This window comes from Bufo bufo, chromosome 3 (assembly GCF_905171765.1).
Source record: "Bufo bufo chromosome 3, aBufBuf1.1, whole genome shotgun sequence".
In the NCBI taxonomy this organism is placed as follows: domain Eukaryota; kingdom Metazoa; phylum Chordata; class Amphibia; order Anura; family Bufonidae; genus Bufo; species Bufo bufo.
In genome coordinates, this window is record NC_053391.1 from 368717775 (window position 1) to 368861953 (window position 144179).

At 45.0% G+C, this 144179-nt stretch overlaps 2 protein-coding genes across 3 annotated transcripts; one reads left to right on the plus strand and one right to left on the minus strand.

Moving 5' to 3' along the window:
- Window positions 1–57816: 57816 nt before the first annotated feature.
- Window positions 57817–76767, plus strand: RBBP4 (RB binding protein 4, chromatin remodeling factor). 2 transcript variants are annotated; one of them, XM_040424583.1, is made up of 12 exons: window positions 57817–58101; window positions 58221–58368; window positions 58450–58595; window positions 62930–63103; window positions 70373–70488; window positions 70639–70799; window positions 71354–71480; window positions 71980–72057; window positions 72250–72329; window positions 73173–73230; window positions 73333–73443; window positions 76057–76767. In XM_040424583.1, the coding sequence occupies exons 1-12, from the start codon at window positions 58086–58088 to the stop codon at window positions 76120–76122; spliced, it is 1281 nt and encodes a 426-aa protein (XP_040280517.1). In that variant the 5' UTR covers window positions 57817–58085; the 3' UTR covers window positions 76123–76767. The 2 variants fall into 2 exon arrangements, with proteins under 2 accessions (XP_040280517.1, XP_040280518.1); XM_040424584.1 differs by having other exon boundaries at window positions 57820–58101; window positions 72253–72329.
- Window positions 76548–120983, minus strand: SYNC (syncoilin, intermediate filament protein). The gene is made up of 4 exons (XM_040424585.1): window positions 120775–120983; window positions 118459–119230; window positions 81347–81471; window positions 76548–77152 (listed from the first exon to the last, which is right to left on the minus strand). Exons 1-4 carry the CDS (start codon window positions 120816–120818, stop codon window positions 77101–77103), a joined length of 993 nt encoding a protein of 330 aa, XP_040280519.1. The 5' UTR covers window positions 120819–120983; the 3' UTR covers window positions 76548–77100.
- Window positions 120984–144179: the final 23196 nt, after the last annotated feature.

Below are 144179 nucleotides of genomic sequence, written 5' to 3' on the forward strand. Positions count from 1 at the left end.
AAGATCTTTCTTTGCCCAACTGGAAAATAAGTTACATTTAGATGCAGTTCCCAATAGGATTGTGGGAGGTGATTTCAACACGATAGCCTCAACTCATGAGGACCGCCGTAGAGCAGATAGGGTAGTGGGTCATCAGCGAGCCAATGGCGCAGTCTTGCAACCTCTGATGACCTCCACTGGGGTCCAAGATATATGGCGATCATTACATCCAGATGACAGGGAGTACACACACTTTTCTCATGCTCACCAAGCTTGGTCCTGCATCGACTATTTACTCACCAGCATAAATATAGCAAGCAGGGTGACCAATGCAGAGATTAATGAGCTGGTTATTTCGGATCACTAACCCATCTCCATTTATTTACAGAATGCCCATCCAAGGGACTCAGACTACCTGTGGCGTATTCCTTCCTTCCTGGTCAAAGATGACAACTTGAAGGAAATTCTACAAGGTTGGTGGCTGGAGTTTCAGAGCAATAATCCCCCAGGTACATCAGATGTCTCAACTCATTGGGAGACGGCAAAAACCGTGTTAACGGGAAGGTTACGGGAAACTTACGCAAAACAGTCTCCCAACAATACTTAACAGTCAGCACAACATCGAGAAAAGCATACACCAAATTTTTACAGACAGCTGCCATCAGTGATAGAGAAGCCTGGCTTAAGGCTAGGAGTGATTACGAGTGGTGGGCGGATAGGAGGGAAGCTATGTACAGAACGGCATTCCAGACGGACCTCTTCCATTATGGAAACAAATCTGGCTGCATGCTAGCAAATTTAGCTAAAGGTAGATTGACCCCCACAACCATTAAATAATCATTAAAGGATTACTAAGGAGTCACCAGTGGCGTAGGGATCGCCATAGCAACCATAGCAGTGGCTATGGGGCCCCGTCCGGACCGCATTCATTTTTATTTTTTTATTTTTTATTAACACACACAGACACTACACACAGGCAGCCAGGCAGTGGCGTAACTACCGGGGAAGCAGCTGCTTCGGGGCCCGACAGTTTATTTTCAAGTTAATTAAATATCGATTCTTGTCTTAATGTTCAGGGCCCCTTCACAGCAGCAGTCTTAATGTTCAGGCCCCCTCGCTAATGTGATCTAATCTTACTGTATTCTAAAGTCTCCTGATGTGTCTGGGATTCGAACCCACAACCTCCAATGTATCAGTGGCAAAGCATTTACCCTCACAGCCATAAAGGCTGCATTGCAACTGATTGAAAAAATATGAGACTTCTACTGTTATAGCTGGCTAAGTGTACATTTATACACATGACAGCTGCGTACATTTATACACATGACAGCTGCCCCAACACACCCAGCACTGCTATATCTCTATATGACAGCTGTCCCAGCACACTCAGCTCTGCTATATCTCTATATATGAGCAGCTGTCATGTGTATAGATGTACACTTAGCCAGCTATAACAGTAGAAGTCTCATATTTTTTCAGTCAGCAGCAAGGCAGCTCTTATGGTCTTGTGGTTAGATGCTTTGCCTCTGATACAGAAGGTCGTGGGTTCGAATCCCAGCAGAAACTTTTCTGAAATACAAGCACTGACTCCATATATGGACATACAGGGTGGGACACAGGAAGAGGCTGCATCGCATCGCTGACATGGAGGTAAGTAGAAGTGTTTATTTAATTTTTTTAATACGCGACTGTTACTGCCATGGGGAAAGCGGGGGGCACTTGATACTGGCACATGGGGGGAGGGGGGTTGGCACCTGATACTGGCACCTGGGGGGAGGGGGGTTGGCACCTGATACTGGCACCTGGGGGGGGGGGGTTGGCACCTGATACTGGCACATGGGGGGGGGAGAGAGGCACCTGATACTGTGGATGGCACTGTTTAGGGGAGGGGGATCTGTGGATGGCACTATTTAGGGGAGGGGGATCTGTGGATGGCACTGATTAGGGGAGGGGGATCTGTGGATGGTAATATTTAGGGGAGGGGGATCTGTGGATGGCACTGTTTAGGGGAGAGGGATCTGTGGATGGCACTATTTAGGGGAGGGGGATCTGTGGATGGCACTGATTAGGGGAGGGGGATCTGTGGATGGCACTATTTAGGGGAGGGGGATCTGTGGATGGCACTGTTTAGGGGAGAGGGATCTGTGGATGGCACTATTTAGGGGAGGGGGATCTGTGGATGGCACTGTTTAGGGGAGGAGGATCTGTGGATGGCACTATTTAGGGGAGGGGGATCTGTGGATGGCACTGTTTAGGGGAGGGGGATCTGTGGATGGCACTGTTTAGGGGAGGGGGATCTGTGGATGGCACTGTTTAGGGGAGAGGGATCTGTGGATGGCACTGTTTAGGGGAGGGGGATCTGTGGATGGCACTATTTAGGGGAGGGGGATCTGTGGATGGCACTATTTAGGGGAGGGGGATCTGTTGATGGCACTATTTAGGGGAGGGGGATCTGTGGATGGCACTATTTAGGGGAAAAGGATCTGTTAATGGCACTATTTAGGGGAGGGGGATCTGTGGATGGCACTATTTAGGGGAGGGGGATCTGTGGATGGCACTATTTAGGGGAAGGGGATCTGTTGATGGCACTATTTAGGGGAGGGGGATCTGTGGATGGCACTATTTAGGGGAGGGGGAACTGTTGATGGCACTATTTAGGGGAGGGGGATCTGTGGATGGCACTATTTAGGGGAGGGGGATCTGTGGATGGCACTATTTAGGAGAGGGGGATCTGTGGATGGCACTATTTAGGGGAGGGGGATCTGTTGATGGCACTATTTAGGGGAGGGGGATCTGTGTATGGCACGGGGGGGGGGCATACATTTTTTTTGCTATGGGGCCCATGCATTTCTAGCTACGCCCCTGGGAGTCACCCAAACAAACCTCAAGATAATAAGCAAAATCCTGGGGGACTATTAAGCTAAGTTGTATAAAGACACTCCGGGCAACGGAGAGGGAGGAACTGGGTTTCTATCGTCTATTAAAGGGGTTGTCCGGGATTGGGGACATTGTTGCAATAGTACTATAGTGACATACATATTACGTACATGCATGTCCTACCCTTGACACATATTTCTGAAGCCCAGTTTTCATATATGAAATTATTAGCCGGAAGTGACGTACCAGGTCCCTTGCAGGTGATCGCAGACTCTTTTTCCAGCTGCTCAGGGAGCCCGGTGACGTCACCAGCAGCCTACGTAATTATGCAAAGTGGAAAGAGGGGCGGTAACTAGGCTGGCCGACATAGCGCTAAGCCATGCCCCTCCAGTTAATGCAGCTTTCTAATGATTGGAGGCATCGATGGAGGAATGGACGATGTCCAGGAGGCTGAATATGTATGAGGGGGGCAGGGACGAGATGTTAGACTGTAGAAACAGGGAGATGCTGCGCTGCACTGGGACCCACAGTGCAGTGCGGCAGGAAGTCATCACACAGATAAACAACTATGTCAACAATCTGTCCAGGACCGTAGGAGACATGCAGCAGTGTAAAAACTACCTAAATACATCTGGGCAACCTTGACTCGGCTGGTAATAGTGAGTAAACTGTTTTAAAAAAATATATTTTGATCACGGACAACCCCTTTAAGTTACCAAATTTGAACAAACTTCAGCAAGAAAGCCTGAGTTCGAAGATCACGAAAGGGGGAGATTTTAAATACAATCAAATAGCTTCATAACAGCAAGACTCCTGGCCTAGATGGGTTCACGGGAGAGTTTTATAAAGTCTTAAAAGCCCAGATAACTCCCACTTTGGGTAATTACTACAATCATCTCTTACGGACGGGCTGCTTTGCCAACCATACAAATGTAGATTACATAAAACTGATACCGAAACCAAATAAGGATCCGCAGGATCCTAGCTCTTATCGCTCAATTTCATTGATTAACCAAGATCTGAAGATCATGACAAAGATCTTAGCCGACAGATTAGGAACCCTGATGCCATCGCTAGTGGGACCTTCACAGGTGGGGTTCATGAAAGGTAGATCGGCAGTAGCCAACATCTGACTGAGTCCGGCAACGCCCTCGGCCAGAAACGGCCTCCATAATGCTGGCCTTAGACGTGGAAAAAGCTTTTGATACAGTAAGGTGGGACTGGCTGGGGGCAGTGCTGGACAGATTCCATATTTTTGGTGACATTAGTACCTTTCTAGGTGGTCTCTATACAGACCCGAGGTCCGGAGTACACACAGGAGGATTTTTATCCCCTATCTTCCCCTTCCAAAAAGACACCAGGCAGGATTTTCCCTGATATCCGCTGCTGTTTGACCTAGCTCTTGAACCCCTGGCCAGAATTTTAGAACATTCAGATATATATTCAGGCATTAAGGTGGGCAAGAAAGAGGTCAAACTGTCATTATATGCGGACGATCTGTTAATGTCCAACCCCCAACAACATCTACGCATTTTGATGGACCAACTAAATTGTTTCAGCTCCCTTTCAGGCTATCACATAAACTCCACCAAAAGCGAAAGTCTGGAACTACAAACCAAAAATCCCCCACTTTTATGGTTGAAGAATGGGTTTACCACCTCATCAGTAAAACAACATATACCTGCGACTGAAAATTGGTGAGCTCCCTAGCTTACTATACAATCAGAATTATCCGCCACTCATAGGAAAGATAGTGGCAGAACTAAAGAAATGGCATACCCTTCCTTTGTCATTTTTAGGCAGATGTCACCTGATTAAAATGATGAGCTTCTCCAAACTATTATACCCTTTCCAAACTCTTCCAATCTTGCTAAAACACACAGATGTCAACACTCTTAACAGGGCCTTCGCTAAATTTATATGGTCAGGTACAGGGCCGGCCTTAGGTGTTCAGGCGCCCTGTGCGAGCTAATCTTGTGGCGCCCTCTTCCCCCCAAAAAAAATAATAAAAAACACTGCTTGTTGCTGGCATCATGGCATAGGCTGGCTGACTATCCAACCAAGTAGTTACCAGCCCGCACACCCCAAAGGCTGGTGTAATGTTATACTTCCCTACTTCGTGAGATTTCCCTACCCTCGTCACTTCCGGTCGCACCGGACATGACGTGAGGAGGTGTGCAGCGCCGCGCAGGCGCACAACGACAGGTTAGGGAAATTTCACAGCAGAGTGCGCATGCGCCAGGAGCCTCGCCGGCGGTTAGGTTAGGGAAAAACTATGGGCCAGTGCACAGGCGCAGTGATCGGATGGATGTTCTCAGCTGGACACCGGCCGACACTGCGCATGCACCGAGAGCCTCACCAGCGGTTAGGGAAAGGAAAAATGACGTACGGGCCAGTGCTTTTATATAATAAACATTGGTGGTGCAGTGCGCCCCCCCAACACCCCAGTATAATAAACATTGGTGGCGCACTGCGCCCCCCCAATATAATGATCATTGGCACAGTGCGCCCCCCCAATATAATAAACATTGGCACAGTGCGCCCCCCCAATATAATAAACATTGGCACAGTGCACCCCCCCAGTATAATAAACATTGGTGGCGCAGTGCGCCCCCCCCAACACCCCAGTATAATAAACATTGGTGGGGCAGTGCGCCCCCCCCAATATAATAAACATTGGCACAGTGCGCCCCCCCAATATAATAAACATTGGCACAGTGCGCCCCCCCAATATAATAAACATTGGCACAGTGCGCCCCCCCCAGTATAATAAACATTGGTGGCGCAGTGCGCCCCCCCCAACACCCCAGTATAATAAACATTGGTGGGGCAGTGCGCCCCCCCAATATAATAAACATTGGCACAGTGCGCCCCCCCCAATATAATAAACATTGACACAGTGCGCCCCCCCAGTATAATAAACATTGGTGGGGCAGTGCGCCCCCCCCAATATAATAAACATTGGCACAGTGCGCCCCCCCAATATAATAAACATTGGCACAGTGCGCCCCCCCCAGTATAATAAACATTGGTGGCGCAGTGCGCCCCCCCCAACACCCCAGTATAATAAACATTGGTGGGGCAGTGCGCCCCCCCAATATAATAAACATTGGCACAGTGCGCCCCCCAATATAATAAACATTGGCACAGTGCGCCCCCCCAGTATAATAAACATTGGTGGGGCAGTGCACCCCCCCAATATAATAAACATTGGCACAGTGCGCCCCCCCCAATATAATAAACATTGGCGCAGTGCGCCCCCCCAACACCCCAGTATGATAAACATTGGTGGCGCAATATAATAAACATTGGTGGTGCAGTGCGCCCCCCCTCAATATAATAAACATTGGTGGTGCAGTGCGCCCCCCCTCAATATAATAAACATTGGTGGCGCAGTGGGCAGTGCCAACGAGGGTTAAAAAAAAATAAAAAAAATTAACTCACCTCCTCCAATTGATCGTCTCCTGTTCTTTCTTCAGGACCTGTGGTGACATCACTGTGCTCATCACATGATACATCACATGATCCATCACCATGGTAATGGACCATGTGATGAGCTCAGTGACGTCACCACAGGTCCTGAAGAAAGAACAAGAGACCGGCAGCTACGCGATCAACTGGAGGAGGTGAGTTAATTTTTATTTTATTTTTTTTAACCCTCACTGGCACTTCCCACTGAGCCACCAATGTTTCTTATACTGGGGTGTTGGGGGGGCGCACTGTGCCACCAACGTTTCTTATACAAATACAGGAGGCGGGTGCTGGAATCAAATAGCCGGCACCCGACCTTTGTGACAGGGAGCTGCGATCAGCGACAGACAGTTAACCCCTCAGGTACCGCACCTGAAGGGTTAACTCAACTGCCGCAGATCGCAGCTCCCTGTCATAGAGGTCAGGTGCCGGCTATTTGATTCCAGCACCCGCCTCCTGTATTTGTATTACAGGTCAGTTATCTTCATTGGTGGCTCAGTGGCCACAGCCCCTCCCCTCCTCCTCCCGTCTCTCTTCTTATTGGCAGCGGCGGGGGCAGCAGCAGCACAGGGGGGAGGGAGAGACTCCTTCTCCACTGCGCTGCTGAATAGAACATCGGCGGCGGGGCAGAGAACTATCATCTCCAGCCCTGGCTCATCTCAGTGCCTGCTGCGCCCCGAGGGAGAACACAAGTGCCGCCTCGCCTGCCGCATATTACATTGCGAGCTGTCGGCCGCCCGGCGCCCCTGTTGCTATGGCGCCCTGTGCGGCCGCACAGCCCGCACACCCCAAAGGCCGGCCCTGGTCAGGTAAACACCCCCGGATATTACTACAGAAATTGATGCTATGGAAGCCGGATGGTGGAGTGAAGTTTCCAAATATAATGGGATATAACATCACATAATGGATTGGATACATGACACAGACGACTTTTCCAACAGAGACCTAGAACAAAACTTGGTAGATCCTTGAGGTCTGGTGTCTTGTCTACAGTCGTGGCCAAAAGTTTTGAGAATTACATAAATATTGGAAATTGGAAAAGTTGCTGCTTAAGTTTTTATAATAGCAATTTGCATATACTCCAGAATGTTATGAAGAGTGATCAGATGAATTGCATAGTCCTTCTTTGCCATGAAAATTAACTTAATCCCCAAAAAAACTTTCCACTGCATTTCATTGCTGTCAATAAAGGACCTGCTGAGATCATTTCAGTAATCGTCTTGTTAACTCAGATGAGAATGTTGACGAGCACAAGGCTGGAGATCATTATGTCAGGCTCATTGGGTTAAAATGGCAGACTTGACATGTTAAAAGGAGGGTGATGCTTGAAATTATTATTCTTCCATTGTTAACCATGGTGACCTGCAAAGAAACGCGTGCAGCCATCATTGCGTTGCATAAAAATGGCTTCACAGGCAAGGATATTGTGGCTACTAAGATTGCACCTCAATCAACAATTTATAGGATCATCAAGAACTTCAAGGAAAGAGGTTCAATTCTTGTTAAGAAGGCTTCAGGGAGTCCAAGAAAGTCCAGCAAGCGCCAGGATCGTCTCCTAAAGAGGATTTAGCTGCGGGATCGGAGTGCCACCAGTGCAGAGCTTGCTCAGGAATGGCAGCAGGCAGGTGTGAGCGCATCTGCACGCACAGTGAAGCGAAGACTTTTGGAAGATGGCCTGGTGTCAAGAAGGGCAGCAAAGAAGCCACTTCTCTCCAAAAAAAACATCAGGGACAGATTGATCTTCTGCAGAAAGTATGGTGAATGGACTGCTGAGGACTGGGGCAAAGTCATATTCTCTGATGAAGCCTCTTTCCGATTGTTTGGGGCATCTGGAAAAAGGCTTGTCCGGAGAAGAAAAGGTGAGTGCTACCATCAGTCCTGTGTCATGCCAACAGTAAAGCATCCTGAGACCATTCATGTGTGGGATTGCTTCTCATCCAAGGGAGTGGGCTCACTCACAATTTTGCCCAAAAACACAGCCATGAATAAAGAATGATACCAAAACACCCTCCAACAGCAACTTCTTCCAACAATCCAACAACAGTTTGGTGAAGAACAATGCATTTTCCAGCACGATGGAGCACCGTGCCATAAGGCAAAAGTGATAACTAAGTGGTCCGGGGACCAAAACATTGACATTTTGGGTCCATGGACTGGAAACTCCCCAGATCTTAATCCCATTGAGAACTTGTGGTCAATCCTCAAGAGGCGGGTGGACAAACAAAAACCCACTAATTATGACAAACTCCAAGAAGTGATTATGAAAGAATGGGTTGCTATCAGTCAGGAATTGGCCCAGAAGTTGATTGAGAGCATGCCCAGTCGAATTGCAGAGGTCCTGAAAAAGAAGGGCCAACACTGCAAATACTGACTCTTTGCATAAATGTCATGTAATTGTCGATAAAAGCCTTTGAAACGTATGAAGTGCGTGTAATTATATTTCGCTACATCACAGAAACAACTGAAACAAAGATCTAAAAGCAGTTTAGCAGCAAACTTTGTGAAAACTAATATTTGTGTCATTCTCAAAACTTTTGGCCACAACTGTACATTCTAACCTGGCTGCTCTCCCTCCAGAGGTAAAAAACTCAGTGCTAATAAGGGACACAGTGGTGGCTTGGAAAATAATCAGGAAAACATTTGGACTTCCTCACTCAATGTCCAAAATGATGCCGTTATGGAATCACCTAGAGTTTCCTCAGGGGAAACATAAAAGGTTTTCTAGGGACTAGAAATCCAGGGGCATAGTCAGGGCGGAGCATCTGATGCAAATGGGGGAGAAACGATGGTTGTCACCCAGGGAACTGAAGGAAGGACACCAACTACCAGATTCCCATTTTCTGCATATTATGCAAGTGTTGGGATTCTGCAAACATAAGGTCTGAGATCTCTCCAAGGAAGCAACCACAAACACCTGATGACATAGTAGGTAGCTCTCCACGAATGGTCTCACTATCGGGTCTTTACAGAGCCGTGTCTGGAAAATTCACGAAAGCGGTACCATCCAAACTTTTCTGCAAATGGTAACGAATCACGATGGATGATGAGATCAGGGACAAAATCTTGGAAGGATGGGCAAAGGTCCGCTCCTGTGTCATAAATGAGAGATGGCGAGAATCTTATTTTAAAATGATGCAACGCCATATATGGATTTAACTTTCCAGCCTCTCCCAACTTCCCAGATCGCATCACCCACTGCCCCAAATGCAAAACAGTGGCTACAGATTTTTGGCATGGCATTTGGTCATGTCCCCAGGTCTCAAAATTTTGGGAAAACCTGATATTGTATATTAAAACACACTGGTTGATCTCTCTCCCCCTTGAACTTCAACACACCAATCCACTTGCTCACAAAAAGTACCTCTTTTCCTTCACTCGATTTTGCTTATTACATCATTGGCTTTCTGGTCGTATGCCGGATATATCAACAGTGGTCTCGCAATTGAAGATATTGTTGAGGCATGACCAGATTGAGGCGGAAAGGCATAAAGAAAGTTCTGCAAAAAAAATTGAAAACTTTCCTTATTGCACATTTTAGCCCCTCCAAAATATCGGAGATGATTAAACCATTTCAATATACAGTGCTGCCCATAATTATTCATACCCCTGGCAAATTTTGACTTAAAGTTACTTTTATTCAACCAGCAAGTAATTTTTTGACGGGAAATTACATAGGTGTCTCCCAAAAGATAAGACAATGTACAAGAGGCATTATTGTGGGGGGAAAAAAAAACATTTCCCAGCTTTTATTTAAATTTGAGCAAAAAATACAAGATGTTCCGCACTGTGGAAAATCTCAGAGGACGTGGTCGGAAGCCAAAAGTGAAACCTATGCTGGCCAGGTGGATAGTTAGAGAGGTGAAAAAGAATCCAAGGATCCCCACCAAGGCCATCCTGGTGGATCTGGGCTCTGCTGGTGGCAATGTCTCAAGGCAGACAATCCAACGGACACTGCACACTGCTGGGTTCCGCGGATGCAGACCAGGCACACAAAAGCTTGCTTGGCCTTTGCAAAAGCTCATCTGGATAAAGAAGACTTCTGGTCTTCTGTATTATGGTCAGATGAAACAGAAAATTGAATTGTTTGGTCACAATGATGTTTCCTTCATTTGGCGTAAAAAAGGAGAAGCCTTCAACCCAAAGAACACCATCCCCACTGTCAAACATGGTGGTGGGAACCTAATGCTTTGGGGGTGTTTTTCAGCCAATGGACCAGGGAACCTAATCACAGTAAACGGCACCATGAAAAAAGAGCAATACATGAGGATTCTCAACGATAACATCAGGCAGTCTGCAGAAAAACTTGGCCTTGGGCACCAGTGGACATTTCAGCATGACAATGACCTAAAACACACAGCAAAAGTGGTGAAGAAATGGTTAGCAGACAACAACATTAACGTTTTGGAGTGGCCCAGCCAGAGTCCAGACTTGAATCCAATTGAGAATCTGTGGAGGGAGCTAAAGATCAGGGTGATGGCAAGAAGACCCTCCAACCTGAAAGATTTGGAGCTCATTGCTAAAGATGAATGGGCAAAAATACCTGTGGAGACATGCAAAAAGCTGGTCTGCAATTATAGGAAGCGTTTGATTGCTGTAATAGCCAATAAAGGCTTTTCTATTGATTTTTGAGAAGGGTATGAATAATTTTGGACTGGACACTTTTTGCTCAAATGTAAATAAAATCTGAGAAATGTTTTATTCCCACAATAATGCCTCTTGTACATTGTCTTATTAACTTTTGGGAGACACCTATGTCATTTACCGTCAAAATAAATAAAAGTAATAATAAAAGTAACTAAGTCAAAATTTTCCAGGGGTATGAATAATTATGGGCAGCACTGTACCTCCTGGTACCTTGTTTCTTCTCTAAAAGGAACTCTGGGCACCCTTCAAGTGTAACATGCCCCTTGCCCCCTCCCCCACCTTTCCCTCCCTCTTCCTTTTCCTTTTTGCAAAGGGTTCTCATATATCACAATATTGATACTGTAGCAACATTTCTGTCTCTGTTTAAAATTGAAATGTTCAAATAAAAAGAATAAAAAATAAATAAAAAAACATATTGATGAATGAGTGCTTTCTCCTTTATCCAGTGATCAGCAGTACATTTACACAGGGCAATTATTAGGAGCGAGTATTTGTAGGAAAGCTCATCCCCAATAATTACCTCTTTCGTTGGTCCATTTATATCTACAGTGCCTTTACAACTGCTGGTTTCCTATAATTGGCATCTATATTGAGTCTACAAGTTCCAGACACAGTGGCCTCCTGTGAACATGTGGAACAGCATTTTTCCAACTTTACAAGCACTTAGATTTAAATTTGGCGGAAAAAAAGGAAGATAGTGGCAAAACTAGTACTACCTGATTTCAGTGGCTTAGAGAAATCAAAATTAGTTCTACCCCTCCAAAACATTGTAGTTACAGTACATGACCCAGCCTAGGAATCTGTGTGCTTATTGCCAGGCTGCACCTCCACTTGTCATTTGAAACAATAGCAGGCAAATCCTGCAGCTGGGCCACACTGTGTACACACACCCTTAAAGTGTAATTGAGCTGTTGCAAAACTTTAGATATGTCATAGTGATATATGAAAGGTTTTGATCAGTGGGGGTGTGACGAATACCACACCTCGTGCCGCTTGACGTCACCTACGTCAAGCTCACGAGGCGCGGTATGGTCACGGGTTACCAAAACGTGACGTTATGCCCTCCAGAGGAGCAGGTAAGGTCAGCTTGGTACAGTTTACACAGACACCTCCTGTCCACGCAGGCACAGAGAGGCAACAAGCTGAGAGAGCCTTTTCACTGCCGCAGTGAAGACAGCGCTGTCTCAGCCCGGGTAGCTGCCACCAGCTTTTCATTTGATATAAGCCCGGGCCACTAACGAGTTTATATAGAATGAGAAACCAACCCGGGGTAGCTTATAACTAGGTCGAAACACGGACGTGTGGATTCGTGATCGAGATACAAGATAGCACAAGATTAAATTATATATTTAATCGCCTTAAGGGCACACTAGATATAACACAATATACACAGAGAATATATACAGTGGTCTGAGGTTACAGAATGTCACGGAACCATGAACCAGACGTACAACAAGGGATAAGTGAAAATAAGAAGGCTTTATTGAAAATAAAGCTGTAAAGCAAAAGACCAAACGGATGGCGAAACCGAAGCAGAGTCTTTGCGAAGCCAGAGGTCAGGAACCAGAAGGGTAGTCAGACGAAGCCAGGATCAGGAACCAGCAGGGTAGTCAGACGAAGCCAGGATCAGGAACCAGCAGGGTATTCAGACGAAGCCAGGATCAGGAACCAGCAGGGTAGTCGGACGAAACCAGGATCAGGAACCAGCAGGGTAGTCGGACGAAACCAGGATCAGGAACCAGAAGCAGCAGCAGTCTAGAAGCATGTGAACACAGGAGGACCAAGCAAGGAACTGAAGCCACAGACCTCCTATATATATGAGCTGGGCATCCAGCTCCTCCCAGTGGGAAGGAGGAGCCGCAGGGTGGGAAGCTACAAGAAACCCAGAAACCAAGATGGCCGCCAGCACATGTCAAACGAAGGAGAACAGCAAGAAGGTAAGACCATGACAGTACCTCCCCCTCAAGGGCCCCTCCTCCGCGGAGTAAAGAACGGTTTCTGAGGGAAGCGTGCGTGGAAGGCTCGGAGCAAGGCAGGAGCATGGACATCTGCGGAGGGAACCTAGGAACGCTCCTCTGGACCATAACCACGCCAATGGACCAAAAACTGCACCCGACCGCGGACCAGGCGTGAGTCCAGGATATTGCTCACCTCATACTCCTCACGATTACCCACTTGGACCGGACGAGGCCGAGGAACCGAGGAAGTGAAACGATTACACACCAGTGGCTTCAACAGGGAGACATGAAACACGTTGGAGATCCGCATGCCAGGAGGAAGCGCAAGGGCATAGGCTACCGGGTTTACCCTGCGAAGCACTCGGAAGGGACCAACAAAGCGAGGCGCCAGCTTGGGAGTGGGCACTCGAAGGTTGAGGTTGCGGGTGGACAACCATACACGGTCTCCGACCTGGTAGGAAGGAGCAGGCGCTCGTCTGCGATCAGCCTGGAGTCTCTGGCGCTGCGCAGAGACCTCAAGGGACTTCTGGATCAGTACCCAAGAAGCACGTAGGACGGAAAGGTGATCCTCCACAGCCGGAATATCCTGGGGAGAGAATACCTCCGGTAACACGGCAGGTTGGAACCCATAATTGGCCATGAAGGGAGACGTCCCAGAGGAAGAGTTCACCGCCGTGTTCCTGGCAAACTCAGCCCAAGGCAGGAGGTCAACCCAATTGTCTTGGTGATCGGAGACATAGCAACGAAGGAATTGCTCCAAGGCCTGATTGGATCGTTCTGCGGCCCCATTGGACTGAGGGTGGTAGGCCGAGGAGAAGGAGAGATGAATCCCCAACTGGGAGCAAAAGGCGCGCCAGAACCTGGACACAAACTGACTCCCCCGATCCGACACAATCTCCTTGGGCAAACCGTGCAACCGGAAGACCTCCCTGGCAAAAATCGTGGCCAACTCTTGTGCAGAGGGTAACTTCTTGAGAGGAACACAGTGGCACATTTTGGAAAACCGATCCACAATCATGAGAATGACCGTATGGCCTCGGGATGCAGGGAGGTCCACAATGAAATCCATCCCCAGGTGTGACCATGGGCGCTCCTCGGTGGCTATGGGTTGCAGAAGGCCCAACGGAAGGTGCCGAGGGGACTTACTCTGGGCACAAACGGAGCATGCCGCTACATATGCGGCGATGTCGGAACGTAGGGAAGGCCACCAGAACAGACGTGAAACAGCCCAGGACAGCTGATTCTTTCCAGGATGCCCCGCGGTCTTGGAGTTATGGTAGGTTCGCAACAACCGAGTGCGCAACTCCTCAGGCACAAAACATCTGCCGTTGGGTCTCCCAGAGGGAGCACCAGATTGAGCCGCCAAAATCTGCTCACCCAGGGGAGAGGTCAGGCTGGTGCGAATGGCGGCCAAGATCTGATTCGGAGGTATGACCGAAGTCGGAATCGACTCCTCCCTGGACAGCTCGGAGTACTGCCGTGATAAGGCATCCGCCCTGATGTTCTTGGAACCGGGTAGGTAGGAGACCACGTAATTAAAACGTGACAAGAACAGACCCCATCTGGCCTGACGTGGTGTCAATCTCTTGGCCTCAGAAAGGTAGGTCAGATTCTTGTGGTCCGTCAGGATGAGGACCGGAACCACCGAACCCTCGAGCAAGTGCCTCCATTCTTTAAGGGCCTGCACGATGGCCAATAACTCCCTGTCACCAATCTGATAGTTGCACTCCGCGGAAGACAGTTTCCGGGAGTAAAACCCACAAGGAAGCAGAGGACCCTCTGGTGTTCTACGCTGAGACAGAAGGGCGCCTACTCCCGTCTCAGACGCGTCCACCTCGAGGACAAAGGGCAACCCAGGGTTGGGATGCGACAGAATCGGAGCCGACACAAAGGCGGACTTTAGAGCCTCAAAAGCTCGGATGGCCTCGAGCGGCCAGACCTGGGAATTACTGCCCTTCCTGGTCAGATCCGTGAGAGGCTTGGCTAGCATGGAAAAGTCCCTGATGAACTTCCGATAATAATTGGCGAAGCCCAAAAAGCGCTGCAGGGAACGAAGACCACTGGGCTGGGGCCACTGTAAGACAGCCGAAACCTTCTCAGGATCCATGGAGAACCCCTCAGCGGAAATGATGTAACCTAAGAAGGTTACCTGGGATCGGTGAAATTCGCATTTCTCAAGCTTACCGAACAGCTTGTTCTCTCGTAACCGTTGCAACACTCGTCTGACATCCAGAATGTGGGCCTCCATGGATTCAGAATATACCAAGATGTCATCCAAATAGACCACCACACACTGCTGCAACAGGTCACGGAAAACATCGTTGATGAATTCCTGAAAGACTGCGGGCGCATTGCACAACCCAAAGGGCATAACCAAGGATTCATAATGACCGGTCCTGGTGTTAAACGCGGTCTTCCACTCATCGCCCGCCTTGATCCTTACCAGGTTATATGCCGCCCTCAGGTCGAGTTTGGTAAAGACCGTGGCCCCTTTAAGGCGATCGAACAGCTCGGAAATCAAGGGTATCGGGTAAGCGTTCTTGATCGTGATGCGATTGAGACCCCTGTAATCGATGCAAGGCCTCAACTCACCGCCCTTCTTTTTCACAAAGAAAAATCCAGCCCCTGCCGGGGACGAGGATTTGCGAATGTGTCCGCGTGAAAGCGCCTCCCTCACGTACTCCTCCATGGCCTCATTCTCCGCTACCGACAGTGGATAGACTTTGCCACGAGGAGGAACGGCACCAGATTGTAACTCTATGGCACAATCGTATGGGCGGTGCGGAGGTAGGGCAACCGCGCGCACCTTATCGAATACATCCCGGTACTCCTCGTATTCAGGAGGCAACAGAGAGTCCGAGGAAGTACACAGCAACTTGACAGACCCATGGATGCAACTAGCCCCACACTGCGGTGACCACGAGAGGATCTCGGCCGATCTCCAATCGAAAGTCGGATTATGCTTCCGGAGCCAGGGGTACCCCAAGACCACCGAGTAGTGTGGAGACGAAATAACCTGGAGGCAGACCGACTCTCTGTGAACGGCACCAATGGCTATCCCCACTGGAAGGGTCTCATGAGTCACGTGTGGCGGCAGAAGGGGTCTGCCGTCTATCGCCTCAAGAGCCAGTGGGGAACCTCGAGCCTGCAGAGGAATGGAATTGGCGGCAGCGAACACATTATCAATGAACAAACCACCAGCACCAGAGTCCACCAACGCCTGGGTCGTCACCGAGCCCCCGACCCAGGAGAGGACAACAGTGATCAGTGGTTTGTCAACACGGGAAACCGGGGACGAGGAGACTCCACCCAAGATCTGCCCCCGACAGGATCTCAGGTGCGAGCGTTTCCCGGACGGTTCGGACATGCCAACCGAAAATGCCCACCGAGACCACAGTACATGCATCGGCCCTCGCGTCTCCGGAGTACCCTCTCCCCCTCGGACAGGCGAGCAAACCCCAGCTGCATGGGTTCACCCCCAGACAAGTCATCCCCAGGAGGCGTGGGAGGAGAGGGAGGCACGGGTGGGAGAGCAAACGTAGGCGCCAATCTGTTAGAAAACCTCCGCAGGCTCTCCTTAAAGGAAGGTCTCTCCCTGAGTCTGGTGTCAATCAAAATCAGGAAAGAAATAAGAGACTCGAGCTCCACTGGTAGGTCCTTAGCTGCAACCTCATCCTTCAAGGCATCCGAGAGACCATGAGAGAAAGCAGCGACCAGAGCCTCATTATTCCAGCCCACCTCTGCTGCCAGGGTACGAAACTCAATGGCGTATTCAGCTACGGATCGTGAACCCTGTCTGATGGACATAAGGAGCTTCGCAGCAGAGGCAGCACGAGCCGGCACATCGAATACCTTCCGAAGAGAAGCAACAAAACCGGAAAACTCGGCAACCACCGGATTGTTGTTCTCCCATAAAGGGCTGGCCCAGGCCAAGGCCTTGTCCGAGAGCAGCGAGATCAAGAAGCCCACCTTTGATCTCTCAGTGGGAAAGGCATGTGGCAGCAACTCGAAATAAATGCCCACCTGGTTAAGGAAACCTCGGCACTGAGTTGGCTCTCCCCCAAAGCGCTGTGGAAGAGGGGAAGAACCGGTCATACCCCGAAACACCGCAGGTGCAACAACAGGTGTCGGGGTAGACTCTGGCGCAACAACCGGAGCGGCAGTAGGAGCGGGCCCAGGAGCGACAACCGACCCATCGGCAACGGGAGCGAAATGAGCCGTGCGTTCAAGCAGGGTTTGCAACGCCACAGCGAACCGACCCAACAGGTGATCCTGCTGATCAAGTCTGGCAACCAGCGTGGGTAGCGAGGATGGCCCTGTACCGTCAGAATTCATGGCTTGGTCCTAATGTCACGGAACCATGAACCAGACGTACAACAAGGGATAAGTGAAAATAAGAAGGCTTTATTGAAAATAAAGCTGTAAAGCAAAAGACCAAACGGATGGCGAAACCGAAGCAGAGTCTTTGCGAAGCCAGAGGTCAGGAACCAGAAGGGTAGTCAGACGAAGCCAGGATCAGGAACCAGCAGGGTAGTCAGACGAAGCCAGGATCAGGAACCAGCAGGGTAGTCAGACGAAGCCAGGATCAGGAACCAGCAGGGTAGTCGGACGAAACCAGGATCAGGAACCAGCAGGGTAGTCGGACGAAACCAGGATCAGGAACCAGAAGCAGCAGCAGTCTAGAAGCATGTGAACACAGGAGGACCAAGCAAGGAACTGAAGCCACAGACCTCCTATATATATGAGCTGGGCATCCAGCTCCTCCCAGTGGGAAGGAGGAGCCGCAGGGTGGGAGGCTACAAGAAACCCAGAAACCAAGATGGCCGCCAGCCCATGTCAAACGAAGGAGAACAGCAAGAAGGTAAGACCATGACACAGATACAGGTTATATGGGTAGAACAGGGTTAAGCAGAGCAAAAGTCTGTTACCGGGTAAGATGAATGTTCTTTTGGGTTGTGAGGTGTTCTTTGCTTTAGTCACATGAAGGGCAGTGATCTCAGCTAGTTCCTGGGTCCCCCTAAACACATTACACGATGTGACCCTTCTTCAGAGAAAAGACGCCGCCCTCTGGCTTGCATGGGCTTATAACCTGTAGCATGCCGCTCCCCTCCCCGCCTATGGGTAGGGTCCACCCCTCCTACTCTGGTGCTGGCAGCAAATGACCCATAAAACCCCTTAGGGCTCATAGCCCCAGACCAGAATGTCGCAGAAAGATGGTCCCAGGCCCAATTGATCCGTCTGGGTTCCGGCTACAACTAGAGTCCAAACATGATACCTGGTTTCTGTGGGGAGATATGTATATATGTATATCTCCACTCCCTGGCATCCCACCCTCAAACAAAGACCATGGACATGTACATCGTGGCCACCGGGACACAAATATATATCCGGTTTGCGCCTGTGATGGCCGGGCGATTCATAATTCCTTATGAAATGTAGGTGCCAACATGTCTGGGAGGTATCATTGATCCTGGCAAGGGCTGATACCTCCTGCTTGGGTTTTTTTCCTGCCGGATCTGTGCTGTCTGACTGGAGGTGTGAAATGTAACCACATGTGGCCTGCTAGGAGTTTTCTGCTATCTGGCTGCGGCTTTGAAGCAGGGCCCCCCTGTGGAGCTTGATCTCCTCTTCCATCTTTCAGCAAATGGTGGGTGTGAGGACATGGCTGACAGTAAATATTAATCCATATTCCTCACGGGGGGCCTGACTGCTGAGACCCCTAGCAAGCTCTAAGAGAATGAAGACAGGGAGAAGAGCTCACATATTGGGCACTCTTTCCTCGCTACAGGAGACAAAATTGAGATGGGCCTATAGACTCTCTGTTGAGCCTATCTCCTGCAGAGAAGAGAGAGACTGTGCTATGGGAGCACTTCTCTCTCCTAGTTCTCCTCGACATATCAAGAGTTATTTGAAAGCTCAGTGACCCATTAACTCTGCTGACTGCAGTCTCTCCTGTCTACTTCATGCACACACTCTCCAAGGGTGCTTGTTTATTTCATCAGGGAGAGGGGGATACGCTTGTGCCTCTGGAACAAAGGATTGTACTTGTTGAAATCCAACATTACCCATACACACATTAACATTGGCTGCTCCCTCTTCCCCAGAATTGTTCGATTCCCACAACTTTCTTCCACAAAATGCTGTGTTGCACAGGAACAAAAGGGGTAATTTATTAAAGACCAGCATTTTACGCATATCCTCTGCACAAGCTTCATAAGCGCATCCTCAGCAGTCCATATGCCTAGATTGAAATCTATTCCAGGCATAAATGTCTGGGCTGAAGGTCCCATCTCCACTGCACCTCCACACCACTCCAGTATGAAGGGAGGCATAAAAATGCTTTATGCTCCTTATATTAGCTGCATCACCATTAAAAAAAAGTTGCAAAACGGGAAGTGGCATAGGGGGCCATAATTAAATTACCCCCAATATGGCTAACATCAAATATTTTTTATTGCCATGGCAATGCTCTGTGCCCACCACCATCCCGCTATCCAGGGCGGGTATGGGTGCCATATCACTTACCCAGCTTCTGCCCGGGCCGGCAGCCAGAATCCATTGTCCCATACTGCAAACTGCACTGCAAGGGTTAATTACACTTTTGATCTGCGTTCAGCCATTTCACCAATGAGCTCATCAGCTCTCCTATATAAATATACAGTACAGACCAAAAGTTTGGACACACCTTCTCATTCAAAGAGTTTTCTTTATTTTCATGACTATGACGGCATCAAAACTATGAATTAACACATGTGGAATTATATACATAACAAACAAGTGTGAAACAACTGAAAATATGTCATATTCTAGGTTCTTCAAAGTAGCCACCTTTTGCTTTGATTACTGCTTTGCACACTCTTGGCATTCTCTTGATGAGCTTCAAGAGGTAGTCCCCTGAAATGGTCTTCCAACAGTCTTGAAGGAGTTCCCAGAGATGCTTAGCACTTGTTGGCCCTTTTGCCTTCACTCTGTGGTCCAGCTCACCCCAAACCATCTCGATTGGGTTCAGGTCCGGTGACTGTGGAGGCCAGGTCATCTGGCGCAGCACCCCATCACTCTCCTTCATGGTCTATTCAGTAGGACTATCAGCTGTGTATCCACCTGACTTCTCCTCAACACAACTGATGGTCCCAACCCCATTTATAAGGCAAGAAATCCCACTTATTAAACCTGACAGGGCACACCTGTGAAGTGAAAACCATTTCAGGGGACTACCTCTTGAAGCTCATCAAGAGAATGCCAAGAGTGTGCAAAGCAGTAATCAAAGCAAAAGGTTGCTACTTTGAAGAACCTAGAATATTACATATTTTCAGTTGTTTCACACTTGTTTGTTATGTATATAATTCCACATGTGTTAATTCATAGTTTTGATGCCTTCAGTGTTAATCTACAATTTTCATAGTCATGAAAATAAAGAAAACTCTTTGAATGAGACGGTGTGTCCAAACTTTTGGTCTGTACTGTATATACACTCACCTAAAGAATTATTAGGAACACCATACTAATATGGTGTTGGACCCCCTTTTGCCTTCAGAACTGCCTTAATTCTACGTGGCATTGATTCAACAAGGTGCTGATAGCATTCTTTAGAAATGTTGGCCCATATTGATAGGATAGCATCTTGCAGTTGATGGAGATTCGAGGGATGCACATCCAGGGCACGAAGCTCCCGTTCCACCACATCCCAAAGATGCTCTATTGGGTTGAGATCTGGTGACTGTGGGGGCCATTTTAGTACAGTGAACTCATTGTCATGTTCAAGAAACCGATTTGAAATGAATCGAAGCTTTGTGACATGGTGCATTATCCTGCTGGAAGTAGCCATCAGAGTATGGATACATGTTCTCATTCTGTTTACGCCAAATTCGGACTCTACCATTTGAATGTCTCAACAGAAATCGAGACTCATCAGACCAGGCAACATTTTTCCAGTCTTCAACAGTCCAATTTTGGTGAGCTCGTGCAAATTGTAGCCTCTTTTTCCTATTTGTAGTGGAGATGAGTGGTACCCGGTGGGGTCTTCTGCTGTTGTAGCCCATCCGCCTCAAGGTTGTGCATGTTGTGGCTTCACAAATGCTTTGCTGCATACCTCGGTTGTAGCGAGTGGTTATTTCAGTCAACGTTGCTCTTCTATCAGCTTGAATCAGTCGGCCCATTCTCCTCTGACCTCTAGCATCCACAAGGCATTTTTGCCCACAGGACTGCCGCATACTGGATGTTTTTCCCTTTTCACACCATTCTTTGTAAACCCTAGAAATGGTTGTGCGTGAAAATCCCAGTAACTGAGCAGATTGTGAAATACTCAGACCGGCCTGTCTGGCACCAACAACCATGCCACGCTCAAAATTGCTTAAAGCACCTTTCTTTCCCATTCTGACATTCAGTTTGGAGTTCAGGAGATTTTCTTGACCAGGACCACACCCCTAAATGCATTGAAGCAACTGCCATGTGAGTGGTTGACTAGATAATTGCATTAATGAGAAATAGAACAGGTGTTCCTAATAATTCTTTAGGTGAGTGTATATATATATATATACAGGGTGGGCCATTTATATGGATACACCTTAATAAAATGGGAATGGTTGGTGATATTAACTTCCAGTTTGTGGCACATTAGTATATGTGAGGGGGGAAACTTTTCAAGATGGGTGGTGACCATGGTGGCCATTTTGAAGTCGGCCATTTTGAATCCAACTTTTGTTTTTTCAATAGGAAGAGGGTCATGTGACACATCAAACTTATTGGGAATTTCACAAGAAAAACAATGGTGTGCTTGGTTTTAACGTAACTTTATTCTTTCATGAGTTATTTACAAGTTTCTGACCACTTATAAAATGTGTTCAATGTGCTGCCCATTGTGCTGGATTGTCAATGCAACCCTCTTCTCCCACTCTTCACACACTGATAGCAACACCGCAGGAGAAATGCTAGCACAGGCTTCCAGTATCCGTAGTTTCAGGTGCTGCACATCTCGTATCATCTGAAGGCAATCGTCTATGCTGTGAAGATATCACCAACCATTCCCATTTTATTAAGGTGTATCCATATAAATGGCCCACCCTGTATATATATATATATATATATATATATATATATATATATACAGTGAATATAAAAAGTCTTCACACCCGTGTTAAAATGTCAGGTTTCTGTGATGTAAAAAAAGAGACAAAGATAAATCATTTCAGAACTTTTTCCACCTTTAATGTGACCTATAAACTGTACCACTCAATTGAAAAACAAACTGAAATTTTTTTTAGGTGGAGGGAAGAAAACAAAAAAAAACTAAAATAATGTGGTTGCATAGGTGTGCACACCCTTAAACTAATACTTTGTTGAGGCACCTTTTGATTTTATTACAGCACTCAGTCTTTTTGGGTATGAGTCTATCAGCATGGCACATTTTGGCAAGATTTGCCACTCTTCTTTGCAAAAACACTCCAAATCTGTCAGATTGTGAGGGCATCTCCTGGCATCTATTCTGCCATGAAACTGATTGGCTGAATTCCTCCTCCCACTATTCGGTTTTTTCAATAGAACAGGAGTTAATGAAACCTAAGGAAAAAATTCCTTCCCGACTCCAATCAGGCAACACATGCCATTTTGGAGACATTTAGAGTTCCTGGCAGGGAGTTCAACACATTTTTAGGGGAGTGGGAGGATAAAGGGTTACATACCCCACTGCAAATGATATGTTCAAATGAGAGACGCTGGTGTAGTTTCCAGGAACTCTCTGAGCGGTAAGGAATATCTGGCAGGCACTTCTTGCAATTTTACCAATTAAGGTCTTTGTGTAAATCGCGCTTAGACAAACCTGAACATGAAGCACAATTAAATACATTTGATGCAATGGTGGCTCCAAGAAACCCTGGACACATCAATTCCTTCCTATATAGAGCCTTGTGAAACCACTTTTAGTCAATTCACTCTTCAAAAAATGGGAACAGGAGGGGGGCGTGACTGGAAGTTGGAGGGTGAGGACGCTTGAGAGCTCGGCTCCGCAAAGAATCTACCCTATCCAGTAACATCTGCCCTGTTACTGCGACTGCAGTTTTTCCAAATTGCCCTACATCACCTTGGGGCGCTGCAAGCAGCATTCCAGTTCATCTCCGGAGTTCTTGGGTGGTCCGGAACGGAAGTTTCAAGTCAGGCCTAACACACCGGAGGCATCCGCGATTCACAGCGAGGCCTGCACTGCCTCGGAGCTGACCACTTACCTGGTAAAAGCCGGAGGAGATCTGGAACACTGCCGCTTCATTTGCAAGTAAGTGACTGTGGTCACTGACGTTGTGTGGACTTGCCCGATAAACTTCTGCGCACCGTGAGGCCTTACTCTCTGCCGGGCCCGGTTGATTTCTAAGCCCAGTCGGGGGCGGATTGCGCTGTACAGCGGTAGCCAAGACCTAGGTCACTTGACATTTAAGCCACCCCCTCCACCTCCTATCATGGCAGCTTAAACGCTGTGGCACGGGGCTCCCGTCGCGGGGACCAGAGGCTGCAAGGCAGTCTGACACAGTGAGGGCCATATGGTGAGAACAAGGAAAAACTCCATTGCCAACATCCCTGCAGCTGGGACACCGTCTACACAGGGAAGCCTGCGCCGATACTTCACCACCAGTGACCGGCAGGTAGATACCCCAACTTTCAACGCTGAGGCGTCTCGCTATGTACCCATATCCTAAAGGCGTGCTGCCTTATCCTCTGTGAAAGGGGACACATCAGTTCCAGCACAGACATCTATACAGCAAGGTACCCGTACCGCAGACTCCCAACCTGCTAAGATGGCCCAGACGGGTCCCAGATCTCAATGCCAGAGTGCTGCTAAGCCTTTATCCTTAATAACCCAGGACGTGCTGCCTCATTCTGGTGCTACCTCGTCTCCAGACCGGCTAAGTCCTACAAAAAGGGACCTCACGAATGAGCAATGGGATTGGAAAGAGCACATGAAACTTTTGCCCACAAGACAGGAGATGGAGAAGTTCATCGAAAAGTTGGAGGGCTCTTACAAACAAGAAATGTCTACAGTTAAGGCGACCATACAGGCCGTAGAGGAAAGAGTTGAAGAAGTTGCCTCTATTCAGGACCATACAGAGAGTAAAGTAGAAGATTTGGCGATGCAAGGTGCCATTAGAGACTTTGCAAGGGGTATTCAGCTCCATACTGTAAAGGCCTGTCTCCGATCGCCTAGAAATAGATAGGGCTCACAGAACTCTGGCTCCTATTAACCCTGACCCCTCTAGACCGAGAAACGTTATCTGTCGTCTTCATTACTATTCTGTAAAAGACGAGATCATGCGGAAAGCACGTAATCTAACCTCCATTGACTTTGATGGTGCTTCTCTGATAATCTTACAGGATCTTTCACACGCTACGCTTGCTCAGAGGAGAGCTCTACTGAATTGCCTGAGAGCTAACAATATCCCTTACTCCTAGGGGTTCCTGTTCCAACTGATTGTGCGTAAAGATGGCCGTCGCCTTGAACTATGAGAGCCGGAAGATCTGAATTCTTTCCTTAAGGCTTTAGATCTCCCTCCTATGCAACTTCCGGATTGGCACAGCATTCCTCCTATTCCTGCTCGGCCTCCATTCAGAAGAAACAGAGGTGGCTCCTGGAGGCGCTACGAGGAAACGCCACCCACTTGAGATGAACACCTAGGCATCTGCTCCTACATGTCTTGAGAAGCTGAGCTCTTCTTAGGTCGTATGCTTGGAACTTCTCCTAGTCGTGGTTTACCCCTGTTGGGTTTCCACTTCACGGTTCAACCTCACCCCCAAGTGGGGGAATTGGGATTGTTCCCTTTCCTGTTGATTACGATGTTCACAATGTTTGTTTTATTTTAGCTATGCTTAGTGTGTTTTTCAAGGGTCCATCTGCTTGATGGTTATTTCAGGTCTGGGTGGTCCCATTGCTCACAAATTAAAGAGAGGCTGCTTGGCCTCTTGGCACTGTGGGGGTGCCCTGCCCCGCCCTGTTGGGACACATTGATCCCTATTCATAAAAAGCCTTTGTTTAACTTGTTAAAGTGCATTTTTGCTTCCCTAGGGTCATAGTGTCCTTCATTGTTCTTACCTTATCTTTTCCATGTTTCAGTTCCCCTTTGCCCTAGTGTTCTTTCCCTTTCCCCTTCCTTTCCTTTCAGACTTCCGAACCTGTGCCGAGACTCTTATTGTCTACATTCCGCATATTTCTTAGGTTACTTCAGCTAGGTCAGTTCTCATTAGACTTTCCCAAAGCCTTGCATTTCTGAGTCTATAATCTCCTGGAATACACTGACTAGCTCCAGCAGTTTTGGGCTTCTCTTTTCCACTAGGTTTCAGTCCCTTTCTGTAACTTCAGGACGGTTGAGTGTTGGAGCGATGACGCCACCTAGTGTCAAACTTGCCTCATTGAATGTCAGAGGATTTAATATCCCTGAATAACGCTCTAAGATCCTGTACGATATGCATAGAGAGAGGGTGCAGATTTTCCTTTTGCAGGAGACGCATTTTAAAACGGGCCAGGTACCTGATGAAATCCCAGGTACCTGGCCTGTTTTAAAATGCGTCTCCTGCATTTCACTTACTGGGCCCATAGCACCAACCCAGAAGCAAAATCAAAAGGGGTTTCCATTGCATTGCATAAATCTCTCCCATATTCATTTGTAGATCTCCCGACGGACCCTCGCGAAAGATTCCTGCTCTTGAAGTTGAGGATCCATGATAGAACGTATACTATCGGGAATCTTTACTTACCAAATGTAAGACAAAATAAGACACTTCGGGTTATCCTATCCCGGCTAGATGAGTTCACGGAGGGAATTGTCCTCTTGGGGGGTGATTTTAACATGGTTCTGGAACCCTTGCTGGACTCCTCCGCGGGTAAAACGATGGTTCCAAAATCCACACTTCTGAGTGTTAAGCAGTCTTTTACCTTAAGACGATTGGTAGATGTCTGGCGCATTTCACACCCTAAGGATCGGGATTACACTTTCTTCTCCCCCTCACATTTGTCCTATAGCAGTATTGATATGTTTCTTATATTCCAATGTGCGCTGACATTCCAACCAGTGGCGCGTATTGGACTCCGTACATGGTCAGACCACTCTCCGGTGTTCCTTTCATTAGAACTCCCGGGTTTAATAGCTAAGGAATGGACTTGGAGATTAAATGAGACATTGCTTAGAAATAGTGTTTTTAAGGTAGACATTGAAGCTAGCATAAGAGACTTCCTAGAGATCCATACTTCAGACACCACAACCCTCCCTGTACAATGGGAAGCTCTAAAATGTGTCATAAGAGGTATTCTTATCAAACATGGGTCCAGACTTAAAAAGGAAAAAGCTGCCAAAATCGCTTGTTTATGGTCACAAGTGGCTACTTTAGAACAGTCTCACAAACGGTCCTTAGATTCTCAAACTCTCATTGAACTTACTGAGCTCAGGGAACAGCTCCAGACGTTACTGAATGAAACATCACACAGGAATCGGGAAAGATTCTGTAGCTACCTATTCGTACATTTGGGCAAATCAGGTAGTGCTTTAGGGAGATTACTTCATCCCCGGTTACAACAAACTACATCCTCAACATTAAAGATATGTCAGGCTCCCTGATCCACCATCCCATCCAGATTGCTGAGACTTTCAAAACTTACTTTGAATCACTTTATAACATTCAAGGGCAATTAGAAGATATGCCAGTGACTGCGCTCGAAAACCAGATTAATCAATATGTACAAGATACAGCTCTCCCGACGATATCTCAAACAACAGCTACTAAACTAGACAAAGAGTTCTCAGACACTGAAATTGGGGAGGCCCTTACTAAATTGAAAGGGGGGAAAAGCCCTGGGCCGGATGGCTTCACTGTACCCTTTTTTAAGTCATTTAAAGACCTTGTTGTACCTTTTCTTGAGGAAAGTGTTCAATAGTATCTCTCCCACATGCCCCTTCCCTAAACAGGCTTTAGAAGCCCATATTGTATTGATTCCGAAACCCAACAAAGATACATCGGCCTGCTGTAATTATCGCCCTATTTCATTAATTAATTGTGATATCAAACTGTGCTCCAAATTAATAGCTACACGCCTAAACACAGTGATCCCGGAGATCATTCATAGAGACCAGGTGGGTTTTATACCGGGGAGGGAGGCTAGAGATAACACTATTAGGACCATCAATCTGATAGCAACAGCGAGACGCCGAAAGATCCCCTTGTGTCTCTTATCGGTTGATGCAGAAAAAGCTTTTGATAGGGTACATTAGGGCTTTATGATAGCTTCCCTGCGACAAGTTGGTTTAGGCCCCACCCTGATTAATCTGTGCCCTTTACTCACATCTCTCAGCTAGGGTCAGGACCAACGGCATTCTTGCTCCGGCCTTTGAGATCCAAAATGACACCCGTCAGGGTTGCCCTCTATCGCCATTGCTTTATGTCCTGGTTATAGAACATTTGGCCAATGCTCTGAGAAACATCAGGATGTTTTAGGGATAGATACGAAAGGACACCAGCACAAATTAGAGTTATACGCGTATGTGACAAACCACCCGCCAATCCCGTTGTACTAGGCCACAGTTGCCATACAGGTCTCGTCCACTAGAGACTTATGGAGGCGAATCCATTGTGAGCACAGTAGATGTTTAAGATTGGTTGGTGTGCCCATACATGATACAATCAGAAAAATAAAATTATCGATTTCACGCTGGAAATCAGATTAATTTGCTACAACCACTCTTCGTATTAAATCAGGGAGAAGAGACCCCGGCTAGCTAATCCTAAAGGAAAGAAACTGCTATTTGCAACCTGGCTAACCAATTAACAATTTATAAAAATAAGACAATGCGGTTGTATGTCTCTGTAAAGGACCTCCTGGCACCCCGACCGGGTACCTCCATTGATAAATGCTCCCAGTGCCTCCCGAGGACTCCAAGCACTCCGCTCGACACCGATACCACCACAGGAACCAGGAACAGCTCTTACAAGAGCTAGGAGTAATAGCCAGGAGAGTATACACGTATAGCAATCCCCACACACATGAGACGAGGCTCTATGTTGAATGTAAAACAGGAACTCCTTTGCTGAGGGCTACCCGGCCGTATTTATGCAGGTCCCCATCTGGTGGACACTCCCCTAGGGGACCAGATGGAAGACTGTGACACAGGACAGATATGTAGCAATTCAGGATACACAGACACAATACATCCCCACAATTCATCATGGTTTCCTCCTCTCTGCCCTGGAGACAACCGAGGAGCAATTCAATTATCTCTCAGGACAAAGGGAAATCGCCAATACACATGTGGGGACAACAGGACAGAAATCACTATTTAAACATACACTGTCACAACCATTATAGTAAACACAGACATTTAACATATCCCCAGATAGCTCAAGTCTGAGTGCATATTATTAGGTGAATGGCACTCAGACTACACGAATACAATAAAATCGACATGGAGCCAAAGTCTTTAATTTCACGAACAGGCTCCATGGCATAGCTATCTGGGTACCCTCACATAACATACAATACAATTCCAAAGACAGATGGTTCTGTCACACACCTCAAAACCCCACATTTACCCATAATGTATACATCCATGGATAGCTCTGATCTGGGTGAACAACATATCCAAAAATCACCCAGATCCGAGCAGGGGTTCCCGAATTCCATGGATGTCACATTTGGCCGACCGCAAGCATGGCTTTCCTGCCCAAAACAGTTCCACAGATTTAAGCTGTGCGGCCGGTCTGTCTTCTCCTTTAAAGTTAGTATGGGCCATAATCCTGGGGCAAGAGGCTGGCAAACAGGCCCCTCCAAAACCCAGTGGCGAGGTTAGTTTCGCCACAGTCTCCTCTAAGGACAGAGTTCTTAGCATAAACCAGATAACAAGGCAAACAAGGGCAATCGTTAGTTTTATTCTAAAAACTATACACAAAAAATATATACAGTGGGATGCGAAAGTTTGGGCAACCTTGTTAATCGTCATGATTTTCCTGTATAAATCGTTGGTTGTTACGATAAAAAATGTCAGTTAAATATATCATATAGGAGACACACACAGTGATATTTGAGAAGTGAAATGAAGTTTATTGGATTTACAGAAAGTGTGCTATAATTGTTTAAACAAAATTAGGCAGGTACATAAATTTGGGCACTGTTGTCATTTTATTGATTCCAAAACCTTTAGAACTAATTTTCGGAACTCAAATTGGCTTGGTAAGCTCAGTGACCCCTGACCTACATACACAGGTGAATCCAATTATGAGAAAGAGTTTTTAAGGGGGTCAATTGTAAGTTTCCCTCCTCTTTTAATTTTCTCTGAAGAGTAGCAACATGGGGGTCTCAAAACAACTCTCAAATGACCTGAAGACAAAGATTGTTCACCATCATGGTTTAGGGGAAGGATACAGAAAGCTGTCTCTGAGATTTCAGCTGTCTGTTTCCACAGTTAGGAACATATTGAGGAAATGGAAGACCACAGGCTCAGTTCAAGTTAAGGCTCGAAGTGGCAGACCAAGAAAAGTCTCGGATAGACAGAAGCGACGAATGGTGAGAACAGTCAGAGTCAACCCACAGACCAGCACCAAAGACCTACAACATCATTTTGCTGCAGATGGAGTCACTGTGCATCGTTCAACCATTCGGCGCACTTTACACAAGGAGATGCTGTATGCGAGAGTGATACAGAGGAAGCCTTTTCTCCGCCCACAGCACAAAAAGTGCCGCTTGAGGTGGGCTAAAGCACATTTGGACAAGCCAGCTTCATTTTGGAATAAGGTGCTGTGGACTGATGAAACTAAAATTTAGTTATTTGGCCATAACAAGGGGCGTTATGCATGGAGGAAAAAGAACACAGCATTCCAAGAAAAACATCTGCTACCTACAGTAAAATATGATAGTGGTTCCATCATGCTGTGGGGCTGTGTGGCCAGTGCAGGGACTGGGAATCTTGTCAAAGTTGAGGGACGCATGGATTCCACTCAGTATCAGAAGATTCTGGAGACCAATGTCCAGTAATCAGTGACAAAGCTGAAGCTGCGCCGGGGCTGGATATTTCAACAAGACAACGACCCTAAACACTGCTCAAAATCCACTAAGGCATTTATGCAGAGGAACAAGTACAACGTTCTGGAATGGCCATCTCAGTCCCCAGACCTGAATATAATTGAAAATCTGTGGTGTGACTTAAAGAGAGCTGTCCGTGCTCGGAAGCCATCAAACCTGAATGAACTAAAGATGTTTTGTAAAGAGGAATTGTCCAAAATACCTTCAACCAGAATCCAGACTCTCATTGGAACCTTCAGGAAGCGTTTAGAGGATCTACTAAATATTGATTTCATTTCTTTTTTGTGGTGTCCAAATTTATGCACCTGCCTAATTTTGTTTAAACAATTATAGGACACTGTCTGTAAATCCAATAAACTTCCTTTCACTTCTCAAATATCACTGTGTGTGTCTCCTATATGATATATTTAACTGACATTTTTTATCGTAACAACCAACGATTTATACAGGAAAATCATGACGATTAACAAGGTTGCCCAAACTTTCGCATCCCACTGTACATTAAAACTGACAGATAAATATACCTGCCAGTCGAACAGATTGGTTGGATAGAAATAGGTAAGAGGTCGAAGGGAATAGAATGTCTGTAAGCTCAGAATTACTGTGGTAATGTCCAGTAAAAGGTCATTTTCAAAAGTCTTTTTATTTTATTTTATTTTTTTTTTATATAAATTTTTATTGATCAATTATATTTAGTAGTACATAGGCATGTAATGGATTTCGGTACATACATAATGCATCCATTGATGTTACTCAGTTTCAAAGATTCACATATATAATAGCATGACACGCACATACATGAGATTTGCACACAATATCGTTACCATCCATTATTAATAAAACCCGTCATATGAATAGAGTTGACCTACTGTTACCTCACATAAGTCATCTTAATTTTCCAACTTTTACCCCCTCCCCCCTAAACAATGCAGTGTCCCTCCTTCAACACAAGTAAAATAATCATCCTAATCGACCAGTAACCTCCCCAATGATCCTGCTATCTTATTCTTTAGATACCACTTTGAGCTCAAGAAGGGTTTCATAAGGGTTTTAAATTCTGCGTCCGAGTATACTGTTGACATGAAAGCCTTCCATTTTTTAAAGAACGAGCTGATTAATGACCCTCCAGCCTGTTCCACCTCCATTCTTTCCATATCAAAGCACCTCTTGATTTGTATGAATATCTCAGAAGCTGTCGGAACCTGAGATTGCAGCCAGTTTCTTAGAAGACAACGCTTTGCCGCCAAAATTGCTATGTGGACTACTGGAGCAAAGAGGTTACGATCTGTGGATGAGTGAAAGATAATAAATTCTGGTGTGATTGGGCAAAGTCTTTTTAAGGAATAATCCAAGATGGCGGGGTGCCCGTGTCCAGCGGGCGGTCGTGATGTTAGTCGACGTCAGATGAAGGACCCAGGACCTGAGTGTGTCACAGTTTTTACCCACTCTGAAGCGGGGAGTGGTTATGACACGTACAGGTCCAGCCTTGTGTAATTGGAACAGGGGCAGTCCTTTGCCCCATACGGAGAAAATCTGGCAGAATCATTGCTTTGCCCGTTTCTCTGTACCTGTAAGTCCAATCAGGAAATAGAGTTGATATTGATAATCAGTACAATTTTACGCATCATCTGATACCAAATATGACTGGACGACAATACAGTGTGCCTGAGAACCTTTATATCTCAGAGCGGGAATCTCTGATTTGCCCGCATGTTTCCTGGAAGGTGGGTTATAATAATCTGAACAATTCCTGAAGAGATTATTCATTTTGTATTTTCCTATCCTACGAAATGTGAGGGAAATATGGGAAAATATGAGATCTATGGAATGGAGGGTGACTGCAAGGTCACCTTTCTCCCTGTATCATCCAGCTGTCTGATACAGATCTGTCCTTTTCTTTTGAAGCTCTCTGACGAAGCTTAAGGTGTGAGGCTTCCTGCTGGGGTTGGAGCCGCTCCGACTACAGAATGGGAGTTTTTATGAGGTTCTGTCAAGAAAACACCAGATTGATGGGTACTTAACCTGGCATGGGGGCAGGAAGAGTCTTTGGCAAGGAGATGCTAATTGTACCTCTGATCTGTGAAAAAAAGATTTTAACTCTTTGTGTGCAGACGAAGGCTCTGGTGATTTTAAAACCGGACGCATTCGTGATTTCGTCGTATTGCTGAGATTGCGAATCGTCACAGCGGATGATTTACTTTTGTACACCTCGAACCCTCATGTTTCCCTCCCATCCATATTAATAGAATTTAAACAATTTGGGTGCCTTAGTAACTGAAATGCTGAACATCACGTTATCAGAACGTGAGGTCTTACTTATACAGTCCAACTTCTCTTTCAAATGGCAGACCACAAGCATTACGTACTTGGGTCTAGAAATCCCGGCACACCTCCATCTCCTCTATCCACTTAACTGTCTGCCTCTTCAAAATAGAACGGTAGCAGATATGGGGAGGTATTCTCTTACGACTCTATCATGGTTTGGTAGAATAAACGTGATTAAAATGGATATACTCCCAAGATTCCTTTACCTTTTCCAAACCATTCCCATTTGCGTACCCGGGAATTTTTTTATTACCCTGACCAAAGCTATGACACATTTCATATGGGGTTCTAGCAAGTCTATATTGAGCAATCGGACATTGACTAAAGCCAAACACAGAGAAGGCATGGGCATGCCGGACCTGAAACTTTATCATGTATCGGCATTACTCATGCGGATCCTGAATTGGTCTGAAGGACCAAGTGCGAAGCTTTGGGTTCAATTGGAGTTTGATCTCTCTCCCTTGGATCTAAAAACAGCGCCCTGGTTAAGGGTTGCAGATAGACCTCAGATGGATGAATGGCTCTTTTTAGTGCAACATACCCTCACTCAGTGGGATAGATGGCTCCTAAATTCTTAATTATCTCATAGACCAGGTCTAATGACTCCTCTTATGGGCAATCCCACCTTTTCCCCGGGTTGTCATCGAATAGATTTCTGAAATGGCCCCAATCCACGTGTCCGAGAGTTAGGGATGCCATGACGGATTCTAAATTGACTCGGTTTGATGCCTTGGTGCCTTCGGATGTGAGACAAGCATGGGCGAAGCTATAGGGGGTGCAGAGGTAGCAGTCGCTACCGGGCCCAGTAGCCTGAGGGGGCCCAAAGACCCTTGTGCCACATAAGAAGACACACAACGCGAGGGAAGGGGGGCCCAAGCTGAACTCTTGCATCAGGGCCCATGAGCCGTTAGCTACGCCCCTGGAGACAAGGGAGTTGTTGGCTCAAATATGCTTAGCTGAAAGCATTTGTTGAAGGATTATTTGCACTCTCCTCATATCCGGCAATGTCAGATTTCGATTTCCTCTTTCTCAAACCCGACAAACAACAATGCAATGATGATTTAGTGCCCTATTTCCAAAAATGGGAAACAGATCTTCGATTGTCCTTCTTACCCGAGAAGGTTGGCAAAATGTGTGCGTTCTCTCATGGATTGTCCATAGCAACTTCAGCCCAGGAAAAAAACTTCAAGATACTTTCTAGATGGTATTACTGTCCATCGACCCTTCATAAAATGTTTCCTTCTACTTCCAATTTATGTTGGAGATGCAATGTAGATGAAGGTACTTTGTTACATATTTGGTGAGCCTGCCCAACGATCAAAAACTTCTGGGACAAGGTGCTATGGGTCTATAAGAAGTTCTCTGGGAAGGAAGTTGCAAATACTCCCGAAATTACCCTTCTTTCGCTGGTGCCTGGTTCTTTGGCGCAAGTGAAGAATGCGCTAAGAATCTTCCTCACGGCAGCTCGCATGACGATCCCGAGAAATTGGAAATCTGTCAGAGTACCCTCTTTGTGTAAATGGAAGTAGGAACTTAGGCATTTACTGAGACTGGAAGAACTGATCGCTCTTTCGCATGAACAAGGAGTGAGATTTGAACGAAGGTGGTGTCGTCTCTCTGAATTCCTTAGCTCCACTGAATTCTCAGTAGCATTTGATGATGAGGTAGATGATGTCACACAGCTCATGGAACCTTTTCTAATTCTAGATGAGGTTTAGTGCTTCAACATTTGAGATGATTCAATTGAGACTTAGACCGATTTTACAGAATACCCCCTCATTATCTTCCCCTCCCTTCTCTTTCCCCTCTCCGCCTTTCCTCCCCCCTCTCTCCCTCCCCCCTCCTGTTTGTCAGTTTATGTGTAAACGCTCCAATATCATGACAGACCAGGCTGATTTAGAAAAGTGAGTTTATTACTGTTTGAAGTTCACAGCAATTTTCCTAATGGTTTCAACTGCAGAAGCTTAAGTTATGGGGATCCTGCGTGATCCTAGAGGACTTATTTATACATTTTCAAGAGATTGTATTGCTGTTTTTGTCATTTTATGAAAATAAAAAACAGAGTAAACATAAAAGGGGCAGAGATGCATGTGACGGGAACAAAGTTGTGCCACTGTACAAATCATTAATCAGACTGCACATGGAGTATTGTATACAATTTTGGGTACATGTGCCCAACTGTATCTCATTTTGTATTCAGGCTATAGGCAGGCCAACAGGTACTAGGGCCCACTTTGTATTGTGCATTTTTACCCAATAAACTTATCCTTTCGCTCTAAAAATAAAATAAATAAAATGGGAACAGATACTGCAAAGTCAGGACATTCATTAGAAGATATGAGAGGTCTGGGAAAGGGTAAAGAAAAATGTGATTGGGGACCGATGGAGGGAAACATCTTTTAAGTTAATTCATAGAGCGGTTTATGGTTTTAATTTCCATCTATCACCAGCCAACCCAGATAGACTTACCGCATGTCCGAGATGTAACACCCCCTTTACAGATCTGTGGCATGGGATTTGGCAATGCCTACAGGTTGATAGATACTGGGATACGGTCATACTAATATATATATATATATATATATACACACAGTATATATATATATATATATATATATATATATACAGTTGCAAGAAAAAGTATGTGAACCCTTTGGAATGATATGGATTTCTGCACAAATTGGTCATAAAATGTGATCTGATCTTCATCTAAGTCACAACAATAGACAATCACAGTCTGCTTAAACTAATAACACACAAAGAATTAAATGTTACCATGTTTTTATTAAACACACCATGTAAACATTCACAGTGCAAGTGGAAAAAGTATGTGAACCCCTAGACTAATGACATCTCCAAGAGCTAATTGGAGTGAGGTGTCAGTCAACTAGAGTCCAATCAATGAGATGAGATTGGAGGTGTTGGTTACAGCTGCCCTACCCTATAAAAAACACACACCAGTTCTGGGTTTGCTTTTCACTAGAAGCATTGCCTGATGTGAATGATGCCTCGCACAAAAGAGCTCTCAGAAGACCTACGATTAAGAATTGTGGACTCGCATAAAGCTGGAAAGGGTTATAAAAGTATCTCCAAAAGCCTTGCTGTTTATCAGTCCAATTGTCTATAAATGGAGAAAGTTCAGCACTGCTGCTACTCTCCCTAGGAGTGGCCGTCCTGTAAAGATGACTGCAAGAGCACAGCGCAGACTGCTCAATGAGGTGAAGAAAAATCCTAGAGTGTCAGCTAAAGACTTACAAAAGTCTCTGGCATATGCTAACATTCCTGTTAGCAAATCTACAATACGTAAAACACTAAACAAGAATGGATTTCATCGGAGGATACAACAGAGGAAGCCAGTGCTGTCCAAAAAAAACATTGCTGCACGTTTACAGTTTCCACAAGAGCACCTGGATGTTCCACAGCAGTACTGGCAAAGTATTCTGTGGAAAGATAAAACCAAAGTTGAGTTGTTTGGAAGAAACACACAACACTATGTGTGCAGAAAAAGAGGCACAGCACACCAACATCAAAACCTCATCCCAACTGTGAAGTATGGTGGTGGGGGCATCATGGTTTGAGGCTGCTTTGCTGCATCAGGGCCTGGACGGATTGCTATCATCGAAGGAAAAATTTATTCCCAAGTTTATCAATACATTTTGCATGAGAACCAGCTGAAACTCAACCGAAGATGGGTGTTGCAACAGGACAACGACCCAAAGCATAAGAAGTAAATCAACAACAGAATGGCTTAAACAGAAGAAAATACGCCTTCTGGAGTGTCCCAGTCAGAGTCCATGCCCTAAACCCGATTGAAAGCGATTCACACCAGTCATCCCAAGAATATTGCTGAACTGAAACAGTTCTGTAAAGAGGAATGGTCAAGAATTACTCCTGACCGTTGTGCACGTCTGATCTGCAACTACAGGAAACGTTTGGTTGAAGTTATTGCTGCCAAAGGAGGTTCAACCAGTTATTAAATCCAAGAACTGGTGTGTAGGTTCACATACTTTTTCCACCTGCACTGTGAAGGTTTACATGGTGTGTTCAATAAAAACATGGTAACATTTAATTCTTTGTGTGTTATTAGTTTAAGCAGACTGTGATTGTCTATTGTTGTGACTTAGATGAAGATCAGGTCACATTTTATGACCAATTTGTGCAGACATCAATATTATTCAAAAGGGTTCACATACTTTTTCTTGCAACTGTATATATAGTGACAACTCAGGGTCACTTAGCTCTCCAGGATCGCCGTCTTCTCCGCTTAGATAGTTGGCACACCTTTATTGTCACTTTTACAGCAGACCAAGCATAAATCATAAACATAAATCCTCGGCCGTCTGGCCACTGACTACACAGTATTTCCCCCTCTCTGTCGGGATCTGGGTCTACCACCCAGCTCCCCAAAACACAGCACGGTGCTTACCCTACACACGGTTAGAGGTTCCTGGCTCCCAAAGGCCTTGGCGCAGCCTGCTCCTTCCCCAGACTCGGAGCCCTGATTGAGGAGATCAGCCCACATTTACCTGAGCTCCTCAGCTGGCTGCTAATTTTCTTAATTACCAGCCTAGCTTCTGAAGACAGTGGGAAAAACCTATTTTCCCAGTCTTTCTTGTTCTCACACAGCTTCCTCTGGGTGAGATACATCATTTTAATGGCCCTCTGGCAGCTCCACTGCCACATATCCTCCCCCCCATAAAGGCTGTAGGACTGTTCACATTACATAACCCTCCTCCAGGGTTAAAGCTCCTACATTGGGAAACATCTGCAATCACGTCTGCAGTAGGCATACCATGTGCATTACCCTCCATAGGTGTACAAGACACTTGTTTAGTCATGGAATTACTCCTCCGTTTGCTTACTCGCCTCACACGTACATTGATTTTGTGATTTTTCCTGTTTCATACATGGTATAATTCCCACTGAGAATTTGTTTTAACACCAACACAAATACCCATCCATGTTGATTGCCAAACAAACTTCTGTACATATAGTCAGGTCCATAAATATTGGGACATCGACACAATTCTAACATTTTTGGCTCTATACACCACCACAATGGATTTGAAATGAAACGGACAAGATGTGCTTTAACTGCAGACTCTCAGCTTTAATTTGAGGGTATTTGCGTCCAAATCAGGTCAACGGTGTAGGAACTACAACAGTTTGCATATGTGCCTCCCACTTGTTAAGGGACCAAAAGTAATGGGACAGAATAATAATCATAAATCAAACTTTCACTTTTTAATACTTGGTTGCAAATCCTTTGCAGTCAATTACAGCATGAAGTCTGGAATGCATAGACATCACCAGACTCTGGGTTTCATCCCTGGTGATGCTCTGCCAGGCCTCTATTGCAACTGTCTTCAGTTCCTGCTTGTTCTTGGGGCATTTTCCCTTCAGTTTTGTCTTCAGCAAGTGAAATGCATGCTCAATCGGATTCAGGTCAGGTGATTGACTTGGCCATTACATAACATTTAACTTCTTTCCCTTAAAAATTAAAAATAATTCTTCGGTCATCCACCACAGTTGTTTTCTGTGGTCTTCCGGGTCTTTTGGTGTTGCTGAGCTCACCGGTGTGCGTTCCTTCTTTTAAGAATGTTCCAAACAGTTGTTTTGGCCATGCCTAATGATTTTTCTATCTCCCTGATGGGTTTGTTTTGTTTTTTCAGCCTAATGATGGTTTGCTTCACTGATAGTGACAGCTCTTTGGATCTTATCTTGAGAGTTGACAGCAACAGATTCCAAATGCAAATAGCACACTTGAAATGAACTCTGGACCTTTTATCTGCTCATTGTAATTGGGATAATGAGGAAATAACACACACCTGGCCATGGAACAGCTGAGAAGCCAATTGTCCCATTACTATTAGTCCCTTCACAAGTGGGAGGCACATATGCAAACTGTCGTAATTCCTACACCGTTCACCTGATTTGGATGTAAATACCCTCAAATTAAAGCTGACAGTCTGCAGTTAAAGCTCATCTTGTTTGTTTCATTTCAAATCCATTGTGGTGGTGTATGGAGACAAAAATGTTAGAATTGGGGGCGTGGCTTGCTCATGGCAGAGTAAGACGTGCAGTGGAACAGCTCTCCCACCATCCCTGCTCTCTACCACTATTCTCCGTGCAATTTACCTCACCAAATCGTCTAGATGGGTCGGAAAACAGCGAAGGGTCCGGTGGAGACCGAACACCAATCAGATAATACCTGCATCCAGAAGTTCTTCGGCTCCCAGACAGGTGCAGCAGGGTATCAAGCTACGCCTAAGATGGCTGCCTCTTCCTCCCTTCCTCACGCTGAACGCAGCGCGCACTCACGCCTTCTGAAACAGACTCTAGGAGTCCCTCCTAATGCGCTTCTGACAGCAGCTGGGATCTCCGAGCCCAGTTGGAGGTGTTACCCACCAAAGAGGACCTAGAGAATTCGGTCTTCAGGCTGGAGAGGACATACAAGGCGGAGATGGAGGTACTGAAGGGGGAAATCAAACACCTAGGCCATCGGGTGGAGGTCTCTGAGAAGGCACAGGAGGCCATACTTGGGCATTTAGAAGATCACCATAAGGTGTTGGAAGCCTATTCCCAACCCAACATATATCTCAGCTACTATCCTATTTAGACAACATTGACAACCGTCACCGTCGGAACAACCTTCGGATCAGAGGTGTCTCAGAATCGGTCCAACCCGGTGACCTAGAGCATACTATATAATCACTTTTTGGCTCTCTACTGAATGGATCAGTTACACTCCCTATCGAGCTTGATCGCATACATAGAGCTCTGGGGCCTAAATTGGTCGATCTGGCCAGGCCACGCAACATTGTGTGCCGTGTCCACTTCTACAAAATCAAAGAAGCCATCTTACATGCTGCCCGCCAGGGAGAGAAAGTGGAAATTGAAGGGTCTCAGATCCAAATAATGCCTGACCTCTTCAGAAGAACATTTCAACTCCGCAGAGCGGTACGACCTATCCTTACCCTGCTAAAGGACAAGGACATTACCTATAGATGGGGATTCCCATTTCAGCTCCATGCAAAGAAGGACGGAAGATCGGCGACATTCCAGGATCCGTTGGACCTTCCCAAGTTTCTAGAGACTTCCTCGTTACCTCAGGTCTTCCTTCCGGACTGGCCGACAGTCCCATCTTCGATGCACATGCCAGATAGGGAGCAATGGTCCAAGGTGTCCCCAAGATCTTCGAAGCAGAGGAAGACATCTTACTACCCTTCGTCTTCTCCCCACACTGTCTTATTTTTGTGGACTTTTCTGTTGTTAACCTACATACGTAGTTCAATTTGTGTGTTCGAGGAGCCCGTCATTGGGCCCTTCTGCGGAGTACTTTTTGTGCTCCTTACTGTTTAAGATGTTGGTAGGAAGATGGAAATCCCATATGTTATAATTACTCCATATGAGGTTTATACCTGTTAGGTTGGTTAGTTAATACTATTGCTGGATAGTTCTGTTTATTCAGAATAATTTTAGTTCAGGGCTGATGGGTGGGCGACATGCTTCGTCTGGGCCTCCACTTCTCCCTCCCTCTATATGTAGGGTTACCCTTAATAATTTCCGAGTTATTGGATTAGTGTATTTCAGCAGATGGCTCACAGGAGCTGTTTGGCCTATTTGTCTTGTCCCCCTGTTCTGTTTTGTCTACCCTCTCGTTTTCCCCTTCCCTATCCTTTTCCTGTGTTGCGAGGTATAAAGATGTTCATCTATTTTCTACTCAATGGCTTCTATTAGGATCTGTTCTTATAATGTAAATGGTCTAAACGACCCTGCTAAGAGAAATCAAATTTTGTATAGACTTCACAAGCAAAAGGTTTCTATAGCTCTTCTGCAAGAAACACACTTTAAGTCTGGGCACGTCCCTTCTTGCAAAAATAGATATTTTTCGGAATGGGTACATAGCACATTCCCGGAGTCCAAATCCAGAGGGGTGTCTATAGCTATACATAAGTCGGTCCCCTGTAATATTTTAAGTTCAGAAGTAGATAAGTTAGGACGTTATCTCTTCCTTAAGTTGTCTGTACATACTAAGATGTTGGACACCAAAGGAGAGAGAGACTAGCACAAATAGCAAAAAATGTAAACTTTATTATGGTCTCAAAAAGAGACGGAGAATAAAAAACACAATAAAGAACAATACAATGATGGGTAGAGAACACACAGGATAAAAAACGGGACACCACTAGGCAATGTGCGCACCAATGCTGGCAAGGTCATGAAGATATAACATAATACATGAGTGACCCAGTATGGGCATATAGTAAATAGACCCAGCCAGGACCGTCCGCACAATAATAAAACCAAATACAGTACATAGATATATAAAGTGCAAAATGCAAAGTACAGCGTATATGGATAATATAATTAACAGTTATTAAGAAGCCAAGGCATAGATACCTGAGTGGTGAACCAGAGAGCCCCGGGGACCTTCATTTAGACGCTAAAACCCAGAAAATTAGAACCTAAATTTCAGGCTTGTTGAGTCCTAAATTATCAGGAGAATGGGGGGGGGGGGGGGGGGGGGCGTGGCCTATCGCTATCATGGCCGGACGTGTCTGAGAGCGTCTCCGACTCCCGTTGATTATCCTGAGCCATCCTGCACCTTGCATTTTCCTCACTCACACCTAAACAGTGTGCCCGAGAAGCTAGAAGCTGCAGAGGTGAGACATGAGCCCCAGCAAAGCCCAAATGGTGGCAGAAAGAATATGCCCGGCAGGAGTCTCAACATGGTGCCGCCGCTTCATCTCCCTCACGTGCTCCTCAAACCAGGGGACAAACGGCGCAGCAGCTCCCTTCTGAAGCCGAGGCTGAACCTGAACTCACGCTGCAAACTTCTCACATGCAGCTGATGGCAGCGATCACCGGCTGCCAGTCATCCCTTACAGGGAAGATAGAGGAGGTTAGAGTCGTCCTGCGCCATGATGTCCAGCAACTTTGAGAACGCGTCAAACTTACTGAAACACGTGTCTCGGACCTGGAAGACTCAACCAGACCTCTACCTGCCAGAATCGCTGCCATGGAAAGCTTGGTGGACCTATGGCAACAAAAATGCGATGACCTGAAAAATCGCGCGCGGTGCAATAATGTGCGCATTCTAGGTATGACGGAAATAGAGATCTCATAGAGATCTCATTTTATCTCAAGCCAGGATCAAGCAAACCATCACCTTCGGCTCTGCGAATATCTCCCTATACCAGATTTCTCAGCCGAATTACAGAAGAAGCGCGCCACTTTTGTCTCCATCAAGAAACATCTATGGGATCTTAATCTCCAATATTCTATGGCTTACCCGGCACGCCTGAGAGTGATTGATGGCGGGAGATCAGTGTTTTTTTCCAACCCCCTGGGAAGCTGAGTGTAACGGGGTTCCGAAGGTGCACTCGGTCCCCCATTGCCCGCAGAACTGTTGCTTAGCTTTGGGAATGAGGATCTGTTGCTTAGCTGGGTGGCTCCCTGCTCCTAGTCTGCCTTGAGCGCCGAGCTGATCACTCGGTGCTCGACTGGTTGGTCTGTCGGTCATGTGACGCTGGCCACGTCACATGACCCTCACTCCCCACTATAAATACAGGCAGCCTGCTGGCCACAGCAGCATTTAGGTTCCACCTGTGATTTGGTCTTTCCTGGCGTACTTACCTCCTGCTGAATTCCTGACGATCCTCTGCTGAGTCCTTTGGTACTTCACGTCTCTCCTGGTATTTATGACCCCGGCTTCTCCTGACTATTCTCTGCTTGCTCCATTTGTACTTTGTAGCTTTCCTGGTATTGACTCGGTCCGTTCACGTCCTGTTGTTTGTCTGTCTGTCATCCCTGCACTTATTCCAAGTTAGGGATTGCCGTCCAGTTGTCCCCTGTCATTAGGACTCGCGAGGCAAGTAGGCAGGGCCAGGGGTAAGGGTGGAGCGCAGTGGTCACTTCCCTCCCCCCTGTGTGTGTGTGTACGCGACCATTACAGATTAACAGGCCCAATAACCACTGTATTATGAATCCTCTGGTGACCCTGACTGACCATGTCTCTAATCTGACGCAGAGGGTGCAGGAGTTAGGGGAAAAACTCAGTTCTTTTGAGTTAGGGCAAGGTTCTTCCACTCCTCAGGCCTCCAGTCCGCATTTTGAGCCCCAGATTAAGCTCCCAGAACCCTTTTCTAGAGACCGGAAGAAGTTTCTCTCTTTTAAGGAGAGTTGCAAACTTTACTTCCGTTTGCGCCCCGTGTCCTCTGGCCCCGAGAGTCAACGCGTGGGCATTATCATTTCCCGATTACAGGGTGATCCCCAGGACTGGGCGTTCTCTTTACCTGCTGGCGCCAGTTGTTTATATTCTGTGGAGGGGTTCTTTCAGGCCCTGGGTACCCTCTATGATGAACCAGACAGGGCTCTAGTAGCCGAGACGGCTCTAAAGGCACTGGTTCAGGGCAATTTACCAGCGGAGGATTATTGCACCCAATTCAGAAGGTGGTGTGTCCCCTCAGGATGGAACGAACCAGCCCTGAAGAGTCAGTTCAGATCAGGTCTGTCTGATAAATTAAAGGATCTTCTGGTCAGTTATCAACTTCCAGAGACCTTAGAGGAGATGATAACCCTTGTCCGACTTGACCGACGGGTTAGAGAGAGACGACAGGAACAACAGTTCTCTTCCCAGATGGTGGTCCAGCCAGAGGCCTATCCCAGAGACAATGCTGAGGTCTCCACCGAGGAACCCATGCAGGTTGGCATGACCCGAGGGAATCTTCGCCGCAGACGTGGAGAATGCTTTTACTGTGGAGATCCTGACCATTGGATCAACCAGTGTCCTAAGAAGGTCCTCTCTGTCAAGTCTCCTAAGGCAAGGCAACCTAAAGACCAGGTACACCCTGAATTTTCTAAATGTAAGCTTTCGGTACCCATTACGATTTCTCTGGGAGTAGATAAATTATTGATTCTGGCTCAGCGGCTAGCTTTATTGACTCTGAGTATGCTGTAAGATTGGGTATTCCTATGTTTGCCTTACCAACTCCTATCCATGTCATGGCTATTGATGCTACTCCTCTTATTGGTGGTACGGTGAGCTTATGTACCTCGGAGATTTCTCTAACCGTGGGTGTGTGCCACTCAGAGAGATGTTCGCTTCTAGTCCTGGAGAACCTACCTGCTGAGGTGGTACTAGGGTTGCCTTGGCTCCGACTACATAACCCCACTATAGATTAGTCCAATGGGGAGTTGGTGAGATGGGGGCCTAAGTGTGACTCGTGCTTGTCCGTGGTACAGGCTGGGGTCTCAGTAAAGTCTGATACTTTACCCTCTGTTGTTAGAGAATATTCTGATGTATTCTCATCACCAACCCCGGAGGTTCTACCCCCCCATAGACCTTATGATTGTACCATAGAGCTAGTAGAGGGGGCCAAGTTTCCTAAAGGACGAATTTATAATCTTTCTATGCCCGAACGCAAGGCCATGGAAGATTATATTAAGGAGAGCCTTGGTAAAGGGCATATTAGACCTTCTGTCTCTCCTATAGGGGCGGGGTTTTTCTTAGTTAAGAAAAAAGATGGTGGTCTTAGGCCATGTATCGATTACCGGAGATTAAATAAAATCACTTTCCAGAATAGATACTCCCTGCCATTGATTCCGGATTTATTTAACCAGGTTCTGGGGGCAACCTGGTTTTCCAAAATTGACCTGAAAGGGGCATACAATCTAATCCGAATCAAGGAGGGAGACGAATGGAAGACGGTGTTCAATACTCCGGTAGGACACTTTGAATATCAGGTGATGCCTTTTGGACTCAGCAATGCCCCAGCTGTGTTCCAAAACTTCATGAATGACATTCTTCGGGAGTTCTTAGGTAAATTTGTTATTGTCTATCTTGACGACATTTTGATATTCTCTCCTGACTTCGAATCCCATGTGTCTCATGTTAAACAAGTATTAGAGGTGTTGAGGGAGAATCAGCTATCCGCTATACAAGAGAAATGTGTCTTTGGTGTACAGGAGATTCTGTTTCTAGGGCATGTTCTGACTCCTCACGCCTTCAAGATGGATCCTGGTAAGGTACTAGCAATTAAGGAATGGGTAAGACCTTCATCCTTAAAGGCCTTACAACGGTTCTTAGGTTTCGCCAAATACTATCGTAAATTTATTATTCATTTTTCCGTAATTGCTAAACCGTTGACCGACCTTACTAAGAAAGGGGTGGATTTGGAGAATTGGTCTACTGAGGCCATTTCTTCATTTAAAAAATTAAAAAAGGCATTCAGTAGCGCTCCCATTCTGATCCAGCCTGATCAGGAGAAACCTTTTATTGTGGAGGTGGATGCGTCCGAGGACGGCACAGGAGCAGTCCTTTCACAAGGTCCTGCTAGCCTCACTAATCTGAGACCATGTGCCTTCTTCTCCAGGAAATTCTCTCCCACGGAGAGAGACTACGACATAGGGAATAGGGAGCTGCTGGCCATTAAATGGGCATTTGAGGAGTGGAGGCATTTTCTGGAGGGGGCAAGGCATTGTGTAACTGTTGTCACTGACCAAAAAAACCTTATGTTTCTCGAGTCTGCTAAGAGGTTGAATCCCCATCAAGCCAGATGGGCTCTGTTTTTTACTCGTTTTGATTTTTCCATCACGTTCAGGCCGGGAAGTAAAAATGTGAAGGCGGACGCATTATCTCGGAGCTTCCAGGCTTTTCAACCTACTGAGGTACCACCTGAATCCATCCTACCAGCAAAAATCTTCTTAGCAGCTCTTACCCAGGATATCTCGGCTCGCATTAGGTCTGAACAACATCTGGCACCGGTATCCACCCCAACAGATAAGTTGTTTGTTCCTGTACAATTTCGTCTCCAGCTGTTGGGTGAGTGTCACGATTCTGCCTTTTGTGGACATCCGGGTGTTGAGGGCACTAAGGATCTGGTTTCTAGATCTTATTGGTGGCCCACTCTAACTAGGGATGTCAAGTCCTACGTGTCAGCCTGTGAGGTTTGTGCCAGATCCAAGACACCTAGGACTCGCCCTGCTGGTACCCTACGACCCCAACCCATTCCCAGTAGACCCTGGTCCCATATCTCGATGGACTTTATAACTGACCTATCGCCAGCGGAGGGTAAGACTGTAGTTTGGGTAGTGGTCGATAGGTTTAGCAAGATGGTCCATTTCATTCCCCTGTCTAAACTCCCGAATGCCAAAACCCTGGCGTCTATTTTTGTGAAAGAAATTGTTCGATTGCATGGTATCCCGGAAAATATTGTTTCTGACAGGGGTGTGCAGTTTGTGTCTAAATTCTGGAGGGCCTTCTGTCAAAAATGTAAAATTTAATTGTCTTTTCCTCTGCCTACCACCCTGAGAGTAATGGGCAGACTGAACGCCTTAATCAGTCTGTCGAACAATTCTTGAGGTCGTATGTTGCTGATGACCAGCAATTATGGGTGAAATTTCTTCCATTGGCTGAATTTGCTTTGAATAACCGTGTCAATTCTTCTGCTGGGGTTTCACCTTTCTTTTGTAACCATGGTTTCCATCCCCGTTTTCATTCTGGGTCATCCGTCTCCTCCTCTAACCCTGAGGCGGATAGGCTCTCCTCTGAACTGTGCACAGTTTGGGCCCGGGTTCAATCGAACTTAGAAAAGGCTCAAAGTTCTCAGAAACTCAAGGCCGATAGGAGACGTTCAAGGGGGGTGAATTTTCAGGTTGGGGATAAGGTATGGTTGTCCTCCAAGAATCTCTCTCTTAAGGTAGATTCTAAAAAGTTTGCTCCTCGTTTTACTGGACCATATAAGATCACGGAGGTGATTAACCCGGTATCTTTTAGGTTGGAGCTGCCCGAGTCATTCCACATTCATAATGTGTTCCATAAGTCTCTACTTAAAAAATATTTTGAACCGGTAGTACCATCAAAAGCCTCGCCTCCGCCGGTTCTTGTTAATGATGCTGTCGAGTATGTGGTGTCTAAAATAGTGGATGTCAGGAAGGTGCGTAATTCCTTACAGTACCTGATTCACTGGAAGGGGTATGGACCTGAAGAGAGATCTTGGGTACCTGCGAGGGAGGTTCATGCTCCTAGACTTGTTCGAAAATTTCATTTAGAACACCCTGAAAAGCCATCGCCTGAAGTCTTGGGTCCGGTGGCCCCTCGTAAAAGGGGGGGTACTGTAACGGGGTTCCGAAGGTGCACTCGGTCCCCCATTGCCCGCAGAACTGTTGCTTAGCTTTGGGAATGAGGATCTATGTTCGACCTCATTCCCAGGGCGGCTTTACTAGCTGGGTGGCTCCCTGCTCCTAGTCTGCCTTGAGCGCCGAGCTGATCACTCGGTGCTCGACTGGTTGGTCTGTCGGTCATGTGACGCTGGCCACGTCACATGACCCTCACTCCCCACTATAAATACAGGCAGCCTGCCGGCCACAGGTTGCCTGTTAATTTAGGTTCCACCTGTGATTTGGTCTTTCCTGGCGTACTTACCTCCTGCTGAATTCCTGACGATCCTCTGCTGAGTCCTTTGGTACTTCACGTCTCTCCTGGTATTTTTGACCCGGCTTCTCCTGACTATTCTCTGCTTGCTCCATTTGTACTTTGTAGCTTTCCTGGTATTGACTCGGTCCGTTCACGTCCTGTTGTTTGTCTGTCTGTCATCCCTGCACTTATTCCAAGTTAGGGATTGCCGTCCAGTTGTCCCCTGTCATTAGGACTCGCGAGGCAAGTAGGCAGGGCCAGGGGTAAGGGTGGAGCGCAGTGGTCACTTCCCTCCCCCTGTGTGTGTGTGTACGCGACCGTTACACTGAGGACTGGCTTTCCAGGAGACCACGCAGTTCTTCTCCCAAGTGAGCCCCTCCGAGGATTTGAAGGGCCCCGCATTTCTGCTTTTTGCTGGGGCTGACGGAGTTGCAGTTGTGACTCTTTTATTTCTTTTTGATATGCATCGATCATACACCAGAGCTTGGCAATGTACTGAGTCTGTGATGTCTGTCAGTCCACGGTTACTGTTCTTCAGTTCTGATCATCATTATTCTGGTTTGCAAGAGATCATACTGGTATGGGGAGTCAGTTTTTATACCTGCACTAGTATAACATATTCCTACACTGTGCAGGTGCTCCGTACAAATGGTCACTGTGTATATTACTCCTATTCATGTTCTATACCCAAAGTTATGGGTAATATGGGTATGTTATGTGTTATTCACTGTTTCTAGAGCAAGGTATATCTCTCATCTATCATTTGCCGCTTTTGATAGCAGGCACCATTTGTCAAGTCCCCATCCTCACTATGATATTCAACGGTACCCATGGCAAATATCAGAGTGATGTCTTGGAATGTGAGGGGTCTAGGAGGTCCCAGAAAACGCATGGCAGTATTCACACATATTCGTAATTACGCCCTGCATATTCTAGGTTTGCAGGAAACCCATCTTACAGTTGATACGGGAGGGAGAAGTAAAAAAAACTCTGGGTACAGTGGGTGGAAAGTGCATTTAGGAACTCCTACTCCAGAGGTGTGTCTTTGTTGATACACCGCACGGTTCGGTGGGAACCACATCAGACGATTGTTGACCCTGAGGGGAAATATGTTTTTTCTTATGCTCATATCAATGGTGTTCCATATGTTGTACTAAATCTATATAATCCTCCTCCTGCTAATCTCTCTCTGCTACAAGCAGCAGTGGGTTTTGCAGCACAATTTCCCTTTGCAAGACTACTCTGTATGGGCGATCTTAACATGGTGTTGGACGAATCTTTGGATAGGTTTCACAATCCTTCTAAAAGTATTGGTCCCCGTTCATCTAATACCATCCTTGCGAGATTCCTTTCAGAGTTGGGGTGGCTGGATGTGTGGAGGGAAAAATTCCCAGGTCGTACAGAATATTCCTGTTTTACTCCTTCTAAGGGAGCCTTATCTAGGATAGATTATTTGATTGGCACTGCTAATACTTTTCTAGCGATACAAGAAGTGCAGTATGGTGCTCAAGGTCCTTCTGACCATGCACCTATTATAGCGACGATCGTTGTATCTGGTGAGGTCAGCCGTGGCCCCAAGCTGCGCATTCACCCGTTCTGGTTATCCTTGATGAATGTGAATGATCGTATCCCAGATCAACGTAATGCTTTTCTTGAAGTTAATATAGTTGACGTTGACCCTCCCTTACTGTGGGAGACCTTGAAGGCCTTTCTGCGTGGATGCCTCAAATACTCCATCTCGTATATTAAGAAATTCTCCCACCGTAGAGAGGAGGAGTTGGGCATTCAGTGTAGAAATGCTGAACGTAAATATACTTTTGATCCTACAGAGGAAAACAGGACAGACTGGATGATGAAGGGGAGACTGTATATGACACACTTGAAAGAAAAAAGTGATCGTAAATTGCTATTCCTCAGTGGTGTGCAGGACAAACCAACGGGCCTTAGCTGCGTTGGATACGGCCAAAGCATTTGACTCTGTTGAATGGCCCTATCTGGCGCAAGCCTTAAAATGTTTTGGTTTTGGCCCAGTTTTTGTCCAGTGGGTTAATATTCTGTATAAGACACCTATGGCCAACATTATAATTAACGGCTCATTATCACCAACTTTCCAGCTACATAGGGGAACCAGGCAGGGGTGCCCACTGTCTCCCCTTCTGTTCGCGGTAGCTATTGAACACTTGGCGCTTAGAATTTGCCAAGACTCAATATTTAAGGGAATATCTATGGGAAACAGAGAAGACAGGCTAGGTCTCTATGCAGATGATCTAATTTTATATATGGATGAGGTGGAGACATTTTGCCCAGAGCGATAGACCTCATAGAGCAATTTGGTTTTTTCTCTGGTCTTCGCATCAACTGGACCAAATCGGCCCTTATGGTCCCCAGAGTGGCCTTCTGTTTATCACAATCTAATGGTTATAGACCGGTTTAAATATCTGGGCATCATCATTTCAAAAGATCCCCTGTGTGGCGAAACCAACCTCGCCACTGAGTGCTGGAGAAGCCTGGTTGCCAGCCTCTTGCCCCAGGATTATGGGCCCTCTCATCAGCCCCATTGCTAAATTTAAACCTCATGGCAATTTGACTGTTTGTGGCATCTGAGCGCTGTTTGGATATTGAGCGCTCAGATCCAAGCCATCTAGGGATATGTTAAATGTCTATGTTTACTGTAATGGTTGGGACATTGTATATTTGAGTAGTGATTTCTGTCCTATTGTCTCCACGTGTGTATTGGCGATTTCCCTTTGTCCTGAGAGATAATTGAATGACTCCTCGGTTGTCTCCAGGACAACCGACATTGTGTATTCTCCTGCCTGTGATAATTACATCAACCCATTGCGTAAGGTAATTGTATCACAGGCAGAGGGGAGGATTTTGTATGGGAGTGTTTTACTGTATTGTACGTGTTTATTGGTTGTTTTTACAAAACCCTGTGGGTGGTACTAATGTTATATAAGAACAATAAACACACAGCTCTGGCTGTCCACTGCTTTAACCTCAACACAGAGCCTCGTCTCGTTCTTGGGGGGATTCACTGTATGCTGTTAGAGACTGATTGCTAGAAGTGTAAGCCGCTTGGGTGCGTTTCCTATTTGTCTGCTAGCAGCTATTCATGAGGTTCTGTTCTGGAGTTTGGAGCATTTCCTTGTATGCCGTAACAATTGGTGGCAAGCAGCGGGATCGTTCCCACAGCCAGAGGGACAGCTACAGGAGACACCATTCCATGGATTTTACAATTTGAGGGCAACGCATGTCCCAGTACAGCGACCCTGACATCACCAGAATGGAACCAGCAGTGGAGTACGATGAGGAAGACCTGGATGCATTAAGGAAAGGCATCTGGTACCAGGCCCTGGATAATGTACAATACCAGCGAGGCGAGAGTCTCCCCAGTGAAGAGCAGCGGTTGCAGAAGCAAGTGGCCCTGCGGGTGCCCTTCCTGGGAGAGCAGCCCCTGGAGGAATGGGTGAAGGAACTAGAGCACCGGGTATGGCAGGAGCTATGGGTGGAGGATGCCTACCAGGCGCTCTGGTGGTATATGGCACAGTATATACCCTGGACAGCTGAGCATGACAAGCCAGAGAGAGAGGAGTTTGATGGTCCTGGCTTGTTATGGGAGTCCTTTGCAGAGCCTGACTTCGGGAGCCCTGCACAGTCCAGACTTCAGGACATTTTCTATGAGAGGGAGGCTAGGCAGGATTGGGATGACCCCCATGAGGTAGAGAAAGACCTGGCTCACCTAGCAACCCTGGAGTGGGAACTGGAGCAGGACTACCGAGATCTCTTCCACTCCATTGGGAAGGCTCAGCAGGACAGCAAGATGACAGACCCGGATCCAGACCCATTTAGCTGGGCAGATATTGTGGAGATTTACTGGGAAGAACCCCAGGTGGCTGATGGAGGTGGGACCGAGGTCTCTCCATCGGTCCTGCAGGGAATTGGGAGCCCAGTCTCCATTTCCCAGCGGCAGGCTGAGTTACAGGGGACAGAGACAGTCGGTCCTGTCCCCCAGTGGCAGAGTGTCCTACAAGGAATAGAGAGCCCAGTCTCCTTTCCCCAGCAACAGGACACTGTATTGGGAGCGGAGACAGTCGGTCTCCCTCCCAGAGGCTGGAAGTATGTATGGGAGAGGAGCTTGCTACCCCCTCTCCCCAGCGGCAATGTTATTTATTGGGAATTGGGAGCCCAGTCTCCATTCCCCAGCGGCAGGCTGAGTTACAGGGGGCAGAGACAGTTGGTCCTGTCCCCCAGCGGCAATGTGATTTATTGGGAATTGGGAGCCCAGTCTCCATTCCCCAGCGGCAGGCTGAGTTACAGGGGGCAGAGACAGTCGGTCCTGTCCCCCAGCAGCAATGTGATTTATTGGGAATTGGGAGCCCAGTCTCCATCCCACAGCAACAGAAGGATTTGTTGGGAATTGGGAGCCCAGTCTCCATTCCCCAGCGGCAGCTTAACGTACCAGGGGGAGACAGTAAGCCCCACAACCGTGCAGATGGGACCGTGGTCTCTGCATTCACAGCACAGGGGGTAGGGACAGTCGGTCCTGTTCCCCAGCAACAGGGCTGTTCAGCCAAAGGGGAGACAGTCGGTCTCCCCCCACAGCAGCATGGTGGTTTATCTAAAGGGGAGACAGTCCGTCTTTTCCTACAACAGCAGAGATGTGTATCTAAAGGGGAGACAGTCGGTCTCCCCCTCCAACAACCAGGCTTCTTCCGTGGTAGCGCTGGCACCAGGGCAAAGTACCGCTGGTCTCTGCCCACTCAGCAACCCACCAAGGCAGTCTACCAGTCCCCCACACAGCTGTAGTGAGGCACATGGACAGGTTTCTCCCTTGCTCAGGTATAGTAACCATTTATTGTGGGTGGGTTGTACTGCTGTTTCTATTTTGTGGGTGGGCTGCTGGACTAACAAGGGCACTGACCGGCAGAAGGTCAGATACCCTGTTAGTCTGTTTGGAAAAGGGGAGAAATGTGGCGAGAACAATAAGAACAATAAACACACAGCTCTGACTGTCCACTGCTTTACCCTCAACACAGAGCCTCGTCTCGTTCTTGGGGGGATTCACTGTATGGTGTTAGAGACTGATTGCTAGGAGTGTATGCCGCTTGGGTGCATTTCCTATTCGTCTGCTAGCAGCTATTCGTGAGGTTCCGTTCGGGAGTTTGGAGCATTTCCTTGTATGCCATAACACCCTCCTATTCCACAATTTAAATATTGTTCCCATTGAATCTTATTTTATAGACAAGTTCAAGTCCTGGGGTACCCTCCCCATATCTACCATAGGGAGACTGAACCTGATTAAAATGATTTTATTGCCTAAAGTGCTATATCTGCTAGAACATGCTTGCACACCGATTCCCCGTAACTTCTTTGACCGTTTGCACTCTATAATGGCCACCTTTATTTGGGGCAAAGAAAGATGGAAACTAGCATTGAATACCTTGCAAAGAAGCTGGCAACAAGGCGGAGCGGCCTTGCCTGACCTATATTTATATTTCCTTGCTGGTCAATTGCGATTCTTAGTGCCATGGGTGTCACAAACCACACTTCCTAATTCTGAATATTACTTGCAGCAACATTTGCAGCTGTCAAATCTGTGGCCTGTATTGGAAAGCTTGTCATCGGTTTAGGGACAACTTCTACAAATCCACAGACTAGCGCACCAGGTTTGGAGAGCTGCAAAGCTTCAGCAGCATAGTGATCTGCCAGATGTTATTCCTTTGTGGCACAATATGATGTTCCCTCATTTACTACACTGTGAAGGGGAAAATATATGGAAAAGTCATGGAGTGTTCACTTTACGGGACCTGTACGAGAACAGAGTTTTTTTTTCGTTCACTCAGTTACAAGAAAAAACACGGACTACCCGTCCGTACTTCTTTAGATATTTGCAGCTGCGACATGCCCTCGAAACGCAGTTTCACATTATTAGAATATCTGTATCCACCTATCCGCTAATTAGTATCCTTAAGACTCAGGGCCCAAAGGGTATTGTTTCCGCATTTTACACACATCTCCTTGACCTTAAAATGTTGCCAACACCTTTGGCTGTGGAGAGTAGATGGAGAGGAAACATTCCTCATCTTACTACGGAAGAGTGGAGTGAGGCTTTAACAGCTTCTGTTGGTGTCTCACCGTCTCTCAACAATAGATTGATACAATTATTTATATTGCATAGGTGTTATCTTACACCGACCAGACCTTTTAAAATGGGAAGGATGTCCCATACCAGATGCCATAGATGCGCGCAAGGGAACGCGGATTTCTGGCATATTATGTGGGACTGTGAATATCTTCGCTCATTTTGGAGGGATGTAGTGGCAGTTTAAAGATTTGCCCTAAGGTGTCTTATAGGGATGACTTTCGCTCACATTATGTATGTATTTTCCTGAGGGAAACACTTTTCCTCGCTAGAAAGGCAGTTGCCCTTCGGTGGATGGCAGAGAGACCGCCTACGGTCAGTCAGTGGAAAGCTCTGGTAAATCAAACTATTCCTATGGAGAAAATAATGTTCACACACAGGAAATGCCCTCAAAAATTTGGGGGCCGTGGTGCTCGTCTCAGTTAACGGTTTCTTCGGACCATATGTATCCCAGCATCTAGCCCCTCAGTTTTTTTTCAGTTTAAGCCTTGTGTCACTATGCACTATGTGTAGTATTGCCTCTTCTGTTCGGGGTTCCTCATCTCATGACTATATATTGTTTTGCCATGTATTTCACCTTTACTTAAAGGTGAATCTATGTAAAGCATTGCTCTATTCATGTGATTTACAGCTGCATGTTTGACAAAATGCACATTGTGATACCTTGATGTCTGTAATGTACCACTACTTGCTGGTTATACTTCAGTTAAAAAAATTTTTTATCAGAAGAACACAGAGACATCCTAGAGGGGGAAATAAACAGTACATGAGGTACAGAGCAATATCAAAAGATTGGTTGTCGGGAAATGCCCAGGCGGCTTCACGCCCCATTTCTATAAGAAATTCCTCAAGGGCATCTCCAGCCCCTTTACCAAATCGTGTAATTCCTTGGTGGAAGGATCTTCCTTCACTCCTCAGACCCTGACGGCTCACATTTGTGTTATTCCCAAGCAGGGGAAGGACCCTTTGGTCTGTAGCAATTACCGTCCAATTTCCTTAATTAACATTTATGCCAGAATTCTAGCAGATAGACTGAAACCTTACTTGCCCTCTGATTCACAAGGATCAGACGGGTTTTATTCCAGGAAAAGGAATCCAGAGATAATACCATCTGCTCTCTGGCCCTGATAGCCCGAGTCAACACGACCAAATCTCCTCTTTGCCTTATCTCATTTGATGCCGAGAAGGCATTTGATAGTGTCGATTGGACCTTTCTGAATGAGTCTCTGAGGGCTTTTGGACTAGGCCCTAATATGATTTGTAGAATTCTTGCTCATGACCCTAGAGCTCAAGTCCGGATTAATGGCTCCCTTTCCAGATACATAGCGGTACGAGACAGGGGTGCCCTCTTTCCCCCGTTATACGTTATGGTCATGGAATACTTGGCCAGAGCCCTCAGGGCTAATGAGTCCATTAAGGGTCTTTAGCTAGGAGATATGGAGTCCAAAATCGCCATATATGCGGATGACCTCCTCATATATTGCTCTGACCCAATATTTTGAAGGAGTTTTTGGCCTTCGGCGACCTTAGTAATTTTAAGGTCAACCGTCACAAGTCTGAGATACTTAACATCACACTACCCTCTAATTTGGTACATACCTTACAGTCTTCATTCCCCTTTCATTGGTCATCTGGACATATTACCTATCTTGGCACAGCAATCCCCTCTAAGATTTCAGACCTCTTCTCTCTAAATTTTGCCCCACTTTTTGATGAAATAAAAAGGGATCTGATGGCCTGGAAGAACCTACCGTTGTCGTGGTTTGGGAGGATTCATACATTAAAAATGAATGTTCTACCGCGGATACTATATCTCTTCCTCACTATCCCCATTCCTCTTCCTTGCGGTTTCTTTAAGGCTCTCAGATCATTGCTGCTGAAGTTCATTTGGGCAGGTTCCTCCCCCAGATTGGGTTGGCGTTATCTGGTCCGGCACAAGTCGAGGAGTGGCGTGGGGGTCCCAGACCTTCAAAAATACCATAGAGCGGCAATCCTCTCGTATGCGCTAGATTGGTTTCACAGCGGTATATCCAAACGTTGGATTCAGTTCGAGAGGAGGGAGGTGGGTTACCCTACCCAGAATTTGCTATGGATACCTAAGGCTAAAAGGCCTCCATGCCTCCCTTCAATAAAGTCACATATACTTCAGGTGTTGGACAGAATTGCTGTTTCATTGGGTCTTTCCTCGTTTCCTGGCCCTATGACCCCTATTTTTTTTAACAACCCTGACTTCCCCTTAGGAGTAGGAAGGCGTATGCTGTTGGGTCTCCAGAGTGATGATAATACGCAGGTGTCTCAGCTAATTGTGAATAAAACCATCCGCCCACTTGATTCTTTCTTAGAGGGCCACACCAAAGGGGCTTGGTTTAGCTACAATAGTTTGATAAACTTCATATCTAAGCTGGGCCCCATTGAAACACTTACTAGGGACCTCACTCCTTTTGAATCTCTCTGCCTCCAAACTACGCCACCTACACATTTGGTGTCTCCGGTCCACAGGCGGCTCCAGGAGGGGCGAGGGCCCCCTTCTTCTCTGCCATATGTGAGGGCGTGGGAGAGGGAACTGGGTAAATCCTTTTCCGCCAAGCAATGGGCAAAGGCATTCACGTTATCACATAAATCATCCATCAGCTGTAGTTTGCAAGAGAAGAATTTTAAGATCATGTCTAGGTGGTATAGGACTCCTGATCTCTTTTTACCCGTCATGCCCAAGCATTTGCTGACGTTGTGATCGAGAGACAGGCACCACTCGCTTGGTCATACCTAGATACTGGAAGACTACAACCATCCCACACTTTAGGGATTGGCTCAATACTTTTGAAAAAATTCGTAGAATGGAGGAACTCTTGGCGGAAGATGAAGGGAATGATGCTAAGTACCTTAAAATTGGACCCCTTAGTTATATAAGGATTCTAGTGATTATCAGATGTGGTTGAGCAGGGTAGCCGCCAATTTAGAAACTGTTTTAGGTTTATCTCAGCGCAGGACTTCTCCTTCGTCCTAGCATTCTCTTGGGTTGGGAATTCTTCTCAATAGGGGTGGCTTTAGATGTCACCATCCTTGTTGCCCTACTGGAACATATTATCCATTCTGATATTGTGCTATTCTGTTGTATCCGTGTCATGCAATGCTTTAACCCGATACCCAAGACACGATATTGTACTGTCTTTGCCCTTTTCTTTTTGCTTTTTAATAAAAGAAATTGAACAACAAAAATTTTAGAATTGTGTTGATGTCTCAATATTTATGGACCTGAGCATACAATGCAACACAGCACCCCATATACAACCCAGACACCTTCTTAGAACACAGCCCCCCCCCCATACAACCATATACCCCCTCCCATACCACCATCTTAGTGTACAATCCCTCACAGCCCCCCTAACATACAACCTACAGACATCACCCTACTACACAGCCCCCCCATATACAACCCAGACACTTTCTTAGAACACCCCCCCCCCCCCCTCTACAACCAGATACCCCCTCCCTCACCACCATCTTAGTGTACAATCCCTCGCAGCCCCCCTAACATACAACCTACAGACACCACCCTACTACATAGCCACCCCTCTGAGCATACAATGCAACACAGCCCCCCCCCCCCAAATATACAATCCAGACACCTTCTTAGAACACAGCCCCCTCCCCCTCCTATACAACCAGGTACTCCCTCCCTCATCCATCACCATCTTAGTGTACAATCCCTCACACACAACCTACAGACATCAACCTACTACATAGCCACCCCTCTGAACATACAATGCAACACAGCCCCCCCCCCCCATATACAACCCAGACACCTTCTTAGAACACAGCCCCCCCCCTCTACAACCAGATACCCACTCCCTCACCACCATCTTAGTGTACAATCCCTCGCAGCCACCCCTCCCCTCATACAACCTACAGACATCACCCTACTACACAGCCCCCCCATATACAACCCAGACACCTTCTTAGAACACAGCCCCCCCCCCCACCACCATCTTAGTGTACAATCCCTCACAGCCCCCCTAACATAAAACCTAGACACCACCCTACTACACAGCCCCCCCCATATACAACACAGCCCCCCCCCCTACCACCAGATACCCCCTCCCTCACCACCATCTTAGTGTACAATCCCTCGCAGCCACCCCTCCCCTCATACAACCTACAGACATCACCCTACTACACAGCCCCCCCATATACAACCCAGACACCTTCTTAGAACACAGCCCCCCCCCCTACCACCATCTTAGTGTACAATCCCTCACAGCCCCCCTAACATAAAACCTAGACACCACCCTACTACACCGCCCCCCCCCCTCTACCACCAGATACCCCCTCCCTCACCACCATCTTAGTGTACAATCCCTCACAGCCCCCCTAACATAAAACCTACAGACACCACCCTACTACACAGCCCCCCCATATACGACCCAGATACCTTCTTAGAACACCCCCCCCCCCCCCCTCTACAACCAGATACCCACTCCCTCACCACCATCTTAGTGTACAATCCCTCGCAGCTACCCCTCCCCTCATACAACCTACAGACATCACCCTACTACACAGCCCCCCCCCCCCCATATACAACCCAGACACCTTCTTAGAACACAGCCCCCCTATACAACCAGATACCCCTTCCCTCACCACCATCTTAGTGTACAATCCCTCGCAGCCACCCTAACATACAACCTACAGACACCACCCTACTACACAGCCCTTCCATATACAACCCAGACACCTTCTTAGAACACAACCCCCTATACAACCAGATACCCCCCCTTCCTTCTGCATCCACACAGCTGTCTCCCATCTCAGTGTACAATCCCTGTGCTCTTCACAGTATAACTTCACGCTAGAAAAAGCGCACGTGTGCTACACAGCGCGCCATTTTCCTAACCACCAGTCACACAGCAGCACCCCCCAGTGTATAACCCCTCACAGCACATCATCAACAGTTTCACAGTACAAAATAAGTTGCTAAATGAGTCGGGTTCCGCGTACTTTACTGCGCTGCAGGGGTTTTTAGTTCACTCAGTGTGGTGAAAAAACGAAACCTTCAGACTCTTGGAAAAAGCGCGCGGCTCTCCTGTTTCCGATCTACGTGAGCTAGCAGTGCCACGTGATGTTGTGACGTCAGCAGGTCCTTACCGGGTAAAGTATTTAGCCATTACCGCGGCGGGAACCCAGAGGAGCTTCCTACTAAGCCGAGAAGGCCGCATAAGCGCTTACAGTGCCATGGCGGATAAGGAGGGTAAGTGTGGAGAAAGTTCACGGCAGCTAACGCTGCGTGTTCTATACAGTGTGTACACTCGGTGCGGCTCACAGCCCTCCTTATTCTGCGTTTTCTCTCTTTGTGTTTCCCGGGCACAGCTGCGTTTGACGATGCGGTGGAGGAGCGAGTCATAAACGAGGAGTACAAGATCTGGAAGAAGAACACCCCTTTCCTGTACGACTTGGTGATGACCCATGCCCTGGAGTGGCCTAGTCTAACCGCACAGTGGCTCCCTGATGTCACCAGGTGAGTGTGGACGCCACTAACACTCCTCCCCTAGATGGGACATCTTCAGTGCTCTAACCTGTATCACCTGTGTGCTCCCAGACCTGAAGGGAAGGATTTCAGCGTTCACCGATTGGTTCTGGGGACCCACACCTCGGACGAGCAGAACCACCTGGTCATTGCCAGCGTCCAGCTCCCCAATGACGATGCCCAGTTTGACGCCTCCCATTACGACAGTGAGAAAGGAGGTGAGTGCTACGGAGATCTAGACACGTTGAAAGATGACCTGTCGCCTCTGCTGACTTGTCAGTCTTAGGAAGTACTTGCAGTAATGATTCTGTTAATCAGTTCCTCAGTTATTGCTACAAGAAGCTTATTGGCGGATCTGCACTGTCTGACGCTGACATCAAATCAGTGCTGTCAGTGTGAGAAACGCATAGATGCTCCAGAGTTATTACACTGGGAATGCAAGCACATCAGGGAGGGGACAGGTCCTCTAAAGAGAGAACAGTTTTACAAACTATGCATTCTCCATGTAATAACTATTCAGCAGCATCTCTGTGTGCCATTCTTATGTTATTTCTAATAGGCTACTTTCACACTGGCGTTTTGGTTTCCGTTTGTGAGATCCGGTCAGGGCTCTCACAAGCGGTCCAAAACGGATCAGTTTTGACCTAATGTATTCTGAATGGATAAGGATCCGCTCAGAATCCATCAGTTTGCCTCCGTTCCGTCTCCATTACACTTTGGTGTCCGTCTGACGAAACTGAGCCAAACGGGTCCGTCCTGGCACACCATGTAAGGCCTCTTGCACAATGTAAGACCTTGTGCTGTGGGCCGCAAAACACGAACACCAACCGTGGGGCAGCGGATCCTGGACCCATTCACTTTAATGGGTCCGCGTTCTGCAAAAAGATAGGACATTTTCTATCTTTTTGCGGAACGGAAGTACGGGATGAAACCCCACGGAAGCACTTCGTAGTGGTTCCGTTCCGCACCTCCGGATTTGCGGACCCATTCAAGTGAATGGGTCTGCATCCGTGATGCAGAATGCCCAAGGAACGGCACCCGCGTATTGCGGATACGCAAATGCGGTCCACAATACGGCCACGGAGCGCACATGTATGTGTGAAAGAGGTTTAAGTCAATGGGGACGGATGCGTTTTCTATGACAATCTGGCATAATAGAAAACGGATCCATCCCCCATTGACTTTTGAGTGGTGTCCAAGACGGAACCGTCTTGGCTATGTTAAAGATAATACAAACGGATTCGTTCTGAACGGATGCATGCGGTTGTATTATCTGAACGGATCCGTCTGTGCAGATCCATGACGGATCTGCACCAAACGCAAGTGTGAAAGTAGCCTTAGAAGTTATGAATCAGTTGTCAGAAGTTTGCAGTAAATGTACAGATGGGTGTTAGCAGTTAGGGGTGTGTCCCTGCACCCATGCTGGCATTGGCAGCACTGATTGGACAGAATAAGACGCACCATCACCCAGCAGTACCTTTTACTGCAGACTACTGTTTTTGTTTTTTTAACTTCTATAAGGAATAATACCGGAATGCCACAGAGGAGTCATAAGAATTGATGCCCCCAGAGTTGTCATTACATGGGGAATGTAAGTGGTTACTAAAACTGACACGTTAGGAGAGGTTCTCTTTAATGGAACATACCCACAGATTAGGGGATGAGTGATCGTCAGGGAACTGATTGCTGGGTACTCCGTTGATCATTAGAATTCCCCCATTTCAATGGTCATGGCAATATATCTATGGATATTACCTTTTTTTTAAATCTCCAGTATATTCAGCATGATCTGTGTAACAGTAGGTGTGGTATACATCTCATCATAGACACATAACTACATCTGGACCCATGATGGGTTTCCTCAGCTCCTAGGATCCTTTCACATGCTGGCGAAGCATCCTTCAAACTGTCCCACAGGCCCTCGTTATTAAAAGTCCAAGTATTCCAGGAAAAAGCATGCCATGCAGTATATGCCCCTTTACATGAATTCTTCTGGTTGATGAATGCCATTCAGTGGCACCTGTTAAATGCCTTAGGCTTCCATCTGCAAAACTCAACGGGAAGCCTCGGGCACACTCTGCTGGGGCCCCTTTTCACACGTCAGTAAGGCTACTTTCACACTTGCGTTCGGGGTTCCGCTTGTAAGTTCCGTTTGAAGGCTCTCGCAAGCGGCCCCGAACGGATCCGTACTGCCCCAATGCATTCTGAGTGTATGCGGATCCGCTCAGAATGCATCAGTTTGGCCTCCGTTCCGCTCAGCAGGCGGACACCCGAACGCAGCTTGCAGCGTTTTGGTGTCCGCCTGGCCATGCAGAGCCAAACAGATCCGTCCAGACTTACAATGCAAGTCAATGGGGACGGATCCGTTTGACGTTGACATAATATGGTGCAATTGCAAACGTATCCGTCCCCCATTGACTTTCTATGTAAAGTCAGGAGTCCCTATTAATATACCATCAGATCGGAGTTTTCTCCAATCCGATGGTATATTTTAACTTGAAGCGTCCCCATCACCATGGGAACGCCTCTATGTTAGAATATACCATCGTATTTGAGTTAGATCGTGAAACTCAGATCTGACAGTATATTCTAACACAGAGGCGTTCCCATGGTGATGGGGACTCTTCAAGTTAGAATATACTAAAAGAACTGTGTACATGACTGTCCCCTGCTGCTTCTAAAATTGCTAAGTAACCATGGCAGCCAGGACTGCAGTAGCGTCCTGGTTGCCATGGTTACCGATCGGAGTCCCAGCGATTAAACTGGGACTCCGATCGGAACTCTCCGCTGCCACCAATGATGGGGGGGGGGGGGTCGTTCATTTTAATTAGGGGGGGCCGGCCGCACTGGCCACCAATGAGTTAAATACAGGGGAGGGAGGGGGCAGTCATGTACACAGTTCTTTTAGTATATTCTAACTTGAAGCGTCCCCATCACCATGGGAACGCCTTTGTGTTAGAATATACTGTCGGATCTGAGTTTTCACAAAGTAAAAAATCAGATCTGAAAAAAACAGTTATGCAGACGGATCCGTTCTGAACGGATGCAAGCGTTTGCATTATAAGAGCGGATCCGTCTGTACAGACACCAGACGGATCCGCTCCGAACGCAAGTGTAAAAGTAGCCTAAGTCGTGGACTCATACTGTCTGTGTTCCCAGAGACTGCACACCGATCCAGTGAGGTTAATGTGTTTATTCACACAATCTTGGTTTTCTCAGTGGAGAAATAAAGAAGGCATGGGTCCGTGATGGAGACTAAACAAGCCCATTGATGTCTAAGGATCCCTGAAAACCATGGCATCCTTGTTCTGTCAGTGGTTTTCACTGATTATTGGTAGGAGATCCTCTGGAAATCCCTTTGTCTAGTAGTAGACATACGGATATCATCATAGACACAATACAATGGATAGAGCTGATTGTAGTTGACCCACTGCTAAGAGCCTTATGGTTGTCAAGGGAAATGCTCAATTCTGTAAGATAAGAAAGGTAATATGTTTTGAAATCAGACTGCAAAAAGTGGCTCTAGATAACAGTATTCAGACAGTGACTCTCCTCACTACTAGCGGATGGTTCTAGTTGAGCATCTCCTCTACAATTTACCTTGGGACATATAGGAAGGGTTAGGCCTGTTTCAAACGAGCGTGTCCAGTGCGGAAAACAAGCTCCATGTTGGGAGTGTGATTCCCCGTTATGGACACTGCTTGTTTCTCAGGAGCGCACAGCATTAGGGTCCATTCACACGTCCGTAATTTGGGTCCGCATTCGTTCCGCAATTTGCGGACCCATTCACTTTCAATGGGGCTGGAACGGATGCAAATCCACATTTCCTGGATCCGCATCCGTTTTTTCGGGATCCGCAATTTCGTTCCTGGAAAAAATAGAACATGTCCTACTCTTGTCCGCAATTGCGGACCAGAAAAGGCATTTTCTATTATAGTGTCTGTGATGTGCGGATCCGCAAATTGCAGATCACACATTGCAGGTGTCCGTGTTTTCCGGATCTGCAATTTGCGGATCCGCAAAACACTTACGGACATGTGAATGGACTCTTATACAGTCTCTCTCTGCATGACCTTGCATCTACCAATTTATAGTCACAGCATTATGTCAGTATGATTCTGTAGAAGCAAGGTCAAGCAGAGACACACGGTATTTATAAATCTGTACAATGTGGTGTCCATAACTGGGAATAACGTTCACATGTGGAGTGTTTTCTGCACTGGACACGCTCGTCTGAAAGAGGCCTTTGTCTGAACCAGCTGACTGATTTTAGTAAGATATCAAAAGCAATGCAAGTTTCTGAAAATCATATTTATAGGTGCCAGCCAATATGGCTGCCTTTCCTCTTGTCACTTAAAAAATAAAAATAAAATTTGAACAGAAAATTGCCAGTATCTATGGCAGGAAATACTTTCACTATCATTCTAATATATGACTAGTTTTGGGTAGACTTCACTGAGTATTTGGATTTTTGCAAAAACGTCTGTTTAGTTTTAGTGGTGTTTTTAGCTTGTTCTATATGATCTGACTTTAAAAAGTCTTTGTTTCACAGAGTTTGGAGGATTTGGCTCAGTAAGCGGGAAAATAGAGATTGAGATAAAAATAAACCATGAAGGAGAAGTGAACAGAGCTCGCTATATGCCCCAGAACCCATGCATCATTGCAACAAAAACCCCATCTAGTGATGTTCTTGTGTTTGACTACACCAAACACCCATCCAAACCAGGTAAGCTGAATTTTTATTTATTTTTTATACCCATGGTCAGATTCACGCATCATTCCATACCACCACTACACCAAAGCACACATAATACATGCAGTGAATTTCTTGCAGTCCTGGAATTTCATACATTTACAGAAGACCATGGGTATAGCTGCTGCCACTAGGAGGCAACACGAAGCAGGAAAGTGTTGACTCCTCCCCTTAGCTATACCCCTCCTGCAGACACTGAGCTAATCAGTTTTAACTTGGTGTAGCACTGGTTGACAACTGCAGAGACTGAGATGAAATTTAAAAAATCTCCCAAGATTTGACCTCATTTAATTAACCTCACACGTCAAATATTTACCAGGTGGTGTTTTGACGACTTCATTTTAGGGTACATATGACTTTTTGATTACTTGATATTATTTTTGGTGGGTGAAACAACTGAATAATGGCGGTTCTGCAGTTGTAAATGGCTTGATTAAGGGAAACTTTTTTTTAAATTATTATTATTTTAGTCCCAGTATAAGACTTTTGAGGCTCTGATCCCTGTTTTGCAATGCAGTACAATGCATGCTGTATTGAAACTGTCAGTATTACACTAGGGGCTGAGACTCATTGTCTTCATGCCAAGCTCAGAGGCCATGTCGTGATCAGCATTCACAGCATCTAAGGAGTTGGCGTTTTTCAGGGATTCTGGTTAGGGATCGACCGATATTGATTTTTTTTTTTTTTAGGGCCGATACCGATAATTTGTGAACTTTCAGGCCGATAGCCGATAATTTATACCGATATTCTGGGAATTTTCATTTTTGAAAAAAAAAAAAAATTCCTACACAAATCTGCTGAAAATTAATATTTATTGTTAACGTGTATTTTATTTTTTTTTGTAAATCTTTCTTTTTCATTTATACTTAATATTTTTGTTAGTTTTTTTTTTTTTACTAACTTTTAGCCCCCTTAGGGACTAGAACCCTTTTCCTATTCACCCTGATAGAGATCTATCAGGGTGAATAGGATCTCACACTGTCCCTGCTGCTCTGTGCTTTGTGCACACAGCAGCATGGAGCTGAACATGGCAGCCAGGGCTTCAGTAGCGTCCTGGCTGCCATGGTAACCGATCGGAGCCCCAGGATTACACAGCTGGGGCTCCGATCGGAGGACCAGGGGAGAGAGGACCCTGTGGCCACTGCCACCAATGATTAGTACTGGGGGGGCGCACTGCGCCACCAACGTTTTTAATACTGAGATGGGGGTGGGGGGCGCACTGCGCCAACAATGATTAATACTGGGAGGCTTGGGGGGGCACACTGCGCCACCAATGAAGACAAGTCTTTCATTAATTCATATACAGGAGGCGGGAGCTGGCTGCAGAATCACATAGCCGGCTCTCGACCTCTATGAGCGGTAGCTGCGATCCGCGGCACCTAAGGGGTTAACTACCGCAGATCGCAGCTACCGCTCATAGAGGTCGGGAGCCGGCTATGTGATTCTGCAGCCAGCTCCCGCCTCCTGTATTTGAATTAATGAAAGACTCATCTTCATTGGTGGAGCGGTGGCCACAGCCCCGCCCCTCCTCTAGTCCTCCCTCCTCTAATTGGCGGCAGCACAGGGGGGGAGGGAGACCCTGCTTCCTTCTCCCCTGTGCTGCTGAGGGAACACGAATCGCTCTGACAGCAGCGCGTTCTGTGTTCCCAATACGTTATCGGCATATCGGCAAAATAGATGCCGATAACGGTCAAAATACTGAATATCGGCCGATAATCTCGGTAAAACCGATAATCGGTCGATCCCTAATTCTGGTGGATACCGCATTGGCTTTCAGTAATAGCCAGGCCCCTGTACTGAACTGTGCCCACTTGATCAGAACACCATACATGTACGGCACATTGCATGAATGCTATGTTCGCTGCGCTGTTAATGTTCGGCCCTCATCTTTTTGGTGTTTAAGGGGGTGTCCGAAATAATTTTAGTGGTGCTTGAAAGTCTGTGAACCCTTCAGAATCTAGATTTCTGCATAAAGTTGGCCAAAAAGTATCAGACTTTCAAGTCCTAAAATGTTTAGTTGCAGTTATTGATGCATAAGGAGGTCACACCAGATGCTGAAAGTAGTGGTTCACATACTTTTTGCCACTCAGACGTGATATTGGATCATTTCCCTCAATAAATAAATAAATAACTGGTCTAATATTTTGACTTATTTGTTTGATTTGGTTATCTTTATTTGCTTTTAGGACTTGTTTCAAAATATCATGTAGTTTTAGGTCAAAATTATGCAGAAATTCTGAAGGGTTTACAAACTCTTAGGGTCCATTCACACGTCCATAGAATGGGTCCCCATCCGTTTCACATATTCTGCGGAACTGGTGCGGACCCATTCATTCTCAATGGGGACGGAAAGGATGCAGACAGCACAGTGTGCTCTCCACATCCGCATTTCTGGAGCGCGGCCCCGAATTTCCGGTCCGCAGCACCGGAAAAAAATAGAACATGTCCTTTTCTTGTCCGCAATTGCGGACAAGAATAGGCAGTTCTATGGGGGTTCCGGCCGGGTGTATTGCGGATCTGCAATACACTACGGACGTGTGAATGAACCCTTAAAGGGGTTGTCCGGGATCAAACTTATTTTTTTAAAAACCTCTTACTCACCTTTATTAGCCAAGTCTATGTTCCCGAGGTGGTTTGAGGTATCTTTTACACTGGAGCATGGCTCCTACAGCTCTGAACACATTGTTTACATATCTGTTTATCTGTTCCTTCACCTCCTGCCGCACTGCACTGTGGGTCCCAGTGCAGAGCAGCATCTGCTGATTTTTCCTGTCTAACATCGTGTCCCTGCACCCGCCCCCTCATACATATTCATGCATCCAGCACAGCCTCCACTCCTGCTTCGATCCACCCCCCTCATACATATTCATCCTCCTGCCTTATATTCCTCCCCCATATGTACGCCCATAAACTTCTTCTTGCTCTATCTCTGGCATCTGTCGTGCTCAGTGTTTGCAGAGCTTAGAGACAATCGGACACTGTCACACTGTAAGGGGCACGCTCCCACATGTATCCATAAACATACCTGACATCACACTAAGGGGCACACTTCCACATGCATCCATAAACATACCTATATTTCAAGGTAAACCTTATATACTGACCTGGCAATCAGTTGAAACCGATGTATAACCACAGGAAAGTGAAATGCACACACTGCAACTCCAAAAGTAGAATGTGCAAAAAAGATTCATTCCAAAACACAAGTACAGGGCTAAAAAAAATGATTTTAAACTAGACAAAAGCATCCTCATTACATAAATAGGATTATCCGTTTATTTCAAATCAACAAAAAAAAAGCAGACTGATTACACTATTATTACCTTTTCTTTTAACTGAGCCATTGTTTTATTATCTTTTTATTAAATTTTTTTTTTTTTTTTTTTTTTTACACACAATCAACATGCCATTGTCTAAATGCAATATATGCAATTAGCATGTCCATGTCATCCTGTGGTGAAAGGAATTCCTCCTTTCTAAAGCCTTCTGCCCATTAGCTAGTAATTCTGATGGGAGGAGTTTTCTATGCTAACAAGCATAGTAATCCTCCTCCATTCATTGTAATGCTGAAGGGACGGTGACGTCACCGACTGGGGGCGGGGCTTAGCGTGATGTCGGCCAGACAAGTTACCGCCCCTCCAACCTCTCTGCATAATTATCTAGACTGCCAGTGATGTCACCGGGCTCCCTGAGCAGAGGAAGAGGAGGCTTTGCTCGCCTGCCAGGGACCCGGTACGTCACTGAAGATAAGAAAACACTCACTTCCGGACATGAATTGAAAGCAGGAAAACAGGGCTTCAGCAATATGTTCTAAAGGTACCACATGCATATTTGTAATGTTTGTTATTAGATTACTAATAGACAAATGTCCCCAATCCTGGACCACCCCTTTAAGCAGCACTTGGGTAACCCCTAAAATGGCTTACCCATTAGAATACCAGAGGTTTTTGTGTTTTTCATTTTTGTTCCTTGAGCTCCCCTCCCCTCCTCGGACAGGTTGTACTTTCAGGTACCGTTTAATATGGCATACAATGTAGTGGAAAGCGGGAAAAAAAATCCAAATGGGGTTGAATTGTGGAAAAAACTAAATTCCTCCACCGTTTTACGGGTTTTGTTCCTATGGTGTTCCCTTTGTGGAAAAAACTGACCTGTGCCCTTCATTCTTTGTGTGAGTACTAGAAATGAGCGAATTTCATATTTTGAAATTCGTTCACACTTCGTTTGGTAAAAGCAGAATTGCGTTATGGATTCAGTTACCACGGACCATAACTAAATTCTATGACAGAATGCATAACGGAATGCCTTTAGAGCACTCCGCTGCATAACTAAAACGGGACGGATCTGTTTTGCAGCCCATAGACTTCTATTATGACGGAATGAATAACGTAATGCTTGTAAAGGCATTCCATCATAGAATTACGTTATGGTCCGTGGTAAAGGAATCCATAACGCAATTCTGCTTTTAACACCAAAGGAAGCGTGAACGAATTTCAAAATATGAAATTCGCTCATCTCTAGTAAGTACGATTACGACGATACCACATATGTATAGTTATTTTTTTTTGTGTAGTGTAAAAATAAATTAAAACTGAGTTTTATTTTTTTTTACATAACCATATTCATAACTTATTTTTATTTTTTGTGTAAGAGAAGCGATGATAAAATGGCGAAAGGGCCATTTTGACCCTTCCTTCCATTACGCCATTCAACGTATTTTTCGGATATGATGAGTATGTAGATGAAAACGGACAGCACATCCAATAGAAAAAAGTGGAAATTTATTATTCAGCCACAGTGGCACAGTGAAGCAACGTTTCGGCTCAAAACACAGAGCCTTTCTCTAGCATCAAACATAAGTGTAACATATGGTATAAATAGATGTACATGATTAGAGGGTGGAGTGATCAATAATTACAATCAATATAGTGAAAACATGTGTAAAAACAAATGTAACATGATTACAAATTAAAAAATACAAAGTCATCTAGTGATAGAAATGGTGATACATAATCAGATATGAGACATCAAAAAACTTTACAGTAATGTGATATAATTACTATACAAGTAGCGCCAATATACATCAGCTGTTGTGTATACACATAATTACATTAATTTAAAAACAGGAGGAGCAAGCGATGTAAAGAATGACATGCCAAATGGAAACGGCGTATTCTCACATGTCCGCAATAGCCAAAGTTGGCGTCTACCTTTGGGAAGTGCGCAGGCGTTAGGATGCGTCTCAGCAGAGTGACGTATGTCTCGTCCCCAACAGGCGCGCCGCTCTGCTAAGTGACGTCACGCTACATCCAATACAGGCGTGTAGCCCAAATCGGACACGGCAGGACCGGAAGACTCTGACAGCTTTTCAACGCACATGCTCACATCAATACGTGTGTAGAAGCGCCATATTGGATACTGGCAGAAGACCACAATTGTATATAATATATAAATTTTTATTTTATTTTTTGGGCTTTTTAAATCTGTACCATTATGTTTATTATATATCCATATTGGTACAGAATTGCTCACTTGTTATGTTGACCTGATCGCCAAAATAAGAATTGCAGCTTCAATACCCTGGGTCTCTTCGGCAATGAGGATGCCAGTAAGAAGTTTTTAGATGCCGTGATCATGGCATCTAGAGGCTTTAGTGACCGCATTCAGCATTATTGCCACTTGTGGTCATTAGCCACAGGTCTCTGCTGTTTGACACAGCAGAGACCCGCCGGCCATGCCGCCCCCTGCACGTGCGAGCAGGCGCCATGTTTGCCCATTGCTCCCGTGATGAAGGGTTTAAAGGGCATCTGTCAGCAGATTTGTACCTATTAAACTCACTGACCTGTTGCATGTGCAGTTGGCAGCTGAAGGCATCTGTGTTGGTCCCATGTTCATATGTGTACGTATTGCTCAAAATAATATGAAGTTAATATATGCAAATTAATTTCTAGGAGCACACTTGTCTGCTATCCGCCCCTTAGTCAGTTCCATGGATCCACCACGTGTGCACGTCTGAATGGCCTGAGACCTGTCATTGGCTGCAGTTGTGCACACCAAACGTTTTTATGGGGGGACTGAAGCACAGTGCAGGCAAGCAGATAAATATGGGTGGGGCAGTATTTAAAAACATCAGTCTTGAAGAACCCCTTTAACTTGGCTTCACAATCTAGGTTTACACAAAAATGGTTTTGTTTTTGTAAATTTATAAGTAAGGGCTCTTTCACACTTGCGTTATTGTCTTCCGGCATAGAGTTCCGTCGTCGGGACTCTATGCCGGAAGAATACTGATCAGGATTATCCTAATGCATTCTGAATGGAGAGTAATCCGTTCAGGATGCATCAGGATGTCTTCAGTTCCGGTACGGAACGTTTTTTGGCCGGAGAAAATACCGCAGCATGCTGCGCTTTTTGCTCCGGCCAAAAATCCTGAAGACTTGCCGCAAGGCCGGATCCGGGATCAATGCCCATTGAAAGGCATTGATCCGGATCCGGCCTTAAGCTAAACGTCGTTTCGGCGCATTGCCGGACCCGACGTTTAGCTTTTTCTGAATAGTTACCATGGCTGCCGGGACGCTAAAGTCCTGACAGCCATGGTAAGTGTAGCGGGGAGCAGGGGAGCAGCATACTTACCGTCCGTGCGGCTCCCCGGGCGCTCCAGAGTGACGTCAGGGCGCCCCAAGCGCATGGATCACGTCATCCATGCGCATGGGGCGCTCTGACGTCATTCTGGAGCGCCCGGGGAGCCGCACGGACTGTAAGTATACCGCTCCCCTGCTCCCCGCTCCTACTATGGCAACCAGGACTTTAATAGCATCCTGGGTGCCATAGTAACACTGAAAGCATTTGGAAGACGGTTCCGTCTTCAAATGCTTTCAGTACACTTGCGTTGTTACGGATCCGGCAGGCACCTCCGGCAACGGAAGTGCATGCCGGATCCCAACAACGCAAGTGTGAAAGAGGCCTAAGTACTTAGAAAGCTGAGTATTGAAGAGCATGTTTTACTGTCATCTGAGATAAAATTCTGGTTGCGTAGTGTAGAGCTCGTGGTGGATTCTTTAATGCAGGCATGCTCAACCTGTTGTAAAACTACAACTCCCACAATGCCCTGCTGTAAGCTGTTTGGGCATGCTGGGAGTTGTAGTTTTGCAACAGCTGGTGGGTTGCAGGTTGAGCATGCCTGCTTTAATGTATTTTACTATTTACTGTAGTTTCTGCTTCTGATACCTTGCCTATCTCATTGTGTAGATCCCTCTGGAGAATGTAACCCTGATCTCCGGCTTCGTGGTCACCAAAAGGAAGGATATGGATTGTCCTGGAATCCTAACCTTAGTGGAAACCTACTTAGTGCATCTGATGACCATGTGAGTTTAACACTGATCTTACTGCTATATGCAGAGGCCACTAACTATTGTAAGGTGCAACCTATCCGTCCTTTTTATTGTAGAAGATTTGATTGCAATGTATTTACTTATTATTTTTTTCCTTTCCCCCTCTCCCCTCTTTACCTTCAGACAATTTGCTTGTGGGATATCAGTGCAGTGCCCAAAGAGGGCAAGGTGGTTGATGCAAAGACCATTTTCACAGGACACACTGCAGTGGTGGAAGATGTTTCCTGGCACTTATTACATGAATCCCTGTTTGGATCTGTAGCAGACGACCAGAAACTTATGATGTAAGTATTGTGCTAATCTGGTATGTCAGTTGAATTAATTATAGTCATGCTCAACCTGCGGCCCTCCAGCTGTTGGAAAACTACAACTCCCATAATTCCCGGACAGCCTACAGAAGGGCATGGTGGGAGGTGTAGTTTTACAACAGCTGGAGGGCCGCAGGTTGCGCATCCCTGAATTAATAGATCAGTGCACTTTTAGGCAAAAATAAAGTATATTTACTTTACTTGCTTAGCGAGTGGCCAGGCCAGTGATGTGCTAAGCATTATGAACAAATCGAATGTCTCTACAAAATGAACATGGAGCTGCATTCCTCTCCTCACTGTCTATGTACTGTATTCTGTAGGATTTTTTAATTTATTTTTTCTGTTTTTTTGATGCTGAGGAAGAGGTTTGTGAATCTCCTCATACAAGCAAAATCCGAAGCTGTATTTTAGCGCATAACTGATGGAAATTACTGAGCAAACACTGAAAGCGGCCTTACCTGTCAGGCCCCAGAATAATTGAATTTGATACACCGTTTAATATTTTTTAATTTTCTCTTTTGCTCTACTAGATGGGACACCCGATCAAACAACACGTCAAAACCTAGCCATTCTGTGGATGCTCACACAGCTGAGGTCAACTGTCTTTCTTTCAACCCCTACAGTGAGTTCATCTTAGCTACTGGGTCTGCAGACAAGGTAATTTATTCTTGTCTGGCGCACAGTCATTCTTTCTCATGGTGATATTTGGTGCAGTTTGTGTAGGTTTGGTGGATGTTAAGCATAAAAATCATTACTGTCACCACGGTTTTACAGCAAATCTTCTTTACAGTATTTGTAGTGTTCTACTTTTCCCAGTTAATGCAAAAACTAGGAACAAGGTTTAGAAATGTATTTAAATCTACCTAGAAATGATTAGACACCGAGAAGTACTCCTGTACAGGCCTGATATACAAGTAAGTGGCGAAGGACATTGCACACATTTGTGAAGCTGGGGCTTATTATTTTAGAGGCTATATAGCACCCGAGCATGATTGTTTATCTCCATCACTTCAAGGGGTAATCTGCAATATTTCAGTTGCCTGACCTAGCTTTGAATGTGTGTTCTAGAATTGTTGGTTTGTTTTCTGTATCTATCTGATCTTTTTGGGTTTAATTCGTTGCTACTCATTTACGCCTGTCTTCTCTCTATCAATAGACTGTGGCATTGTGGGATCTGCGGAATCTGAAACTGAAGTTACATTCCTTTGAGTCCCATAAAGACGAAATTTTCCAGGTAGAACAAAAAAAATGTAATCTTCTGATATAACACTAAGATTTGGTGGGCATCATTTTATTAAACTCAATGTTACCTGGCAAATCTTGAAGTAAGAGAGGCGATTCCACGAAGAGTAATCTCATTGATCCTGTTCTCTATGTTTATGCTTTATGTATGGGACAACTTAATGGCGGCAATTCAATTTACCTGCAGGTACAATGGTCCCCACACAATGAAACTATTCTGGCGTCTAGTGGTACTGATCGGAGGTTGAATGTCTGGGATTTAAGGTAATTTGCAGACCTTATGCATTTGCACATACATGTAATATTGAAGTGCAGTTATTGTAGTGAACATAGTGATTTATGAAATTGTACAGTGTGTAAGTCACTCTGTTTATATGCAGGTTTGTTTTTCTACATGTGTGGCTGCACTGAATTGAAATCTTGTATTGTTGCTGCATATGTCATAGTTTATAGTGTCTAAATGCATAGAGTACACGTTTGTAGTTATAACAGGGATGCCAAAGGAAACTTCTGTTCTTCATTCTGCTGCTGCATTTCCAACAGGGCATTGCTGCCAGTATTGCAGAGCATTTGTATTGCAAGGTAAAACAAACAATGCAAGTCAAGTTATACTGTAGTTTTTACACAGAGTTAATGTAGTGAGTGGGGATTGGGTGAGAATATAACTTGTAATACCAACATTTTGAAAGGTATTAAAGAAAATCTTGACCTCTGCTCTATAAGGGCACTCGTTTTCTTAAAGGTGTATTCCCATCTTGGACATTGGGGGCATATCGGTAGGATATGCCCCCAATGTCTGATAGGTGCAGGTCCCGCACCTATACTTAGAATGGAGCCAAGGTGCCAGAGGGTGCATGTGGCTACCATCCATTTCTATGGGACTGCTGAAAGAAGTGAATGGAGCGGTGGCCACGCTTGTGCAGTGCGCTTAATTTCAATGGTACTTGGAAAATAGCCAAGCGCCAGTTCCATAGAAATAAATGGAGTGTGGTCACGCATGCGCAGGGCGCCCTACGGCACTTTTTAGGCTCTGTTCTAAATATAGGTGCAGAGCCCCAAGGTCCAAGATGGGCCAACCCCTTTAACACCTATTTTCTTCTTTTCAAGTAAAATTGGAGAAGAACAGTCTCCGGAGGATGCTGAAGATGGCCCTCCTGAGTTGCTGGTACGTACCCATGTGCAAGTTTATCAAGAATTCTGGTTTTGTAGGATTATATTTTATTTTTATTTTTTCCCCCAAATAACATTTTCTTCATGTGTTCCTTAGTTTATTCATGGAGGTCACACAGCAAAGATCTCTGATTTTTCATGGAATCCTAATGAGCCTTGGGTTATATGTTCAGTATCTGAAGACAATATCATGCAAGTTTGGCAAATGGTGAGTCCTAACTTTTTAATTCGGTTATAGCTGCTCATTCAATTTCTGGGGAAATTACGTCAGACCATACACTTCCACTGCAGGTATAAGGCAGCCTTGCATGCAGTTTTGATTCTGAAGGGTAGTGGCGAGCTTAGGGTACTTTCACACTTGCGTTGTTTGATGCAGGCAGTTCCGTTGCCTGAACTGCCTGCCTGATCAGGCAAACTGTATGCAAACGCATGTCATTTTTTCTGACTGATCAGGATCCTGATCAGTCTGAAAAATGCCTGATGAGTCAGAAAAATGCATTGCAATACCGGATCCATTTTTCCGGTGTCTTCAGGCAAAACTGATCTAGTATTTTTATTTTTTCCTCATTTTTAAAGGTCTGCGCAGACCGGAAGGACGGATCCGGTATTTTGAATGCCTGATCCGGCACTAATACATTCCTATGGGAAAAAAAAATTACAGATCCGGCATTCAGGCAAGTCTTCAGTTCTTTTCGCCGGAGATTTACAGTTTTCTCTTTTTTGCCTGATCAGTCAAAATGACTGAACTGAAGACATCCTGAACGGATCTATCTATCTATCTATCATTATATAATCTCACACACAAACATCGAAAATGAACACCTGCCCCTCTGGGTTCTACCTAATATACGTGTTGTCTCTACCTCACCTATAGCGCGCCGTTCACACACTGGATTAGGTCCAGCAGCCTCCAGGCTGTGACCCCGACAGCACCCTTGGGGGGAGATGGTCCAGAAGTCCTCCCGACTCCGACAGTGCGACCCTCTTTCCGTGGGTGTCGCTGGGCCCCCCAAACTTCAGGCTTTACAAAGCCTCATGGCCCCTCAGCCCTCCTGGCTGAGACCACATAGCCTCTCGGGCTTCCTCGGCCTTTCTCCCTCCAAGTCATAAACAGAAGGTTGTTTTATCCCTCCTTGATTACAGCAGCAGGCCTCACCTGCGATCACCTGTAGTGAAGAGTGTGGACTGGCAGATCCCACTACCAAACCTATCGCCCGGTCCACATGAAATCCAGCCCAGAACAACATCTAGACAAAAACTGCCTCAGCAAACTACACTTTGAAATCCAGAAAGCTGTAGTGGTTTCAGCAATTAGCTCACCCAGCTGAGGTATCTGCGAGAGATATACACACCTCCCAGCACTTGTACTGTACACATCACCAAAAATGGTGTTGTGCCCTGCTACTGGTGCATTTATCTTTAGATAAAGCCTCATGCACATGACTTTATTTTTCATCCATGTGCGATCTGATTTTGATGGGAGAGAGAAAAATGCATATTTTGTGGTTCCATGGTTTGTGGACAGACATACGGATATGGTTGTGTGCATGAGGCCTAACTGTTGGCTGATACTGGTCACATCTAATTATTATGCGCTTGTAATATGGAAATGTATTATGTACTGTTATTGGGGTAGACTTTGACTCCTATTTCCAGCAGGGAAGTTATTTTAACATTCCCTCTTGTTTCTCGTTTCTTGTTTTTTGACACAATCATTAAATTCATCACATCAAACATCTAAGGCCCCTTTCATACGGGCGTGTCCGGATTAGGTCCAGATGCGTCCCGGTGCATTGCGGCAAATCCGCACGAGTAGGAACGCAATTGCAGTCAGTTTTGACTGCGACTGCGTTCCGATGTTCCGTTTTTATCGTGCGGGTGTAATGTGTTTTGCACGCGCGTGATAAAAAACCGACTGTGTTACCCAGACCCGAACTTCTTTACAGAAGTTCAGGTTTGGGTTAGTTGTAGTGTAGATTGTATTATTTCCCCTTATAACATGGTTATAAGGGAAAATAATAGCATTCTGAATACAGAATGCATAGTACAATAAGGCTGGAGGGGTTAAAATTTTATTTTATTTTTTTAACTCCCCTTAATCCACTTGATCGCACAGTCCGGCTTCTCTTCTGTCTTCATCTGTGAGCAATAGGACCTTTTTGACGTCACTGCGTTCATCACATGGTCCATCAATGATCCATCACCATGGTGATGAGCGTAGTGACGTCATCAAAGGTCCTATTGCTCACAGATGAAGACAGAAGAGATGCTGGCTGCGCAAACAAGTGGATTAAGGTGAGTTAAAAAAAAAAGTGTTTATTTTTTAACCCCTCCAGCCCTATTGTACTATGCATTCTGTATTCAGAATGCTATTATTTTCCCTTATAACCATGTTATAAGGGGAAATAATAATGATCGGGTCCCCATCCCGATCGTCACCTAGGAACCGTGCATGAATCGCACCGCATCCACACTTGCTTGCGATTTTCACGCACCCCCATTAATTTCTATGGGGCCTGCGTTACGTGAAAAATGCACAAAGAGGAGCATGCTGCGATTTTCACGCAATGCACAAGTGATGCGTGAAAATCACCGCTTGTGTGCACAGCCCCATAGAAATGAATGGGTCAGGATTCAGTGCGGGTGCAATGCGTTCAACTCGCGCATCGCATCCGCGCGGAATACTCGCACGTGTGAAAGGGGCCTAATGCCTGTAGTCTGTTTCAGAGCCAGTTTATAAGAAATCTGCACTAACCTGAGTAAGATGCTACAGCTGGTATGCCCCTTATCATATTTTATTTTTATTTTTTTGCTTTTGCAGGCAGAGAATATCTACAATGATGAAGACACAGAGGGTGGTGTAGATCCAGAGGGGCAAGGCTCCTAGTTGTAACTATGATATAAATACCTCTTTTGTTCCCATTTCCCCTGGTGCAATCTAGTGGCGTCTCACTCCAGATATGTCTCTTTATCCAGCACTTGGACAATGACCTTCCTGTTCTGCAAGCTATCAGTCCTCTCATTCACCTCAACTTGCTTTTATTCATCTTAGTCAGAAAATTCACTTCCATTTTATTTTATATATAAATATTTTATACAAAAATGTCATTTTTAACTGAGTACAATGGCGGTTTTGTTTCGTTTTGATTTTAACAAAGCAAGGAGAGGAGTAAATGAGAGAGCTTGTCGGGCACTGTGCCTTCAGGTGCACCTCCTTTTGATTTGAAGAGTCTTGGACCAGGCAGCTTCATGCAAACATTCCTTATATTTTTCCACTGGAAAAGTCAACTTTGCTCCTATTACTATCTAGGATGAGCTCTTTTTAAGCCCTTTCCCCCAGTGCATTCTTTTCTTTTGTTTGAAGTATGTATTGTACTTTAGACTTGTCATCCACTACTTAGTTGTGCTTAATTTTTACGGGGGCACTGTAATATCCTTTTGTATTTGTGTGGATTTGCTGTCTGTGTTGCACATCTCCTTTTACAGTGGATGAGCACCTCATATGAAATAAATAGATTTCAATTGTTTTCTACATGGTTTTATTTTTTATTTTATTTGTGTGTGTGTGTGTATAGATGATGGGTATGAGTGGAATTTCACACAGAATTCGACTAGAAATGGTTTAAAAAAATTCCCAGCATCTGTATTATAAAAATTGCTGCATTTCATTCTACATGAATCGTGGTAAGCAAGTTTTCCTTTGCCACATTTCTTGTTTGAAATTGGAGCTGCGCAGTCAAGTTACTGTGAAGCTTGTGTTGGGCATTTCCACAAGCACTGTACAGAAGTATTCATCTTTGACTTCCTAGGACAGCTGCTCTGTTTTATCCACATGAAGAATGTTACGGATTTGGACTGGTCATCGTCATTTCTTGGTAACAGACTTAAATAGCTGTCCATATAGTTCAAGACAACCTCTGTGTAAAAACACAAAAACATTTAATTAATACACAGCCATTTAGTGATCAGAAATGTGTGTCAGTCCTCACATTGGCCACTAGATGTCATACATCTGCATTTTAGATAGCTATAATCTCTCCTACAATCTGGGTTTTGCTCCCTGGCGCTCATGCATCGGTGGCTATGTTTTCCTGCAAAACAAATTGAAGACTGTTCCTGCAGTGGAACAGGTTCGGGAAATGGTTTTTTTTACAGTAGAAATGTATTTATGAAGTTTTATTATGCAAAGTCTCGCGAGACTTCGCAAAGTAATAACTTCAGGTAATAGGAGCTAATACATTCTAATACTGTATAGAGCACTTGCTCCGTACAGTATTCAAACAAGGTATTATGCGAATCGACTTCGGATGTTTCATCCAAAGTCGATTCGCTCATGCCTAATGCAGGGCTTGACAAATTTCCTTGGAATCTAGGAGCCAGCTAAAAAAGTTAGGAGCCAGGCGGAGCCGCATCATAAAGCCCCTAGTAGGTGCCCCCATAGTGCCCCCCCCCCCCCCCCCACTTCTCCATAGAGCCCCCCCCCAATAATGCTGTATACCATGTTACATATACCGCCGCTCCGTCCCCTATTGACTACAATGGGGGCGGAGCTCCGGCGCAGCACGGCAGTTCGCGGTGAGAGGCCGCCGGACTAAAGTTGGACATGCAGTACTTTTAGTCCGGCGGCCTTTCACCATGCACTGCCGTGCTGCGCCAGAGCTCTGCCCCCATTATAGTCAATGGGGACAGAGCTGCGGTCCGGCGAAACAGCGGAAGGACGGATCCGACAGGGGGAACAGCCTGCCGGATCCGTCCTGCCGCAAGTGTGAAAGTACCCTTAGTTCTATAGCTACTGAATGAGACAGAAGAAGGGATGCCTTTAACATATAGATCTCCTTGAGAAGCCAATTTGATCCTAAAGGGTTCATTCAAACTGTAATCTAAACTGTGTCCTGTCACTTCTCTCATATCTCTGCTCCTGTCCCTTAATCTTATCGGTGCTGCAAAAGCATCAGTGATAGTCTCAGTGTAACCTGTTCTAGAGTCTGACTGACTGTTCTTTTAACTCAAAGAATCGAATGAGTCACTAACTGAGTCGGATCTTTAGATTCTTAACCTGTGACTCATTCGATTCCCTGTACTTGTGTCAGTGACTCAGAGCTGCTAGTGCTTGCCTTGCCTTGCCTCAGCTCTGATTGGTTGGTGGGAGGGGCTGGCAGAAGCAGCTTTCACTCTAGGATCAGATTACACTCCTCCCGAGCCCCTCCCCTCCCTGCTGCCGGCGTCTCTGCTATTGTGTGCTGTGACGGAGCTGTTTCAAACGGTGCTGCCTCCGGACAGAACGGCAGCTCCGCACCCATCGCCCGGGCACCTTTGAAAACGGGCTGACAAATACCCAAGCGCCAGGACTAAATTCCTGGTCGCCATGGCGACCTGGCGCCTGGGATTTGTCGAGCCCTGGCCTAATGACAATATCCTGGTGGTAGCCTTAGAAGCAGCTGATTGACATTGTATGCTGTTGTTTAATCTACCATCTACAAGGACACCCAGATCCTTCTCTATAAGTGACTCTCCCAGTGCTACATCACCTAGGTCCTAGGACATATAAAGCACAGATTATTACTACCAAGATGCGGAACTTTACATTTATCCACATTGAACCTCATTTGCCAAGTTGATGCCCAATTACTCAGTGTTCAAGTCAGCTTGTACTTTATGGACATCTTCCATAGACTGTACAGTACTACACAGCTTAGGGTAATTTCACACTAGCGTTTTTGCTGGATCTGGCAGGGTCCAGCAAAAAAACAAACTCTTCAGTTACTGATAATACACTGTCTGCATCCATTATGAACGGATCTGGTTGTATTATCTTTAACATGGCCAAGACGGATCCATCATTAATTCATTGAAAGTTAATTGGGGAGGGATCCGTTTTCTATTGTGTCAGAGAAACTGATCAGTCCCCATTGACTTGCATTATGGGTTATGACGGCTCTGGCTTGATCAGTTTCTCAGGACGGAAAGCAAAATACAACATGTTGCGGTTTGCTCTCCGATATGAGAACTGAATGCGTTCAGTTCAGTTTTGTCCCAATTGACAATGAATGGGGACAAAACTGACGCGTTTTCACGCTAGTGTGAAAGTACCCTTAGTGTCATCTGCAAAAATAGAAATGGTGTTATTAATCCTGTCCTCGATATCTAATAAAATTAAATAGAGGACCCAGCACTGAACCTTGGGGTACACCACTTATAACCCCAGACCATTTTAAATAGAAATCATTGACCACAACTCTCTGGACAAGGTTCTTCAGCCAGTTTTCAATCCAATTACAGACTATACTTTCCAAGCCTATAGACCAGGCATCTTCAAACTGCGACCCTCCAGCTGTTGTAAAACTACAACTCCCACAATGCCCTGCTGTAGGCTGATACCTGTAGTCTGTTCGGGCATGCTGGCAGTTGTACTTTTGCAACAGCTGGAGGGCCGCAGTTTGAGGATGCCTGCTATAGACCTTACGTTACCTATTAAACCTCTGAGGGACGGTATCAAAAGCCTTTGCAAAATCCAGAAACACTACATCCACAGCCGCCCCTCTGTCCAGGCTACTACTCACCTCCTCATAAAAACAAATCAGGTTAGTCTGACAACTTCTGTCCTTGGTAAACCCTCGTTGGTTCCCACTTATAATATTATTTACAGTCACATACTCCTGTATATAGTCCCTTAAGAGTCCTTCAAACATTTTTCCCACAACAGAAGTTAAACTAACTGGTCTATAATTAGCTGTGAAGGACCTTGATCCTTTTTTGAACATGGGCACCACATTTGCCTTGCGCCAATCACTTGGCACTGTACCAGTACCTAGAGAATATTTGCAAATTATAAACCGGGGCACAGCAATGACTGAAGCTCTTTAAGCACTCTTAGGTGTAATCCATCTGGATCCGGAGCCTTGTTCGCATTTACCTTATCTTGGACCATATCTACAGTTAGCCAATTGAGTATATTACTGGATGTACGAACAGCGCCAGCACCACAGATATCGGCTCCTTTCTCTTCTTTTGTATATACAGAGCTAAAAAAAACATTTAGTAACTCTGCCTTTTCCTTATCTTCAGTGACTATTATTACCATTATTTAGGGGACCTACCTGCTCGGACCTTGTTTTTTGTTTTTTTTTGTTTTGTTTTTTAGCATTTATATATTTAAAGAATTTTTTTGGGATTTGTTTTGCTCTCTTTTGCCACCTGCTGTTCGTTTTGTATTTTTGTAGATTTTATCTCCTTTTTACAGATTTTATTAAGCTCTTTGTAAACTTCAAAGGCTACAGCTGACCCCTCAGATTTGTATTTTTTAAATGCCCTTTTTGTCATTTTTTGCCCTTTTTACAGTAGCTGTAAGCCATTGGGGTTTAATTTTATCCGTTTATACTTTTTACCTAAAGGAATACAGTTTTAGTGCAATTACTCAATGTGGATTTAAAGCTGTCCCATTTATCCTCAGTATTATGATAGTAGCTGCTCCCAGTCTATACCCTGAAATAATGCCCTCAACCCAGGGAAATTAGCCTTTTTAAAATTCGGTGTTTTTTGCTCTGCCTGACAGAATTTTATTTTTTATTTTTTTTTTGGACAACGGAGCTGTATCTAAATAATTCTCGCAATGGCAGAATTGATGTTTGTCACCCCACTGATATCCATTGAAGGAACAATTCTGTCTATGTAAGTGTGATATTTCTTTAATAACCTTATTCTATGGGTCAGTGTTATGTAATTTTTTTTACACCATAGTGAACCGTAAATCATATGGTGCCTTTAAAATAATATAACTCATCCTGCCAAAAACAAGTCTTCATGGCTACATCAACTGAAAAGTTATGGCTCTTGGAAAACGGGGAAGAAAAATAACAATTTCAGCTTGGTTGTTTCATATCTGGAAAATCGACAGGTTTCATAATATAAATTATACGCAATACTGACCTGCTATGTTCATAATTGCATGCTGAGTTTTACAGCAATCCAACGTTTCTATCTGGATAGATTTTTTTTGTTGTTCATTGAGTGTATTTGCACAATGGAAAGTGTAATCATATGAGTAACTTTAACCATATAACCTGTTTCTTCCTTTCTTATACCAGGGCATTAAGTTGAGTTTGATCACATACTTGTAGATTGCAAGCTCCTGGGCTAAACTTTTCCGTAATTCTTCCATCTCTGTATTCTTATGTTGTTGCTGCTGGACTGAAACCTTAATCTCCCTCCTCCTCTCTTCGAGCTCTTGCAGCTGTTCCTGGATGGAGCATGAGAAAATTTTCAGTCATTAGTTCCAACAAATGCTGTATCCAAATCATCCAACCACACAGACTAAGATGCTATCAGCATGTAAATCCTTGAAAGGGAACCCGTGACATTGCAAATGCAGTGCAATCTGCAGGCAGCATGTTTGGGGGTGCCCTCACCCATTTCCGAAAAGTATGCAGGTGCAGGTTACATTGTAATGAATGGAGACAACGCATCATTTACACAGAGGAGTGTCAATTCCACAGTGGAACACATCTCAGGGATTCACGCTTTTCAGCCTCATGCACACGTTTGTGGTTTGGGTCTGCATCTGAGCTGCATTTTTTTGCGCCTTGGATGTGGACCCATTCACTTCAATGGGGTCACAACCGATGCGGACAGCACTCTGCTCTGTTCTGTGCCGCTGTAAAAAAATAAATAGAACATGTCCTATTCTTGTCTGTTTTGCTGACAAGAATAGGCATTTCTATAATGGGTCCCTGTTCCACAGATTGTGGAACGCACATGGGCAGCATCCGTGTTTTGTGGATCTGCAATTTGCACCCGCAAAATACAGCACGGTCGTGTGCATGTAGCCTAAGCGCTCATGCACACAAACATATTTTTATTCTGATTCTTTTCTTTACAGGTCCGTATGCGGAACCATTCACTTCAGTGGGTCCGCAAAAAAACAGAACTGACTCCATGTGCATTTGTATAAACACTCGTTCCCGAAAATCTGACAGTGTATGATGTACGAAGAAGCTCATTCATTCGGTGATCGCATCATTCCGCCGGCAGGGACCGTCGTCATTCCTGTGCAGCAGATTGTGATTTGCTCTGAAGCAATGATTTTCTATTGGGACAAGCGATCTATGAATTGTTCCCATACAGCAGAGGTGATTGCTGCGTGTAAATGCTGCCCTTCTGAATTTTAGCACATGTACTATGCTCTGATAAAATACAGCTCTTGATCGCTGTTTAAAGGGAACACGTCACCATTAAAATGCAAATTAAAGAGGACCTTTCACCGATTCTTACCCTATGAACTAAGTATACATACATGTGGAGCGGCGCCCGGGGATCTCTCTGCACTTACTATTATCCCCGGGCGCCGCTCCGTTCTCCTGCTATGTCCTCCGGTATCTCCGTTCCCTAAGTTATGGTAGGCGGAGTCTGCCCTAGCGCTGGCCAATCGCATTGCAGAGCTCACAGCCTGGGAGAAAATAACCTCCCAGGCTGTGAGCTCTGCGCTGCGATTGGCCAGCGCTAGGGCAGACTCCGCCTATCATAACTTAGGGACTGGTATCTCCGCCTACTATAACTTAGTGAGCGGAGATACCGGAGGACATAGCAGGAGAACAGAGCGGCGCCCGGGGATAATAGTAAGTGCAGTGAGATCCCCGGGCGCCGCTCTACATATCTGTATAGTTAGTTCATAGGGTAAGAATCGGTGAAAGGTCCTCTTTTAAATATTGGGCAAATTAAGAGCATGTTATACAGCAGGAGGAGCTGGGCTGAGCTAATATATTGTTTTATAGGAAAAGATTCAGTATAAGGACTCAGATGGCCGCAAAACACGGATACCGGCCTGTGTGCGTTCCGCAATTTGCGGACCGTACATGACAGGCACTATGATAGAAATGCCTATTTTTGTCCGTGATTGTGGACAAGAATAGGACATGTTCTATCTTTTTTGCGCGGCTGTGGACAAAACTACGGATGCAGACAGCACACTGTGTGCTGTCTGCATTTTTGCAGCCCCATTGAAATTATGTTTACTCTGTTTTTGAGTTTTTCAGAATATAACAAGTATAACAAATTAAGCCATCGGGTATGTGAACAATCATTCCACAGGATCACGCAGGATCCATTTAACATTGAACAGATACAGCCTTCAGTGTTTCCCAGTCAATATTGCTCGAACTGCACACATCACGCCGTAGAATCAGTACATATTAAGGCAGTCATTTGTAACCGTAAAAAATAGGCAGGCACTCTATATCTGGTTTTGTAGGATATTTATTTGTTTATAGTTGATTACACTTATTATTAAAAAAAAAAATTAAATGATTATTAAAAGGTTATTAAGATGGTTGAATTGCTATTTTAAAACGTAGGTTGGGGGGGACAATATCACAATAAAGACCAACATCATCGAAATAAGACAAACACTACAACCCATCAATACACAGTTAACCACATGCACAATCAGATACAAATAAGACAACCAGATCTACTACCCACCATAACTATCAAAATCTAAATTTTAATATAACCTAGAAACAAAATTAAACATCAGATCCAACCATGGAGCTATATAACACAAGTAGACAAAAAAACGCACATACACCCAAAAAACGCATTGAAAACGCACTTGCGTTTTATATGCTATAGACAACACAATAGTGAACCTGAAAGATTCCCCAACTCTATTTTCTGCTAAAAGCATCCAGAATAGATATATAACAACTCCTGGGACAAAAATACTACGCTCTAAAAACAAAAGAAGAACAAGTACAGCCCATAACATCTACCAAAAGGACCTAATATAAACAAATAGGATAACCTAATCTAACGCAAAACGGTACTAGGAAAAGAAAAATCGCATTAAGTTTAAACAAACGCATATTAAATGCACAAATGCATTACAAATGACAGCACAACAATAAATAACACAATTCCAATTAGCAACATCCAGGCCGGGTTTTTTGGTGGGACAATATAACAAGTGGGTATAAAAGAGGGCAGTCCTAATGAATCCAATATGGCCACTGAGGAAGAGGTCGGAACACCTCGAAATGCATCTGGCTACCTGGCATCATCCTCGAGACTACCCACCAATACCCACGCCTTCGCTAAAGAACCTTGGAATATTATCGTAACAACAGAAGAAATCCTATGCGACCAACACGCCATACGAATAAGAGGTACCAGCTGATTGGTAACATAGCTACCACGTGCTAGATCATGTGAGACGCCGATACATCCACAAAGAGCGCGCAACATACCAGCGTGAGGAAGCAAGTCTCCGGAGGACTACACCGGCTGCCACTTCACTCTTACATTAACCAAGTTTGGACCGCGGGGTGAGTACAAATTAATTGCCATGTGGGACGCCACCGACATTATTGGATACTGTACCACAACCCCTCTGCTGGCATAATACACCAGCTGCATTAACAAGTGCCACAGTACCTAATATTACCAAGAGTCACTGGACTAATTTACCATCCTTTTGGACTAATATTCAGCATTTTACTATATTTTATATTTCATATTCCATTTTTTATGTTTTTTGGACTAACACCATTATACCTCTTGGACACTTTCGGACCTTTTCGGATTGTTACATCTATTTTATTTTTTTCATTGACTATACTTATACGTATCCTTAGGTATTTTACCTAACACTATCACAGTTTACTCCCTTCACCACCTTCACTCCCAAGAAAAGCATAATAATATAAAAACCGCATGGTGTTATAAAAAACGCACTTGCGTTATCTATGCGTTTTCCATGCGATTTTATCTAAATCATGTAATACCACCTGACCAATATTCAACATATTGGTCAGGTGATATTACATGATTTAGATAAAATCATGCGGTTTTTATATTATTATGCTTTTCTTGGGAGTATTTATATGGATATGGTCTTCGATTGCTGTTTAGTGAAGATGTTTGTAGAAAACGCACTTGCGATATTGAAAATGCATGGATGATCCTAGAGCGTCTTTTGTAAGTCTGGAAACTGTGAGATAACAATTATAAAGTAGAATTATTACATGTTTATAGTGCAAGTTGGATTTTATTATATGCATATATGTTAGAGAATAGACAAGTCACCCGGAGAAGTGATCCATATCGGGATTCTATTGTAGCTGAAGCCCCAGAATTCCCTGATGTGATAAAGGAAGGGTATATAAAGAAAAGTGAACATAGCAGCTGAGGAAGGGGCTAGATCCCCGAAACGCGTCCGGTTCATGACAGCAACAATCATCTGTAACAAAAATCCAAGGTGCCGTTATTAATAGGCAGCCACCAGGACTCAAGTTGTGCGATCACAAAGCATACAGTCCGGACTTGGAGAGTGAGCGCATTCAGCAGTTCCCCAAAGAGCCGTACCTTTCACGTAGGACGCAGCCTTGGTCACGTGGGACGCCGCATTGAGACCTTTCAACCACACGGGACGCCGATGTGTGTCAAATTTGCTGAATAAAGGACTTTTACACGGCGATACAAGAGGGGTAACGTTCTCTGCCCCAAGGGGCTGCATTGATTCATTATATTCGCCATATCGGGTTATTGAGCATGTCTCTATTACACACCAGGTTTGGCGATCATAGGCGGCAATAATATCGTACAAAGAGACCGTACATTGACATTGCAGTTACAACCTGACTCTTCAATAGGATCGAATATACTATCCGATTATACCCCAATACGATTATATGTGTACACATTTCCTATAGTGTTATACATGCGATGGTTTTTCATGCGATTATTTTATGTGAATATTTTTAGTGAATATTGTAGCGATATTTTATGAGTATTAAATAGGTTTATTGACACCCTGTCTGATGTTGTCAGGTAATTGAGTGCCCTCCAACTAACTATTTCATTTTGCACTTTTCAATCGGATTTGGGTGAATCCGTGGAGTGAGCACCTGGTCCTTAAGAAATAGGTGGGTGAGCCGCTGTATACCAGTATACCTTTAGCCTTTCTTCACCCCCAGTTGAGCTCCCCGTCTCTTTCCCAATGGATATCTGGGAACATTTAGACACCAAATACAAAAAGATACAATCTTTTTCTTTTGATATATTAGATGAGAATCCTACACATGTGGGCAAAACTAGAGATGACACCTTCAGAGAATTGGAAAAGCTATTGCAAAAACAACTTCGCAATAAATGGGAAATTATGGCACTGAATCAGTATCTGTGTAAAGGTATTATCCCCAGAGGACTTAGTCTTATAAAAAATCCAACCTCTGATTTGGTAGATGAGAATTTCCAAAAAGAGTGGGATCTGTTCTTAAGAACACAATCTCAAGTTCTGATTCAATTAGTGATCACCAGGAGATCCCAAATGACAGAACAGTTTGCAGACCAGATTTCCACTCTGAGGAAAGAGATAGTACTTTTTCCTGATACAGAAGAGGTACTGAGGTGGAAAGAGAGAATTTGCCATAATTTAGACAATCTAGAGGGTGAGATCATAAATAGAAAATCTAAAAAATTAAAATATACGGGGAAAAATAAACAGGAAATTAAGAAAACAATAAATCCCAATCCCAATGGAGGAAGTATGGAAAATGGAGAGACTATTAGACTAAGGGATCATGCCATCATCCCAACCTCTAATAGATTTGAGGCTTTGGCTTCTCCTCTTTTTTTAGATGGGACTCCCCCACACCACAGGGTCAGGAAATCACGCACTCCTTCCCCTCCACGTCAACAAACACGAAATCCAACACAGAGACACCAAAACACACGACAGCACGATTACAATTTAAGACACCGACAAGTCACTTACGAGAGACACTCACCACAACGAATGGAGGCCAACTATCAGGGGTCGAGCAACTATTGGTACAGACCACCGTCTCACCAGTACAATGCACAAAAAAGACACGGAGAGGGAGACATTCACAGAAAAAGGCACAATCCCTATGCACACAGGACACATCGAACATAATCAATATCAGCAAAATAAATCTCACAGAATCCCAAGTTTCACTGCTAAACAAGGGACTGAAATTCGCACCCACTAAATCAATTGATACATTTTCAACGTACATTGGGATAGAGAAGTTCATCAGGAAATTATGCCTGAAGAAATATTTCCTAAAGAACCCCATATCTGTTTATGACCCAGTAAATGTTGAGTCTATAAAATATCCTCATACTACTTTAAGAGAAAGATCGAGGAAATTTCCCAGGCAAGAAATTAGTGATAAGATGATGGCCTTTAGGGTGAATGTTGAGAGAGAATTGAGACAGATGAAACCTAGAAATAGAAACAACCTCAATAGAAAGGAGATCGAAGCGATCCAACAGCTGCAGAAGACACACAACATTACTGTACGCCCTGCGGACAAAGGTGGAGCGGTGGTAATTTTGGACACAGAGGCATATAGAGCCGAGTGTCTTCGGCAGCTCAATGATGAGGGTACATATAAGAAATTAAAAAGAGACCCTACAGAGGATTTTGTCCAATCACTAACTAAGCTTTGCCGGAAGGGAGTTGAGGAAGGTTTCTTATCAGAACAGGAGTCACGTTTCATCTTGGGTGCAGATAAGAGTATTCGGGCCTTTTACTGTATTCCCAAGATTCATAAGGATTTGAAATCTCCCCCCCGGTAGGCCAATAGTATCGGGGATTGAATCCCTTTCGGCAAACCTGTCACAATATATAGATGAGTGGCTGCAACCGGTGGTTAAAAAAGTCCCATCTTATATCCGGGACACAACAGATATAATTAAAACTATAGAATTACTTGAGTGGGAGGAACACTGGATTATGGGAACCCTGGATGTTAGTTCGTTATATACAATTATTGAACACACCAGGGGCCTTGAGGCCTTAAATAGCCAACTCAAGAATAATAGTGAATTGGAAGAAGCGCAGATAGGTTTTAATGTTGAGGCAGCTCGGTTCATCTTGTCACATAATTATTTTATGTTTGAGGATCAATTTTTTCTTCAGTTGACAGGTACCGCCATGGGCACCAGATTCGCCCCCAGCTATGCCAGTTTGTTTTTGGCGCAATGGGAATATGATATCATTCGCCCCAAGCTGGGGACGAGTCTGGTGCTCTGGCGTCGATACATCGACAATGTATTTTTTATATGGCAGGGTGGTCGGGAATTATTAGATACGTTTTTAATAGATATTAATTTGAACAAGAGGAATTTGAAGTTTACCCCAGATATTAGAGATGAAGAGGCCACATTTTTGGATATCAATTTAAAGATTGAGGGGCATCAAATTATTTGTAGCACCCACTTCAAAACGGTCACCAGGAACAGCTACATCAGGTTTTCAAGCTGTCATCTGCCTAGGTGGCTCACTAATATACCCACCAGCCAGTTTAGAAGGTTGAAGCGTAATTGTAAGCAGAGCGACCAGTTTGAAGTGGAGGCTTTGGCACTAAGGGATCAGTTTCTGGAGAAGGAATACCCGCCCACAATCATTATGGAGGCTATGGACAAAGTAAGGGGAATGGAAAGGGAGTCTTTCTTTAGAGGAAAAGAGGCCATAGAACGAAAGGAAATTTTGAGACTCATTCTACCATTTCATTCACAACATAAGCAGGTAGAGATAATAGTCAGAAAATACTGGCATTTTCTATTGGAGGACAAATTTCTGGGCCCTTTCCTTACAGAATTACCCCAAATAACATATACTAAAGCCAATAATTTGGCATCAAAGGTAGCTCCCACTATTAAACAACCTAGGATAACAACGGGTTCACAGTCGATGACACCAAAGGGGTTTTTCAGATGTGGTAGGTTTCTAAACTGCAAAAATACTTCCTTCCCCAAAAAAACTTTAAAAGTTAAATCTACCCAGAATGATTTTGAGATAGAAATTAGGGAAACACTAACGTGTGATTCCCAAAATGTTATCTATCTCCTGGAATGCCCATGCCACAAGCAATATGTAGGCAGGACGAAATGACCTTTGAAAAAGAGAGTGAGGGAACACGTTTTGAAGATATTGAAGGGAGATGAATTACATTCACTCTCCAAACACTTCAAGGTCTTTCATAACTGTGATCCAACCTCTCTTCGGTTCATGGCCATTGAAAGGGTATACCTATTATTCGTATGTCCAGGCAGGAGTCTCGGAGAATATTCGAGTTTGATACGCTGGCCCCAAAAGGGTTAAATGCAGAATTAGAGTTATTTGGGTTCCTATGATGGTTTTTACATGGATGAACTTTGGGTGGCTGTCCGGTGGGGACAGGGGATACAAGTCAGGCTGTTTTCCAGCACTTGGATCCCTTCTCCCTGCCTGACCGCCCCTCTTTGGACTTTTATACTTATATATATATTTATATTTTTATACTTTTGTGCAATATTCCTGATTTGTTGTGTGTTTCTAATAGGTTTAACATATTGGTCAGGTGATATTACATGATTTAGATAAAATCGCATGGAAAATGCATAGATAACGCAAGTGCGTTTTTTATAACACCATGCGTTTTTTATATTAGAAAAACGCACTTGCGATATTGAAAACGCATGGATGACCCTAGAGCGTCTTTTGTAAGTCTGGAAACTGTGAGATAACAATTATAAAGTAGAATTATTGCATGTTTATAGTGCAAGTTGGATTTTATTATATGCATATATGTTAGAGAATAGACAAGTCACCCGGAGAAGTGATCCATATCGGGATTCTATTGTAGCTGAAGCCCCAGAATTCCCTGATGTGATAAAGGAAGGGTATATAAAGAAAAGTGAACATAGCAGCTGAGGAAGGGGCTAGATCCCCGAAACGCGTCCGGTTCATGACCGCAACAATCATCTGTAACAAAAATCCAAGGTGCCGTTATTAATAGGCAGCCACCAGGACTCAAGTTGTGCGATCACAAAGCATACAGTCCGGACTTGGAGAGTGAGCGCATTCAGCAGTTCCCCAAAGAGCCGTACCTTTCACGTAGGACGCAGCCTTGGTCACGTGGGACGCCGCGTTGAGACCTTTCGACCACACGGGATGCCGATGTGTGTCGAATTTGCTGAATAAAGGACTTCTACACGGCGATACAAGAGGGGTAACGTACTCTGCCCCAAGGGGCTGCATTGATTCATTATATTCGCCATATCGGGTTATTGAGCATGTCTCTGTTACACACCATGTTTGGTGATCATAGGCGGCAATAATATCGTACAAAGAGACCGTACATTGACATTGCAGTTACAACCTGACTCTTCAATAGGATCGAATATACTATCCGATTATACCCCAATACGATTATATGTGTACACATTTCCTATAGTGTTATACATGCGATGGTTTTTCATGGTTTTTTTTTTTCATGCGATTATTTTTCATGCAATTTATTTTATGCGAATATTGTAGCGATATTTTATGAGTATTAAATAGGTTTATTGACACCCTGTCTGATGTTGTCAGGTAATTGAGTGCCCTCCAACTACTATTTCATTTTGCACTTTTCAATCGGATTTGGGTGAATCCGTGGAGTGAGCACCGGGTCCTTGAGAAATAGGTCGGTGAGCCGCTGTATACCAGTATACTTTTAACCTTAAAATAATCATTTAATAATTTTAATCAACTATAAACAAATAAATATCCTACAAAACCAGATATAGAGTGCCTGCCTATTTTTTACTTTTACAATCCCTTTACCTACTAGTGGTTGGGTGAACCACTTTAGACAGAGCACCACTCCAAGGAGTGATTCGGGAGAGCCACTATTATTCCTATACAAACCAGTCATTTGTAACCGAAGCACAATGTAAACTGTAATAAAGTGTGTGATTGCAATAAAACCTATTTTCTGGTTCTTCGTTGTTCATAGCATTATTGCATCCAGATAACCTTTAAATAAAATAAGAACAAAAAATAATATGGGGGGGAGGGGGGAGGAAAGGGATAGGTCCTGCGTAAGAAAATTCTGGTGCCTATCTAGTGTTGAGGGAGTCACAACATGCCCCGAAATTCCAGAGAATCTAGGAAAGTGAGCAGGGAATTAAATCTATTCATAAATGTATCTGACCCTTCTTGTTGCTCTGTTATCAGCTCTTCCATGCGTAAGATATATCTGAGCTCCATGATCCACTCACATATTGTGGGTGGAGACTTGGACTTCCAATGTCTGGGATTTACCATTCTTGCAGCCGTCAGGAAATGCCTTAGAACCCCTTTCTTAACTTGCGCCAAGGAACCAGCGATAAGAGAGAGCAGGGCTTCTTGAGGACTATTGGTGATCCTCTTGCCGGAGTATTTAGTATATATCTGTAGAATTTTGTCCCAAAAAGCGCAAATTGCAGGACAACACCACCATATGTGCAATAGGGATCCCCCATCCTTCTCACATCGCCAGCATATTTCTGAAACTGAGGGGAACATATGATGTAAAGTAGTTGGACAGTAGTACCATCTAGAAAGAATCTTGTAATTCTTTTCCTTGATCTGTGCCGCCTGCGATATTCCATGGGAGAACGCAAACATCTTTACAACTTCTGCATTTGTGAACTGGACCTGTAAGTCTTCTTCCCATTTATCAAAGAAAGGGGCCCTATCCCCACTGCACAAATCTAGGAGAACCTTGTACAATGTGGACAAAGCACCCCCTCCATCTCCTGGTTGTAGATAAATCCTATCAATCCCTGTCAGAGGGCTAACTGCATTGTTTGCGAACGTAGCTCTAGAAAAGGAACTCGGGAGTATCCCAGCCAAGAGGTCATGGAAATAGTGGGGCTTGAGAGCAGGGCTTCAAAGGAAGTCAACGTCCCTGAGGTTATGACATCTCTCAATCTCAGAAAGCCGTTGTGTACAGCTTGGATGAGAAACAATGAGGGATCCAATCCTGGGCTAAAAGCTGGGTTATCATGTAGTGGAGTCATGGGAAAAGGTCTATGAGAAATCTGTGATCTAGAGATCCATTCATCCCAAACTGCCAGGACATGCCTTACAAGATAAGGCCAGTCCTCTTTAGGTGGTCTGTCTTCCAGAGTGAGCCAGGGCATAGCTTTAAGGACAGTGGAGACAGACTATTCCAAGGAGACCCACAACTTCCCTGAACCCCTGCTCATCCAATCTAGTAATCTTGAAAGTACAGCTGCGTTGTGATAAAGTTGAAAGTCTGGAAAGCCAAAACCTCCCAAAGATTTATGTTTAATTAGAACCCTCTGATTTAACTTAGGCTTACTGGTATGCCAAATAAACCTGGTGAGGCCCTTCTGTATAGCCGAAAAATAACTTTTCGGAGCATTAATGGGTATGGTCTGAAAGATATAAAAATCTCGGGAGGATGTCCATTTTAACAGTATTCATACGGCCAAACCAAGACAGGTGTTTCAACGTATACCATCTTAGGTCCTCAAGCGTTCTCCTCTGCAGTAGCAAGTAGTTCAGGGGGAATAGGAAGTGTAGTTGTGTCAGGATTTGAATGCCTAGGTATGTCAAGCTCTGGTATTTCCATTTGAAAGAGAAGTTATCTTGTAAGGATTGTGTCTCTGTCTGGGAGAGAGAGATATTCAATAGATTGATTTTAGTAAGGTTCACCTTAAAATTACTAAGGTGCCCGAACCTTTCAAACTCCTTAAAGGGGTTATCCGAGTTATTTTTTTGTTCTTTCTATGTTCCTAACTAAGCAAATGTAACAGCTTTCCAATTCACTCACTTTATCTCCAGTGGCTGGTTTCTCAGATTTCACTGAGGGTCACATGACCTGTGATGTCAGCTTCTCTCCCTGCTCTGATAATGGTCGTTTACAAGCTTGTAAACGAGACGTCACTGTGCTGGCCACGCCCCCTTCACTGCCAGCTGTGTGCTCTATCCTAGGAATCTTAACCCCTTCAGCTGCACAGCTCTGCAGGCAGTGAGGAGACTGCCTGCCTGCAGGGAAATGACAGACTAGAGAGCGCATTGCACAAGAAGGTAGGGGGAAGATCCTGTGTGTATTAGCAGCAGGGCTGGGACAAAGGTCCACCACCAACAGAGGCTGAGCTGCCCAAGTGCGCCCATCCCCCCCCTTGCCTGCGCCCAGGGCCGGTGCAAGGTTTTTTTACCAACACAAGCGAACTTACATTTTGTCGCCCCCCCCCCCCCCCCCCCCCCTTCCCCTTCAGCTCACCTGGGGGAAGGGGGGATGCGCCAAAATGTAGGTTCGTCCCATAAGACGCACCTAGGTTTTAAAGGAGGATAATAGGAAACAATATTTTTCATTCCACCTCAGGTCAGACCAGCCATCAGACCTCAGCTCGCAGGCACAGCCCCAATGCCTCAGATCAGACCCCCATGTCAGCCATCAGCCCTCCATGTCATATTTCTCCCCGTCCATGGCACAGACAGACTACAGTCATTGTCTCCGGCCCATCATGTAACCCCATCCTCACCCATGTCACATTTCTCCCCCTCCATTTGATTGCTCTAACACCTAAAGAAATTTTTTTTTTTTTTTTAAACCTGATGTTTCTCCAGATGATCTTATGCTAAAAGTCATGGTAATAGAGTCTCAAAGGTCTATAGAAGCAGGTACACTATTTTTACAAACCTTTGAGACTCTATTAACACTACTATCAACATCAGGTCATTTAGAGAAACAGCAGGTTTTTTTAATTATGTTTTTCCTTTAGGTGTTAAAACATAACTTTCATTTGATTGCTGTAACACCTAAAGGAAAAATCTTTTTAAAAACCTGCTGTGTCTCTAGATGACCTTATGTTGATAGTAGTGTTAATAGAGCCTCAAAGGTCTGTAAAAATAGGGTAACTGCTTCTATAGACCTTTCAGACTCTATTACCACTGCTATCAACATAAGGTCATCTTGAGAAACAGCAGGTTTTTAATTTGATTTCCTTTAGGTGTTCAAGCAATCAAATAAGTTATGTTTTAACACCTAAAGGAAAAAGATAATTTAAAAAAACTTGCTCTTTCTCTAGGTGACCTTATGTTTATAGTAGTGTTAATAGAGTCTCAAGGGTCTATAAAAGCAGTTACCCTATTTTTACAGACCTTTGAGACTCTATTAACACTACTATCAGCATAAGGTCACCTAGAGAAACAGCAGGCTTTAAAAAAATCCCTTTAGGTGTTAGGGTAAATTGCAATCAAATGAACGTTATGTGTTAAGATTAGGGTCAGAAGCAGACAAGCGGGGTTTTGTTTAGCCTCTTGGGTATTAGTTTTTACATTCATAAAGCTCCACATTGAGCTTCCAGCAGCAGACAGATGCCAGGGCACTTCTGTGGTCACCTCACCTGGGCACATGGTCTTTGCTCAGCAGAGTCCTGCCATACATGCTGGGTAGATGCTAGAATGGATTTGTTAGAAGGAGGTCTGTGACGTCACTGGTCACATGCTCCTTCATGGTCACATGATCCACTGTGAGAACGCAGGCTTCCTGTCTTCAAAGTTCACACCCTCCTGCTGTGTTCAGCTCCAGAGAGAAGGGGGTGTGAAAGGATGGACCAATGGCAGGGCAGCTAGCTGATACTGGCCAATCAGCAGCCTCCTGCTCCTATCTACAAGCGCAGCTTAGAGTGAACACTGGCTGGGGAGGGGAGGGCGCCCGGCAGCAAGTAAGTGATTAAAAAAAAAAAAAAGAGGTTTGTTTTTCCGCCCACCCCAGCCTGCGCCCTGAGGCTGGAGCCTCCCCAGCCTCTGTGTCGGCCCGGCCCTGATTAGCAGTGTCATTATACAGGTGGGACTTGTAGTTCTACACATACAACATGCTACAGAGTCTCCCAGCAGGCAGACATGTCACTCAGGGCAGCACTTGTATTCACTCCCCTTGCAGTGTCATTATACAGGTGGGACTTGTAGTTCTACACATACAACATGCTACAGAGTCTCCCAGCAGGCAGACATGTCACTCAGGGCAGCACTTGTATTCACTCCCCTTGCAGTGTCATTATACAGGTGGGACTTGTAGTTCTACACATACAACATGCTACAGAGTCTCCCAGCAGGCAGACATGTCACTCAGGGCAGCTCTTGTATTCACTCCCTTAGCAGTGTCATTATACAGCTTGGACTTGTAGTCCTACACATACAACATGCTGCAGAGTCTCCCAGCAGGCAGACATGTCACTCAGGGCAGCTCTTGTATCCACTCCCTTAGAAGAGCAGGGGGAGGGGCAGAGATTGTTTTTATTGCAGGTAAACAAAGGGCCAGAAAAGAACCAGGGAAATGAGGAAAAATTATTTATTTTTTGGCATAAAACTTGCTTAGCTCAGTTATATATCAGATTTTCAGTGCTATATTATTTTTTTTCATAACTCGGACAACCCCTTTAAGTATAGATGGTATAGAGATATGAGGGGAAGTCACATAAAGGAGGAGATCATCTGCATAAAGCGCAAGCTTATGTTTCGTGTTCCCAATCACAATTCCTCCAATATCAGGATTGTTCCTAAGAGCCATTGCAAGATGCTCCATAGTCAGAACATAAAGGAGAGGGACACCCCTGGCGCATGCCATTATGAATCTCGAACGAAGGTGCTAATATACTATTAGTTCAGACTCGCAGCGCCCCGCTCTTAGCCAGGGAGAAGGAGCTCAAGTTCTCGCGAGATTCGCGAGAACTTCAGCCTCTAGACATCCGGACCGAGCGCCATCTTGGAGTCCAAGATGGCGCTCGGTCCGGATGTCTTGAGGCTGAAGTTCTCGCGAATCTCGCGAGAACTTGAGCTCCTTCTCCCTGGCTAAGAGCGGGGCGCTGCGATTGGATGCGCTCGCTGCCAGGGAGAGCATAACCACGCCCACCAGAACTTAGAGAACAACGCCTACTATAACTTCGTCGCCTCATTTGCATATGAGGCAACGAAACTAACGGAGAGCGTAGCGGGCGAACGGGGGTCCATTTGGAAAAAAAAAATGGGTCTGGACATCAGTGAGAGCAGCCCCATAAGGTCGTATAAGAATTTAACACACCATTTTCTGATGAAAGGTCCTCTTTAATGCTATCTTCCTTCCTATATTATCTTGGCATTTAAGTGTGGCTATCCAGCTAAATCAGCAAAGAAACAATGTCAATATACATCACATGTCATAGTGTGTCCCACAGGACTCATGTTGGTCAAGTTGGAAGTTCCTTTGTAGTGGATAGCCTCCGTGTCCCAGATCTATTAGCCTCCCACACTGAAAAACACGATGGCAGCGGAGGGATGGTGTGCCAATCCGGGAGAGATATCTCTGGCAAACCAAGAGCTGCTATAAAGTCCGCCAATTCTGAAGGATCTCTCAGCATCAAGCGTTTGCCCTTGCGACGGACCACTAGATGAAAAGGATATCCCCACATATATGGGATCTCTCTATCCCTGAGGCAGTCCAGTAGAGGGCGTAGCGCCTTCCATTGTAGTAAAGTGGTGCGGGATAGGTCTTGCAATAGAGAGATGCGAGCACCATTATATTCAATAGTAGATTGATTGCACACTTTCCGCATAATTTCCTCCTTTACAGTGTAATAATGCAAACAACAGATAATATCTCTCGGCTTGGAGGCATCAGGGTTGGGAGGCGCCAAAGCTCTATGTGCCCTGTCAATTTCCAAATCATCTGTGATAGACCTGTCTAGGGTTGTCTGTCCTGTAAGGTGGACACGAGATCTGCAGTGGATACAGCCTCTGGAAGACCCCTGATCCTAATGTTGTTTCTTCTACTTCTATTTTCGATGTCTTCATGGAGGCGATACAGTTGACTTGTATGTGCTGATCTCTAGTGTCTCCCTTATTCTCAAGGTCATCTAATCTGGATGTTAAATCATCCTGTTGAGAGGCCACTGCTTCTACCCTTTCTTCAATGATTTGTAAATTGCTAGAGATTGTGTGTAGCTCTTGTTTATATGATGTCTCCAGTCTCACTATAAATTGCTCCATTTCTTGCCTAGTCGGCATTGGTTTTACATGTTCTCTCCAATCCCCTTACCTCGTCCTGTGTAGGTGGTGTTGCGGATAGTGAAGGAACAGGAGGAGGCTGCGCTGTATATTCCTGCGTAGAGGCTTGGTGCTCCGTCGCTATTGCGCAAGATGGTGGCCGCCTCCGCATGGTTGTCTGGTTATGGAGATGGCCTTCTGAGACCAGTAGTGGCCCATCCTGCTCTTCCCCCGCCAATCTCGAGCCCTGCATTATTGGACCTGTGGCTGCGAGCGGTGAGTGTGGCTGTATGGCGGCACTTGTTCTGTGTGCCGTGGGGGAGAAGACTGCTGCATGGGGGTTGTGGCCTATTAACGACTGCCCTTCCAGGACGAAGAAGTGCTGAATATCACTGCGCTCTGGTACCGGTGCTGATGGGCCAGCTGTGGAGCCCTTTCTGGTCCGAACCATTGAGGCTCCGATAAGGCCGTCTGGAGAGTGAGGAACGGCTGTTTTGTAGTCTCTTGGCAGGAGCTCACATGAAACGCGTGTTCACTACGCCATAGCCAGCGCCCCATTGAAATGAATGAGTCCGCACCCATTCCGCAAAATTGCGGGAATGATGCGGAACCCTATCATACGGTTCACACTTCAGTTATTTGGTCAGTTATTTCCATCAGTTATTGCGAGCCAAAACCAGTACTAAAGCTTTCTCATAGCTATGCACCTGTTCTGTGTTTTTAACTCACCAAATAACTGGTGTGAACTCAGCCTAAGGGCTCATGCACACTAAGGCCTCTTTCACACTTGCGTTGTCCGGATCCGGCGTGTACTCCACTTGCCGGAATTACACTCCGGATCCGGAAAAACGCAAGTGTACTGAAAGCATTTGAAGACGGAACCGTCTTCCAAATGCGTTCAGTGTTACTATGGCACCCAGGACGCTATTAAAGTCCTGGTTGCCATAGTAGGAGCGGGGAGCAGGGGAGCAGTATACTTACAGTCCGTGCGGCTCCCGGGGCGCTCCAGAATGACGTCAGAGCGCCCCATGCGCATGGATGACGTGATCCATGTGATCACGTGATCCATGAGCTTGGGGCGCCCTGACGTCACTCTGGAGCGCCCGGGGAGCCGCACGGACGGTAAGTATACTGCTCCCCGCTCCCCACTACACTTTACCATGGCTGCCAGGACTTTAGCGTCCCGGCAGCCATGGTAACCACTCTGAAAAAGCTAAATGTCGGATGCGGCAATGCGCCGAAACGACGTTTAGCTTAAGGCCGGATCCGGATCAATGCCTTTCAATGGGCATTAATTCCGGATCCGGCCTTGCGGCAAGTGTTCCGGATTTTTGGCCGGAGCAAAAAGCGCAGCATGCTGCGGTATTTTCTCCGGCCAAAAAACGTTCCGTTCCGGAACTGAAGACATCCTGATGCATCCTGAACGGATTTCTCTCCATTCAGAATGCATTAGGATAATCCTGATCAGGATTCTTCCGGCATAGAGCCCCGACGACGGAACTCTATGCCGGAAGACAAGAACGCAAGTGTGAAAGAGCCCTAACATATTTTTCTTCCTTTCCGTTTGTTTACAGGTCCGTACACAGAACCATTCATTTCAATGGGGCTTGGAAAAAAAATGGAAATGTTTCCGTATGTTCGCATGTCGGTTCCACAAAAAAAATAGAACATGTCCTATTCTTGTCCGTTTTGCTGACCAGGACAGGCATTGTTTGAATGGATCCTCAAAAAAAAACGAATGCAACATGGACGTCACATAGATGTCATCAGTTTTTTTTGCGGACCTCTTTGATTTTAAAGCCCAGAATCAGTCTTGGGGTTTATGCACATGACCATATGTATTTTGAGGTCTGCAAAATGTTATTAATGCGGACAATATGACATGTTCTATATTTTTGCGAAACGGAAATACGGACATACGGAAACGGAATGCACACAGAGTAACTTCCATTAAATTTTTTTTTTTTTTTTAAATTTTCTCCTTATTGGGGCATGATAAGAGTAACATAAGAGAATAAGATGTTATACATTCACAATTATTGGCATAAGGATCAAATTACATTGATTCAGTATAATGCATACAATATTTCAAGAGTTCTTTTTTACTTAGAAGAACAGAAAACGTCCCTACCCAACTAAACCCCAGAACCTAGCTCCCACCAAGGATCTAACACAATATTTTCATGAGTATGTACAGGTCCCTATATTGTGACTCGTCAGAACTACTTTCCTAGTCTACCATGTACCTGAGCTTCTAAATACCATTTAGTTTGTGTGAATGGAGAGATTAATTCTCGTAATTCTGCTGTGTACAAAGAAAATTCAATAAATTTCCTCAATTTTTTGATAAACTTAGCTACTTCTCTTTTTTTATTTTTGCCTACCTCCAATCTTTCCATATACAGCAGCTGCTTCACCTGACCTACAACCTCATCTTTGGTTGGCAGTGTCCCAACCAAACAGTGTCGTAGGATACATTTCTTTGTTGACATAAAAATTACATGTATCACTGGTTCTCCCACCCGTTGTCCCGATATTTCGGATTGATCCCTTGGAATATATTGGAATATGCACTGTTGAGGATTGAATAGCACCTCCACATTCCATATCTTATGAATGAGTGCAATAACTTCTTCCCAGAGGGATTTCAGATTTTGACACTTCAATAAACCATGCAGGAGGTCTGCTTTGGGTTGTGAGCGCATTGTCTAAGGTAATGTGTTGTAGCATCTTTGGAAGAAAGATCAAATGCATAGGTTGTTTTATGCATAATTCTTAGCTGAGTTTCTTGCCATTGCTCGCTTTTAATTGCATATCTAATATAATCTAATCCAACCCTCATTTTTCAGGCAAGGTCTGAGTCTTTAAGTTCCTTCTCATAATGTTTAAATGCCCTTCTGACTATACCTATGGATTGTGTGTTTTGGATGTTGCGGTATAGGTCAGAGAGCGGGATTATTGACTTATCTCTACCCAACAGGGCCCCAAACCATGTCATCCTTTCCGCCTCCCCCAAGGTCGCAGATTGTTGTTTACAGTAGGATTTTAATTGGTGATACGGTAAGTAATGGGAATTAGACATCTGATATTTGGAACTAAAGGCTTCCCAGCCCATTAAGTTTTGTTCCAACACGTCGAACACGTCTCTCAGTTTATTAATACCTTTATTTTTCCATTCCGTATACATTTTGTTCTGACGTCCCTAAGGGTAGGCCGGCAAGGACCACAATGGCATCATGGGTGATAAATACATTGGTAATTTATAAATCTTTCTTATTGCCTTCCAGGCCATTATTGTGTCTCTAAGTAATATCGACGTTTTGATGTGGGCCGGGATGTCTTTCAGTCTGGTATGCAGTAAGGCTGAAAGATCCCAGGGATGTGCTAGTTCCTGTTCTACTTGACCCGCCGAGAAGTGTGTGGTGCCCCATATCAAATCTTTTACATGTCTAAACAATGCTGCTAAGTTATAATGTCTAATATTTGGCATTTGTAGCCCTCCTTCCCATTTCAGCATACAAAGTTTCTTATATGCTATACAAGGTCTCTTTCCCTTCCATAAAAAGGCAGTGAACGTTGATTGTAATCGCATAACATCTGTGTGTTTCATTAACATTGGAATTGTTTGTAAGGGATATAGTAGCTTAGAGAAGCTTACCATTTTGATCAAGTGTGCTCTCCCACACAATGATAATAGCAACTCCCTGCATTTATCCAATTCCTTCACAATTTTTTGTATCAGTGGGGGGTAACGAGATTGGGGATTTGCTAATTTTAATTCCCAGATATGTGAGGAATTCTTTCCTCACTTCCACATTGTCCGTCATTGTATCATTTAAGTGTCGCAAAAATAAAAGTTTACTCTTTTTCACGTTTACTTTATAGCCTGTGCCTGAATCATAATAGAGGAAGGTGTCAGATTCTTTTCAAGTGTACCCCTGGGGTTTTCATATATATCAACAGATCATCTGCAAAACTTGTCAATTTTACGACTTGATTCCCTACTGTGATCCCCTCTTACAAGTCAGATTGTATGAAATATTGCGCTAATGGGTCAAGTGCTATATCAAAAAGTAGAGGAGATAAAGGGCATCCTTGTCTGGTGCCTTTTCCCAGATTTATAGTAGTGGACAAATAACCAGGTATATTTACTTTTGCCTGTGGGTTTGTATACAATGTCGTTAAGTAGATGCAAAATGCTCCCTGTAGCCCCATTGCATACTGCGCCTAGCCATCGCCAGTTAATTCTGTCAAAGGCCTTTTCCGCATTGGTTGCTAATAGTGACGGGTTTTCATATACTCCCAGCCTCTTAAGCCCATCTTAAACTGCTAGTACTGTTCTAATGTTAGTAATAGCTGAACGACCTTTGACAAAACCAACCTGGTGGCTACCTATTAAGTCTGGCAAATAAATTGCCAATCTATTCGCCAGTAACTTCGACATAAATTTTATGTCTTGATTAATGAGAGATATTGGTCAAAAAGAGTCCGGGGTAGTCAAATCTTTGTCTGGTTTGGGAAGTATTTTAATGTAGGCTAAATTTCCCGATGGCGGTATTCTCCCCCCATTCAATATGGAATTGAAAAGTGCTATAAGTGAGGGGGCCATCACATCTCCCAATGCTTTATAAAATTCTGCAGGATATCCATCTGGGCCAGGGGCTTTATTATTATGAAGATATTTTATGATGGTCATTAATTCCTTTTTAGCGTTTTAAAATAGCTAGGGCCTCTTCCGACAATTTCGGGAGGTTGATTTGGTTGAGGAGATCAGTGGCACGTGTTTTATCATATGGGTCTTGGCTATATAGGGACGAGAAATATTGTCCTATTATCTCTACAATTTTTTTTGGGGTGTGTTTGGAGAGATCCCTTAGCATCCTTCAGGGGGTTGTGGGGATTCGCTCTGGTAGGCAGGGTAAGCGGACGCAGTACAGAGGCAAAAACAAGGTTGTAAACAAAAGTTCAGTGTTTATTCTCACACAGAAAGGAAACAAGCCAAAAGTAAATGTTCATTTTTTGGTGCCTGTTCACACCACACAAAGTTCACAGTGTAAAAAGACTTCACCTGGTCAGCAGATGATTTTCACCCACAGTCCGCAGCAGGCTTTAGAGGCCTGTTTCCCCAGCCTATGGCTCTCACAAATAAATGTCTCAGTGTCTCAAACCACAGACTCCTCAGCTCCTCTGCCATGGAGGATAATCCACACCCAGCTGAGCTGCTGGCTGGGTTTTTAAACCCCAGCCCAAAACCTGGCCTGGACGTGGGGAACAGCCACCCACCCTGCTCTTTGGCTGCTCCCAATAAGAACCGGCCCGGATCGGCTTTTCAGCCACACTAAGAATAAACAGTGTCAGCAAGCACTAGCTGCGGCTGACACATTAAATAACCGGTTCTTATCTCACCGAGGCCAGGAACCTCGGTGACACGTACCTTCCGTCAATGACGGACCCTTGCGCCTTCCTACATACCTCCCCCCTTTGTTCAACCCTGAGGGGGTGAACACACGCCAGACAGTGTACTCGGGACAGGGCATCCGCGTTTCCCTGTAACCGGCCTGCCCTGTGTTCTACTGTGAACTTAAAGTTTTGCAGCGATAAGAACCACCTGGTGACCCGAGCATTCCTCTCTTTGGCCTGGCTCATCCACTTGAGAGGGGAGTGATCGGTCACCAGACGGAATTTCCTCCCCAACAGATAATAGCGGAGAGACTCGCGTGCCCACTTGATGGCCAGGCACTCTCTCTCTCTCCACTATACTGTACCGGGTCTCCGCTGGAGTGAGCTTACGGCTGAGGAAGACAACGGGATGCTCCTCCCCGTTGACTTCCTGAGACAGTACAGCACCGAGGCCCACTTCTGAGGCATCAGTCTGTACCACAAATTCCCTCTTGAAGTCGGGCGTCACCAAAACCGGGGACCCACACAGTGCCGACTTCAAAGCGGAGAAAGCCTCTTCCGCCTGGTCATTCCAGCGGACTATCACGGACTTACGTCCCTTTAAGAGCCCTGTCAACGGAGCCGCTAAAGTGGCAAAATGGGGGACAAACCTCATGTAATAGCCCACCATTCCCAGGAACGACTTTATTTGTCTAGAGGTGGCAGGTCGGGGCCAATTCCGTATCGCCTCTATCTTGCTCACTTGGGGTTTGATGACTCCGCGCCCAATGACATACCCAAGGTATTTAGTCTCCTCTAACCCTATCGCACATTTCTTTGGGTTAGCTGTTAGCCCCGCCTTTCGAAGGGAGTCCACTACGGCCTGTACTTTGGGCAGGTGACTTTCCCAGTCTGTACTGTGGATGATAATATCGTCCAGGTAAGCCGAGGCGTACCGCCGATGTGGACGAAGTACAATGTCCATTAGACGTTGGAAAGTGGCGGGGGCGCCATGCAGGCCAAAGGGTAACACTTTATACTGGTACAGCCCCTCTGGTGTAATGAAGGCAGTTTTCTCTTTGGCAGCCTCCGTCAAGGGTACCTGCCAGTACCCTTTGGTGAGGTCCAGAACAGAAAAATACCTGGCTTGACCTAATTTCTCAATTAGTTCATCCACCCGAGGCATTGGATATGCATCAAACTTTGATATCTCGTTTAATTTCCGAAAATCGTTACAAAATCGTAACGACCCGTCTGGCTTGGGAATTAAGACTATAGGACTAGCCCACTCACTTTTAGACTCCTCAATGACATCCAGCCGCAACATGAGTTGCACTTCCTCCGAGATGGCTTTTCGCCGAGCCTCGGGTACTCGGTATGGCTTTAACCGGATTTTTGCCTGAGGCTCAGTGACAATGTCATGTTGGATTAAGGAAGTGCGTCCAGGGAGGTCTGAGAACACATCCGTGTTCCGACTAACGAACTCCCTGGTTTCCTGAGCCTGTTTAGAGGAGAGGCTGTCAGCAATTTTTATGTTGGCAACCGCTTCCCTCACATCAGACCTAGGAGCCGGAACCTCTTGCCCAAGAAAGCCCGGCCGCGGACTGTCTTCCGTACAGGTTTCCCTATCCTTCCAAGGTTTTAGCAAATTAACATGGTAAACCTGCTCCGGTTTTCGCCTCCCCGGCTGGTGTACTTTGTAATTTACTTCTCCTATTTTTTCACGTACCTCGTAGGGCCCCTGCCACCTGGCTAGGAACTTACTGTCCACTGTCGGCACCAGAACCAAAACCCGATCACCCGGGTTAAAGTTCCGGACCCGAGCCTGCCGATTATAGATCCGACTCTGGGCTCGCTGAGCGGCCTCCATATGTTCCTTGACAAGAGGCAAAACGGTCTCTATCCGCTGTTGCATCTTAGTAACATATTCCAGGACGCTTTTATGCGGAGTGGGTTGTTGTTCCCACGCCTCTTTGGCTACATCCAACAAGCCACGAGGATGTCTGCCATATAGCAATTCGAAGGGCGAGAACCCAGTAGAGGCCTGGGGCACCTCTCGCACTGCGAACATGAGATAGGGCAGAAGAAGGTCCCAATCCTTCCCATCTTTGGTCACCACCCTTTTTAACATGGTTTTTAGAGTTTTATTAAACCTTTCCACCAGTCCGTCCGTTTGTGGATGATACACGGACGTCCGTAACTGTTTTATACACAGCAACTTGCAGAGTTCCCTCATGACCTTGGACATAAAAGGGGTCCCCTGATCAGTCAGGACCTCTTTAGGTAGCCCCACTCGGGAGAACATCTCCATTAGCTCTTTAGCTATAAGTTTTGCTGAAGTATGTCGCAGTGGCACTGCCTCCGGGTACCGAGTAGCGTAATCAAGGACAACCAAGATGTGTTGGTGTCCCCTAGCGGACTTTGGTACAGGACCTACTAGGTCCATAGCGATTCGCTCAAACGGTACCTCAATGATCGGGAGGGGTACCAAGGGACTGCGGAAAAGGTGCTGGGGGCTAGTTGCCTGGCAGGTCGGGCAAGACTTACAGAACTCGTCCACCTCTTTAAACACACTGGGCCAGTAAAACCGTTGTAGTATGCGGTCCTGTGTTTTCTGCATTCCCAGATGACCCCCAAGAACATGCTGGTGGGCTAACTCTAACACGAGTTTGCGATAAGCCTGGGGCACCACCAACTGTTCAACAGATTCACCTCGCAGCTGATTTACCCGATACAACATATCCTGATGAACCACAAAACGGGGAAACACTGATTCTGCCCCTGGTTGTTGTGGTTCACCATCTATTATTAGTACATTTTCCCAGGCTCGGGATAAGGTTGGATCCCGGTGTTGTGCGGTACCAAAATTATCCCCTGAGACATTGAGGTCTGCCAGCTCAGGCCCCGGTGGCGAGTCTTCCATGTCTCCCACCATTACACTTAGCGGGGTTGTTTCCCCCTCTTCCACCGAAGTGGCGGTCACCCCTACCGCGGGACCTTCGGACTCAGGTTCCCAGGGTTCTGGTCTCCCCCCTGAGCCGGGCCATTCTGCTAGGGTTACACCTGTATCATGCGTATCAGTCACTCTCGGAACCGGCCACAGTGCCGTGAAACCCGGGAAGTCTCTCCCTACTATAAGTTCATAGTGGAGGTGGGTTGCAACAGCCACCTCGTGGATCCACCTGCCGGAAACCGTAGACAGAGACACTATAGCAGTAGGATAGTCTTTCAAGTCCCCATGGATACACATGACTCCAACCTTACGGCCGGTGTACTCAGTGGAGCGTACTAGGGAAGCCCTTACCAGGGTCACCAGACTTCCTGAGTCCAACAGAGCCTCTGCTGGAGTGTCTCCCACCTCAACCTGGCACAGGTGGTTCAGAGACTCCGGAGCACCCACTGCACATAGTTTCCTGGCATATAATGACTGACGGAAGCCACAGTTTGTGTCCATGGGTTCCCCCTGACGTGGACAGTCCGCTCGAACATGGCCTGGCTCTCGACACCGCCAGCATATTATTGGAGCGGGGTCTACAGGGGTTATATCCGGGGCAGGTTTGATGGGCACCGGTTGTTGGGTCCGGGGTGGAGAGTTACGGGATCTGACTGCCCCCCTCCCAACAGAACCCCCCTGTAAGTTCCGGGTAGCCTCATAGCGCTCCACCAGGTCGACCATCTCCAGCGCATTCCCTGGGGAGACCTGGCCAATCCATTGCTGGAGAGGGGGTGGCAGAGCCCTCCAGAACCTGTCTGCTAATAACCGGTCCAACATAGCCGTGGGGCTAAACACGTCAGGTTGTAGCCACTTTTGTAACAGGTTAAGCAGGTCATAATACTGGGGTCTCACGGGCTCCGCTGGGTTGAACCCCCACTGATGCACCCGCTGGGCCCGGACCAGCACATTCACCCCCAGTCTTGCCAAAATCTCCCCCTTTACCTTTGGGTAGTTGGCCGCTTGATCATCAGGCAAGTCGAAAAACACCCGCTGGGACTCTGATGTCAGAAAAGGAGCGACGATCTCAGCCCACTGGTCTTGGGGCAGCTTTTCCCTGGTGGCCACTTTTTCATACATCGCCAGGTAGGTCTCGATGTCGTCTGCGGGGGTCATTTTAGGGATCGCTGCACGTACTGCTTTCCGGGCATCGTGTACGCTTGGGGTTGCTCCTGCTGACTGTAACGCCATAACATGTTGTAGCAGCAACTGGTTGGTCTCCTGCTGCTGCTTATTAGCCTCGCGTTGTTGCAGGTTAGCCTCCACAAGGGCCTTCATAACAGCCTCCATTTCGTCTCTTGACACCGGTTTGAATCTAGCCGGTTTGATAAATGACATACAACCGTGAGAGAAAAAATTAAATTTCGGCGTTCACGCCAGCCTCACTGCGCTTGCCCGCTCCAAGCCACCAATTGTGGGGATTCGCTCTGGTAGGCAGGGTAAGCGGACGCAGTACAGAGGCAAAAACAAGGTTGTAAACAAAAGTTCAGTGTTTATTCTCACACAGAAAGGAAACAAGCCAAAAGTAAATGTTCATTTTTTGGTGCCGGTTCACACCACACAAAGTTCACAGTGTAAAAAGACTTCACCTGGTCAGCAGATGATTTTCACCCACAGTCCGCAGCAGGCTTTAGAGGCCTGTTTCCCCAGCCTATGGCTCTCACAAATAAATGTCTCAGTGTCTCAAACCACAGACTCCTCAGCTCCTCTGCCATGGAGGATAATCCACACCCAGCTGAGCTGCTGGCTGGGTTTTTAAACCCCAGCCCAAAACCTGGCCTGGACGTGGGGAACAGCCACCCACCCTGCTCTTTGGCTGCTCCCAATAAGAACCGGCACGGATCGGCTTTTCAGCCACACTAAGAATAAACAGTGTCAGCAAGCACTAGCTGCGGCTGACACATTAAATAACCGGTTCTTATCTCACCGAGGCCAGGAACCTCGGTGACACGTACCTTCCGTCAATGACGGACCCTTGCGCCTTCCTACAGGATATATCTGTGGCTGTTTCGCGTATGTGCGTGTTAAATTGGCCAACATCCTCCCCACCTTGTCGCCGTACCTAAACAATTTCACCTTTTTACAATCTGCAAACCATTTAGCTTTTTCTTCCTGGTAATAATCAAAATTATGTTTGGCTGTGACCCAATTTAGCTTGTGTGTATCAGTGGGATTAGCAAGGTAAGTCGTATATCCTGCCCGAACTTGCTGAACTGCTTGTTCATATTTAGTATTGGTATCTCCCCCCCCCACCCCATATTATATAAGTATGTATTCAACCACTCAAAACTACCTTTGCTGTTTCCCAAAACAATTCCGGATTTTGGGAGTGGGCATCATTGTCCTGTGCATATTCCCACCACCACCCATTGAGCCGGTCAATAAATGCTTCATTGGACATCAAACGTCTTGGTAGCCTCCAAATATAATCTGTGCCCCTAAGAGTTGAATCAGCAATGTCTACCCATACCGGCGCATGATAGGAGATGACTAAATCCGCAATACCTGCCACTTGCGCTCTCTGACTCAAAAGCGGGATTTGATGAAGCAATTTTATGGATTTTTTGTTTTCTGTCCTCCAATTAATTTCGCACTCTATTAAAATCCCCCGCCACTATAATTTGTGAGGATCCTTCTTGCAAGATAGAGGATTCTAGAATTTGATAAAATCCCGTTTGGGAGGTGTTAGGAGAATAAATGTTATACAGCCTCAGAGTCCCACCTAGAGTCTAATTCTACCTTCAAAATTCTGCCTTCTGTGTCAGAGTCAACCTTTTTCAGCTCATACTGTAAATTCTTGTGTAAGAGAATTATGACCCCTGCCTTCCTTCCCTTCGATGAAGAAGCAATCACTTGTTCCACCCACATTTTCCTCAATCTTCAGAAGTCTTGCTCCTCCAAATGTGTCTCCTGTAACAGAGCAACGTCGGCCCTCAGTTTCTTGAGGTGTCTTAGTATCATGGTTCGTTTATGTGGAGATCGTAGACCTTTAACGTTCCAGGTGACAACTCTCATGTTAACCCTGGTATAAAAGATGTTACAGGAGACACAATTGTGATAGAGGTAATCCCCTCTTGCATCATCCTTAGGTGAAAGACCTTATCGGCTAGGAGCCTTTACTTAACCCATCTAAAACTTTCCCCCAACCCCTTCCCCGTGGAACTGCAAAACCCCCCCTACCATCCACCTTGATAACTCATACTGTAAAACTTCTCTTTTTTCGCGCAACTCGAGGAGCTGTCGCAACTCCCTGCTTTCTTAGATAGACTATCCATCTACTCCAAAAAAGACTTGTTCCGCCCTCCATAGCCCTTTTGAAACATAATTAAACCTTCAAAGCTGTTTCTCTGAACCATGTCAATAACCCCAAAACATCACCATAACATCCCCTGAACTGGACAATATATCCTCCACTCCCTCTAGGGTTCATGTCCCTGAGGGCTCACGTGACATCTCGACCAGTCCATTTGGTAGGTGACCAATCTGTGCAAATGATCTTCCAGCTTGTGCATCCCAAATTTCAACCTTGTGAGTCACCATTATCCTCAAAGATGGTCGGTGATCTTGGGGACAGCTGTCTAGCTAAAGTTTTCTCCCGTCTGCCTCTGCTTGATATTCCACCTCTCTGTCACGAGTTGGAGGTCCCCGGAGAGACCACCGCGTCGTCAAGCAATAAACGAAAATCAGGTACAGACACATAAGAGTTTATTGCACAAACAAAAACATGAAAGGCAGCACAGAGAAAACATGAGCTCTATGTACCGTCAGCACAGTGGGAGAAAACCCCCACTGCGCCACTGTCTAGTAATACTCCAGAGGGGCGTAACTAAGCAACTCCTGGTGTTCACTAGAGCCCTAGATGGTAGGGTTAGACTTAGCCGCAGGAAGTTGCCAGGGTCCACTCTGGAGCGTGACCTAGACAGTGACAGCAGGAGCGAATGGACAACAGGTACCAGAAGGTACCGACGGCACATAGGCAAACATAACATACAGGTAAATACAAAACAGGGCAAATAATAATACAAACAGGAGTTCACGCAAGGGAGCAGGAGTGGCAATGAGCAGAGAAGGACTTGCTCCACCAGTAGTGAACTGCATGGCCTTGTCATGCCACTCTGCTGCAAAGGCTTACTGAACACAGACATCAGAATAAACACAAAGTAACTAAAACATAACTGGCAGAACAGAAAGACAGGAAAGAGGACGCAATGAACAAGTAGGGGAACTCACAGAGCACAGACAGACAGACACAGATCCCATGGGTCAGCAGCATGGGAGAGAGTACAAACCAGGAACAGGACAGACAACACACACCAGGAGAGCTGACACAGAACTGAGGAAACCTCAGGCTTATATACAGGCTCCATGGGTGCAGCAGAGAGACCACACCCATGGAGCAGACAGAGGATTAACTCCTAATAGACACACAGGGGAGTTAACCCATACAGAACCACAAATAACACAAAGGAACAGAACTTCACCGAGGAGTGCCGAACGAGCAAGAACGGAAGGTCACAGTCAAAGGTAACGACTGTGACACTCTCAATCTTGGTTCGGCTTAGTAAGGTAACACATCGGCGTCCGTATCCAGTGTGTCCATGGCGTCACTTGGAGAGAAAAATGTCTCTACGCAGCCATCCGTGCGAAACACTCTCAAAGTCGGTGGATATATGAGTGCAAATTTTATCTTCCATTGCACCAGGAGAGAGCAGATTTGAGAAAAGAATCTCCGATGTTTGGCCACTTCCGCTGAATAATCACTAAAAAGTAGCACTTTGTGGTCTTGGATCATCAGTGGCTGTTGACGTCTTCTGTATTCAATATTGCCTCTTTCGCCGCATAATTTAGATATTTCACTATTGCAGGTCTCGGTCTAGCACGGTCCATTTCTGAGCCCGGATTCTTAGCTGGTCCCAGCCTGTGTGCTCTTTCGCCCGTGAAGGTGCCCTGTAGTCCCAGGGCCTGAGGAATCTCTATTGCGCATATGTGCTTGAGCTGGCTTGGCGGTATTTTCTCTGGCAGGCCTACTATTCTGATATTGCTCCTTCTGGAGCGGTTTTCCAGGTCTTCTATTTTATCTTTGAGAGCCTGGTTTACGGTGAGGACTTCCCTTATCTGGGATTGGGCCCTTTCTAGCTCTTCCTCTACTAGCCATGTCCTCTGTTCCAATTCTGTGATTTGGACGGCTTGTTGGGAGACCTCTCTTTGTATCTGCTGGAGTAGCTTCTAGCGTGGATTTAATGTCAGGCGCTAGAAGTTTAGCTACCTCAATAGCCATGGACCTGCAAGATATGGTGAGGTCCTGGCTTGGAGATTGAGTTGTCTCCACGTCCCCCTCGTCCTGGCCTTCTGCCGCCGGCTGTCTCGGAGGGGTTGCGACGCTGACCTTGTTAGTCTCTGCGCCTTCTCCACTGCCACCATCTTACCTCGCGGCACCTGCTCGTCTCCCAGCGCCTGCTTCACGCGCGGACCAGAGGGAGCGTTCTGCAGCAGGTATTTCTCCATACGGGTCTTCGTGAGTTCCCCGCAGGTATTCGGTCGGGGCCTGGCGCTGTTAGGGGGGTCCTGGCTCGATGTTCGGGCTATGGGACACGGAGCTCCACTTTCCTCCCTCCTTACATGCGCGCGCCGAAACCGGAAGTTGCAACTTCCCTTTTTTTTGCAGACCCGTTGAAATGAATTGTTCCGCATACGGTCCACAAAAAAACGGAACGGATACAGAAAGAAAATACGTTCATGTGCATAAGCCCTTACAGAATTTTTCTAATGAAACGATCAATCTGCTCAGCTCCTCCTGCTCTATAACATGTTTCCTTCAGCCCAGACATCATGTTCAACCTGAAAGGTTCCCTTTAAAATAGTTTTATTGGGAGACTGTTCTCTCCACTCCGTTATAAATAGACTTGGCATGAAGTACTTTTTTCAGGGATGTGTTGGCACCTAATTAAATAGGGAATATAAGGAGTCAGTACTTGGGCTTTCCTGTGTCATTTGAGCTGAACCCCAGTTTTGCCTGCCAAAGGCAAATGGTGAGTGGGCAGGGGGGAAAGAGTGTGAAAGAAGAGTTTCAGATCTGTACCTATGAGTAACACTGTCCTATATATAGACTATGCTGCCTAGAGGTTTCCCGATAGAAGCACTTAGTGTCAGCACTAGGTGACATGTACACACTAGGCAATGTTTGAATTTATCAGTTTTAAGAAATGCTGAAAACAAGTTTAAAGGGGTTCTCCAGGATTTTTATACTGATGACTAGATATGAGCGAATCGACTTTGGATACTTCATGACCTGAGAATAGGTCATCAGTATCAAAATCCTGGAAAACCCCTTTAAAAAATGGGAATTAGCTCTAGTTCTAACATCTAGCTATAGGAAGAGCAGTGGCTTCTGTTTCCTGGAGCCTCTGCTTCAATGATCCTATTAGAAGCAGGATATGGAAGATCACACACTTACTACTGTCTACCCCTGTGGCACATTTAAACTTCAGGTTGGGGCTACAGTTTAATACATTTTCCACCAATTAATGCTTTGTTCGTGCAGCATTTGACAAATACCATTGCAAAATACTATAACCAATGATGCAAATATAAAAGTTTGATACATTTTAATTTCAAGGGGTTGTCTCATGAGCACCAACACCTGGATCTGAACACTTTTGTAATTGCATGTTATTAACAACGTAGTATCGCCACTTTACAATATCTATCTGTATGGCGCCACCTGTTGTTTGCCCTTTTGCTAATTGTTTCTGCCCTGCTCACTAAGACGGAAACACATGTTTAGTTCCATAGTTCATTTTTAACCACATGCAGTAGAAAGGACACACCCCCTAGAAAGGACACGCCCCTTAGCCCTCTTTCACACGGGCGAGTTTTCCATGCTGGTGCAATGCGTGAGGTGAACGCATTGCACCCACACTGAATCCGGACCCATTCATTTCTATGGGGCTGTGCACATGAGCGGTGATTTTCACTTATCACTTGTGTGTTGCGTGAAAATCGCAGCATGCTCTATATTGTGTGTTTTTCACGCAACGCAGGCCCCATAGAAGTGAATGGGGCTGCGTGAAAATCGCAAGCACCCGCAAGCAAGTGCGGATGCGGTGCGATTTTCACGCACGGTTGCTAGGAGACAATCAAGATGGAGACCCGATCATTATTATTTTCCCTTATAACATGGTTATAAGGGAAAATAATAGCATTCTTAATGCAGAATGCATAGTACAATAGGGCTGGAGGGGTTAAAAAAAATTAATATTATTTAACTCACCTTAATCCACTTGTTCGCGCAGCCCGGCTTTCTTCTGTCTTCATCTGTGAGGAAAAGGACCTTTGATGACATCACATGGTCCATCACATGATCCATCATCATGGTACTGGGTCATGTGATGGACCATGTGATGAGCGCAGTGATGTCAGCACAGGTCCTTTTCCTCAAAGATGAAGACAGAAGAGAAGCTGGGCTGCGCGAACAAGTGGATTAAGGTGTGCTACATTTTATTTTTTTATTTTTTAACCCCTCCAGCCCTATTGTAGTATGCATTCTGTATAAAGAATGCTATTATTTTCCCTTGTAACCATGTTATAAGGGAAAATAATAAAATCTACACAACACCTAACCCAAACCCAAACTTCTGTGAAGAACTTCGGGTTCGGGTCTGGGTACCAAACATGCCGAGTTCTCTCACGCGCGTGCAAAACGCATTACAATGTTTTGCACTCGCGCGGAAAAATTGTGCATTTTCCCGCGACGCACCCGCATCTTATCCGGGCCAAAAACATGACGCCCGTGTGAAAGAGGCCTTAAACTGCCAGGTTGAAATAAATCTAGCAGAATAATAAATGTGGAGATCTCTGGATCCCTGTGAGGTACAGGGCTGGCTCTAAGCTTGTTAGAAAGAGAGAGGCATGGTATCTGATTTAAATTTTTTATTTTAATCATAGGATAACCTCTTCCCAAACAGTGGCGTATTAGTACTGCACTGGATGGATTTTTAAACATGGTGCCATAGCAGCGGGGTGCCTGCTATTTCATACAGCAGACACCCGCTGCTCATGTCCACGACTGGCAATAATGCCAGTCGTGGATATTTAACACTTCAGCTACTGTGGTCAATCCTGACCATGGAATCTGAGCACATCCAAACCCAGAAGTGCACGCTTCCAGGTATGCTTCGGCTCCCTCCAGCGGCGTTCAGAGGAGCCAGAGCTTGTATACAGTAGCCCCTGTATCCAAGCAGGACTCCATAGGAAACAATACATTTCTCATAGGCTTTAATGCTAATGCATTGGAGTCTACGAGAATAGCCATCTAATGATTGCTTATTATAGTTCCCTATGGGAACTATAAAAAAAAAAAAAATTCAAATCACCCCCCTTCCCCCCCAAAAAAATTTAAGAAAAAATACATATCATGGGTATCGCTACATTTTTGGTCGCTTCATTTTACACAATTTTTTTAATAAAAAGTGATCAAAAAGTCGTACACACCCCCAGAATGGTATCAATGAAAAGTACAGCCCCGCAAAAAATGAACACACAGCTCCGTACATATAACTCCCAAAAATTTATAGGGGTCAGAATATGGCGACGAAAAAAAAAAAAATTCCCCAAGGTTTTTATCATTTTATCTGTATCAAAATGCAGGAAAAACTATGCATATAAGGTATCGTTGGATTCGTACTGACCTGTAGAATAACTGGTCAGTTTTAGCGCACATCGAACGTTGTAAATAAAAAACCTGTAAAACTGAGGACAGAGCCACCACTCCTCAGAACAGTGATTGACAGGCTGCTGTGTGTACCCTTATGGACATCTTGTTAGGCAATGCAGAAAGGGGCGGTCGCTGTCCTCATGAATACATACGGCCAGATTTATCATTACACTTACATCTTAGGCCCCTTTCACACGGGCGAGATTTCCGCGCGAGTGCAATGCGTGAGGTGAACGCATTGTACCCGCACTGAATCCGGACCCATTCATTTCTATGGGGCTGTGCACATGAGCGGTGATTTTCACGCATCACTTGTGCGTTGCGTGAAAATCGCAGCATGCTCCTCTTTGTGCGTTTTTCACGTAACGCAGGCCCCATAGAAGTGAATGGGGTTGCGTGAAAATCGCAAGCATCCACAAGCAAGTGCGGATGCGGTGCGATTTTCACGCACGGTTGCTAGGTGACGATCGGGATGGGGACCCGATCATTATTATTTTCCCTTATAACATGGTTATAAGGGAAAATAATAGCATTCTGAATACAGAATGCATAGTAAAATAGGGCTGGAGGGGTTAAAAAAAAAATTCAAAATATCTTAACTCACCTTAATCCACTTGTTCGCGCAGCCGGCATCTCTTCTGTCTTCTTTCTTCAGGACCTGGGTAAAGGACCTGTGGTGACGTCACTGCGCTCCATCACATGATCCATCACATGATCCATCACCATGGTGATGGATCATGTGATGAGCGTAGTGACGTCATCAAAGGTCCTTTTCCTCACAGATGAAGACAGAAGAGATGCCGACTGCGCGAACAAGTGGATTAAGGTTAAATATTATTATTTCTTTTTTTAACCCCTCCAGCCCTATTTTACTATGCATTCTGTATTCAGAATGCTAATATTTTCCCTTATAACCATGTAATAAGGGAAAATAATATAATCTACACAACCTTGAACCCAAACCGGAACTTCTGTGAAGAAGTTCGGGTCTGGGTACCACAGTCGGTTTTTTATCACGCGCGTGCAAAACACATTGCACCCGCGCGGTAAAAACTGAACAACGGAACGCAATCGCAGTCAAAACTGACGGCAATTGCGTACCTACTCGCGCGGGTTTGCCGCAATGCATCGGGACGCATCCGGACCTAATCCGGATACGCTCATGTGAAAGAGGCCTAACTCCACTTTTACATATGTCCATAGTCACTTTTGGCTAAGTCAGATTTATTAATGGTCCTTCAATACTGTGATAAATGTGGTTTGACGGTAGCAGTTTATCCTTCAGTAAGCGGCTTTACAAAAGTCGCACGTCTTTACGAAAAAGTCGTATGTTCTATTTAAAAATTCGCATAAGATAATCATGGTCCTCACTGGAGTTGTCGCAATAGTAAATCTGTCTAGAGATTAATTTACATAAGAAAACACACCCACTTTCAGAAAACTGGCGAGCATAGCGCAGAGCCAATAAAAGTCACAAATGTTTGCGCAGTTTTAGCGATTGCACAAAAATTTGCGACTTTTTCACTCCATTATTTTGACTTGAGTTAATGATAAATCTGACCCATAGTGTATTCTTTCAGTGCCCCAGTAGTCAGACGGCACAACATTTTTTTTTTTGTTCCGTTTTGGCTGCTAGTAATATACTGACTTGTATTCGCAATATGCTGCCCGTACATTTGACAGTATATAACTATACAATTTAAATAACGCTTCAAAGGCACTCCGTGGATGTACTAGGTGGTGGCAGCGGTATCGCAGCAGAACCGCAAAGTCTGCCGCATAAAGGAAGGCACTGTAATAAATATAACGATACTGCGCTCTGGGACTTTAAGTATATTGAAATTAATGCAGGGATATCACAGATTATTACAATTCAGCACATGTGTATACACTGTTATACAAGTCTTTATCTGGCTATGCCAGTATACCTGTAGTATGAACTCCTGTCTGTATGTTGATCCTCCTGCTTGTGCTTCTGTATTTGGTGCGCTGGTGCGGCTTTCTGAAAATCGGAGATTGCCGATTGAGTGATTGTTGCTCACCAAATCCTCGATGCTGGAGTCCGGGAAATGAGGTGGTTCAGGTTTTAGTTTTAGTCTAAACCTCTACTGATTGCAGCATCGCGTCACAGGCCGGGACGTGAAGCTACACACTGACTTGCACGCTGACCTGCACGCCGACTCATACGAAACCTGAACCACCTCATTTCCCGGACTCCAGCATCGAGGATTCGGTGAGCAACAATCACTCAATCGGCAATCTCCGATTTTCAGAAAGCCGCACCAGCGCACCAAATACAGAAGCACAAGCAGGAGGATCAACATACAGACAGGAGTTCATACTACAGGTATACTGGCATAGCCAGATAAAGACTTGTATAACAGTGTATACACATGTGCTGAATTGTAATAATCTGTGATATCCCTGCATTAATTTCAATATACTTAAAGTCCCAGAGCGCAGTATCGTTATATTTATTACAGTATATAACTATAAACAGACAGATCCACTTCAAAAGGGTTATTCTTTGAAATATTTTCATACAGTATAAAAGTCCTGAAAGGCAGCTAATAGCCGTTTTATAGGAATTTGCCATATTTACAACATAAAGTATACCTCATATTGTTTTTGTTTCCAAGTGTCCACTTTTGCTGCTGTTACAGATCTGTGCTGGGGGTGTGTGGTTTTAGACAGAATATGTCTGCTTCTCCCCCTAGGAGCTGACAGCATAGTCCTTTCTTCTCCTGCAAAAGGTGTCTTCTCAGCACCTTACAGAGGCTTTGATCCTTCCCTTACAAGCAGGGCAGAAAGCTATTTCTTTTGGCTGCTCTTCAATGTACAGACAATCACTATGCTGGCTATGGGGAGAGGGACTGAGGATCCACTAGCGCCCAGCAATAGATGGAGGTGCACATTGCTATAAATTTCGAACATCAGGTGGCTCCATACTATGCAATAACTCTAAGGACTCATGCACACGACTGTATGCCCTCCGAGACATACGGTCCGTGAGCAGGCCATATGTCCCGGAGCGGCATACATCGTGAGCACGGGAGCGCACAGCATCATAGGTTACTATGATACTGTGCGCATCGGGCCGCCCGTGGGACTATTGTCCCGCACTCATATGATAGTAACCTATGATGCTGTGCGCTCCCGTGCTCACGATGTATGCCACTCCGGGACATATGACCCGCTCACGGACCGTATGTCTCAGAGGGCATACGGTCGTGTGCATGAGCCCTAAGGGTACAGGTACAGTTTTTTGGATGAGGTTTTGAGGCTTTTCAACCAAAGCCAGAAGTGGATCCACCAGGAAGAAGAAGTATAAATACTTTCTTTATGTTTCCAATCCACTTCTGGCTTTGGTTGAAAATTCTGCAGGCAGATCTGCCTCAAAACCTTGTCCAAAAAACTCTGCGTGGCCGTACCCTAACTCTTCACTGGAACTTTTTTCAAAAGCATTCAAAGATGGGTTCACATCACGTTTTTGCCATCCGTTTAACCTATACAAAAAACGTATATGTTAATGGATGCCTCAGATGCATGCCATACAATGGCATCCGTTCACCATATTATTCCATTGTAAAAAAACTAACAAAAAAAACGTATGCAACTGGACCTTTTCTATACACATCTAAGATTGCCAACCATATCCAGGTAAAGTAGGGTTTAGCAACTTTTAATTGGCCTTATGCACATTAGTGTATCATGGCTCAGACAAACCTCAAAATTTTATGGAGCCAACTATAGAAGATTATAGGGCCCTACTGTACACTGCTGAGATGTAAGAGTATTTCTGTAGGATTCTACATAAGTCTAATGGGAAATAAAATTGCCTTATTGCTAGGGCAGAATATCTCTATTATATGGTGCCATATGAAAGCACCATACATTTATCAAGTGTGTACCGCTCTCTAGTACTTGGTCACTGGACTGCTCGTCCTCCATATCCATAAGCACTTCATGTGGGAGATTTGCAAAACTGTTGTAGAGGAAAACTGGCTTAGTTGCCAATCAGATTTCACTTCACTTTCCAAAGGAGCTCTGAAAATTGGAAGGTGGAATCTTATTGCTTGCCCTGAATAACTAAGACAGTTTTCTCTTACACCCCTTTTGATAAATCTCCCCCATGTGTCTCCTCTAGTAGGGAATACTTCTATAACATGGTATGCATGTATCCCTGTACCAAATTGCATTTCACATTTTACTTCACGTATCTAGGGTTCTCAGAACTCACAGAAACCGTTACATAAATACAGTATACATATTTTATATTAACAGCTCTTTTTACGAGCAGCATTTTTATAAGCTTTATCCAAAATTCAATCCATACCCTGTAAAGTTGCACTTCTTCTCCACTCTTCTTCTTCAGGAGCTGGATTTGCTCTTGTAGACTGCATTTCTGAACCTGCAGTTGGCAAGCTTCTGCTTGGAGTGGCCTTATTTCTTCTCTAAGCCTTTGCAACTCTTCCTGTGCCTTCCTTATGGCCCGTGCCCCTCTTTCAACGTGCTCGAGGAGTTGAAGAAGTTTGGGTTCATAATGGTCTTGTAGAGTACTGTGTTGTTCTTCAGTTATGCTTTGTAGCTCCGCAGAGAGCCGTCTTCTTTCCTGAAGTTCACGTGAGATTCGCCTCCGTTGCGGAGCTCTAAGTCGCAGTTCTTCCTCCTGTCTCTGTTGAGTTAAGATATTCCGCAGTTGGGAAAGTTCCTCTGTCAGTCGAACTGCAACAGTCTCTAGCTCTTCTTGTTCTGCAGTTTTCTGAACTAATTCCTGACGTCGATTTTCTAGTTGGTATTGGGATGCTACACATTCTTTAGTCACTCGGAACAATTTACGGCGTATTCCTCGTATCTCTTCCCTCAAAGTGTCCCTCTCAAGCTCTACTTGAGCCTTCTGTCCATATGCCTGCACTACCTCCTCATGTGCTTGTTTTACAGCTTCCAATGAGGGCTCACGAAGTAAGGCCAACTCACGTATGAGCTCCTCTCTTTCTCTTTCCAAGTCTTCCACAGCTGCGATACAGTATTGGAATCTTACCCCTATGTCCTCTATGGACAAAAATTCGGTAATGACTGGTGAAGAGGGACTCGACTGTGCATGTACCCTGGAAAGACAGGAAACGGCGTAATATAATAAAACAGGCAAACGTTTTTCTAGGAATGGATACGTATTCATAAATGTAGTACTCTTAAAACCATCTTTTTGCAGGTACAAATGTATGATATAACCCCCTGGCCAAATTGGTAGGAATGGCAGAAACTGAAAACATCTCCACCAGCTAATTACATATATACCACAAACAAATGCATGTGATGTGTAGTATCTGTAGTAGGCACTTAGGTAGGGGCTGCAGTGGCTGAAGAGTGAGAACAAATGCTCGTTTGCCTTTTGAAAAATTGAGGAAAAGTGGATTAAAAGGTAGAAACCATACAGAGAGGAAAAAAGGTTGTGGAAAATATAGGTATTGGAAGTGGACGGAGTTGCTTGAGGCCCCACAGAATGTGGGTTTTTGGACTCCAGCATTGTAAATCTAATCCTGCAGTGGTGTTACATTTGTTCTACTCTATATCACAGCAGAGTAATACGGTTTAGGAGGATTCTCACTAAAGCCTAAACAATACTTTTTTTTTTTTTGGTCTAGAATCATTCAGAACTAAGTGTTCAGATATGACCAGCTAACCCCAGCACCCCATAATGGTTCCTACACACATACATTTGGTCTGGCATGTTACATGTTTTTTAATGGAGATTTTCAATTAGTGTTTTTTCTTCACATATTCTTCACATAGGTTATGGGAAAATGGCTGAAAAAAAAAGCAATTGTTACAATGCTGTGATAAAAAAAAAAACTGCAATGGACACAAAAATGCACTGCAATTATAAAAATGCCACTATAAAAAATGCATGCTTGTGTGTACTGTGTTTCGTAATTCTGGAGTTGCCATATTTTTTCAAAAAGCACAATATGAAAACATGCCATAAAAATGTGTGAACGCAGCCTAAATCTTTTTATGATTCCTTAACCTCAGGGGGTAAAGATAATCAGTGACCACCCACTTTCCAGTGTAAGAACACTTGTCTTCCTAGACCCTTTTGAGAGTGGGGTTAGCCGCTGGAAAGCATCTTTAGTATTCCTTTTTCTTATAGTTTGATTTCTGTCTTGAAGATCAGTTTTTTTATATATTCATTTTATACAAAGAAGCCCATATTTCTATACATAGGATGTTATACATACACATTTATTCATTCTCATAATTAGAATTTCTACTATGCTGATGTCTGGGCATGCTGCTGTTCCTGTACAATCACATCTCTTTTGTCTGCGTGTCATTACATGAACTATTAGTGTGTCTGCTTATTAGACAGTCACACTCCTCGACCACAGTAATGTCATTTCATGCATTATCTTTATCTCCCTACCGCTACACTGTTAGCCCATGTGGCACTTTAAATCATGTCTGTCTATGCTGCTTCAGTGTCATGTGTAGTTCTATGTTCCTTGCCCCCGAACATCTGAAATACTTAATTTTTGGCTATGTGTGGTTCTGTCTAGTGTTTTCTACTCCTTGACCCTCAACTACTACTTCTTCCCATATCTAGAAATGTGTCTTCTTTGTTGATGTGGTCCTATTATATGTAGGATCTTACCTCCCTTCTTGAGAACGTTCCCCTTCATCCTCTGGACTGGACATTTCATCTGCTCAAACTGACTTCTTTGGTATTAATAAACTACGCACAAGAGCCTGTGGGTAATGTTTCCCCCCTTCATAGGCAGGGTGAGACTTGTAAGCTGTCACTTTATCTTCCACATGCTTCACACAGAAATTGGGCCCTTGAGTCTAGCTGGGCACGCCTGAGATGACACTGCAGCTCTTGCTGGCAGTGATATAGTTTGCCAGGGGTTAATTTATACAGTGCCAGAACTGCAAGGATTGGCTAATGCAATATAAGTCTGTCAGCTGCGCCCAGTGTGCTTGGTCAGGCCCAGTGAGATGCCTGCTCTAGAAGCAAGTACCAGCTGCAGCATCATTTCACGTAGACATAGCTTTTTCAGTAGAACAGGAAGGAACTGGAAAAAAAAGCTGAGCTATTTTAAGGATAAGTTTCATATATATATGTAACATTAGTTGAGGCTCTACGTACATTGATGCAAAGCCTTGGCATTAGTAGTAATAGTGGGAGGTATAAACAGTAAAAATCCTTTGATCTGCCATCTGATTATACGGAAAGTCTGAAACAGAAACTGGAGGTTCTTAGACGCATAACATTTAGCAAAAAAACGAATTGACGAATGTTATAAAAAAAATATAATAGCAGTATACAGTGTTTGCCCTTCAGGCTTTATACCTTCAGTGGTAAATTATCAGGAATTCTTCCAGTGGGCCATCGCCTCCTCGCTGCCGTTGGCCAGATACATACTATTGTGGTAACTATAGGGGTCAATATTAGAGGAAGTCCAGGCAGCATAATGAAGGTAGGGTTGGCTTGGTGCTATGGCCCACATCTCACCTCCTAAGCCCCCTGCTCCATATCCATTTTAGAGGAGGAGGAGGAGAACAGAATGTGAAAGCTATTAATGGCCACCACAAAGGGACAGCTTCTGGGGAGGTATTTTGTGCTATGGTTTTGCGGACCCTGCCAACTTTTATTCGCCCCATCTACTTGTGTTGCCCTACCTTCGTTCATTTTGAACCCACCTACAACATTGGGGCCACTTTAAAGGGGTTTTCCAAGACTTAAGTATTGATGACCTATCCTCTGGGGTGTGATTGGGGGATCTGATCAGAGGTCTGATTAACATTGGGGATCTGATCTGAAGTCTTATTAACATTGGGGGTCTTATCTGAGGTCTGATTAAGGCCTCATGCACACGAACGTATTTTCTTTCCGTGACCGTTATGTTTTTTTTGCGGACCGTATACGGAACCATTGATTTCAATGGGTCCGCAAAAAAACGGAAGTTAATCTGTGTGAATTCCGTTTCCGTATGTCCGTATTTCTGTTCCGCCAAAAAATAGAACATCTCCTATTATTGTCCGCATAACGGACTAGGATTGTACTGTTCTATTAGGGGCCAGCTGTTCCGTTCCGCAAATTATGGAATGCACACGGACGTCATCCATATTTTTTGCGGATCGCAAAATACATGCAGTCGTGTGCATGAGACCTAACATTGGAGATCTGAAGTCTGATTAACATTGCGGTCCGATTGGGGGTCTAATCTAAGGTCTGATTAACATTGGGGCTGGGGGTCTGATCTGAGATCTGATTATACTTGGGAATCTGAAAAATATTTTTTTCTTATTTTCCTCCTCTAAAATATGAGTCTTAGGGCCATGTGTGTCTTGTAGGATACAAAATACAGTACTGGTGACTCATGCTTCAGTCATGGAGGTAATATGTTCATATCATTTGCATGACTGAAGCTGTTAGACAACTGAAGCTATTAGACAATCGATATCACACTTCTCCACCTCTGTTCAAGCTCAATTTCTCCAAATTAACAAAAATAGCTTCTTTCACACCTCTTTTGTACCAGTCCTCCTCTGTGTCTATGATGCAAACCTCGCTGTCATCAAACGAGTGTCCTTTGTCCTTAAGATGTAGGTACACAGCTGAGTTCTAACTCCAGGTGTTAGCTCTGTGCTGGGCTCTAGGGTCCTATGTTCTAATCTGACCAAGGACAAAATCAGCATGAAGTTTGTATGTTTTCCCCCATGTCTGTGTGGGTTTCCTCTCACACTGTAAAGATATACTGATAAGGAACTTAGATTGTGAGCTAAATTGAGGACAGCGAGAGATGATAATGTCTGCGGAATATGTCAGCGCTATATAAATAAGTAAAATAAATTTAAAAAACACAAAACGTCTTTAAGATAAAAAGTTCAGTTGTTCTGACTTATTACTACTAATATACCATGAATGTCATGAATGAAGATGAATGCCAGTTACAGTGAATCTGTCATCATTTTTGGGATCTAATCAGCATTAGTTTGCTATATTCCCTTACAGACGTTTAGTTGGTATCTCTTTTTAGTTTTTCACTAGCAGAAGGACCCGGCTTTGCACGGGTATATTTCATCTATTTCATTTAATGTTTTTGTGTGTCGTTAAAAGATATCGACAGTATCCCCCATAACAGTGACCTCTACAGCACCCCGCCCCTTTGACAGTGAACTCCACAGTCCCCCACCCCTTAACACTGACCCCCCAATAGTGCCCCTCCACTTTAAAATAGGACCTCCACAGCAGCCCATCCCCTTAACTTTGACCTTCACAGCAGCCCGCCCCTATAACAGTGAGTTTCACAGCACCCCACTCCCTTGACAGTGATCTCCTCAGGGGCCCGCCCCCTTAACAGTGACCTCCACAGTACCCCGCTGCCTTAGCAGTGACCTCACAGTACCCTGCCCCCTTAACAGTGACCTCCACAGTGTACGCCCCTTTAACAGTGACCTTCACAGCGGCCTGCCCCGTTAACAGCATAGGCGTGCGCACGGGGTGTGCCTGGGCTAATGAGGCATAAGGGCTGATGATGGGGACTAATGAGAGGCATAATGGGGGCTAATGAGAGGCATAATGGGGGCTAATAAAGGCATAAGGGCTGATAATGGGGGGTAATGGCATAAAGGCTATATATATATATATATATATATATATATACACACACACACACGCGTGCACGCCTTTGCTTAACAATGAACGCCTCTTAAACAGTGACCTCCACATCGCCATGCCCCTTTAATGCTGGGCTACACGACGACATGTGTCATGCGACATTTTGTTTAAACTATTTTTATAATGATAGGCTATGGTGTCGCACTGCGACATGTAACATGCTCTGACTGCGACACGACAGTTGCAAAAAATCCATCGCAGCATGTCGCAGTGCAACACCATAGACTATTATGAAAATTGTTGCGCGACATTGGTGCAACATCAATGTCAAGCAACACATGTAGCAGTGTAGTTGTGCCCTATGTGTCGTGCAGCCCTAGCCTAAAGCTGACCTACAGCAGTGAAGAAAAATGGCTGGGTTGTTATGGAAACTTTGAGTAAAACTGTGTGTATGTGGAGACCAAGGGCCTGCAAGCTTCTATTGGCTGATAAGGGACATGTGACCGTGTGTATGGCAGTTGGGATATGAAGAGAAAGACTTGCAGGCTTCTATTGGCTAATGCAGGTAATTTTTTGGGAATATCTCAGGAATGGTACGTCCTAGAGAGCTGAAACTGAGACGGTCTAAAACCTTTCCGGACACCTGATGTTCCAAATTTGGTGAAGATCAGTCCAGTCGTTTGGTCGCACATAAAGAACAGACAGATGGACGTCGGGACAGACAGAAATTCATTGTGTACCGGCATGTTACCTCCACAGTATTCTTTCCCAGATAGTAAGTGATATGTGTACCAAGTTTAGTAGAAATTGATTGATGTGTTTTTGAGTTACAGAGCAATATGTGTGTAGCAAAAACAGTTGGAGCATGCAAACTCCATGCAGCTGCTGTGTAGGGGCGTATAACCCCCACAAGATTTCTTTCCAGGTAGCAAGGGATGTGTATACCAAGTTTCGCTGAAATCGATGGTTGCGTTTTTGAGTGATCGCGGAACATACATACACACACACACACACATACATATATACGTCCTTCTTTATATATATATAGATTGTGCTGTTTCAGTTATTTATGCTTTCCAGCAAATGTGTCTGACAGGTCAGCATATGTCTGAATGAGTCTAGGTTAAAGAGATACCAGTATTATAAATGTCACTTGATAGATGGAAATTTTCATTAGGGTTCAGGAGCTTCTAGGTATGCCTCACTCACAGCATGGCCTGGCTCCCTGTGACTGTTAGGGCATTGAGATTTGGCTTTCCAGAATTTATAATGGCAAGAATGGCATAGTCTGCATTTCTAATAATGTCAAAAATAAAAGATCTGAAGGACCAAATTAAACTCAAATAGGTACGTTTGCATCTACAATAAAACCAATGTGTCACATAGAACATGATACCATTACAAAGAGAAACCATGATGCTATGGAATATTTTATTCCACTGATTATTGCTAATCCAATAAAAAGACATCTGAAAAAAACACAGTTGTGATAAAGGAAAACCCATTTTTAACCATTTTTCATTCATGGCTACATTGTGGATTAGGGAAGAGGCTCCTAACATCATAATAATAATAATAATAATAATGTAATAGAAACTAGTGCACAGTTAGTTGCAGAAAAAAGTTTAAAGGGGATGTGTCATCAGAAAATCACCTATTGTTTAAATCACGTTTTATTTTAAACACATTTTTTAGAATTTTTTTTGCTGATGTTGCATGTCGCTATATTTAACAAAAAAAATCACTAAAATCCTGTGTTTCACACTGGCCGCTAGACCTAAATTATTTTAAGACTTTCTGCCTTTTGAGAGCAGCAATATGAGCCACATACACAATGGACAGGAGGGGCCCCCATTGACTTATAAGGGAGAATTTTTTAGGCATGACCTGTGCAGAGATCAGGAGTGAATTGATAAGCAGTGATATCACCTAATGTAAATGGTGGATTCTATTTTATCTATACAATGGTGTTACTTGCAATTCTGCCTGTAATAATAAGATGGCTACTGAAAACTTGCCTGTATAGAACTGAAAATGATGACCTATTAGGCCTAGTGACCTGTGTGAAATTTGCAGGGTTATATATATATATTTTTTTTTTTTAAATGACTGTGACATGGAAAATAAATAAAAAAAAATCACCAAAATTCTATAAAAATATAAAAATATGTTTAACACAAAAATGTGATTTACAAATTTTCATTTTCTGATGACATATTCCCTTTAAATTATATGCATCTGTAAATGTTTGTTGACCTTGGAACTATAGTTCCTAGGTAACACTGGATGCTTTTGGTAAGTTATGGTGCACACAGAAACTAGGGCGACAGAAAAGTGGAGAAGATGCCCATTGCAACCAATGGGAACACTGCTTTCAGGTTTTACAAAAAATTAGAGCTAGTTTCGGAAGCTATGTTTCCTATGCTAGTTTTGATAATGTGATAATAATTTCACCCTCTGTATTCAAAACAAATTGTAGTACACAGGATTTTTTAAAACTTCTGTATCCCTTGTGAGTTTTGTCATGGTTTCCTTGGTTAACTGATGCAAACTACCGAATACAAACCTGCATGTTGTATAGTACTGTACATATACTTATAGAAAAGTATCATTAAACTGCTACATTGCTGCATTTAGAAAAAAAAAAAGATTAGCAACATCATGCTTTTGCCTTACATTGTATTACAGTAGTCTATTCAGATTATAAAAACTGCTTTTGCTATTCGGAGTAATTATAAATTATTGACATTTATAAAATAATATCAGAGATGTTTTTATTTTTTTTAGTTTTTAACAACTATCTTCATATGTCTCTGCCCACAGAACCTTTAACATGATTATTGCATGCTGTCGTTTCTATGTGGTTTTTGTGTCAGCTGTTTCTTTATCCCTCTCCAAAGGTCATATTCCATAATCCTCATTTAGGTTTTGATTACACGAGAGGCTGGCATGCATGCAGATAAACAGATACACAAAAAGAAAGAACCTCCCAAAGACAGAGCTTGTATACATGTCTAGATTTTATTTGGTATTATTTAATACGATACCACTTTATTGATCGCAGGTGGAAATTGCATTGGTATTACAGCAGCTTACACAACCAATTGTACACATACACTGCGTGCAGAATTATTAAGCAAATGAGTATTTTGACCACATCATCCTCTTTATGCATGTTGTCTTACTCCAAGCTGTATAGGCTCGAAAGCCTACTACCAATTAAGCATATTAGGTGATGTGCATCTCTGTAATGAGAAGGGGTGTGGTCTAATGACATCAACACCCTATACTAGGTGTGCATAATTATTAGGCAACTTCCTTTCCTTTGGCAAAATGGGTCAAAAGAAGGACTTGACAGGCTCAGAAAAGTCAAAAATAGTGAGATATCTTGCAGAGGGATGCAGCACTCTTAAAATTGCAAAGCTTCTGAAGCGTGATCATCGAACAATCAAGCGTTTCATTCAAAATAGTCAACAGGGTCGCAAGAAGCGTGTGGAAAAACCAAGGCGCAAAAAAACTGCCCATGAACTGAGAAAAGTCAAGCGTGCAGCTGCCAAGATGCCACTTACCACCAGTTTGGCCATATTTCAGAGCTGCAACATCACTGGAGTGCCCAAAAGCACAAGGTGTGCAATACTCAGAGACAGGGCCAAGGTAAGAAAGGCTGAAAGACGACCACCACTGAACAAGACACACAAGCTGAAACGTCAAGACTGGGCCAAGAAATATCTCAAGACTGATTTTTCTAAGGTTTTATGGACTGATGAAATGAGAGTGAGTCTTGATGGGCCAGATATATGGGCCCGTGGCTGGATTGGTAAAGGGCAGAGAGCTCCAGTCCTACTCAGACGCCAGCAAGGTGGAGGTGGAGTACTGGTTTGGGCTGGTATCATCAAAGATGAGCTTGTGGGGCCTTTTCGGGTTGAGGATGGAGTCAAGCTCAACTCCCAGTCCTACTGCCAGTTTCTGGAAGACACCTTCTTCAAGCAGTGGTACAGGAAGAAGTCTGCATCCTTCAAGAAAAACATGATTTTTATGCAGGACAATGCTCCATCACACGCGTCCAAGTACTCCACAGCGTGGCTGGCAAGAAAGGGTATAAAAGAAGAAAATCTAATGACATGGCCTCCTTGTTCACCTGATCTGAACCCCATTGAGAACCTGTGGTCCATCATCAAATGTGAGATTTACAAGGAGGGAAAACAGTACACCTCTCTGAACAGTGTCTGGGAGGCTGTGGTTGCTGCTGCACGCAATGTTGATGGTGAACAGATCAAAACACTGACAGAATCCATGGATGGCAGGCTTTTGAGTGTCCTTGCAACGAAAGGTGGCTATATTGGTCACTGATTTGTTTTTGTTTTGTTTTTGAATGTCAGAAATGTATATTTGTGAATGTTGAGATGTTATATTGGTTTCACTGGTAAAAATAAATAATTGAAATGGGTATATATTTGTTTTTTGTTAAGTTGCCTAATAATTATGCACAGTAATAGTCACCTGCACACACACATATCCCCCTAAAATAGCTAAAACTAAAAACAAACTAAAAACTACTTCCAAAAATATTCAGCTTTGATATTAATGAGTTTTTTGGGTTCATTGAGAACATGGTTGTTGTTCAATAATAAAATTAATCCTCAAAAATACAACTTGCCTAATAATTCTGCACTCCCTGTAATTACACTATTACATGTAATTACATACGATTAAGGGCTCATGCGCACTAACATATTTTTCTTCCGTTTCCGTCTCGTTTTTTTACAGGTCTGTATGCGGAACCATTCATTTCAATGGGGCTTGTAAAAAAAACGGAAATGACCCGTGGGCATTCCGTGTCCACATGTCTGTTCCACAGAAATAGAACATATCCTATTCTTGTCCAATTTGTGGCAAGGACAGGCATTGTTATAATGAATTCCCCCCCAAAAACGATTCAACTCGGATGTCATTCGTTTTTTTGCGGATCCGTGTTTTGCGGACCACAAAATACATATGGTCATGCGCATGAGCCCTAACACAACAACACAGATGACACATAGGAGGAGTAGAAGTAATGCCCTTCTTTCCTATTATCTTATCTGTCTAAGGCCTCGTTCACATCACCGTTTCTCCTTTCCGTTCTCCGGCTCCGTTGAGGAGCAGGAGAACAGAAAGGACGGATTCTGCAGATAACTGAGACCTAACTAAGCGTAACGGAGCCTAAAGCCCCTATAGACTATAATGGGGTCTGTTCGGTGTCCGCTCAGAACATGAGACAAAAGTCCTGCATGTAGGGCCATTTTTTCTGTTCTCTAGGAGATTAGATCGACTTTTGTTATAATCCACGAAGGATACTGAGGAATAACATCGCAAAGACACTCCTTTTTTACTCCTAAATGTGAACTTATACCTATTCTGAGCAGCGCGGTTTTCTCTGTTTGATGTTGTATGTGTAGGACTACAAGTCCCAGCTGTACAATGACACTGCTGATACATAGAAGGATCTTCCCTCTGCCTGTTCTTGTGCAATGCCCTGCAGAAATCCTCCAGTCTGTTAGTTCTTTGTCTGCAGGATGAGGAGGGAAGATCCTGTGTCTCCTCACTCCCTGCAGCTGCACAGCAAAGCCTCCAGCCCTGAGTCTGTGCTGCAGAAGTGGTTAAAGTCTCCTGAAAAATCCAGGGAGAGAGCAGACGGCAGTGCAGGGGGGCGTTGCCAGCACAGTGACGTCTTATGTACAGACACATATCTGCTCTCTCAGGCTTGTGCACAAAACATCATCATAGCAGGGAGAGAAGCTGCCATCACAGGTCATGTGACCCTCAGTGAAATCTGAGAAAGGAGCCACTGCAGATGAAGTAAGTAAATGCCCTTACATTGGCCTAGTTAGAAACATACATAGAACAAAAAAAAACTCGGACAACCCCTTTAATTACTTTATACAGTTTATTGTCATCTGCAAAAATTGATATTTTACTGTGTAAGCCTTCAAGATCATTAATAAAAAATATACTGAAGAGAATAGGGCCCAATACTGACCCCTGTGGTACCCCACTAGTGACAATAACCCAATCTTAGTGTGTACTGTTAATAACCACCATCTATTTTCTATCACTGAGTCAGTTACTTATCCACATACAGACATTTTCTCCCAGTCCAAGCATTTTTATTTTATATACTAACCTTTTATGTGGTACAGTGTCAAATGCTTTGGAGAAGTCCAGATATACGACATCCATTGACTCACCCCTTTCAAATCTAGAACTTACCTCCTCATAGAAACTGATTAAATTGGTTTGACATGACCGATCCCTCATGAAGCCATGCTGATATGGTGTTATACGCCTATTTTCATTGAAGGTTTTCTAAGAGATGCTATCTTGGAGTACCTCAAACAGTTTACCCACAACAGATTTTAAACTTACCAGCGTATTGTTTCCAGGGTGTTTTTTTTTTTTTTACCCCTTTTTGATCATTGGAACCACATTTGCTAAGTGTCAATCCTGTGGAACACCCCTTAAATATCAGAAATAAGGGTCTGTCTATGACATTACTTAATTCTCTTAGGATACGGTGGCAATTTGTCTATTTTAATCCGTTTAAGGCACTGCTGCATTTCTTTCTGAGTCAGACAGGCAGCTTTTAGTGGAAAATGTATTTTACATTCTGCATTTCATCTGACAGTTTAACAGAGAAAAGAAATATTTAATAGCTTTGCTTTCTCCTCATTACTCACTGCAACTCCCCCCTCATCACTATGTAAAGGGCCGACACCTTCAGATTTATACTTTTTGCCATTTATATATCTGAAGAACATTTTAGGGTTAGTTTTACTCTCTTTGGCAGTGAGTCTCTGTCTCCAGTTTTGCTGCTTTTATTTGTCTTTTGCATATTCAATTTTTTTCCTTATAGTTTTTCAATGCTTCCTTGCTACCCTCCTGTTATAGTGATTTAAAGGGGTTATCCCAAATCTAAAATATTCCCAGGCCTCTTGTGAACATTATACTTACCTGCTCCATGGCAACTGCGTCGCTCTGGATCTCTGCACGGCCGCCGCTACATCTCCCCACCATGTGGCGTCAGGGGGTAGTAGCCAATAGCAGGTTGTGACGGGGACGAGAGAGATGCAGTGGCCACCATGCAGGGATCCGAAGCAATGCGGGTGCTGGGGAGCAGGTAAGTATAATGTATAAGGGGCCCGGCTATTGGTGGGGATCTTTTAGACTTTGAATAACGCCTTTAAATGCTTTCTTTTTGTCATGTATTGCTTCCTTTAGATTTTTATTTATCCACCTTGTATTTTTTCATGATCGTTAACCTTTTCTTCCCATATGGTATGTATCTCTACCAATTAGAGTTTAGGATAGTTTTAAAAATATCCCATTTTGTAGCTGCATTTTTATTTTTTAGGACATTGTCCCAGTTAGTGAGACTAATGGCTTCTCTTAGCTGGTCAAATTTAGCTTTTTTGAAGTTTGGTATTTTTGTGTCTTCCTAAAAAAAAACACTCTTTTGAATGACAATTGGAAGGTTATTATTTTATGGTCACAATTTCTCAGCTGTCCCTAACCTGCACATGTGTTGTTCTGTCAGGTCTATTGGTTAATACGAAGTCCAGTATGGCTGTCCCTCTAGTTGAGTCTTGAACCAGTTAGGAAAGATAATTGTCTTTAGTTATTGCCAAGAACCTGTTTCCTTTATGAGATCTACAGCTTTCAGTTTCCCAGTCTATATCTGGGTAGGTAAAGTCCCCCATAATAACCTCATTATGATTTGCCTCTTCATCTATTTCCCTTAGGCCTCTTGCACACGACCGTATGCCCTCCGAGACGTACGGTCCGTGAGCAGGCTGTATGTTCAGGAGCGGCATTGATCGTGCGCACTGGAGCACACAGCATCATAGATTACAATGATGCTGTGCACGTCGGGCCGCTTGCGGGGTATTGTCCCGCACTCATATGATCATATGAGTGAGGGACAATAGTCCCGCGGGCGGCCCAACGTGCACAGCATCATGGTAATCTATGATGCTGTGTGCTCCTGTGCGCACGATCAATGCCGCTCCGGAACATATGGCCCACTCACGGACCGTATGTCTCGGAGGGCATACGGTCATGTGCAAGAGGCCTTAGTAGTAGATTTTCTGTGGACTCTGTTATATTAGGTGGCTTATAACAAACTCCTATTAGTATTTTATTATTGTTTTTGCCTCCATGTATCTACCCACAGGGACTCCACATGTTCATTTCCCTCACTTAGATCTTCCCGGAGTGTGGGCTTTAGACAGGATTTTACAAACAGGCGAACCCCTCCGCCTCTCCGGTTTTGACGATCCTTTCTAAACAGACTGTAACCATGTACGTTATAGGTGTTTTCCAAGAATTAAAAAAATTTAAATACTTAATTAAATATTGCTTTATTATAAATATATTCCCAAATACCTTTCATTAGTTATATTGGCTTGTTTTGTCTAGGGAGCAGTCATTAGGAGAAATAAAATGGCCGCCGTCCTATTAGTACACACAAAACCTGTCCTAATCACACAGGACAAGTTACTTCACAACACTGAGCTAAAGAACTGCCTCATCCTCCTCTCTTACATGTCAGAGATTATGATCCTGAATACAGCTGATGAGAACTTCAGTTGAATCTGATGAGGAGACATGAAGTACAGACAGGACAGACTATGGTAATGTAGGGCTGTGGTAATGGAGACTTCATACAAGTGCTACTGCTCAATACCACACCCCCACCTCCTCTCTGTACTTTATGTCTCCTCATGAACTCCATTCCCACAGGGATTCTGCTGAAAATCAGGGTCATAATCCCTGACATGTACCCCGTACATGTCACCCGTACATACTAAATGGTAAAACACTGGCTAACACTGACATGGAAAAGGACCTAGGAATTTTAGTGAACATCAAACTAAGCTGTAAAAAACAGTGTCAGGCAGCTGCTGCCAAGGCCAATAAGATAATGGGTTGCATCAAAAGGGGCATAGATGCCTGTGATGAGAACATACTCAAGCGGTCATCAGTGTGGGATGTGGCCAAAGGACGTCCACTTCTATGCCTTTCTGTGACTCTTCCAGTCTCTCTGTATCTCTGTTGCAACGTAGTGATGATACTCTGCGACACTCTAAGCCAGGCATCCTCAAACTGCGGCCCTCCAGCTGTTTCAAAACTACAACTCCCAGCATGCCCGAACAGCCTACAGGTATCAGCCTACAGCAGGGCATTGTGGGAGTTGTAGTTTTACAACAGCTGGAGGGCCACAGTTTGAGGATGCCTGCTCTAAGCTCAGTGGCTACATCCGTCTGAGAACATCCTGCTTGAAGCTTCACAATGGCGAGGTACTGTTGATCAATTGTTAGGTGTCGTCTTTGTCTCATGATGTCAAAATGTGAACAGCATGATGAGGAGGACTGTTTAAATACCAATTCTAATTGAACCATGAAATGTATTGGACGATTCATGAATCAAACACCTGTTGTGAATTTTGCCATTGAGCTTGTTAGAGAACAGCAAGTTGTGCAAAAAGTACTGAAACATTAAACAGTTGGACATGTGCATTCAAAAGTTTAGAGAAGGTCACATTACATTCACCGGTAAAGATGGGGGTGAATTTTAGGTTCATCCTCAAATTTTACCCACAAGCCAAATATCCCTAACTTTTTGTGAGTATTTTATATATTTTTATGGAGCCCAGGAATTTCTAGCTCATTGTACATGTAATGGGTTAGAACAAAGATGTCAGATGCAGAAAAATAATCTTGATACTTTCCTATGTACTGTGTCAGAATCATTGCAGGATAGTTATACATATAACAACATTGTCAAGTTTGGGCAAACAATAGCAATTTTACAATGTGCCTTCTAATAATATACAATGAACAGTAATTTTTAGACTGCTGAAGGGACAGACAATCTGCAGCAATATCCTTGGTATAAATTCTATAATTTAGGATTAGAAATAGTTAGGCCTCATGCACACGACCGTTGTGTGCACCCGTGGCCGTTGTGCCGTTTTCCGTTTTTTTTCGCGGACCCATTGACTTTCAATGGGTCCGTGGAAAAATCGGAAAATGCACCGTTTTGCAGCCGCATCCGTGATCCGTGTTTCCTGGCCGTGAAAAAAATATGACCTGTCCTATTTTTTTCACGGCCAACGGTTCACGGACCCATTCAAGTCAATGGGTCCGTGAAAGAACACGGATGCACACAAGATTGGCATCCGTGTCCGTGATCCGTGGCCGTAGGTTAGTTTTTATACAGACGGATCCGAAGATCCGTCTGCATAAAAGCTTTTTCAAAGCTGAGTTTTCACTTCGTGAAAACTCAGAACCGACAGTATATTCTAACACAGAAGCGTTCCCATGGTGATGGGGACGCTTCTAGTTAGAATACACTACAAACTGTGTACAAGACTGCCCCCTGCTGCCTGGCAGCACCCGATCTCTTACAGGGGGCCGTGATCAGCACAATTAACCCCTTCAGGTGCGGCACCTGAAGGGGTTAATTGTACTATCATATCCCCCTGTAAGAGATCAGGGCTGCCAGGCAGCAGATGGCAGACCCTCCCCCCCTCCCCAGTTTGAATATCATTGGTGGCCAGTGCGCCCCCCCCCCTCTATTGTAATAATAGGTTGGTGGCCAGTGCGGCCCCCCCCCTCCCTCTATTGTAATAATTTGTTGGTGGCACAGTGTGCGCCCCCCCCTCCCTCTATTGTAATAATTCGTTGGTGGCACAGTGTGCGACCCCCATCGGCCCCCCCTCCCTATATAGCATTAACAACATTGGTGGCCAGTGTGCGGCCTCCCATCCCCCCCCCCCCCCCCCCATCATTGGTGGCAGCGGAGTTCCGATCGGAATCCCAGTTTAATCGCTGGGGCTCCGATCGGTAACCATGGCAACCAGGACGCTACTACAGTCCTGGTTTCCATGGTTACTTAGCAATAGTACAATAGTAGAAGATTCATACTTACCGGCTGCTGCGATGTTCGTGTCCGGCCGGGAGCTCCACCTACTGGTAAGTGACAGGTCTGTGCGGCGCATTGCTAAATGAACTGTCACTTACCAGTAGGAGGAGCTCCCGGCCTGACGCAGAGATCGCAGCTCCCAGGTAAGTATGAATCTTTTACTATTGTACTATTGCTAGTAACCCGCTGCCACCAATGATCGGGGGGGGGGGGGGCGATGGGGGCGCACACTGTGCCACCAACGATTTATTACAATAGAGGGAGGAAGGGGGGGGGGCGCACACTGTGCCACCAACGAATTATTACAATAGAGGGAGGAAGGGGGGGGGGGCCGCACTGGCCACCAATGATATTCAAACTGGGGAGGGGGGGGTCTGCCCCCTGCTGCCTGGCAGCCCTGATCTTTTACAGGGGGAAATGATAGTACAATTAACCCCTTCAGGTGCGGCACCTGAGGGGTTAATTGTGCTGATCACGGCCCCCTGTAAGAGATCGGCTGCTGCTAGGCAGCAGGGGGCAGTCATGTACACAGTTTGTAGTATATTCTAACTAGAAGCGTCCCCATCACCATGGGAACGCCTCTGTGTTAGAATATACTGTCGGAAATGAGGTTTCACGATCTAACTCATATCCGACAGTATATTCTAACATAGAGGCGTTCCCATGGTGATGGGGACGCTTCAAGTTAAAATATACCATCGGATTGGAGAAAACTCCGATCCGATGGTATAAAAGGGACTCCAGACTTTACATTGAAAGTCAATGGAGACGGATCCGTTTGAAATGGCACCATATTGTGTCAACGTCAAACGGATCCGTCCCCATTGACTTGCATTGTAATTCAGGACGGATCCGTTTGGCTCCGCACGGCCAGGCGGACACCAAAACGACTTTTTTTTCATGTCCGTGGATCCTCCAAAAATCAAGGAAGATCCACGGACGAAAAAACGGTCACGGACCTACGGACCCCGTTTTTGCGGACCGTGAAAAAAAACGTCCGTGTGCATGAGGCCTTACACTAATCTCCACATGTATGCAGTTAGGTATTGGTTTCTTAGGCCACCATCTCATATGAGAATATGTTTACATTGTTAGTTATTATATTGGCTCTACCACATGAGCCTGAATGAAACCTTATATGCTTTTCAGTCGGTTAATGGCTGGTCATAATACCTAGGAATGAGGTTTTGGGTAAACTTGTTAAGAATGATATTGTTCCCCTGCCTTTGCAAAGTGAATATGTTCTTTTTCATCTTTAGGACTTTTAATTCCCACTACATTTTCACATAAACCTCTTCAAGTCGTGTGTAACACGTTTGAGTCAGTGTCTTTGGAATGCAATTAACTTACAAAAGGCAGCGCTCTGTTTAATTGAGAGAGAAGCTGGCAGGATACACTCACTTCCATTTATGGGATAAAAATGAGTAAAATAAGGTCACTTTTTGTGCCATGTGGATTAATCTGTTCCATGCCAGAATAATATTAAATTGAATAGGAGTGTGTTTTCTAAACCAACTAACGAGGACGCTTCTTGGCTATTAAACAACTTTGCCTGAAACATAAAATAGACATTTTGTAATATACGTTGTGTAACAAAATCTGAGGTAGATAGACAGATAGATAGATTTTAGATTTTCCTAAACTTGCATTATCAATAGCTGATTGTATGGCAGTGTATTTTGATCCATTAAGGACTTATCCAAATTGTGCTTCTAGATGCCAACCAGTCTGCAAAAAGATGAGACACTCCACATTCTCAGAGGAAACTCCATTTAGCACTGGCCTGCTACTTACAAGCCATATGGGCATACTAATGAAGACCTGGAAGGGGACACTAAAAATGCAGGGCAACCCCAGACATGGTGGCTGCTAACCCAGTAGGTGGTCTAAGCCATTCAGTAGGTGGATGAAATAATATCAGAAGCCATAACTCTGACCTCATAACACCCACATCCTCAGAACCCTAGTAATTGTGTTCAGTCTGACATGGGCTTTGGGGAGAGTCTAGACACACAATACTGGACTTGAGGCATTTCCCAGTATTCAGGATCTGGCCTTCTGGAAATCATAACTTGATTATATTTGGTGTCTATATGACTGGGACGAGGCGACTCAGATTATGGGATCATACCTGTACCCGCAGTCCCTGTCATACGGCGAGAAATTGCCGTGATTCATATTGCCACATCGGTCAGCCGTTATTGAAGGTGGGGCAAAAACCTGAATAATATCAGACGTCCCAGAAGGCCGGGAGGTTCCATCACAGCCCATCCCTCGGCTGAGGGGGGATAAAAATGGGTCGTTAGGAACAGTTAATTGTCAGCCATTTGGGGATCCACATTGTTTGGAGTGACTGCCCGTATCCTCAGCTGTCCCCACAGCCGGAATATAACTGCTGCATCTCAGTAAGCCAATATTCTGTATTTTATCCCTTTTATTTTATCTGTTTACTGCATTGTTATTGTATGTATATTTTTGTTTTTATTTTTTATCTGAGACTTTCTTTTTGTATTGCACTGCACTATTGTGTCTTAAATGTAAAAATTGATAAGTCCCTTCCTTGTTGTCTTATAGAACTTGCTCTTTCGGAGGGAATAACGTTACCGGTAGTGTTTCAGAGGATTTTAGGTCCCATATAGATAACTCGTGTTACGATGTTAATTTTAGGTTGAGAGAATATGTATAGGCCCCTATTGCCTTACAGTATAGCCTTACAGTGGCAGCAATTGCGATAGAAAATATTGGGGTGTTAGAATCTAGGAGAGTAAGTTAGCATAATTCCGTCATCTAGAATAGGTGGGTGAGAATTTATGTGGTAAATTGATGAGCTCACTAGTATAATTCACCCCCATGATGTGACCCAAGAGTAGGGATCGTCACACATTGCATGGCCAAAGTAGACACCCATAGGGTATATTCACACATTCAGGTTTTATTCCCTTTTTTAAGCTAAAACAAGGTGTGGATTGTAAAAAAAGAGAAGTAGTATCTATCCTTAAAGGGGTTGTGCACAGGATTGGACAGGCCAAAGACCCTGAAAATCTCAGCCTGGATAGAGCGTTAAAACAAAAGAAAAAATACTTTATTAATAGCTTCTACACTAAAATCAGGGCCACTAAACCCACATACATTATACAAGAACAGGCTATCAGGATGCTTCAGGTGGTGATAAATATTGAGATGCACAATCCCCACACACCTTGCATCCAGTTCTGGTTGTACTATGTATTGCTGGCCCCGCCTACTTGTGTTGCCCCGCTTAATTGTGTTGGCCCTGCTTTCTGTCAGTTTGGACCCATCTACAGCATAGGGCCACATTTAGTTTTTTTCCAGGGCTACTTTAAATTCCTAGTCCACCACGGTTGTGCAAGAATAGGGGTGTTTAAACATCTCCACTTGCTGTGTTATAAATGTGAGATTCTTGGCAAACACATTTTGTTCAAAATTATTTGTGCCTGTCCACCAGTGTCAAGGCAATCTCTTTAGGGCAGGAACCGAACACTAAATACTACCTCCACTGGTGCCATGCCAGAAGCCAGTGTTGCACCAAAAGAGGTATATTATAGTGTGGGCTCAGCAGGCATGTGGAACCTGCATTCACTGAATTTAATGGAGGACGGTATGGCACCAATGGAGGTAGTATATAGTGTAGGGTTCTGTCCAAAAGAGATCGCCTTGTTGTTGGCGGGCAGGCACAAATAATTGTACAAAATGTAATTGCCAAGAATCTCACATTTATAATGTACCATTAGCATTTTACATTTTCTATAGTGAGTATGGCACTATTGTATTTACTTTATTATTTGTGTTTGCAGAGTGCTGTTGCATTTTTGTTTCTTGCTATTGTGCTTCCAACCATGGCAACGTGCACCTGCGCACTGGGATGTGCTGACTAACCACCTTTTTTATTTTCTTTGCAAACCTCTCCACTTGGCTGGACCTCTAAAGGGAAGCTTACTTATCTGCTTCCTGGCACTAGCTCTCCACTCCATCTCCTCCCCAGCATGCGAGACTCTGCTGCGCTCCCTCGCTGAAAACATTCGGTTTGACGCCGCCTGCATCCAATCACTGGCTACAGCGGTTACTGGCTCCCCTTATGCCAAGACAAATGGTCAGATGACACAAGAAGAACGACACATAATTCGCATTGTGCAGCTACCCTAAAGTTGGAAAAGCCCTCCTAAAAAATGTCACTTTTTTATTGTAGATTTTGAATTCATGTCTCATCTAAATATAGTCACGGAAATATGAAAATTGATAAGTTGTGTACGTTCCTATGTCACTAAACTGCCTTAAAGAAACGTTTAACATAAAACAAAAGGATAACACTCCCAAACAATTCCGGGCAATTGGGCAGAAAAATAATGGGAGTATCAGGGGATGTGTACCTATATCCACTTGGGTGGTGTCACAAACGGTGAGTGTGAACCCACTGTGCCATGTGACCATGTAACGTAAAGTGAATTCGAAATATTTGAGAACAAATAAGCTTAAGCAGGCTAAGTGAATAAATACACTGCTCAAAAAAATAAAGGGAACACAAAAATAACACATCCTAGGTCTGAATTAATTAAATATTCTTCTGAAATACTTTGTTCTTTACATAGTTGAATGTGCTGACAACAAAATCACACACAAAAAAAAACATGGAAATCAAATTTTTTAACCCATGGAGGTCTGGATTTGGAGTCACCCTCAAAATTAAAGTGGAAAAACACACTACAGGCTGATCCAACTTTGATGTAATGTCCTTAAAACAAGTCAAAATGAGGCTCAGTAGTGTGTGTGGCCTCCACGTGCCTGTATGACCTCCCTACAACGCCTGTGCATGCTCCTGATGAGGTGGCGGACGGTCTCCTGAGGGATCTCCTCCCAGACCTGGACTAAAGCATCTGCCAACTCCTGGACAGTCTGTGGTGCAACGTGACGTTGGTGGATAGAGCGAGACGTGATGTCCCAGATGTGCTCAATTGGATTCAGGTCTGGGGAACGGGTGGGCCAGTCCATAGCATCAATGGCTTCGTCTTGCAGGAACTGCTGACACACTCCAGCCACATAAGGTCTAGCATTGTCTTGCATTAGGAGGAACCCAGGGCCAACCGCACCAGCATATGGTCTCACAAAGGGTCTGAGGATCTCATCTCGGTACCTAATGGCAGTCAGGCTACCTCTGGCGAGCACATGGAGGGCTGTGCGGCCCTCCAAAGAAATGCCATCCCACACCATTACTGACCTAATGCCAAACCGGCCATGCTGGAGGATGTTGCAGGCAGCAGAACGTTCTCCACGGCGTCTCCAGACTCTGTCACGTCTGTCACATGTGCTCAGTGTGAACCTGCTTTCATCTGTGAAGAGCACAGGGCGCCAGTGGCGAATTTGCCAATCTTTGTGTTTTCTGGCAAATGCCAAACGTCCTGCACGGTGTTGGGCTGTAAGCACAACCCCCACCTGTGGACGTCGGGCCCTCATATCACCCTCATGGAGTCTGTTTCTGACCGTTTGAGCAGACACATGCACATTTGTGGCCTGCTGGAGGTCATTTTGCAGGGCTCTGGCAGTGCTCCTCCTGTTCCTCCTTGCACAAAGGCGGAGGTAGCGGTCCTGCTGCTGGGTTGTTGCCCTCCTACGGCCTCCTCCACGTCTCCTGATGTACTGGCCTGTCTCCTGGTAGCGCCTCCATGCTCTGGACACTACGCTGACAGACACAGCAAACCTTCTTGCCACAGCTCGCATTGATGTGCCATCCTGGATAAGCTGCACTACCTGAGCCACTTGTGTGGGTTGTAGACTCCGTCTCATGCTACCACTAGAGTGAAAGCACTGCCAGCATTCAAAAGTGACCAAAACATCAGCCAGGAAGCATAGGAACTGAGAAGTGGTCAGGTCACCACCTGCAGAACCACTCCTTTAATGGGGTGTCTTGCTAATTGCCTATAATTTCCACCTGTTGTCTATCCCATTTGCACAACAGCATGTGAAATTGATTGTCACTCAGTGTTGCTTCCTAAGTGGACAGTTTGATTTCACAGAAGTGTGATTGACTTGGAGTTACATTGTGTTGTTTAAGTGTTCCCTTTATTTTTTTGAGCAGTGTATATTTACTAAGGGTACTTTCACACTTGCATTGTTGGATTCCAGCAGGCAGTTACGTCGCCAGAACTGCCTGCTGGATTCGGCAATCTGTATGCAAACGGACACCATTTGTAGGCTGCAGATCCGTCTCACAAAAGCATTGCAATACCGGATCCGTCTCTCCGGTTGTCATCTGGAAAAACGGATCCGGTATTTATCTTTTTTGCATCACCCTGTTGTTTTGTTTTTGCATCACCCTGATCAGGTGTCTGGGGTCTACAGCACAGCTGTGTGACCCTAGACCCCCCAGGGGTGCTGCAGCTTGCCCCCCTTCCCCCCACCCCCCACACACATTTTTTGTGCGTGCGCTGACTGTCGCCGGCACTCTAAGTATCCGGCCACTGTTAGCGCATCGCCCACCCCACCGCTGATCAGCTTCGGACTGCTAAACAGCGACTTTAAATAAAATAAAATAAATTCAAATTTTTGGGGCATTTTTTTTTTTTTTCCTGTTAGGTTTAGGGATAAGTACGCAAACACCCATGCCCCCACACACACGCACAAGGGGACCGCTATGCCAAGGACCCTGTGGCCCACACTAGTACGAGCAGCTCTGGGGCTCGTACTAGTTTTCTGGCCCACCAGATAAGTCCACCTGAGCCCCCTACCGGTGAACTTGTCTGGTGTACCCCAGAGTATTTTGAGCCCGTGATTCCTGATTTTGTTGTCCAAGCAGGAATCCAGATTCCCACAGTGGGCTTCACTGAATATGACTATTTTAGTCTTTTTTTCAGTGACCACTTTGTGAATCGAATGGTGGAGCAAACGAACTTGTTCGCCCAACAGTTCATTGCTCAACACCCGGGCTCCTTTTTGGCTAGGTCCGGTGGCTGGACTCCGGTCAGTGCAGCCGAGATGAGAACGTTTTGGGGCCTCGTGCTGCACATGGGCCTAGTCAAAAAACCCAGTCTCAGGCTGTACTGGAGTGGGGACGTCCTCTACCAGACCCCACTTTACAGTACGGCCATGACACGCTCCCGTTTTGAGACCATTCGGAAATGCCTGCATTATGCAGATAACGCAGCATGTCCCCTCCAAGGTGATCCTGCCTATGACCGCCTGTACAAAATCAGGCCGGTGATCGATCACTTTGGGGCCAAATTTTTGGATGCCTATGTACCTGGTAGGCAGGTCGCGGTTGATGAGTCTCTCATTGCTCTAAGCGCACGAGGTATGGCGTGAAGCTGTACAAACTTTGTGAGAGTACCTCAGGGTACACTTACAAATTTTGTGTGTACGAGGGGCGAGATTCCCGTATTGAACCCCCAGAATGTCCCCCCACTCTGGGTGTTAGCGGGAAACTTGTGTGGGACCTTATGCACCCACTGCTAGATAAGGGTTACCACCTGTACGTGGATAACTTTTATACTAGTATCCACTTGTTCCTGTCCCTTGCCGCCAGATCCATGTCCGCTTGTGGGACCGTGCGGAAAAATCAACGCGGCCTCCCTACCCACCCCCTCCAGGTACCTATCCCCAGGGGTGAGACCCGTGCCCTTACCAGTGGAATCCTGTTGCTGGTCAGATATAAGGACAAGAGTGATGTCCTTGGACTGTCCACAATTCACGGTAACGGCATCATCCCTGTGCGAGGTACCCCGGCAACGGTCCTCAAGCCCGATTGTATCGTCGACTACAATCGGTATATGGGAGGAGTTGATCTCTCTGATCAATTCCTCAAGCCATATAAAGCCATGCGCAAAACCCGGGCATGGTGCAAAAAAGTTGCGGTCTACTTGGTAGAGGTTGCCTTGTACAACTGTTTTATGCTGTCCCGGAGCGCTGGCAACACAGGGAAATTCCTCCAGTTCTATGAGGTAGTCCTCAAGGCCCTGATCTTTTCTGACCGGGAAAGAGCAGGCCGGAGTACCTCGGGAACTGGAGGCGCCCGGATCGTCCCTGGCCAACACTTTACAGGTCTGGGCCCCCATACTGGAAAGAAGGGACAGTCCCAAAAAAAGTGCAGAGTGTGTCACAGGAGAGGGATACGGAAGGACACAACTATTCAGTGTGACATGTGCCCCGATCATCCGGGCCTCTGCATTGACGGTTGCTTCAGGGAGTACCACACTTCCATGGAGTACTAAATTTATAATTCCCTTCCCCAATTTTAATTCCATTTAGCCACTGACAATCGAAAAAAAACTATGGTTCTCAGACTTGACACCCAAAAAAATGTATTTTAAAATGTCTTTATTTTGTAAAACTAAAATAAATTAAAAACTAGACATATTAGGTATCGCCGCGTCGATAAGAATCTGCTTTATAAAAATACCCCATGACCTAACCGCTCAGATGAACACGGTCAAAAAAATTAAATAAAAAAGGTGCAAAAAAAGGTCTTTTTTTTGTCACCTTACATCTCAAAAAGTGTTAAAGCAAACGTTAAAAAAAGTCATATGCCACCCAAAATAGTGCTAATAAAACCGTCCTCTCATCCCGCAAAAAATGAGCCCCTACGTAAGACAATCGGTAAAAACTTTTAAAAAAATGACTCTTAGACTACGGACATACTAAAATGTTTTTTTTTGTTTAAAAAAGGATAATATAGTGTAAAACCTAAATAAATTTTAAAAAAGTAGACATGTTAGGTATCGCCACATCCGTAAGAATCTGCTCTATAAAAATACCCCATGACCTAACCCCTCAGATGAACACGGTCAAAAAATTAAATAAAAACGATGCAAAAAAAAGGTATTTTTTTGTCACCTTACATCACAAAAAGTGTAATAGCAAGCGATCAAAAAGTCATATGCCCCCCAAAATAGTGCCAATAAAACCATCCTCTAATCCCGCAAAAAAGGAGCTAAAAACTAAAAAAAATATGACACCCCATATGTGGTCGTAAACTGCTGTATGACCAAACGGCAGGGCACAGAAGGAAAAAAACGCCATATGGTTTCTGGAAGGCAGATTTTGATGGTCTTTTCTTTTGCCACCATGTCCCATTTGAAGAACCCCTGATGCACCCCTAGAGTAGAAACTCCATGAAAGTGACCCCATCTAAGAAACTACACCCCTCAAGGTATTCAAAACTGATTTTACAAACTTTATTAACCCTTTAGGTGTTCCTCAACAGTTTATGGCAAATGGAGATGAAATTTCAGAATTTCTATTTTTGGTAACCTTGCCTCACAAAAATGTAATATAGAGCAACCAAAAATCATATGTACCCTAAAAATAGTCCCAACAAAACTGCCACCTTATCCCGTAGTTTCCAAAATGGGTTCACTTTTATGGAGTTTCTACTCTTGGGGTGCATCAGGGGGGCTTCAAATGGGACATGGTGTAAATAAACTAGTCCAGCAAAATCTGCCTTCCAAAAACCACACGGCGCTCCT

Bases quoted from the DNA above. Each gene is read 5' to 3' on its own strand.
- RBBP4 (XM_040424583.1), top strand. The intron at 58,369-58,449 runs GTGAGTGTGGAC...GTGTGCTCCCAG, and splicing joins TGGCTCCCTGATGTCACCAG to ACCTGAAGGGAAGGATTTCA. The intron at 70,489-70,638 runs GTGAGTTTAACA...CTTTACCTTCAG, and splicing joins TTAGTGCATCTGATGACCAT to ACAATTTGCTTGTGGGATAT.
- SYNC (XM_040424585.1), bottom strand. From the start codon at position 120,818: ATGTCCAGTCCAGAGGATGAAGGGGAACGTTCTCAAGAAGGGAG. The intron at 119,231-120,774 runs GTAAGATCCTAC...CTGTCTTTCCAG, and splicing joins GAACGTTCTCAAGAAGGGAG to GGTACATGCACAGTCGAGTC. The intron at 81,472-118,458 runs GTATGGATTGAA...TGCTCCATCCAG, and splicing joins AAGAAGTGCAACTTTACAGG to GAACAGCTGCAAGAGCTCGA.